At 35.8% G+C, this 144,179-nt stretch overlaps 1 protein-coding gene across 1 annotated transcript; it reads right to left on the bottom strand.

Moving 5' to 3' along the window:
• Nucleotides 1-33,570: 33,570 nt before the first annotated feature.
• Nucleotides 33,571-101,459, bottom strand: LOC134755934 (lachesin-like). The gene is made up of 8 exons (XM_063692632.1): nt 101,303-101,459; nt 53,087-53,193; nt 50,508-50,693; nt 46,357-46,549; nt 40,312-40,440; nt 37,215-37,334; nt 36,222-36,392; nt 33,571-35,794 (listed from the first exon to the last, which is right to left on the bottom strand). The coding sequence occupies exons 1-8, from the start codon at nt 101,445-101,447 to the stop codon at nt 35,553-35,555; spliced, it is 1,293 nt and encodes a 430-aa protein (XP_063548702.1). The 5' UTR covers nt 101,448-101,459; the 3' UTR covers nt 33,571-35,552.
• Nucleotides 101,460-144,179: the final 42,720 nt, after the last annotated feature.

Here is a 144,179-nt window from a genome sequence, read left to right as displayed (position 1 = left end):
ACGTACCCTACACAAATATGTGTGCATATTATTTTTAGCTTTCCAACTCCCCAAATCCTCAAGCATAAATGAAATAATAACCACAACAACCATCATAATGGTAATGGTTTAATTATTTACCTGACACATTAAAACATTTCACCGAGCAACCCAGTGCGCCATCATTAGCCGCCCGGGTTCGGGTGAGCCCTGTAATGACATTAACATTTACACGCACCAAGATACTGGAAAGCTTCTTATGAAGAAGTATCGACGTAAAATATGTATATTTATTCAATAAAGCCTCAAGAAATATTCGCTAAGGCTGCTTGAGAAAAACTGATGCGATTTTGCCTTTTGTTCCCATTTTCCGTCCCATATTTTTGTTTTCAACTTCACTGAATATTTTTATTACTTTTTCTTGTCTCTGAACACATGAGTTATTTTCACGCTGTGCGAGGTTTTTGCGCAGCTCCATGAAGCTCTTTGTTCACAAGTATAAAGAGGAGTAATTGACCACATTGTAAAACTCACCTACTACACGATACTGTGATTATTATTTTACAATAAAAAATAGGACCTTTTCTTTGCTTCAGTTGGTTTTAAAGATATTTATTATTAGTTACCATTATGATATTACGTTCGGTATGTAATTATTAGAAGCTTTAGTTTTCGGGTTTATGACGTATACCTACAATTAGAAGATTGTTTAATATATTTTAACCTGTGTGTACAATTTAATAAATAAATAATAATAAAAAACTAAATAAATGTATCATACATTTTATTGGTTTCAGCAATCAGGCAAAAATGATTGAAAAATATACCTACCTATATATATGAAGCCACTCAAATTGCTTTTTTATTTACTGTAATAAATAACCTAAATAACCTGAACACTAAAAGAAACCAAACGAATATAAAAACCGCCACTATACCTGTACAGATATATTATGATGGCAGTGGGTACTTTAAATTTGTTTTAGTTCATATTATTTTAACTGATAATAGATTCCATTAAATTCTAATTAAAATACCCATACTAGCTGCGACCCTACACGATACGTATATCGAGTGTCTATATATATCTATCCATCCGCGCCATCCGCGGCTTATGCGTACCGTGTGTCTGTCTATCTGTCAGTCCGTAATTTGGCACTGGTGGCATTTGACCCGACATGCTCTTTGTCGATTTTTATATTCCAGGTATAAGTAATCCAATTTATCTTAAAACTCTCTAGTTAATGGAATATTGGTTGAATAACAGCATAATTTCAGACAACAATCGAACAAACAAAATGTAAAGCACGTCGCAGACCGCATTGCAACTATTGCAAGCCTTGCATATCGTGAGCGCGGACTCGGAGCGGCCTGCGGCAGATGGCCGCCAATAATTCCCAGTAGAGACGTGAGATTTCTACTGACCAACTAAGTGATTCTTAGACAATTTGTATTGAACGTATATGTATACGTACACACAGTGACACATATGAAACATCTTTTAGTCGTTATTGACACACCAGAAACTGGAAAATAACCATGAAGGAGCAGGGGGTTTTGTATTGTATTGTTATTCCTTTATAAGACTGGCAGGCCAATTCCAACAATATAATGTGATACTACTGAACTGATCTAACATTGATCTGACATCATTCCAATATGAGATGGTTCGGTGTACCCTTGTTTTGCCGACAACCTTTTCATCGAATATTATTTCATCGACAACAATTCATCGAAACTATTACTTGTAATATTGTTTGGCGTTATTTTATTTCAACTATTAGTTATTTAAATTTTATTTTTAATTTCTATAATTTATTGATATTTATAGAAATTAAAAAATGGCAACACTGTAGTGTCGCCCCTTTCAAATCAATCTAAGAAAAACGGGACGACACTACTGTGTTGCCACTTTTTAATTTCTACTCTTTTTTGCCAGACTGTAGAGGCTCATAAAATACAATTTCGAGAAAAATAGCGGTAACATATGGACGGACAGACAGACGGACAAAACTTATAACTTATTTATAGACTTCTTCGGTTTTTTATTACCTACTATTATGGCTGTAATGTACACTAAACGCTGGTGTACATTTACTATAATACGATTTAAAATATTCTTGTAAACCCAATAAGTACCTAAGTAAGCATTTTATTATTATTTAGATCAACAAAGAAGGTTCAATAAAATGTAACTATAGAATTTCTACGGCTTCTTCTTTTATACTGATTCATTTGATTGTACCTAAGTACAGCTTTTGTTAGTCAAGACTTGGCCAGATAATCTGAAGTACGGACGAATTTATCAGTGGTTCAATACGAAGCCAAACATCCGTAACTTGACTACTGTCTACACAGTACCTAGATTAATCTCGATTGTCGTGTAACATCGTCTGATATTGACTTGGAGAATATATTAAATCATCAAGTGGACCAAAGGGACCAGTTCTATATGTCATGTTGGGCATTGACATGGGGATAAATTAATATAAATACAAGAAATATTAATACAATTTATTATATTATATTTATTTATACAATTTATTTATAAATGGGTTATGTAATGTATGTAATGTATGTTCATAAATCGTCGCTATAAGTATAGTGAGTAAGTACTCAACCTCATATCTGCAACAATCATTTGATGGAAATGTCGCTTTTCTTTCATTCGGAATACGGGTGTTTTTGTCATCAAACATAGACATAGTATAGTAGTTATAGACATGAAACCGAGCGACCAGGGGTAAGAGAAAGACATATTCATATTATTCATGTATTGACAGGTTAATGTATGGTAGCATAATCCTTTTTCCCTTTCACTCTTATAAATTTCGGTATTTCGCCATCGCCTCCTACCTATGCTGCCATAACCCAACCATGGAAAAAAAATCCGGTCGGTGATAAGGACAAAGCATGGCACTATTTTCTCTTTCCTCTTATAGGAATCGCAATAAGACTATCTTTCTCCATCAAAGAGTGTCAGGCCCTCTTCATCAAATGAGTGTTGCAGATACGAGGTTGAGTAATTATAGCGGCGAAATGTAAATAACCACGTTTGAACGATGTTTGACAAGTTTGGATTACGTCGCTCCGAGAAATATTGTCATATCAATAATTGATCTCTAATTAAAGTAATTAACTTAACTGACAATCAAAAATTACTAAGGTAAGTAAATTTTCCTAAGATTTAATTTATCATTAATTTATTGACCTAAAATTTAAAAGAAAGTAGACACGTAAATTTAAAATCGGGATCCTCTCCTTGTACATAAGAAAAATAATTGCCGATGTCAGCATTTCCACCTGTTTCTAAACGTCGGTTGATAAATATACGAGTATTTTTCCCTACAGTTACAATGCTGCTTTTAAATTGCGGTATTTGTTCTTAATGTTGCCTAGAAACCAGAGAAGATTTAATAATTGTCCTATATTAGAAACACGGGTAAAGTAATATTGAAGCTAAACTTATATTATGTAGAATAGTTATCGTGGATGCTAACTATGGAGCGTAGATACGCTGCAGTCGCGGCCACAAACTGCAGCCGTCATCTGGCACACGTGCAAACCCCACCTGCGCGATGCAAATTCACTGGATGTATTATACGTTCGTTACGGCTACTTTCTGGAGTTCTTACTACCGCCACGGAATACGTATTTTGATATTTAATACAGGTTTTTTTTCGAAGGCGTCACTAGATAGTAAATATATTGGTATATGTTGTTCTACTCGATATCATGTTTTTAGCTTCATGAATGTTTTCTACGTCCATCGAACCAAATAGCACGAGTACCATTTAATATCTTAATTTGTTGCAATTTATATATGTTCCAGGAGAAACAAAAACCCATTTCTTTTCTTTTAAGCTCCTTAACCTTGTAACTATGAGAACTGCAACTAGGCAACAAAAATAGTTTTGACAGACCCATTTCTTAAAATAACAAAATACAATCGGGGTCTACAAAAGGTTTAGCTATAGAATTATAATAAGCTTATATTTTCATGTTTTGTTAGACGGCGGCTACTAATTTCAAATCTTGTTAAAGTGATCCATTTAACAAACAATTTTCAGTTAAAGGTAATTACTTTAAATAATGGTTCTGTTCTAACAGTTCTGTGATTAGGGGAGACCAAGGAGAGTTGAAACAAAATTTTCTTTTTCGGTTAACTGTTGCATTCGAAGCTAGATTTACGAAATCTGTGTCATCTGACAGCAAATTTCATAATCATTTATCATCCGAAACAGGAACACAACATTGTACTATTTGAAAACATTTGTTTTCTGTTTTCTGCATCCATTCGATCTGTTTCAACTCTCCAAATACCGAGGTAACTTGAAGCAGGTACTGAGCTAAGTTGACACACATTTATAATTTATGGATTTAAATCCATTTACTCGTATTGTTTAAGAATTAATTACAAACTAGTATCAATGAAACATTTTTAGCAACAGTTTTTAAAATATAGATTGCGGCAGCGCAACCTGAAAATATTCTACTTTAATCAATATTTTTGTTGAGTAAACTAGTAGTTAGTGACTGAAGCATTATTCAATACACGTATTTTTGTGTGTACCATTTGTTTCTCGAGACTCATACTTCTAGTCTTTAGTTGGCGAGATATATACACTGTTTTAAACTTTCACGATTTTTACTCATTTCGTGGTCTCGGGGAGTCCGAGACCACGGGGACAACGCCGTCCTTGAAACGTCGGAGGTAAATTTAATACTTATTTTACGCGATTAAGTCCCGTTGTTGTAAATAATAATATATACACTGTGCCAACTTACCTCGGTCTCCCCTACATTTACAACGCATAATTATTTATTATACTAATACCAGGATTTAAATATACGTTCTAATACTGAAATTTGTGTGTTTCGAACTTTCAACCAACATTGTATTAGTAGCTAACCTTAATTATTTTTTCAAATATGTAATTAATAAATAAACGTAGGTAAGTATAACTACTTGTAATTTCTCATTTTTTTTGTTAATAGCGATATATTAGAACAATTTCTATTGGCATGTTTGTAGCATCTGTTTCAACTATTTAAATTAAATTATGTACTTATAGCCAGGCAGCCAGCATGTCAAAGCATAATTATATGTGTCTTATAAGACCAACTTCGGATCGTGGTAACTTTTACCAGATTTTCACCCCCTAAAAAATTATATAATATACAGTTTTAGCGTGACCGCCTATTGTGTAACTATCATTTTAACTTTCTTTACTTACTTCACATTTACTTTCTTTGGAGTATTAATGCAAATTAAAGTAAAAGTAGTGTAACCTACTGTACATCTGTCCTTTTGTGTTGTCTGTTGTCTCTTAGCTACTGCGCTTTGAAAATTACCAAACGCCAGGGACTTACATTATAATTCTGTTTAAAATTGGGAATGGCAGTAATTAAGTCTATTATAGACAACTTTTAGTCTTATAAACCAAGGTACTTAAAAGAAAAAGCCAACCTGCAATTCGATGTACAGTTTAGGCATTTGGTACACGCATAATAGAGGTCAAAATAATTTTTTTGACCCGCAGTTCTTTGTTCTTTAAAAAAAATCGCTTAAGAGGGGAGTGCTGAGTAATTTTTTTTGTATGGGAAAAAAATTTTTTTCAGGAACCTATCGTGTGTGCCATATGAAAGGACTTTTTGAGGTGATTCTAAAAAAATATACCACATCATTACATTTCAGCCCTTTCTTTTTTAAATAAAACAAAAATAATTTTCGAAACATGCCAAGTTTGGGCTCCTCCAGATACGATATGGCTGATTTTTTTTTGTTTATTATACCACAAATGATACATGATACCCATGAGGGTATCATGTATCATTGATTGTACATATGAATCTAACCTCAAGAATGCATTTTTCCAAGTCAAGCTTGAGTTAGGGTATTTTTTTTTTGGGAACTGTGGGTCAAAAAATTTGTTTTGACCTCTAGTATGCGTGTGCCAAACGGCTAAACTGTACATCGATATGCGGATTTTTTTGAGTACACCTTACACTAAGATCCTATGGGAACTCTATGTCTTAACTTAGGCTGTTATTATTGTTTTATCGTTTCTTTTTTAATGCAATTCACTTCGCAGTTTGTTGTCTGCTTTATTTTGTTTAATTTATTCAGGAAATCTTCAATACACGTTGCAGCTGAGGAGATACATAATTAAAATAACTAGACAGTCAATGGCATAACGAAACTTATCGTCCCAATAATCGGTGAGAACACGTCCTCGAATGAAGAGGGAAGAACAGGCGCGAGTAATTAAATCGGCTCCGATCGCAGCCCTTTTGGCATGACAATGAGTACGGTGGAGCGTCACAAAGGCGAGCTGAACTAATGGCGCGTGCATAATCCGTACAAGTCTCTCCATTCAATGGCTACTGGCAAATTTTTTGAGCGATGATTTACGAAGTGTCTGCAGACGCTCGCTGCCGATGCAGCTTCGACACTAACTTAATTTTACGATGGTGGCTCAGAAATATTTTAAAGTTCCGTAAATAACCAGCATATATTTATTGCACTTGCTATTATAAGAATATTCGTATAAATGTTATAGGTACGCTTTTTTGTTACCAGAAAAAGTAATACCTAACTAAAAAAAATAGACAGGCGTATCGAAAATGTTAGAATAAAATATCGTCTTACGAGTATAACGATGGCTAGGCGGGGATCAAGGTGGTGATTTTTTCTTGGATTCTTAACAAACATACTTATTATAGGTGATAAACATAATAATATTATACATAATATTATAATTGTAGAGCTATCCTACAATTATAATATTATGTATAATATTATGTACATAATATTATTATAGTATGATTAGGTTAGGTGACGAATCTGCTACTTTCGATGTCATTGTTTTATTTCCACCTGCGCCAGGGGTGTGAAACTCCGCCTTTCGGGTATTCTCGGTTCCGTCCGGCTCACCATTGCTCCGAGCAATTATTAGGGTTGACTCAACTTGACGTCCCTTTGTGTGCACGATCACAGATAAGATAATGACTTGAATTTTTAACAACCCTAAATAGCCGAAAAGGATAGTGCCATATATTAGAAAGGGACAGCATGATTCGTCCCTGAACCGCTGGCTGTCAAACTTCGGTTTTGTAGGAAGTTTCCTTTCCGTACGGTAGTACTGTTATTTATGTTGTGCCTGCGCCTTCCTTTTTTGAGGACAACGATTATTTTCTGGCATATTTAAGAATTTTTTTTTTGTGATTCAATCTTCGAGTTCGTTTTTAAAGGGACCAATTCTTAGCAGAGTTCGGAACGCGCCCCTAACTGACAGGCCGGTTGTCATGAGCGCGAGCTGTCAAGATGGCTTGGCGCCGGATCCTCGGAAGCGTCGGTCAAGCGTTGTTGTGTATCGAGTTAAAATAAATCGTTTACTCAAGACCTAGTGCGTTTTGCTGTTAATACAATATAAGGTAACATTTTTTGAAAGAAATAATATTTGCAGTAAATAATTACGAAATTTGCCAGCAATAGTCTGTATTTTGTGTTTTACAATTTACAATGCCTACCTTTAACAGCGAGATAGGTACTTAATATACACTGGCAAAGAGATGTCATTACTTCATACGAGTATCTCTTTTCACCCAGCTGTAAAAGTGCATGGTCACTTTATAAATGAATCCCGTCCATAATGTGTCCATGTTCTTAGGGTAGAGAGTAATATTTGTCCATGCAATTTTGCAAGGCGCTGTAGGTATATGTACAACCTACGAATTTAAATTATTTGTAACATTAATCACATGGCACACCACCTGAAATGTAATTAAAAATATGTCGCTACCTCAAAAAAATACACTGATATAAAGTATTAATGTGTCAAATACTTGCATGAACAAAACATTAAGAGGCAACAGTCATTAAGAGGTGGTCATTTCTCCATGCAAACGTACTCGACTGTTTCCTCCGTGGTTTTTGAAACTAGAGAAATTATTTTTTTTCAAAACAGATTATTATTAATATCTGTCGGACTGTTTTTTTTTGATATTTTTGTTTTTTAAGGCGCTAGAGCACTTCAAATATTCTCAAAAACGGCCTAATTTATTAGGCCGCAAAAAGAAGCATGGTATTCAAAACTGACATATTTTAGCCTAAAAAGCAAAACGGTCCGACAGATAATTTTATTACTATTTAGATAGAGCAAACAGTCAAGTACGAAACGAAAAAAGTAGGATTGTTCGCCTAACCTGGCGTTGTCCTTATCACACTAGCTTTAGGAGCCGCTTCCGTTAGCGAGACAGATATATTCACCTAAAATATTTAAATCTCGGCTCCCGTATCCTCTTAACCCTTTAGTGGAAGGCGGTAACATATAGTTTGTTGGCATGAGTAAAACAAAAGTTAATCTATAACGAAATAAAATTGTTTGATATCTAACTTGTCAATCAAAATGTCATACCTACCTTTAAGGAGTAAAGTGTCCGATGCTATATATAGTACGGGTCTTATTTGTAACCGCGTCACGTAGTAGGAGTTTGTACCTAGATGTAGAAATAATTACAACCATTACTGAACATTTACATCATGATGCATGCCGCGTTTAGAGTGAGTAACCACAACACAAAAATATTAATTCATCGAATTTAATAAAATAAATAAAATGAAATATTAATTCATGCTTATATCCGCGTCAAAAATATTCCCGCAAAGGCGTATCAGCAATATAAGGATGTTCCGGATGTAATAGGGTCGTAAGTTTAATACCTATTTAAGAAGCTTACGTTACAGCCACACTTGTAGAAGCGGCGCTTCACTGAGTCAATTAAACGATTCCATCCGAGATTTCTGTTTGTGGAGTGACAGCCAAGCGACGCGTCGCAGCCGCCAACTCCGCCAGAGAAACATATTATTTTCCACAAACCCAACGCGCGAGGTAGCGCAAAGTTATAATTGATCTAGTAAATCTATTATCGTAACGACTTGCACGAAATTGAGTTGTAAAAACAAGTTGTTAAAGATAAATTGGGAAAAAACCTAATGTTGCCCAATTTTTTATTACCTGTCATAAGCGCGTTATGATTATTTGACCGTTCGAAATATTATGCAGTAAAATTTTAATGCGCTCTTTCCGACCAACAAAATTGCTTCCCATGTTAATTTATAAGAATAATGACGTAACTTTATGAAACAGCAAACAAAAAACGTATAAATTCTGATTTATGTTCTCATATTAGTCGTTATCGAGTTAGTATACGATTATAGTAGTAGGTGTAACAATTAGGTAAGTATAACCGGGGTCCACTGGCAAAGGCATAATTTTGCGCGTAGGAGCGACCATTATCGTATCGCATGCCGTAGACCACACAATAGTAATTAAAGGAAACGTAATAGAAACACATAAACACTAGGTCGGCCATATATGAGGTTGGCTGCCTACGCACAACCTGTATATAGGTACTTACCTATACACCTATCTAACGCAACTCCTGTCAACACAAATTATGCTAGATTGTGGTATGATTGTTATGTGGTTAGATTTAATTGATTATTCACCAATTTCATTTAGGTTTTTCAAAATAAATTGATTAAGCAAAAGGCTTACTGGAACCAGGAGCCTCCTTTGAACTCCTTTTTTTTAAAAGTCTCAACTTAATTTAATATTGGTTTGGCAATGCGAAATTCTTTGCGGATAGTAGAGGTAAAAAAATAGAAAGAAACTGAGCTCGGAGATTAAATAGACAGGAAAGCGCATATTTAATCTATTAAAGATAGGGCAGTATTTAAATAATGCGAGCCACATTATAACTTTAAAGTCTAATTTTTGACTTAAAAAAATATTATTGGTTTAAAGGCAAAGGACCTACATGCGGCTGCTGGTAAAAAATATGCGCGCATAATTATTTATTGAATATACAAAAACACAAATATAATATAATGCGTCAGGTACAATTTTGTACTTAAATATCACATCTTACCAATCAGCAAAAAAATTACGGCGTTTTACACATTTTTCGAACGGTATTATGGTTTCAGGCTAATAAATCTTTAAAATATGCATCTATAAAGTCAGTCGTATTTGCTTTATTAAATTTCACTCGTAAGACTCGGGCGGTAAAACTTCATCTCAGAAGGGTGTGTTTGTTTCATTTATCTTAGGCTAAGCCGCGGATTGTATTTTAGCTGCCTCTCGGAGCTTGTCGTCTATTTTTAGCTTATACAATTATCTATCCTATTTAGTTTCCTATTAACTACATGGATTGTGTATTATTTATACAACTCATGAAAAATATACGCATTTATATACTTATAAAATATATTAACACAAGTATGCTAAATACCTAACACAAACATTAAACAAGTATAACCATGTTAGAAATGTACTATTCAGAATATTTTGCTTTTATTTTTACATTATAAACGAGGTTTAATTTTAATGTAATTTGTAACAATTATATTTAGGGTTACCTAAAATGAAACGTTGAAACGAAAGCCTTATACTTTTTTCATGTCCGTCAGTCCTTATGTAACAACGTGTGGCACATCATTCGATAGGTCTTTAGAAACAACTTACTTATAAGGTTTCTATAAAAGTTTTTTGATCACGTAAATCCTTTTGAACATTATTGCTTTGCAAGTCCAAAAAATGTGCCCCCCTCCTCTTTTGTACGGGGCGGACAAAAAAAAAAGAAAATATAGCCTAATAAATATTCATTAATGAGTTTTATCCAAAAATAATCAATTTTTTTACTGTAAACAATTATTAAACAGACGTAAGTGCTGCAAAGTTACGAATTTTTGCATGCATGGCCTTTTCTTTTAAACATAAAACATATCAGCACTACTTTAAAAAAAAAACTCGTATCTTGTTCTGTCAACCAAAAGAAAAATGTGTTATCTATGTATGAGTTGCATACAGAGTTACTGCCTTTCAACTGAGTAGCAGTGTGAGATACGAGATTTTTTCAAACTACTGCCGATAAGTATTTTTATTTACGCTGGCAGTTAAAAAAAAACAACAGTGAGCTGACCCAAACGTCAGAGATATAGTGATGAAACAGCGACCCTCCCACCCGACAGCGAGTAGTACAGTTCTATTCTGGAGATATTCTCAAAACGGGGTAAAATAGAATCGAAGACAAGATCGCTGAAGTGAAAAACATAATATTCCGTTTCAATTATTCTTGCGGATTTGTAGCAGCCGCGTCCCTTCACAGTGTGACGAGTGAAGAGCGAAACAAATAAAGCGGAAGACTGTGGCCCGACGTATGACGACGTATGTACACATGGAACGTTACTTTGTAAACAATATCTTGAATACCGGATTTATTCAGAAATTATTTGTTTCGTTGATAGCTCATGATTTCATTTTTTTTTTGCTTTCAGCTTGGCTGCTGAACCAGTTAGCGACTAAATATAGGGTGCAGGTGCTGAATATAACTTCATACCGTTTGGCGTCGAGACACTTGGCCTATGGTTTTGGGCGGAAACATCGAAAAAAAAAATGTAAGTACTTAATAAAAAATAGTGGCCTTCTCCAGGGACCAGCGCTGACAGTTTTCTTACTCAAATTGCGATATATCGAGGAAATATGTCACAGGAGGATAACTTATTTTAAGTAGTTTATTTTTTTTAATATATGTTAGTTATTATTTAGTTTTAGATTTGCATAACAAACTTTATGTAACCGGCTAAACTCGCTATAGTGTACAATAAGTGGCATTATTTTCTGTTTCTACTGAATATTCACCCAGCAAATATTGATTTTATTTTTAAAAGTGACAAAAATATTACAGAAGTCGAAATGCAACGTACACATACTTTTTCACCTCAGCAGCTCGAACAAGCCTACTTTCGTCACTCCCTGGAGTGAGGAAAGTGCGACTTTCCTCACTCCAGGGAGTAAAACAATGTAGCTTTTTAATTTAGTGAAGGCCATGAACTTCATACTACGGTACGGTACGGTCCGGTCCGGTCCGGTACGGTCCGGTCCGGTCCGGTCCGGTCTCGTCTCGTATCGTATCGTATCGTATCGTACATATTATAATACTTTTTTTTCCTGTTTATTCTGTGTAATTCGAAATACATTTTAACCTTTAATATGTTCTCACTACTGAGGTGAAAAATTATGTGTGCAACACGAGAGCAAAGTTATTTTACATCTCGTGTTTTTGAGTCCCTCGCTACGCTCAAGATTCTACCTTAGAATCTTCGCTCGTTATTTAATTATAGAATCTTTCGCTTTCTCGGGACTCAAAATAAACACTCGCAAGAAAAACCAACTTTCCTCTTGTTGCACAAATAACTATTTTTGTGCATATTACCTATACATCAACAATAAATGCCTGCAAATCTGAAGATCTGAACCCATGGCTAACTATTTTGCAGATTACAGGCAATAACATTACCGGCTAGCTTGTGTAAGTTTGGTACTGCGATGACTCGATGAGACGTCACTTTGAACCTGAATTGGAGATTCTCTGAAATTGCTAGCATATATTTCCTATATTGAGAATCGTGGTCGTGTTCGTACACTGATTCACTGTTGCTTCCTGCTCTTAAATATTGGTTATAGTTATTCTAAAATATGCAAACCGTTTGAATCTTTATTGCCTTTGAATCGAAGATTGACGTTTAATCCTAAACGAGTTGGATTTATTCCAGATTTGCTAAACTTGCTACGAATGTTACAAAAACTTGGTGCTGGTTGGTTATGCACGAGGTATCAATATACATTTTAGATTTTTCATCATCCCTCCTTGATCTACGCCTCACATTTTGTAGTAAATATATCTTTTGTTGTTTAGTATGTATAGATTTTTTTGTTTGTGGTAGTTACTTACTTTTTGTCTGTGTTTTTTGTTTGTGTCGTTGGCGTATGTGTCGCCACCAACTCATAGTTTTAAGTCAGGTCCCCACTGAAAACCAGCGCCGCGGATTACCGCGGCATTATGCTGAGTGGGGTCCTATTTTAGCGTCCAATGTTTTGTGTCTGTATGTTTCCTTTTTTTCATATATGTAATCTGTTGTGGCGTTAAATAAATGTATTTTCTTTCTTTCTTCTTTCTAAATCGCTGATAAAAGGAAGGGAGTATATTCGAGCATAGTATGTATGTTTTAGATTATTATCACTTCACAAACACGTTTAGCAATCTTTCAGCTTTATTACCTACTTACTCATTTACATTTAAATAATACTGTTGTGATTAGATCTTATAATGTCTTATTATTTCTCTTACGATTACTTAAAACAATACTTCAATTTTTAGATAATTTGAACGCGAGTGTATTGTTGACTCTTTGATCGCGTCAACAGCAGCGATGTGCGGCAGCGAGATAAATTGATTATTCGGGCATTTAAAAGCAAACTTAATTGCATTAACCTGCTTTCTATGCACTTGCCTTATTAAATATTTTATTTTCTGATACTATTTGCGCTGATGCTACTGGCGTATAATAATACAAATATGGAATGGGTTTTAAATTTAGCCAAGTTTCTTAAATCCAGCATAAATATTAATAGTACAATAAATTATAAAGGTTTTGTTTGCAATATACCTATTTAGTAAATTAAAAATGGGCACAAGTATATAATCATTATTTAAAAAAAAGGTCACACACGTTTTCAAATGTATAAAAATAAGATGTGAAAATTATTTCAGCAATCTTAACCTTCACTGCATTGAAATTTGTACATACATAGTTGCGCATACGCATTGATATCGCGGAAAAGGACAAGCTGCCTTTTTAGTATCACCTTGATTTTCCACCAAGTTGCTATCAACCTCACCATCTGAAGTTTTGAAATTGGTTCATCGTAGTCGATGCACTGATAATGAAATCCAAGCACATTCGATAGATACTCGGGAAAAACCATTTTCTACTCCAACTGGCACAGTGCGCATAATCATTATACATAGTTTTCTCATGGACATACTTGTAATAGGTAGGTATGTACTTTCTTTTTACAGACTTAAAAATTTTGAAGGAGGGTCTGAATTCCTCGGGATCTTCTTTTTTGCCTACAAGGTTTTTTGTGTACTATGTAAGTATGTTCCCCGATTTCTGTTTCTGTACACTCATTTCTTTAATGTAGTTGATCAGTAACACCGGAGCGTTTGCAGAAAAAAATATCACTGAAACCGCGTAGTGCTCATGATTTAGAGGTGCAGTGCAGCGTATGAGGATGGTCGGGGTGCCGATGGCAGCAAAAAACAGCTTATTCCATACAAGCGGTAGAATATACATAAAGACGCAAAGATTTTGAGGTCACCTCTAAATAGGTAAACCTTTATTTGTTTTACACTGTTTGTATTTTGGGATCATAGAGTATTCGTACAGCGCTTCTTTGTACCGAGTCAAAGGGCCCTAACTTGCTATACAGGTGCACATTTTCAGATAACATACAGTTGCACATTGTCAGATACCACCGCTAAATCAATGCAATTTTAGTTAAGCCATAAAACTGGCTAAACTGAAATTAAATCATAACATATGATTACTAAGAAACAGGAAATTAATCTTTAATGTGAATAAAATTCTTTATAACAACCTTGTGCCTGGTTTGTAATATGCCATTTCGCCATAATCCTGAAAGCGCTGCACTGCAATTTATTCCTATTAAAATGTTAATCGACCATTACCAAGGTGATGTTAAGCGCTTAAGTATTAAAACAGAAACGTGATATCATAGTGTTTAGCTCTTTCATGTGTGAATTAATTGTAATTACAGGGTTAACGCCTTGTTTGTGCCGTGTTATTCCCCCAGGGTACGCCGAGGTGTGACGTACAGGATAATAGGTTTTGTTAGGTACGTGCTTTTGCCGGCGCATGCTCGCGTCTCTTAAAATTAAAAATATTGTTCTTAACCAACTTCAAAAAAGGAAGATAATCTCATTGATAATCTCATCAAACTTTGAGTTTTTTAGGCTTTAAGTATGTTCTTTTTATTATTTCAAAGGTTACAAATTACTGCAGAATAAGAATAAGAATAAGAAATATTTATTAGAATTTTTATTTAAGCTGGATATTTCGCTTAGTTAGATCGTTCCATTTAGGCGCGATAATAATATGTCCTTAAATGACGTTACGCAGATTTTATTTTTATTTTTAAAGAAGGTAGTTATAATGTCGTATTTCGTTAAAGCAGCTATTTAAACTTCTTTCAGCATAATCGTCCCGGAAAAATGGATGAAATTAACGTGACGCTGTTTAAGGTCATCTTATCGCGCCTCACCAAAAAGGCTCATAAGGAATATCCAGCCTTTTTACAATAAAAATATAATGATTGGTGGTTGGCAAAACCCTATTGTTTATTGAGATGACAGTTTTAACTTCTTAATGAGAATTTTAGTAAAATATCAATCCTTCGTAAAAAAGTCAATCGGTTTTTTTTATATAGCAATCATAGTTACATCATGTTACCTAAAGTGGAGTTCAATAAACAAACCAATTTACCTTCCTTTCTTCATAATTTCGCACTTTTTGTGGACAACCATAATTTTACCAACAGTTTATATACTTAAACCTTTTATTTATATTAATTATACAAAGAAGCGGCTCGTTTTAAGAGGAATTTCGTCCCGCGTACGCTTCGGCTATGGAATGAGCTCCCTGCCGAGGTTTTCCCGAGGGGCTACAGTATGGGGTTCTTCAAAAAAGGAGTGTACAGGTTTTTAAAGGGTCGGCAACGCGCGTGTAATATCTCCGGTGTTGCAGGCGTCCATAGGCTACGGTAACTGCTTACCATCAGGCGGGCCGTATGCTTGATTGCTACTGACGTGGTATTAAAAAAAAAGAACGGGTCTTGAATATTCGACAGCTCTTTATACTCAGAACATGTATACTTACCCTTACCCCCCCCCCCCCTGTTTACTTGCTTGTATATGTTTCTCTTTTATGTTAGCTATAGTTGTATTATTTATTACTAAGCTTTACTAATTTGAATTACCTTATTCTACTTTTAATTTTTCTGTTCTACATGGTTGCTATAGCCGCTTATGTATATCTTTAAGTAAATCGTATGATTTCCCTCACGGGACAGGTTTTGCCTAGTGTGGGGGTCAGTATAAACTGTAAATGCTCTAATGTTTCTGGAAATAAACTATTTGTATTTGTACCCATAAAAACTTGATCGGCTCGGAATTGCACAGAGAATTGCTAAAAAAGCGCACTTTCATACTAAAGAAACCCCCAACTAAAACTAAATTTGCAAAGAGATTTGGCAGCTATGGAACAACATCAGTGTACAATTCAATACTAAAACACTGTTACATCAAGGACCTCCCTGTTTCACAGGCAAAGAGAGTGATTGGTGACTGGTTGCTAACTATCGATTATAATAAGACTGAGGAGATAGTGCAGTGACGCTACGGTGCCCTTGTATGGAGAAAGGAAACATTGTATAATGCTCTAATAAATTGTATAATTGTATAATGCTTTAAATATCACGGCCATAAGCCTCAATTTCTGTCCATATGTCTTACTCTATGTTACATAATTAGACACTTAATCTATAGGTATAGACACTTAGCCTTAAGAGACTTGACTCACAGACTGACCAACGTAAATCCCTAGTAGCTAAGGTTATTAGCAATAACACCTATCTTTACCTTTAGACATACTTTTTTTCAATCTGTAACGTCACCGTGGCTGTTTAGTCTGTTCATGGACAGTAGTTTGCATGATTTGAGAAATGATGAATGTGGGCTGAGAATGAGTGGGTTACCCGTCAAATGTCTTCTTTACGCTGATGACCTGGTATTGCTAGCGTCATCGGGTGAAGAGTTGCAGGAGATGGTAACTAGAATGCATGGATCTTTTGAAAGGAAAGGAATGAAAATAAATGTAAGTAAGACGAAAGTTATGGTATTTGAAAAGGAGGAATATATGACAAACTGTGAAATTTTGATTGGTCAAGAAAGAGTAGAACAAGTGAAAGAGTTTGTGTATCTGGGAACATTATTCACTAGGAACGGTAAGCATGATAAAGATATTGAAAGGAGAGTGAGTGCTGGAAATCGCGTGAATGGGGCACTTAACGCTTTTATGAGCAGCCAGAAGGTGTCGCAAAAGGCACGGTTGGCTGTGCATAGAGGGGTGCTGGTGCCTACACTTATGTATGGTAGCGAAAGTTGGGTATGGCAGAAGAGGCATCAGAGCCAAGTGAATGCAGTGGAAATGAGAGCGTTGAGAAGTGTGTGTGGTGTGAGATTACAAGATAGAATTAGGAACAGTGTGATAAGGGAAAAGTGTGGACTGAGATGAAGATGTAGTGACAAAAATTGAGAAAGGTATGTTGAGATGGTTTGGACACGTGGAAAGAATGAGTGAAAGAAGGCTAACAAAGAGAGTGTATAAGGGAGAGGTAGAAACGGGAGTTGGAAGGGGCAGACCTCGGCGGACTTTCTATGATCAGATCGGGGAAATCCTGAAGAAAGGCCAGGCCAAGAGCACCCTAAACCGGCGAGCGTGTATGAGGAATGTTATGAAAGTGAAGGAAGCGAAAGAGGTATGTCAGGATCGTAGCAAGTGGAAATCCGTGGTCTCTGCCTACCCCTCCGGGAAATAGGCGTGATTATATGTATGTTTTTTCAATCTAGTTTTTAATTCACTAACTGGTCGCCCAAGATACGGGCTATGCCTAGTTTGGGGACCCCTGTTTATACTGTTATAAATGTACCGCTGTATGCGCGCAACCTGGACCTCATGTATACGCCATCTGCAAATTCCCATCTTTGTGTGTGCATTTTTTTTCAATTACTTGTTAAAATATGATATATGTTAATTATTAATATTTCAATGAAAACAAGCATCGTAAACTTTAAGGTAAAAATCGAATCGTCAAATGCTAACAAAATGTGTCATATTTGTTTACATTATTTGTCTCTTCTATTGAACTCTACTTTAAATGATTATGTTATGGGCAAACACATCTAACTATAACGTAGAATTCGAGTAGAGCAAGATTGTTCTGTGCCTATATACTTACCTATTTATTACTCACACAGCTTACGGTAGGGGAGACCAAGGAGGGTTGTGACGGAGGGGAGTTGTTACAATGGAGATTTCTCGAAAACTGATTGTTAGCGAGCTGGAACCAGCACTCTTAAGACCCTTTAGACTCAGGAGTCCCGATTAGTTGTGCCGTTCTCGAGAATGTTCTCCGTTTGCTATGGGAAATATTCTCGAGACAGAACATTCCTCGTACAAAACGGAGAACTTTGTCGAGAACGGCACATCTATAGTCCCGATAAAAAAAAAAGTTTTCATAAAAGCCGAGAGTCCTTTATAAAGAATAAGCGTTGTCCTGAACTTTGAATTAAGGTTTAAAATTAACGTGTCGGTTTTTCGCTAGAACTAAGTTGATTCTATACTCTGCGGGGAATATTTAAAGCTTGTTTTTAATTAAAACTTATTTGGGGTTTATAAACACCTCTCGGTGTTTATGCTACTAATTTTCTACATTTTGATTGCTAAAATTTGGTATCTTTTCGATTAAGAAAATATAACCAAATGGCTTCTATAAAAAAGTATAAATTCCTTTGTTAAAACACACATCAAAAACTTTCTTTATGTATTTTTATTTCAGTAAAAAACTTACGTAGCAAAATCAGACTATGGCTCACATTATAATATTTTAATACAAGGTATATCTTTGCATATATCACTTTTTGTTTATATCTTTGCTAAACAAATCTGCGTCCATACATTTTTCATTGGACCTACTGCCCACATTATAGTTTATATTATTGATGACTTTATTCTAACCCCAATGTTTAACTCCCTCTGGCGTATTCTGATTTTAATAACAGGTTTCCTGTAACCTGTAACCTGGTAACCTGTCTAGGTAACCTCTTATTAAAATTAGAATACGCCCGCCTGTATAAAAATCTGCAGTATAATATGTCGTACGTAGAACTATAACTGTAGAAATTTGTACTCATTTAATGATCGTCCCCAAACCGATGAATGTCTATTAGGCATTCCGATCGGTTAGTTTAATCGTCTCCTAATCAGTAATCGGCTTCAATAGACCCCACCTGAGTGCCTGTCTTCCTAGAATGTCAATTATCTTACTCTGTTCCGCACAATGAACTCAAATACAGTAGGTTTTACTGAACATATTCACCAGTGATTAAGATTTTTACTTTTTTATTTGATTTTATAAATTAAGGTTCATAAAGTCATTTATGTCGACTAGGATACAGTTAATTAAAATATCATAATACCTACTTAGAGGATATAACCAAACGGAGTAGCCATTAACAGGCGTTCCCCTCTGTCGAAAATAGTCGGCCAATGGTCATACACGTATACATTTGACGTTCCCCTCCCCCGCAAAAATTGGCAAACTTTTTTTACAGCAAATTACAGACAAGGCGTCTCCAATGTCTCCATTAGTTATATCCTCCAAGTCCTAATAGAATCACAAAATAACCTCGGCCTGCCAAAATAACTGCTACGTACGCCTACGCGTATCGAAAATATACCAGTATCCTTACCACGAGTCACTGACAGTAACTTACTTTCTATTCATCTTGCTCGTACTGACATATTAGTGCGAGCGAAATGTATAGAAAGTAAATTACGTAGACGTTAGCGTAACTCTATGTGTCAGTGTGGACACCGTCAGTGACACGTGGTACGGGTACAGGACGAAAGTATTGGTTGCTCTTTTATAGTCATGCAACGTTGTTAGAAAGTAACTGCCACGATGACAGACGATAGAAGATAGATACAAGCCCGACCATCTGATTCGAATGAAAATTTGACGCTGATTGAAACTGTCATTGATTTTGAACACTTTTCACACAAATATTAAACTAATTAATACAAACGATTATTAGAGCAATCATAATCACTGTTTTCTCATGAAAACATTACTTAAACGAGGAAAAATGGTTGAGATAAACCATTATATTATAGCTTACCAAATAGGCCAGGAAGTGGAAAAGCTAAAATAAAAGTTAAAGGCCTCTGTTCCAATTTTTATTGTATTTTATTATACAGTTTGGCACAGACTAAAAAAAAACAAAAAACCTACATGTTTTATTGATTTGTTTAATAAGTTGGTCGGTCGCTAACTTATCCGCTTTGTCACATGTAGAGACGGTTATCAAGGCAGGAGCCGGCCGCTTGTAACATAAAATAAATGTGCTCAGAGGTAGTCAAATTGTATAAACTGACAGCCTTGTAATTTTGGCAAAGCAGAAGGCAATTTATCTAATGGAAAACGGGGCGAAGAAATGTTGCCGACTAGTTCAGGAGCAAAGTCAATCTATTTAAATGATTACAAATCTTCAAGGTCGTCTGATGTTCGCTGAACGAACTGCTCTTACCCGCCGCCGGAGCCGTATTAGGTATACATTCTTAATAGGGTTGTTGACACATGTTGAATTTTATAACTAAATCTAGTTAACTATACATATAGCAAGTTAGAAAAAGATAGAAATAAGATTTTTCTATTATATTTTGTAAAACTAGTTAATAAGATTGTTAAATAAAGGCTTATTGAATTGAATTGAATAGAAAATGAGCAATTTATAACAATAAATTGGAAACTTAAAAAATATATGGGAATAATAAAAAAATACACGACCTCAGTTTTAATTAACTTCTAAATAGGAAAAAAATTATGGACCATTCGAATACATCATTCATTTTATAAAAAAAAAATAGTGTATAGCAACAATATACATGAACGCAATATTTCATCGACAAAATCGCAATTTCCTTGTTTTCCATACATCGAAATGGCTTCTAAACAATAGCGACGTTACATGGTGACGTCACGATGTATTGCCATTTTGTTAGGAGCGTTTCGTCAGTAAAGTGCGGGTGCCAGACTTTGACCATCATTTGTGACTGTTGTATTGCTTTAAGGTAATGGGTCCCAGACATTTGATCCTCAAAACAAACCTGATCGACTGATAGTCTGAAACCATAAATAACTTTGTCGAATACCCTAGGTATTTAACAGTCTCCTAGCCTAGTTGGTCGTGGCCCTTCCTAAGAAGCTGGTGGTTCCGGGTTCGAATCTCGGTAAGAGTAATATTTTATGTACTTATTTTGTGCAATAAAGTGTTTACTACTACTACTATTTTTTATGTATTTAAGTATTAATATGTATCTATAATATGTATATCGTAGTCTAGTATAGTCCAACAAGAAATTGTAGAAAATAAATAAGGGCGCCACTTCCTACGCAACTGCCACATTTTTGTCGTAATATGCAAGAACATGGCAACAATTTAGTATGGAAATTTTTAGTTCCATTTTATTTAATTTCTACTATTGTATGTCGCACTATACCCACAACAGTAAGCCACATTTTCATACGTCAAAAATGTTATTACTGTTATTAGATAAAATATTCACAACATACTTACAATAGGTAACGCAGCGTACTTCGTAGGCGAACAACACGCGAACGCGAATCAATCCTTTGATACCTATAGAAGTGTCCGACGTGGGCGATCTCGTTGCGAACGCGAACGCCTTGGGTCCGCCGCGCCGCACCGCGCGGCTTCGCTTCGCGTTCGTGAGTGTTCACCTAAAAACACAGCGTAAAAATAGGCGCTGATTTTTCTGCCAGATGGACAACATCAAGGAATAGTTTTTGCGGGTTTAATTTGTCACACCAGCCGGGCTAGCACATGATTGGCGCGACAGTATCTCGCGGCGAGATAGACTACCCGTCCCTCTTTAATTAATACAGTTAGAAAAAGACGGGTAGAGTCTATCTCGCCGCGAGATACTGTCGCGCCAATCATGTGCTAGGCCTACAGTAGACTCAACTGTCAGATATTGCATTACAAAATTAACCTGCTCCAGTAGCAAAATCGAGTACTTGTGAGAATTTAAGGATTTGGAACACTGAAATGTTTTGTTAAGTACATACCTCGCTTAATACTTTTGTTACATTCAAACATAATTGAAGTGTTTAGTGCTTAAGGCGCTTGAGTGCATCGTAGTCCCCTTGTTTGCCGGAAAAATAGATTGCTCTTTTCGTGATGAGTGCTTTCACGGTCGATTTTTCCTGATCAACTACAAATAGGTACCTACATCATATTTAAATCGTTTGCTAACTAATTTCACATGGTGCATAAGGATTCAGAAATGTGGTGCGTTTTATGCAGTTTTTTATTTTCTTATATGATTTGGAAAGAAGACTTTTGTTTGTCTCACGTACTTAGCCGTGCAAATTGATATAAAACAAGATAATTTTGAAAAAAAAAACAATACAAAATGTGCCCATTTTTCTTTGTCCGCGACACTGTTTGGGTAGAATTGGTTAAATTGCTTTTCCCCCTCTGTAATTTCTATCGTGCTAAATTTTACTTCCCATTACACACTTTTAGGAGATGATTCCCGGCATAAAACGATTTTTTTTGTATTCATTCAATTTATAAGCAGTCTTTATGCAAAATTTCACCAAAATCAACACAGCTCCTCAATGTAGGTTTCATCACAAAGGAACCTGAATCCTTTTAAGTCAATCTCCATCTGCGACCTTCCTACCCAGGATCCCGCCTAGGACGCTTTAGACTTTATCGAGTTTAGCCCGTCTTCCTCACATATGTATATTAACTGAACTAAAGTTTTCTTTCACTGAAGTAAATATCAAGTTAAGTAATATTTGTTGTATAAGTAAGTTTCAAGAAACTTTTACACTCGGGCCGGGGTCCAAACCCACGTCCTTCGGTTTGGCAGCTGCAATGCATGCCCTATGGCTAGGCTACCAGCGCTCAATCCTATGAATATGTAACTAAATTTCGAGTGACTAAAAAACATATTTAAATCATACCTCCACCTTACAGAAAACCGCAGCCAAATAACACTAGACCCTACTAATAGTGTTGTGTTCCTGCCGGTGAGTAAGGTTGCCAGAGCTCGAGGGAGAGGAGTGTTAGGGTCGGCAACGCGCATGTAACTCCTCTGGAGTTGCAGGCGTACATAGGCTATGGAGACTGCTTAACATCAGGCGGGCCGTATGCTTGTTTGCCACCGACGTAGTATAAAAGAAAAAATAAAACATATAACATACTTACAAACATTTATTATTGAAGTGTTCCGAAAGCTGTCTTGTACAAGCGCGAGTCGCATAGCTTTTTAATGTACTATGTACCTCACAGCTGCAGAGAGAGGTACAAACAAATTTCTATGTACCTAAGTCAATAAATATTTACCCGGAGCCGAACCTGTTTCACAATTTAATATGGTTTTCATCTTATTCTGATACGACCTTGAGCGTCAGCGCCAATCAGCGTTAGCGGCGCACGCTGATTGGTGGTGATGAAATGCAATTAGGAGTCGTCTCTTGTCATTTCGCTCGCACTTATTGGTGCGCGTAAGATACCTGAAAACAAGATTCAAAATGAGAATATATCATATTGTTTCAACACAATCAGCTTCCTGAGCATTTTCACTCCTTTGTCACAGATAAAGTTTAATATCACATGTGTGATACACACTTTTATTGCCAATTGTACTTTAACGCATTCAAACGATGTCAACCTTAGCTTGACAGTATTACCGGTTACTACTGAAGAGTTCCAGTATCCACATCCTGGCTTCATCGTCTAATCAGCGCGATTGTACTAAATTATTGAAGTGAAGTTAATAAAAGTGTGTTAAAAATAGACTACAATAGGTACCTTACAGAAAATTCGCAATAAAAAAATACGGGTCATCGGTAGACTATTCCGTGCAATGCAATTAAGTTCATTCATAATTTTATTTTTAAAGTACACCACGGCAGAGCTGTGTGCCATGCTGTACATGGTGTGGTGGCTATTCATAGCGGTAGCTTCGTAGCCAGTCTACGTGACTCTGACGTAGCGGACATTGCAGTGACGAGTACGCATAATTAGCTAGCACGCTTGGCCTCTATTCCAAGCGTGTGAAGTCGTCTTAGTCAGGAGCAGCATTCGAACTTTTAAGATCATATCTTGATTTGATATTACGCTCGCAACAAGGACCTCTAGGAGTAGAAGAAAGTAATAATTATCATTTATAAATACAATCAAGTATTCAGGATTAAATTTGAACTTCTTGGAAGTCTACTAGAATATAGAATATAAACTAGGAGAAAATAAATTATAGGGACTTTAACACAGATCACTCTAAAGCCTTCGCTAGAATAGGAAAAAACCTAAACTCGTTATTGGTAACTCCAAATAACGGAAATACAATTCAAGAAAGGACGATGGATTTGTCAGTTATATACGATTCAATTTATACCCTTAACCCTTCGTTTGTATAAGCACTAATCAGTGCGAACGAATTTAAACCTATTGGATGGAAAACAATGGATTTAAATGAGTCCGTACTGATAAATGCTTAGGCATACGAAGGGTTAAATAACCGTACCGGTAATTGTTAAAAAATACTAACATACAATTACAGATGTATTGTCATTGTGTATTTTATATTTCACTAGCTGTTGCCCGCGACTTCGTACGCGTGGATTTGTATGTTGGTGGTTATATATTTTAAATGAGCATAGGACATTATGCATAATGTATCAAAAGCAAATGCGTAATGTATGCAGCAAAAGATATCAGTAGGGACGGTAAATCATTTGTTAATAATTATACAGCGCATGAAATTTGTCTTTCACAAAGTACGAAGTTTCAAGCCCCTAACTGAAAAAAATTGTTCTCGATATAATCCCTCTCGACACTTAGATTTTCAAGTCCACTATTTAAAAAAAAATTTCGCTCCCGCTGCAAACTTTATTAATACAAACTTTTCAAACACGGTGCAATCAGTTTTCGTCTATTTTAATATAATGCCCTTTTACCAAGTTTCATGTTCCTAGCTAAAACGAAAACTTGTACTACATATAAACTTACATCACCTTTTTAACACCCTTAGGGGTAGAATTATTAAGAACGTTGAAATAACTTTTTTTGTAATATTATACAATGCCTTTCTAAGAAGTTTCATTTGTAATGGATTCAAACTTTCAACCCCTTTTTAACACTTTTAGTCGATGAATATTTAAAAACGCTTAAATTACTTTTCTTGTATTCTAATAATATGCCTTTATACAAAGACTGAAATCCTGTACTCAAAAAAAGGTTTGATCTCCATACAAACTTTCAACCTCTTTTTTACCACCTTGGGGGATGAATTTTCAAAAATGCTGATAAGTTTTCTTCCTTTATTAAATAAGTACCTAGCTTAAAATACAATTAGGACCCCTACAAATTTTCTACCCCTTTTTAACCACTTGACGGGATGAATTTTTAAAAACGCTCAAATACTTTTCTTGTATTCTAATAATATGCCTTTATACAAAGATTCAAGTCCCGCACAAGATTTTTTTTATCTCCATACAAACTTTCAGCCCCCTTTTTTATCGCCTTGGGGGATGAATTTTCAAAAACGCTAAAATCAGTTTTCTACTCTTTTAATGACATTTGTTTCTACTCGTTTTACCAAGTTTCTAATTCCTAGCTTAGAATAAAATTTGAACCCTATACAAACTTTCAAACCCTTTTCAACCCCTTTAAGGGGTGAATTTTTAAAATCGCTGAAATTACTTTTCTTCTATGCTAATTATATACCTTTGTACAAAGATTCCAGTCCCGAACTCAATAAAATGTTTGATCTCCATACAAACTTTCAACCCCCTTTTCACCACCTTAGGGGATGAATTTTCAAAAACGCTGAAGTTTCTTTTCTTGTATTTTAATAATATGCCTTTATACAAAGTTTCAAGTCCCGCACTCAAAAAAAATTATGATCTCCATACAAACTTTCAACCCCTTTTTCACCCCCTTAGGGGATGAATTTTTAAAAACGCTGAAAACACTTTTCTTGTATTTTAATAATATGCCTTTATACGAAGTTTCAAGTCCCGCACTAATAAAAATATGATCTCCATACAAACTTTCAACCCCTTTTTCACCACCTTAGGGGATGAATTTTGAAAAACCCCTTCTTAGTGGATACTAACGTCACAAAAGCTACCTATTGTGAAAAATTCAGCTCTCTAGGTTCAACGGTTTGGGCTGGGCGTTGATTTAAGTTAGTCAGTCAGTCAGTTAGTCAGGACTTTTACGTTTATATAATAGATTATTGTTTTTTATTTTTTCTCTTTTGTTCTTTGTTTGTTCTTTTGTTTTGTTATTGTTTTGTGTTTTGTAGTATGTATAGATTTTTGTGGTAGTTAAGAATAGAATAGAATAGAAATAATTTATTCGTTAGCACACACAAATAGAAAATTATATAAAACAGAGAAACATAAATAAAAAGAAAAAGTGCCACGAAATGGTCTCACCTCAGCATGTTGCTGGCAACTTCCAGCGCTGATCTTCCGGTGAGACCATCCGGTGAAACAATCACGAAAGGTAACAAGAAAAACAACAAAATTGATATATAATGTAACATACAAAAGACAGAGACAGAGATAAGTTAAAAATACATATTACAATAAACGCTATCACCACGTACAGCTGTTATATCCGGCCGAACTCAGCTTGGCCGTACATTATAACTAGCGCCATGCGGCAGATACGCAAACTAAACTAAAATGACAGCTAAGACAGGTCGACTTTATCAGAACTTCTCTTTGATAGAACAAAAGCAATACTGTATCAATCTAAAGACTGCTTAAGTGCTTACAGGCAGTCGCAAGAGGGCGAGAACAGAGTTTTTTAAAGTAATGTGCCACTGTTACTTACTTTTTTTGTCTGTTTTTATGCGTCGTTGGCGTATGTGTCGCCACCGACTCAGTTTTAAGTCAGGTCCCCACTGAAGACCAGCGCCGCGGATTACCGCGGCATTATGCTGAGTGGGGTCCTATTTTAGCGCCCAATGTTTTTTGTCTGTATGTTTCCTATTTCACAATTCATATATGTAATCTGTTGTGGCGTTAAATAAATGTATTTTCTTTCTTTCTTTTTTCTAGTGCATAATTATTTTCCATCGTATTTTTGTGTAAAAATGTCCTATAATATTTATTTATTTATTCACGGAAACGTACGAACGTGTCTTGCTATTTCAGTCAGTTTCGGTACAAAAACTACTGAGGTTGTCTGAAGTAGCATGACAAATACGAACGTTCCCGAGAAAATACGATGGTCAACAATTATGCACTCCATCTGTAATGACACGCTTATTATACCGTTGCAACTTTGTCTCAAGTTGTTATTTTACATTTTATATAACGTATAACGTCACTTATAGTAGTTTCCAGATGGAGTTCAGTGGGTATTCGGTTCAATTCTATTAAAAGTTTCTCAATACCAGACACACTGTTTGCCGGCTACTTCATTCAAACGGAAAACCGACTGCAAACTTTAGCGTACCGTCATTAAATTGTATACTAATATACAATTTAATGACGCTCTTCAACTACAATTTTTAATTACCTTCCGTTTGGTTTTTCACGGTTGGAAATATTTCTTCAATGGTGTCTTATCTTTTTGACGAAAAAGAAGTCTTGTTCCTTCTCGCAGAGGTACAATATCCATTACAATAATTTACCTAGTATTTAGTAGTAGCATAAGTGATGATGATGACAAGCGATGATAGAGTAATATAAGCGCAGCCATAAAAACAACTAATTGAGTACTTATTATATGTACGTAAATATGTACACGGCAGTAAGTTTTCTTAATCTTCCGATCAGTGTTGACCGAATGTTAATTGCAATTAACCATTTACCAGTACAAATTGAACCGTATACCGTAACGGACTGTTCCAGTTTACGGTTCAATTTGTACTGGTTAATGGTTAATTGCATTAACGTTTCGGCCAACACTGCTCCCGATGATACAATAGCTTGATGACGAGTCACTCGCATTAGTCTTTTTGTCAACACGTAAAATTCTCATACCTCTAGTACGAAGGATTGGCAACGTCTATGGCACCTATGAAGTTGAAAGTGAAAAAGATTCTACCAAGTTATTCATAGCATTTCTAAAATAACTAAAGGTCCCATGTTTGAAACATTGGCATTATTTTTTCCTGAGTACCTGATAGATGTTTTCTATTTTTGTAAGTATTTATATATACTTAGGTATCGATTATTTATATTGTCTTCAACACAAGACCGTAGGACTAGGTCGATTTGTGCCAGATTGTCCCATAATATTTATTTTATTTATATTTATTTAAAATGTAAATGGAGTTGGATTGGGCATACACTCCGAAGGGATCCTGAACACATACTGAGGCAAGCCCTAGACTGGAATCCCCAAGGAAAGAGGAAACGTTGCCGTCCAAAGCAGACCTGGCGCCGGACTATCATTGCAGAGGTGAAGGCTATTGGGAAGACTTGGAGCGAAGTCAAGCACGAAGCTCAAGACCTATCCAGATGGCGGCGCACTGTGGACGCCCTCTGCCCCACCTAGGGGACATAGGACAATAAGTCAAGTAAGTCAAAATGTAATTATTTATTATATAAAAAGATAAAGATAAGATAAAAAAGATAAAAAATGTTTTTATTGCACAGAACGAATACAATTGTAGTACATAGTAAGTACATATCACAAGTTACAGAAAAGAGTTGGTGCATAACTGAATTGACATTCGGAGGTTCCAGGAGTCCCCGCACTAGGCTAGGCCTGTATCGCGGGAGACCAGATGTACATTTTTATGTCATGCGAGTTAACAAGAATAACATTTTTACAATTGAGGACAATAATGAGATTCAGGTTTATATACCTGGATTAAGAATTTTACAATTGAGGACAAAAATGAGATTCAGGTTTATACACCTGGAATAAGATAAATACAATTTCTGTTATTAGTTATTACATTATTGCTATTAAATTATTATTAAATTATGATTATTTATATGATCATAGTGTATATTTCAACAATCTTCATACAATTTGTATGACCCAGTTCGCTGTTGAAGTGATTTACTTTAATACGGGGCTATGGGTTATCTTCAAGTGACCTTTTATTTCTTTCGCTCTCGATACAGCTGAGTGGACATAAAAAGTCAAACTCACGTAGGTTGTTTACGAACGCAATAAAAGATCGGTCGGTTAAAAATTAAACATCTTTCGGTTCTGTGCATTAAAAAGTCTATAATATCTATAAGTAGTAGCTACATATTCTATCGTAATAAAGTTTTAAAGGCTACTAGGGGTGCGCCAGCCCAAATTACACTTGACCGTGTTATCCAGTACACATTGCACAGAATATGTAGATATTAAAATATCATGCTAAAAAAAGCGTTAAGCGCAACGTTAAAGCTATTGCACTTGGTGCTTTAAAAATACTTTTTCTTCGGATTCTTTTGTGTAAATCTTATAAAATTAATAATTAATCCAAAAATGTACTGTAAACTCAAATAGAAATGTTTATATTGATTAATATTAAGTTTCGTAATTTGCCATATTAATTTCGGTGTAAATTACAGCTTTTCAGGTTTCATAATAAGAAACATAAAATAAATAAGTTGTTTAGGTTCAGATAACTGTATGTTTTTGGACTTCTTGCGAGTTTTATTAAATAAAACTAATATCAAACACTTTATTTTGGTGTATTAAAACTAACTTAAAGATGCATCATTATGTTATGAGACACGTATATTTTTTTTACATTTTGTTCACAGTAACCCCCCTCTTTTTGACTGCAGTTAGAGAGTTATGATTGTAGGACCGCAATACAGTAGCCATTTGTAAAAAACCGGCCAAGTGCGAGTCGGACTCGCCCACTTCCGGTTCCGTACTTTTTAGTATTTGTTGTTATAGCGGCAACAGAAATGCATCATCTGTGAAAATTTCAACTGTCTAGCTATCACGGTTCATGAGATACAGCCTCGTGACAGACAGACGGACAGCGGAGTCTTATTAATAGGGTCCCGTTTTTACCCTTTCGGTACGGAACCTTAAAAAAGAGTGGTGGCCCTAACAATCTAAAGAATAAAGAAACAGTGTTTTTTTGAAGCATTAGATTTTAAATAAAATTATGATTTATATGATAATATATTCTTTTTATGAAACAGTGTTTTGTTGAAGCATTAGATTTAAAACAAAAATATAGCATTTCTGATATTCTTATGAAAAACACGATATCACTCAAGAATAAACTTAATTTATTGTTCCTCTCTGCTTTATCAAATCGTAGTTTATTATACTTCTTTGTTTGATGCTATTAATTACTATGCTAAAAAAAATTCAATATACTAAATCGTAGGTAGCATTGTTATCACACCTTAAGCCTGTATTGTTATTAACACCGGCATGGTTGGTTACCTCTATAACTCGATTGATAGCAAGCACTTTGATACCGCGGCGGCCGGAGTGCTGCTCGCAGCCGCAATTAAATTAAATCCTAAAATTGCTACAAGCGCTATGCGACATGGCAAGTGTCCGGTACAGATTGCCTCGCTATTTAAACTATCTGCAGAACTGCAGTATTATTTTAATAAAATTGTCTTCAGTTTACACAATTATGAAATGTAAATGAAACGAGTTTTCTAATAGGTATGCGGGGAAATATTAATGTTATATTTTTTGTAATAGACTCCGAATTATTACGGGATTGGTAGTGGAGAATCGAGGCAAAGGAATTTTTTATCCTAGGCGTGTACAAGTATTATAATTATTAACGAAGGGATGAAAGCCGCCCATTCTTGACGAGATATGTGACGAAACATGACGCCAATATTTCGAAAGTCGGAATGGGTGCCTTTCACCCGAGTCAAACACTACTTTTCATTGCGAATACGAGGAAAGTATTTCACAAAGTAATATAATATAAAGTATAAAGTATTTTACAAAACATGATTAAATTGAACTTTTATAGTATTTCTTGAGGGTTAAATTTAAAACTTAGATAAAACGATCTTTATGTACGAAATCAGGAGTTAAACACGAAAATGGAAATTACAAAAATGCGACGTTGTCTCCTATCCTCTCCTTTTTTGTAAACCAACCTATACACTTCTTCCTCTCACTGTGAAAGAGGTTTTAGACTAAGTTATACTTCCGCTGACTGTACTTACGATAAATCAGAAAATAATAAATCCGCTTATCAGCTCCTGGAATAGTATTTAGCAGTTTATTATGTCCCTAATCGTGAATTAATTGGGTATTCGGCTCTTGAGCCGATACAATACGAGTCAAGCAGCTATTTCGAACGTCACCTATAATCCCCCTTCGCTTCCCCTTGAATTATACGCCAATTTCCCGTCATAAGTAGAGAAAATCGAGTCTTGATTGTAGTCACGTAAAAACACTTGTTACTCGCGAACGACAGACGGCATCAATCACTTTGCTTTGCCATGTTTAGATTGGCCAAATTAAGGCCGTTTGTGAGAGCACCCGCCTCGAGGAAAAATAATGGCGATTATTCAACTCTTCTGTTCGCTACATTCGTTAGGATTGTTTGAGGAGTACACACGAACATGACACAGCGAATAAATCTGTACGGCAATTTTGACGATGGCTAATCACGCACAACTTATGTAAAGTTTTTGAAAATTATTTCATAAAAAGATCAAATGTGATGCCTCTTTTTTCCGGATAAGTATAGCTATATGTATATACCGGGTGTGGCCTCTAACACGAGCAAATAATTATAAAATAGATTGTACTCTTCAAACGGTGACACTATTGTTCAATAACTTTTAAAAATTATGAACTCTTTAGACTTCCTATTTTTCATACAAATTAAATATTATCTGTTATCTTTAATGTACGCCATTATTATTGTGATTATTAGGTATTCTCCTACTAGTCAAAGACGTTGCTTATCGCGCCTTAAACATAACAAAATAGCAGTACACTGTGTCTTAGGATAAACTTTAAAGTGTACTAAAAATCAACACACGTTATTTCTAAGTCGCTGAACAAATGTATTTGCGAGTTCCTATAATTGGCTCTTTATTGTTACTTATTTAAAAAGTTAAACTAATATTTCATAGCTGTTGGAATTCCTTGTTATACAAGTAAATAAATAAATAAGGAGTACCTATATCTAGAAACAAAATACATCTAGTAAGATGCAATAGAATCACGCATTCCCAGTATTTTTGCGCATTTTAAAAAAAATAATGTTTAAACAGAAACGCGCATGTGATAGCTCTGGTATTGCAAACGTTCTCTTATTATCATTAAGCTCTTCAATTCTGTTTAACACGACTATGAGTGTTCAGTGAAAGTGTGTTATTTTGTTAACACTAAAATAATCATTTCTGGTATGACGTACAGGTAATTTTATGTGGGCCAATGGTTCTTACATTATGAAACGTAAAAAAGTTTTATAGATAAAGTTTAGCAAGGACGCAGCTCTACATTCAGGTCGAGGGTTGATGCACAGTTTCACATTTAAACGGCGTATTTTTGCGTTTCAACGTGAATTCATATTTAACATACGAATAACAGGAAAATCTCAACGAGCATTATGATGTCAAGGCTTTACAGTTAAATATAGGATTTACCCGGATTTCAGCCTGAATTGACCTATGTTTGAGAAGAAATATGCGAAACTCAGAATTCATTGAGAGTATGTATAGCTTCTAGTACATTCAAGCTACTTTAATTTTACACAAAACATATATATAATTATATTAGACGGTTGTATGAGCTATAGTAAAACGTGTAAAGCCCTATGTTTATTGTTCTTTAAGTTCGTATTTCTACAAGCTTGTGTATTTTGTCATATACTTAACAACCAGAAAATGATATGGGCTAATGAAAACATCTACACGGTGTTTTTATTGAATTTTATTAACTTCGGCGTATGGTTAAGTACATTTAAGCAAACTGAATGGCATAGTTAATTTTCGTAAATATTTTGTCAACCTAATTTTCAACCCCATTGTGGTTAAATAAAAAAAAAACTTAGTAGAGTATTACGATATTAGAAGAATGAATACTAATTTCAAGTTCCTACTATGCTGGATGTTGTCTGCCAGTATCTGTACCTATAATATAATTGTTTAATTTATCTATTATAATTTATTTAATATGCATAATGGATTTTGCATTCCGAGGCTCGTCAGGATTTTGACACCTGAATATAAGGTAATAAAACACATTTCACTTACGGTTTTGATTTAATCATTTGTTTGCAACGATTAGGATGTAGACTTACATTGTTCAATACAAATTATACATACCACCATATTTAGTTACAATATTTAATACTTAGCTCAGATCAATTCGCCGCCACAGTGAAGTGAACGCATTGCTATTTACCAGCTTTGGCTTATTACTGTTTAAAGACACAGGAAAGAATTCTATGCAAGATTTAACTGTCTCCCTTTATATATTTAGGTACTAATAAACGTTTGTAATTTACATAAGCTGTCAATGTTGCAACATGACTAAGCGGCGGAAACAAAGATCATAATCCAATACACCGACTTCAGCATTTCTATATTAGCACATCAAGTCTGTATTCTTTGAAAGTCTATAATATAAATACTTGTACAGTCGCCATCAGATATATCGGAGCGTCTCAGGCGCTCACAATATCTGAACACGCCTCTATTGTCAGGGTGTTAGTGCGTGTTCAGATATTGTAAACACCTAAGTCGCTCCGTTATATCTGATGGCGACTGTACACTGTTCGGATCTTTTTAAATACCGTAAAACAACCGAACTATAGTCCAAAATCTCACAACTAAGGTTCAAAACTAACTCGAATATCTTAGATTAGGTGAGATTAGGTATTGTTTGAGTAAACCAATAGGGTATTCTCCTACTAGTCAAATCAGTTTCGTTTTTAGAACTGTCAAAACGATATGCTAATATGGAATTTATATGAAACATTTACACAATGATGTCACGGTCAACTCACCTATTTTTTGCTTTGTGTTTGGCTTTAAAACGAAAAAGGGTTTTCAAAAACCATTTTTTGATATATTTACCTAATATTTTCGGAAATAATCGCTGCGAAATAACAAAAATATGTGTCTCCCCCTCTAACTTTTTAACCATTGGTCCAAAAAATATGAAAAAAATCGCGAAATAAAAGCTTAATAAATACTTTCAATGAAATCTATGGCGAACATGATCTGTCCAGTCGCTTTTGAGTTATTGCAAAAAATCTTCTTTTCCTAGTAAAAAGACGTACAAGCGCTGCAAATGCTTAATGCTTGGAACTACTAAATCCTACACTAAGCATGGCCCAACATGCTCTTGGCCGATTATTATAGTTCTATCCGATTTATTAAATAGAACTTTTGTTTAAAAATAACTTCTATGTATAACCATAGATTTAGATTTATTTATTAAGACTTCTAATAATTAGCTGCTTTATTTCATGGATGGTGTGAAATAATTAATTTTAAATACAGTCAAATACCCTATTGGCCCTATTCTAAGGCGAAGTTTTTTCATAAACGAGAAAACAATCTTGAACGTATTGAACTTGTAAACCACAGTTGTTGTAGTAGGTATTGGACTATACTTGGGAGTCACTTGGGAGGTTTGACGGTATGTATTTTACATGCAAAGGTAGGTCCTATATCTTATAGGCAATGGTATGGTTCTCGATTTTTCCGACCACAGTCCGTTCTACTGCCGTCAGAACTAGCAGAATAAAAAAAAAATACGGTAACATTTCTATCAGAAACATTTCCTGTCGATTAAGTATGTTATTTTCAACAGACTCTTAGTTGAAAAATATATTTCAGAATTTCTCTCTCGTCATTCCCACCTTCATCGTCAGTGTCTTGGATCCGTACAGTGATTAGATAATTAGGTATACATTAATTCCATTTCCGACAGTTATCTATTTAGATATTTAGTATTCTTGATTCAATTACGATATTTAACATTTCCAAAGTATATACAATTGAATAACATGAGTTCTTAAAAAATATTTATCAATCAAATTATAAACTCTACTTAAGATAATGTTTGCAATATACAAGGCCCAAGTTACATTAATTAATAAACTGCCTTAATTTACACTGCTCCTTCATAATACTTAACAAATATGTAGATATCTGAATAACTATTATAGACAACACTGTAGATATTCCTTAATATAATTTATATACACATTAAAACTAGTTATTATCACGTTACATGCTGATGGAATTACGACACTGGTATGCAGCTTTTATTGTAAATACATTGTTCCAAAATAAAATACATTTTATTAAAACTTACTTAATCACAAAGCTGCGATGCACAATTTGCGCGATTATTCTCCGTATTTAAATTACTGACCATTACTCCATTTCGGTATGTACTGATGACAGATTTTTGAGTTTTTTCTGCTGTATTAAATTAATCATACCCTATTTAATGTAAACTCAATCATACTTTGTAAAAAATAATCTTCGTCGTTAATTCGTTATTTTTATTCGATTTGGCATTCTTATGTTTAATAAGATCAAAAAAATTGGTAATCGTTTGTAATCGTTAAAATACAGGTTTTTGAAAATATGGGCCTCCAAGATAGGAACATTACAGTAGCTATGAATTGTTTTTTTTTTTTTAGTAACAGGTTATTTTTAATGAGAAACAAAACATCATAACGATCGCGATTAGCACTTATCCTCGTAGGTAAGACAAGAGAAAATTACCAACAAGTACGTAAGAGACTAATGTCTTATCGACATCGATAAGTAATTGAATTCGCAACCCTACTAGGCCTAAAAATAACACAGATACGCAACGCATAATTATACCACTAGTGTTTCGAGTACAGTTAGGAAGAACGCTATCATGTAAGCGGGTTTGGCCGCGTCGTTAGCCGCCGTAACGACCTTCCCATCGTTTGCGTACCATTTGTTGGCCCGGTCGGGCACCCGGTTGCTCTTCTCTTCATGTTCCTCGTCCTCGTACACTTCTGTTCCGTAGTCGTCGTCGGGCACGATCCGCTCGTCCGGGTACTGGTACACGTGCCTGTCGTTTCCAGGTATTTCTGTGTACAATGTGTAATATTAAATATACAGTTGGCGGAAGGGATTAAAGTTGAAAATGGTCATAAAAATAAAATAACACTCATACTGTCACATAGTGGTCACGTACACATAGTTGCATGTGTGTGAGCAAATGTAACGTCATCTGGCGGCGTTGTGTAAGCAAATTAAACTAAATGTTTTGTACCAGAACATTACCCGTATATTCAAGTAATCCTATTCACGTACACGTTATAATTTAGTTTCTTAATTAACTATTAGTCTGCAAAGCGTTTTCTTTATATATATAAAAATTAAATTAACATAAAACATACGTACTAAAAACAACTTAAATTTTTAGCCTCACAGGTAAAGATAGTACAGTAAAGTTAAGTATTTGAAACTGGGACACGAGGAAAACCTCATTATAAATACATTAAATGCACCTACCATATAATCTAATCTTGCTTTCCACGTCGCCGAGTGAGTTCTTGGCAACGCAGATGTAACTGCCCAGGTCGTCGCGTCGGATGTTCTTGATTGTCATCGTCATCTCTGCCTCAAACATGGATTTCTGCCTCACCGTCATCTCGTGGTGCTCCGAGGGTATTATCAACTCACCTGCGAAACAAGTTTTTGCTAAAACATCCGCCTTCAAATTCAATATTAGGATTTCACCTTGCGAAGAAGAAGTTTTATGAAAAATGTAAAAACTTGCTTCAGACACCTAGAAGTTTTATGGCTTTCTTGTAATTTGTTTTGCTATAACGCCGTCTTGTCCGGTACCTTAATAAAATTCCTGCTAGCTTGCGATTGTCCTTGTTACATTACTGTTATATCTAGGTATATTTTCGACATTTATCGAACAACATTATTTCAGTTTATTTTTTATGTTACATTTGATAAAGTAAAAAAAATACATATATTGTATATCATTTTTCGAAAGGAAATAACGAGCTAGCTAAAACGAGGAATAGCTTCCTATATTTTCAGTTTTTATATTTCAATGTGTCGGTAATCCGATTATTCTGACCTGGATAGTTCGGGGGCTGTTCTTTGAAGATTATTTTAAAGAGAACATACGGAAACGTAGCTTATATCGACCCAGTTCTCCGTTTTAAAACTAGGTTATAAATGTGACGAACTGTGTTAAAAATAGAAAACTGTCAAAGCTATTTTAAAAAACAAAATTTTATATAGGTGAACGAATAAACAGAGCATTTATTTTTTCTAAATGGCTTTAGCCGATGGAATAAATAAAATAATAAAAATATTAAAACAAATGTACCTAGTTCCTAGTAGTATGTAGTTTAGTAAGATTAATTAAGCTTGTGTTGTGGCCAGTAGACGACGATATATAAAATAGAAATATAAATAAACAAGTGCAACCAGAATAAAACTTAGAAAATGACTGAAATATTCTAAGATAGGCAAAATAGTTACCAGGGTCTTTAACCCAGTAGTTGATGGATTTGGGTGATGACTCCACGTAACACTCAAGCGTGACATCAGTGCCGAGCGGAGCGCCTACCAACTGATTCGGCACTTGGATCACTGGGTGAACTGTATGACAAAGAAAACCTGTATTAATGTAAATTAAGCTTTACTAAGGCAACCGAAATGGTATTTGTACAAAGTTGTTAACGTATTTTCCTGAAACGCTATAAAAAAACAACCCGTGGGGCGCGACTTTTTTATTATAGGCCCGAAACGAATGGACTAAATTCCAAGGGTAACTGGTATTCGAATTACGCACTAGGTAACTATGCAGTTCGATATAAAATTCACCAATCGCACTTAAACTATCGTGAGACATATTTCAAAATCAGCACGACGTACAACCACCGCGGACACTCGTGCCTGAGGATGGATTCCTAAAGAATCCGAAACATGTTGCCAAAAGCGACTAAAAATAATAGTGAGTAAAAACCGTACTGATAAATATTTTTTTATAAAATTCACCAATCTCGACCCTTAGTTAACATTCAATTATTTGTAACAGGGTACAAAAACAATTAAAGCGTTAAGCGAGAGAGAGAGAGAGAGATAAAATGTCAAGATTGTCGCTATACGACTAAAGGATTACATAGTCTATTTATCTAAGTCTGCAGTAGTGTGGTAATTGTGGTATTTATATTATGGCTCTCGTTACTCGCAGCATCATGCTCGGCGGGTGCTTGTAAGAGACAAGTTAATCATCTCACATCTAGACTTTGTAGACTAGGTACGTTGATGGGGCTAATAAATAAGAGAACCATTATAAAATGTAGCAAGCATACAATAAAAATATTAGAATTAATAACGGTTTCTAAAGCATCTTGCCCATTTTGTACATTTAGAATGAACTAAAGGGGTCCGGAGTTGGCTTAAGAACCTAATTCCAAAAACTATACATAATCCATTTTTTAATAATACGACTCCTCTGTAACAACTTGTTTCGAACTTTTTTCAGACGTACAGAAAAAATAAACTTTCATAAATATGTCAAATTTAAATTATTACTCTAGTAATATTCTTTTATCCCTCAAATAATACCAATTAATTGAATAATCTCCTTCTTTTTTTTTATTTGTGTTTTTATCTTATTCAATATTTTAAATTATTATATTTTTAACTTAAAAATAAATAATATAGAAAATAATAAAAAAACACCTTTAAAAAATTTCAATTGAAAATGATAAATAATTTATTTTCAATTTTTGAAGGATGGGTTTGCTGTTGCTTCAATACACTTCTACAAGTATATTTAGTTAAATAACAATAACATAACAAATATTTAATTTTACAAATAGGTATATAATCGTATTAATATGTGCCCATATTCATTTTTATAATTTACGTAAATCACCAAATATACTTTTACTGTAATGTACCCATCGTATAACACTTAAACACCAAGATAGATTCATAAATGTGTACCAAAATCACGGCTTAAAATGATTTCATACAGTACAAAATACAAATTAAGTTTTCACTGGATTTTTCACTTAATGACCGTTTAGCAAAAATGCCTAAAGCCTCGAGCGGTTTTCGACCTTTATGTAAATACTATGTTCACTTAGGTTCGAGGTGCAAAATAAATACTACATAAGGCTGTCTGACTCACGACGGGTAAGCTACGGGCGATCGGCTGTTGTTTCTCTCGAACAACAAACAATCTCAGCAATTGTTTGCCTTGGCCCCTGCAGTGTAAGCAAGTAGTCAATCTTTGAGAGAGTTTGTGGTCGAGAATGGTCTCAAGACATGGTCATGTATTGACAAATCGAGGAATGGGTATAGTTACTTTTGCTCAAAATGGGATTTGTATCGGAAAATGGACAATGTACATTTTAGCAAGAGATAACGGCAATTTAATTATAAATAATGAAAAGCATTACCTCATGTTTTACTTTAGTTGCTCGAAAACTGATATTAATTCGTCGGCGACGAGCGGCTGCTGACTGTTAAATAGATCGAGGCATGCTTAAGGCATACATGAATGTGCATATTTCAATGTGGTTGTCAAAATACGAACTATGGTTCAATCGCCTCGTGGTTGAATTGACTACGTTTTACCCAAGCATTAATATAAAGGGTACTATAGATAGTTGGCGGCTTATAAAAGTCCGAGGTGAAGGTACTTATTAAATAGTTCGACTTCTTGAATCTAACTGATATGTGTTAAGACAGGCGTTAGATGTCGGTTTTATTTTTCAGAAATAATTATTAACGCATAGTTAAATGGAGTAGCAGGTAAGTTTAAAATATTCTCTGCATTTTTATACTGATATAACTATTGAACTCATGCCTATGTAAGTATATGTATATGATTTAGAGTAAAATTTGATTTATTTAGATATTTCGCATATATAACTGGAATAATAATAGAGCGCAATCCTACCTAATATGTATTACGAGTATTGCTTCTCAATATTATAATTATTTACTAAGAATCATGTTCTTACTTTTTTTCTTTATGAGTTAGAACGTAGTCACTCGCTTGTGACTTAATCTCCGTATGTGAGTCAGATGCCTAAGCTAAGTGAGCAGGTACTTACTTCACGTCGGTGCCTTGCGAAATCTCTATTTTGTACGTTGTTATCAAACCGCTACTTTTCGGATTTCGCATTGACAACATCAAATTAAGATCGTATTTTTTAATTTGGATGCGCATGTTAGCATCAATCGTAAATAGAAGTTCGTCCGTGCTACCTCTTATGAATCGATTATTACTTATAAATCTTATAATCAAAGATATATGATACTTATCATAGATATATGATAAGTATAAGTCTAAGACAAATCCCTTTCCTATGTCAAAGATTTACGACATCTATGCCGACACCGCGCCAGCCTTACGAAAAACCCCTTCCAAAACCCTCGAATGGGATACCGGACCGGTCCCTGTATCTAAAAGACTTTACTCATTTCACACAGTCTTCAATCTTTGTTTATAATTGCGAGTGATATAGGTACATCTTTTTATAGGTATACTTAATCCTTTTTGTTGAATAGTTGAAAAAATAAAACAACTACAGCTAAAATATGTCATTGTGCTTACAGTGTACGCTGATGTGAATTCTCTTGCTGACCGTAGGCGGGACGCCGTTGCCCGCGATGCACAAGTATGTGCCCATTTCCGAACGGGATATCTTCGTAAGCTTGAGTACCTCCCCGTTGTATGTTAGTACTAAGAAAACAGTAAAACCAGTTAGTAATAATAAAATCCGTCCTGGTCCTGGTAAATGAGACAAATATTAATTTATACCTGGCTAACTGAGACCCTGGGTAAGTGGAACAAATCTTTAAGTGAGACAAATTTGCTTGCCCCTCGACGTTCCACTTATCCAGGTTTCACTGTATTTATATAATTATGTAGTTCCCAAATTCACCGTGCAACTTTTATTTTGGACTAAGAAAGTCACCAACTCTTCTCTTCATCGGGTTGATCGGAAAAGTAAGGTAGCAAAATATCAAACAACGAAAAGTTGCATTATCTAGAATATGTTCACAAACGTGACAGATACGAACTCGTGCTACTGAAAATAATGGAAAAAGTTGCTGAAAAAAGAAAAACTGGCGGTCAAAACAAATTGTATTTCCATCGGGAAAGCACTTTGTTACTGAATACTTACTAAAAATCATTGCTCAAATAATTAAAAAATATTTATCAACGCAAGCTTGATATATTATAATGGTAAAGTTTACTCTACGTAGGTAAAAGTATGTCAAAAGGATTGTAAGAATTTCATAAAAAATGTTTTGTGTATAAACCACTTAGTCAATCTCGAGCGGTGGCGGGTCTAGTGATAAATAATGGAGTTTTCGCGAAGCAATACTGTCAGTTCTGGTACCGCGTACATGTGTTCTCGCGCAGACAATGCTTGATTCTCTTTACTTTAAACACAATAAATCATTGTTTAGCTTAAATAATAGGCTGTCACTGTCTCGTACGCAACCTGCTTAAAATGGTTGAAGGAGATACCCTGCCTCAAGTAATTAGACCGAAAAACAGATTTTAAAAGTTCCAACGGTTTCGATGGCGCTTCAATTTTTTTTCAATTAAACATTAAAATGGTTTCAGAGTTCACACAATAAGACCTAGGACTCCATTCAGCACGGAACTCTACTAATTACGACGAACTTTAAACAATACTGGACGAAACTCATCCCGAGAATAGTCGCCGCGGTTCATTGTGCCTTGAATGCGGTCACACAGACGTTTTATTATACATATTCCTGAAAAACAATGCACTACTTGCAGCTCGAATAAACAACGACAAATGAAATATTTTTGTTTTGTGTTTTTAATGGCATTGATTATGCCGCGATCTTGTAAAACAAAACCTATCATTCTTACTTTTGGCTAGTTAATACCTACAATATCTAATTAATAGGCAATCAAATCGGAACCGTTGTGATACAATTGGTATACTAACAGTGTATTAGGTTAGGTTTTTGTATTGTTTTAGTAATTCTGGGGATACCCAGAATAACTAAACACAGGTATAGGAAGAGTTATAATTTATGGTCCAGATTGTAACGTAGACGTAGTAACACTAATGAGTGACAAGAACCAATAACCGACACTTTTTTTTTGACCCAAGATAATAAGAGTACTACTTACTTACTTACTACTGTGGCGCGACGACCCGAAGTGGATCTTGGCCTCCGACACCAAAGACCGCCATGCTATTCTGTCCCAAGCCGTAAGATAAGGTAATAAGAGGAGGAGCAGGTAAGATAATAAGAGTAGGAAATCGATTTCTTAATTTTGCAACACTGTGCACTAGAGACTGTTGACCCCCATCGAAATTTGAGCGAAATCCATCTTTTTGTTGAAAATGGCAGCGTGAAAATCCAGTGCGGCTAGAGATCTGGTGAAAATAACAAAATTTCTTATTCTTGAGAAATTCTTAAGGAAGTCAGTACATCTTTTTTGTTAATAATCCCAATGTAATATGTATTTCATGAGTTATTATAAGAACTATTTTGATATAATTTCTTGGTGTCGATTCCTGGTACGATAACATACTATGTTATTTAAGAATATTTTTTTTTTCCATTCTTTCGATTGGCATCATAAAAATACGGGTGATTATTTTTTTCACATTTAAGTCGGTTCTATTCCCAGATGAAGCAAGTAATTTTTAGAAAATCTTTGAAAGCAGTATTGCTAACTTTTAAAAATAACAAAGTCTTTTCTCAGCAAAATATCCTATCTACGATATTTAAGGTACTTCATGTGCCATAGTTTTGGGCCGTCCTGTATAATATTTACAAACAAGTAGTAAGTTTTTAACACAAAAAGGTTAGTTAGGGCTTAGGTAAGTTACGTAAAAGTCTGTATTAAAATTATTTTCGGTGATATCTCTTACATACTAGATTTTCTCTCCTATATTTCAAAATTTTCACTGTAAGCACTGCGCCGTATGTTTACCAAGCAGCAATTTACTTCCTTACATGTAATATTGTGCTCTCGCAGACTTCGTAATTTATGGTAACTATGTTAATGTATGTAGCTGTAATATGAATTGTGAAGTTGTCATCATATATGAGGTTTCAATTCAATTTATTATTGTGAGGTCTCATGTACCAGTGTTGATTTTATCGGGGATGTTTTCTGCTTATTTACGACGAGTCAGTTTGCTATTTTGGCACCAGTTATTTATGAATCGAAATAATTTCTAAAGGGATACCGAGTAATATTAGTCAAATCAAAGCTTTATGAACTTGAAACTTGGAATAACTTTTTCATCGATTTCTTAATAGTATTTTATACAATCGTGATATAATAGAGAGCTTTTCAGTCGAGTACCGTGTTTAAGCAACGAAGCTTGCTGAGTTGCTTAAGTAAAGGTACGAGATTGAAAAGCTTGATTATATCACTATTGTATACAATACTTTTTCTACGAGACAAAAAAATAATACTTTCAACTAGTAGAATCATATAGGTAAACAAACCAAAAGTATACAGCTAAGATACGCGAGCTGCCGCAGCCCGCGATACCTTCATACTCGTACGCGCCCCCGGCGCCCCCGGCGGGTTGGTCAACGACACCTCCTCGTAACTCATGAGGTCCTGGTACCTGCTCCTTGCTAAATTCAATTTTAAGACAGTTTTTTCTCGATTTTGGCCACCGTAGCCTATGGAGACTAACAAGCAACGCTAAGCGGTTTTCGTAGGGTATGGATGTTGCTATATGAAGGGTGTCACATGCGCGTTTCTGACTTATGAAGCAATTGTTTCTACTACAACATAAAATAAAATGTTTTTGTTAGTCAACCAATCACAAAGCAGATGCGACGCAGCAGCGTGTTAGTAAGTAGGCTAATATGCATTGAATCGAGTCTCCTTAAACAAGAAATATTTAATCGAAATGTATGAAGTTCTATTTTCAAAATTTTTATAATTGACTAAACCGTATCGATAAAATTCTTATACTTGAGTCGGAAGTGCCATAGACTATCTAACGTTGAAAAGAGTAAGGTTGTAGTGTTGCTTATGAAGTTCTAATACACAGATTATACTCGACGAGTAGAAAAAAACATTTTGGCTACCAAACGAGTTAGTTAACTATAAGTATTATTTCTTAAATAATACAACCTTATTTATACGTTTTTGAAATGGTGTGTATAGGTATATATATGTATTTTAAGTATGTATCTCTTATACATTGTGTGTTTGATTTTTGAGTGTATCTATTAACTTTAAACTAAGGTCACCCCAGGCCGACTAGTAAATTTTTTGATACCTACCTATAATATTTCTTGGATACCTATTATTATAGTCTTAATCTTCTCAAATAACGATGATGATGATGCAGACTATACACACCCTAGCCCCGTCTCGTCTCCACGGCACATCTGTTAAGGTCGGCGCGGCGGCAGAAGCGGCAAAAAAATTTAAAATGTCTAAATGTGACGTTTTCAACCAAAAGGTACCACATTGTCGCTTGTTGATAAGGTTGATTTCTAATTGAACCTGAAAGATGAATGGAAATAGCGCCTTACTGACAAGCGACAATAAGTACCCTTTTGATTGAAAATGGCACAAATATATATAGGGGTCTCGGCGCCGCGCCGAATACAATATCGTACCTTTTGGCGTTGAGACCCTTGGCCTGTGGGGTCCAAGCGCCCTTAAGCTTATTAAGGAACTATCCAAAAGGTTAGCAGATGTCACCGGTGACCGCAGAGCTGGCAGCTTCCTCGCTCTAAGAATTAGTCTAGCGGGACAGCGAAGAAATGCTTTCAGCATATACGGCACCATGCCACAGGGGGATATTTATTAGTATTTTATTTTAAGATAAGTATTATTTATTTTTAGATTTAGATATTAAGTTTTATAGTTTAGTTATCTATTAGAATTGTGATAAATAAATGGTTCATTATCATTGGTCTTTGCCGACATACTCGTAATATACGTTTAATCTGGCAATGTGATTTGTACTCATTGTTTCTTAGATCTCGCACACGTGTGCACTCATCATGTGGATTCATCATGATTATCAGGAACGCTCCCATTAAATAGGTGAAATTTTCGAAATAAATATACAATGAGTAGGTAGGTACTACCAACATAATGTAATCAATCGGATAATTTAATTTGTTTCCAGTCCTCGGTTTTATTGTATTGCGGTATCTCATGGATCCAATGTTTGGCTGATTTTATTAGCATCCAGACACATTATTATCAATTTGAAACATAAACAAGCTGTCAACATTGCTTGTTTATATAGATAAAAAACACTGTATTTATTACAGTGACAAAAGTAGTGACCGTAATTATGATATTTGCCATATATGTAGTTACCTTAGAGAATTAATCCCAACTGTAATATGATTGTATGTCTATTTATATCTTATTGATAATTAGTTAACTTAATATAAATTTAAACTAACTAATTATCAATAAGATATAAATAGGCAGCTAATGTAAAAGAAGTGATTAAAAATATTTCTCGAAATAAAAAAAGTTTTAACCGAGAACTACATAACTAAAATAAGCTTTGTAAATCATATCAGGTAAGAACAGAATATTATCCGGAATATTCCGGGAATAAAACACGCTTTCTTTAAAATCCCTCTTGTGTTACTTTTTTATTTAGGTAAAATATAATCGCTAATGTAATGTAAAAGTTGTGCTGCAAAGAATCGAAATATATATTGATGTGATGTAGATGTAAAAAGAATTTAAAATCTATGTAGATATTCAGACCGATATCCATACCCAAACACGAGGCGATAGCCACTCTTTAAATAGGGTTTTCACTTTACTTTAGAAGTAGTAGTAGTAGTCTTTATTGTACAAAAATACATATTAAAAATTACATGGTTGGGCCAAGCAATAAAAATGTATAGAGGGAAATGCTAGGAACACAATTTTTAACTTTGTAGAAGATGAACATATCAAAAGTCCCTGGCCGTAACCCTGGTGCTGGGGGGAGAGGGGGGTTTGAAGGTTCCATTTTTCGGTTTTTCGATTATATCTCGGAAACTATGCGTCTGAGCGACTTGGTCACTTATGCAAAATGAAAAGAGAGTAAATTTATTACAAGTTTTATTCAGTCAAGTTTTTCGATATCTTGTATACCTATAGTTTTTGAGATATCCGCTCTTGAAGGTTTATTTGGGGCTCTCATTTTTATCTTGATTATCTACATCAGTAAAGCTGCTAGGCCGGGTTTGGTAACGTTTTCGTATAAATCGGGGGTGCTGAATTCATTTATGGTATCAACATTGACACCTTTCCGAAGTAAAATCATATAAACTTTAAACAAATAACTTTTTTTAAACTCCTCTTCACGCTTTAGCCGCCGAACCGATTTCGTTGAAATTTGGTATAGAGATGGTTTGAGTCCCGGGACAGTACATAGGATAGTTTTTATAACCAAAATCATCTTTTAAGGGTGTGAAAAGTGGGGTGGAAATTTGTATGGGGAATCAATAACCGTATGTACAAATAATAAGATGTACAAAGGCGAACTTATCCCTTTGAGGGATCTCTTCCAGTTAACCTTTGAGTAGATGAGAGGAGAAAGTGAAAAGAGAGTAACAAATGTAGCAAAAAGTAAGTAGATACATCTGTAAAGTGTAATTATACCTTTGGTCTTAGATCCCGTATGGTCTCGCACTACGATTTCCTGGCCATCCTCGCGTTTCCACATCACCCGCGGCAGCGGCACCCCCCGAGCCTTGCACGCCACCCGGGCAGTGCCACCCTCCGGCACCATCGTGTCACCAGAAGTCTCCTCTGGCACGAAGTCTGGTGGTATCACCACCTCTAGGAAGCCCATCTGTAAAGTAACTTAGGTTAGTTCAAATGATACCTATAGCCGTACAACAGGTTGACACTTAATTATGTATTGGTGCGATGTAGTGGTGTGTCGTGGTTTATATTTTATAGTTATCCAGGTTTCACTGTACATGTAAGTTATTTTTATAATAAAAAATACCCTGTAGGTATATATTGTGCTTGAGCACACAAATATCTAACAGAATGAAAATGACTACTGAATATCGTATGGTTAGGCTGCGTTTCCACCGGAGATGTGCGAGGATGCGTAGGGAGGGATGTGTTTGTTAAGAACTAATGGAACATTGCCGACTAGAGCTGCGCTGAACGATGATACGTAAATCAAGTGATTCGATTGGTTCTTAACAAAAACACAAAAACATCTCTCGCTACGCATCCCCACAGATCTCTGGTGGAAACGCAGCCTTAATCTATCGTAACAAATAACCGCATTACTGATACTCATTACTTAAAATAAAAAATGTAGGGATACCTAATGTTTTTTTTTATGTCTGCATGCCTTTCTTTTTTTATGTAATGTTGTGACGTTCAATAAATGTATTTTCTTCTTTCTTTCTTTCTTTCTATTATCTAATATTTCATGTGAAATGCTCGCTACAAGTGCCAAAGAGCCCTCATACAGGACATTACGAGATACTAAATTCTTTTAAAGTAGGTAATGAACATATGTGTATGTAGTAGTTAATGGACTTAACTGAAAGCACAGGCATTTCCTTTGTGAACCTGCTTGCGCGCGCATGTTCGTAGTCAATTAAAGCAAAATATGATGTTACAAGTGACCATACATGTGCTAACTCGGGGCACGGACTAGGGATTTGATGTCGAGAAATAAGATGTCGATATATCACATGTGCTCACTGAAAATCTATTACTATAAAGAGGTTCGATATCATGTCATAATAAAAGTATATTGGGAACAAATATTTGTGCTATTGAGCTATTGGCACAAATAAATGCCCTTACCCGAATTCGAACCCACGACCATCGGCTTCATAGGCAGGCTCACTACCCACTAGGCCAGACCGGTCGTCAGACAATAATAAACGATTTAATTTATTTATTGTTTTTATGTTAAAATGAAGAGAAAATAAACGATATATATTTATGTGGAATAATATCTAGATGTTGACAGTAACACCGATATAATTTTTAGTCGGTAAAATATTTTGCTACATCACTTATTAAGTATTCGTGCCCCGAGTTAGCACACGTATGCTTGTAACTTGTAACTGGGAGTGGTTTCTCAGAATAAACATTACCCGCCTTGTAAACAGGCACCAGAAAATATAATTTATACTTATATTACTAGACTCTTCTTACTACTTACATAGATATATACTTCGCCCGCCACTTATTCCGCGTAAAAATCATTGAAGTGACTCCGTTTTCCATGTTAGTCCCTTAGTGAGTAGTTCGGAAAAAAAGTGGCAGCACATTATGTGGATTTTTCATTGATAATTTTTAAGCAGTGCATTTTTATAGTAATCTGTAGATTATTCTATAAAATCAAACACAATCGTATTTGAAATCAAAAGGGCGAATTCATTTTGTCGCCTTTTCTCTCCTAACAGTCCCAACACTTTTTGGACAGCGTCTTCTGAGAGAATTTATGAGGTGTTTCTCATAAACATAGTTTTTTCTTTAAGTTTTATGAGCTAAATAATAGGTACCTTATTAAATTGTCTTTTGTCGAATATTTAACTTTTTTGACTTGACTTCACTTTGAGGTAGTTACATGGAATTTCAATTTTTTTTGTATTCGCCATTTTTACAGAAATTTATCTCTCATGGAAAAACCTCTGTCAGAGGTTAGATTGGGGAGACTTCCTCACTATTACCCAAGATAAAATTAATTTAATTAGATTTAAAAAAAAATGGCCGTCGCGATAGCACCTCCTCCGTAAATTTCTGCTATTTAATTAGTATAACTTATTCGTAACATGATATTCCGAAAAGCATAAAACAAGCTGTGAAAATGGAAATGCAATTGTAGCATTGTGAAAAACGGCAAGTGAAGATTGTTAAATTGCGTTGTTCAAAGTTTCTCTAAGTACATTGCAATAAAAATGAGAAAAATCAAACAATCTCATATTTTTCATTATGATTTTATTTAACACTTTTGTCTGTCCTGTATGCTTAGATCTTTAAAACTACGCAACGGATTTTGATGCGTTTTTTTTAATAGACAGTGATTCTAGAGGAAGCTTTATAATTACGTATAATACATCAGCATTGCACCCGTGCGAAGCCGGATCGCTAGTATTATATATATACAGATAAAAAAAACTGCTTTATAATTAGCAAAAGATAAAAAGATATACCAAATAATTCACTGCTACTTTTTTACTGAACCACTCCTTACTCTAGTAATTTTCATCTTTTATCCCCCATTTCATCCCTTTAGGGTTTAATCCTGCAGACACAATTAGCCAATTCTGAAATACCGGACAGAGCTCTTTCCTCTCGTTAATAGACACCTAAACGATTCATGCATCGAAGCAAAATGATGAATAGCGAAAGAGACCCAATTTGCTCCATAGCGCTTGAATACGGCTTCATTTTAGCATTTTTGGAATATGAATTTCATGTTAAACTTCTGACGTTTATCAGTACCGTTTTACTCGCATACTCGTGCACCTACAACTACTTATATAAACCTATTAGAAGTACGGAAATTAATATTTGTCTCATGTTACTCAAAATCCTTAGTTCAGCGTTTATGATGGATTTTTTAGGGCCGGTGTCTGACGCTTTGTATTTAAACTTTAGTGAGTGATATGATGATTAGATTACAAGAGCATTATAAAGCCAAAATCAAAACCCAAAAGAGTTTTGTTATTAAAATCTTTGTACGACGTCGATTTAGTTAGTATATACAAAAAAAATATCGTCGACGTGCTTGGATACCACGGCCTTTCTGGTCAATTAAGCGCTGGTCGCCTCTCCAGGCATGCTGCCCTAAACTAAACGATATCACCCGCCGGTCTCTTGCCACCGTCAACGCGCCGGCTATACTTAAACCAAACGGCGTTTTGAGGGACGATGGAAAGAAACCGAACGGTATGACCCTGGTCCCGTGGAAGATTGGACGGGTCTAGACATCTACCAAGAACTTCGACCAGGGCTGGGGCAGCTATCGAGGCGGCTGAAAGCAAAATTAATTTGCTAATTATCGAGGTCTCGGCCCCCAATACCACTTTGTGGCATTTGGTGTCGAGACACTGGGGCCGTGGGGTCCAAGCGCACATGTTATATTTAAGGAACTTTGCAAAAAGCTCATCGATACTACCGGTGACCAGAGAGTTGGCAGCTTTCTCTCGCAGCGCTTAAGTATTGCCATTTAGCGAGGGAATGCTGCCAGCATCTTTGGCACAATGCCGCGGGGGCCTTATTTAGATGTATTTTAATTTAGATTACTTTAGTAGATTAGTTTAGTAGTTTTCTTCATTACCGTCGGCCGCATAGACAGAGCATATTTTGGGAACTAAAATTTTACCAGCAAAAAATCACAATCTGACAAAATATTTTGAACAGACAGACAGAGAACAGACAAAATTTACTTTTAATTGGCGGGTAACATTAAACAAAACTTATGATACTCTTACTACTCACTGATACTTATGATGCACTTGGGATTTTCGGTTAAACTTCAAAATGGCTAAGTCGTCTCAAAAATCTTTTTTTTTTTCGCCCATAAATGTTGTTCAAAGTGTAATATTGGTAGCTTATTATGCAGTGAACTAATAACATGTATGTGTGTACCAAAATACCACTCTTCGGTCAACACCCGGCAATCTATCGTGACTTTAAAGTCCAGTTATCACTAATAAAAGCAACTACCGAAGAACGTTATACTCTAACAGCACAGTTCTGACATCGACAAAATCATCATAAATTTGATGACAGCCATTTTCTAAAAGAAGAAGAATATATCTCACTTGACTCTTCATAGGATCCGTGTTGATCTGACACATGTATTGCCCCCGATCTTCCTCTTGCATGTTCTTGATGTGCAGATACCACGTCGAGTGGTCCGCGTGCGACACGGACACGCGGGGGTTGTGTGTGATCACGTGCTCATGAATGGCTTGGATGGCTTTCGTGTCTGCTTTCACCCAGCCGACCTAAGCAAAACAAATAAAATATGATCAATGTGTATTATACATGACTACTCGCAGCGACGATTCTAGTTCGTTGACTACTCGTAGGCCGTAGACCATGACACTATTAGCCCTTGAAAATTTGCATCTGGGAATTGATTACTGAATTTTAATATTTTTTCTAATGGTTTTAGCACCTAAGAGTTATCTGTATTTACTTTCAAACTGGAGTTAATTTACATGCACCCAAAATACAACTGTATAGCACGCAGCACTTAAACTCCGGACGATATCGGTCTGTCAGTTGTTCGGAACTGTCAAATTTTTATACTAACTGACAGGCGGATATCGTCCGGCGGACTGATAATCAGTGGGGGCCTTAACAGGCCAATTCGAACGTACACTGACATCAGAATGGTATCTCAACGATGTCACTTAGTTATCCTGCGTCTCGCTCGCGTCAATACATGTACGGACAAGTACAACCGAAATGTACGATATCTGAATGACATCATTAGATGTATTCTGATAACAGTGTACGTTCGAAGTAGCTTGTAAGGCAAGTCAGAGGCAGAGGGCGCTGTACACCCACCCACCTGTTGGGTGACAGATTAGAACTCCTCAGGAGCACTCGGGTCGCTCGGTGCATTGGGAAAACCAGCGGGCGATGAGGATATATGTAACATCCCTACGCTTATTTTTTTTCTTTCTCGTTCACTCCTTTTTATCATATACCTACTGTTTTCTCATATTTTAATTTTCTTTAAAAATGATTTACCTACAGTTATAGGGTTTACTAAGTCTCATTTTTCATGATAATGATAGTATATTTATGTTGTTTCCCTGTCCCTCTTAGCAACAAGATAGCAGAAAGTGTTCGAGTAAAGGAAATATGTAATAATCCCTTATAAAAGGTAAAAATAGAACAAAGGCCTGATAAAACAAGCTAAGTGTAAAGGCTCATGCAATATTAAATATATGAGTAATTGTTTGTGACTTTCACATAGGGGGATACTTATTACTTAATGATGCCTTTAGGCGCAGTTTTGTATACTATTATACTTGTAGTGAGATTGTTAATCCAGACAATCGAGACATTAGACACTACTATCAAAACGTTTACCCTCTTATTTATAAAACTTTAAATAAAGCCTCAATTCGGTATTTTATATATTATGCCTTTCTTACAAATACCTAAGTCAAAATGGCAGAGACAATCGATTAATAGCTACAATGCTACTTACAATTGAGGGCACCGCTACTAGGCTTCAATAGGCAATACATGATGCAAACGTCCATACATCTATCTCCTTAAGCCGCATAAGTGCATCCTTTACATTTTTTGTTTGACTTTGACTTTTAAATCTGATCTTGATTCGAGTTGGCGGATTGTGATCGTGATCAAAATCCGCCAACTCATAATTAAAAACACCGCCTGAAAGCATCGCCTTATAAACACGTTTTATGTTATCTTCCAAGTTTAATTGCGTTTAGTTTTATTCATTTTAATGATTAATATTATTTTTTTCGAAAAATAACTATTAGTAGTTTAACACAGACATTTTAAAATAAAAATCATGTTTACAAAAATCTGTCAAAAATGCGATTGTTGTGACGAGTCAACTGGTATTGCCACTATTTATGTTTCGCATTTAACTAGTTCCGTTTTATTTAATTTCTACAATTGAATGTAGCACTGATATTGAAGCTTATAGCGGGTTAAGGAATAACTCCATTAGGATTTGAAGATAAAAATGATGTCGATCTAGAAATTATGAGTGTCGATTGAAAATGTTACATTCATTGCCACAAACGGCAAAAGGATATTATTAAATTTTAAAACTTTTAATTATCATGTTTTAAATAAGTATGATGGTAAGCATAAGCTCATTTAATGGTACAGAGTTAATCTCAACAAAATATGGTTATTTTATAGCTTTACAAATTACTGTTTTGTGTACTCTTTTGTAAAAAACAGTTTTTTTATTGAACTCGAAATAGGTATATGACTATTTCGAAGACAAGTTTCGAAGTAATGGAATTTTAGATCATTGAGCGAAAACAACATACTTCATGAGCGAATTTTTAACGTGGATGAAGGTGTTATATGTACCTACCTTTTTTCTTAAAAAATATAGTAATATGCATACTTCTAAAATAAGGATTATATTAATTTGTCTATCAGTATAACTTGCATTTTTACAAAAACAACATCGTCATATCGATTATTAAACATTTTTTACAGCTGATTAATGTTTAACTGCGATTTACTCAAAATTATGTTACTTAACATAGCACGTCATCCACTCACGTCTTTAATTTGAAACGGGTGCCTTGGTATTATGGTGAGCTATTGATTTCTGTCGAACGTGAAGCAATTATATTTAGGCAATAAATTGATTATAACTTGTACTCACTCTATAGTTGCCAAGGTTGACGACAATACATTTGAAAGTAGCGTCGCGTCCAATAGGTATTGTTAGGTTTGTGATCGGCTCTCCGAATTCTGGCACTTCTACTCCTCCTGTAAAGAAAGTCTAGGATTTAATATGTGCATAAAAATATTAAGTAGGTATAGTTTGGCAAGAGACGCTTGTCAGTGGAGCATAGGCAGAGATAATCATCAGACCCCGTTATCAGTGGTGAATCTATAGCTTGCGGAATCTTACCCGCCCGGTGGAGGAGTGAGCTTGCATTTCATTAAAATTTCACCACTGATAACGGGGTCTGATAATCACATCTGCTTTGTCTTATGCTACTGAGTAATCGTAGTATAACCCGAAAAAAAGAAATGAGTAGTATAGTTTTACTTTTATTATTTTAGAATTACTGATAAAATACTATAATTATGCAGACATATAACATCAAGTAACATTACGTCTGTAATGTCCCAATGTAAAGTATTACGTAATGAAAGCCTTGAAATTGAAGCAAACGTTTATTTCTTTTCAACAAACAGTGATGTAGCGATACTGAAGTAGTAGTGAAGCGCAAAATGAATATCTAGGTATCAATAATTTTCTTCTCATTAGAAAACAGCGACGGCGTAGTTGCTATGCTATATGGTAGACCGAATAGGTGGGTGCGTGGAGCAACCGGTAAGTAGCTCTGATAAATAAACAGCAAGAGAAGATTATTTTGTTTATAGATTGTAAACACATTTAAGAATACCATCAAATCGACATCACGTCTAATACTGTATAAAAACTGTAACAAATTTATGTAAGATCTAAATCTATATTTACAAGCGTGCTGACGATAAAAAGAAAGCTGACTTTACGAGTATAGGCACAAGTAAAAAAAAATCGCCTCTTTACCGTTAGAAAAGCTACATTATATACCATTTACGTATTTAAAGCTTTCTTTCTACATTGGATACTTAGTGAGAGTCTAGTCATAGAGCCCCTTCAATTAACTACCAACGGAACTTGCTAATGTTTTATTAGTTTTTGCACCGGCCAGGCTAGAGAGCGTTTTGCCGCTTAATTTCACTTTTGCATAAATAATCTGAGGTGGGTTAGCCGGATCTAGAATGTTCATACGCTAGTGTAAAAGGACTGGTTCAATTAAAAATATAATCCTTCGTTTACAACCGAAGTCAACACAATCACAGAGGCTCAAAGTTAAAGTCATATTGATAGTTTTTTATGTGACGTGACTTACTTATACTTACTTATACGGAAATATATCTTTGTTTATCATATTGCAGTTATTTTGAATAATCTATATTACTTCTGAAAATATTTTAGATACAAAATATAAAACGAGAAACGCGTTTTATCTTTAAATACAAATTAGTAATATTTAATCGGTACGGACTTAGTTACAAAAAAAGCAAGTTCAATGAACGGTGTAATATGCTTCTTCACAATCATGACTATTTTATGAAAGCACATGCGATTCTGTTATATGTATTTGCTGCTCATGTTCGCGACTGCATATAAAACATTATACTCTATGCGGTGCGAATTAGTTCGCAAGACAATCGTTTAAATTGCACGCCCGCAGAGACTGATGAGCGACGAACTAAGTTTCCCTGACATTAGTTTGTGGGGCGTACGCTAGTGGGGCTTATCGCGAGTAAACCGCCAAGTTGCCGCAAGCTCGTTGTCGGCGCTCGCGATACTGTCAACCACAGTTGCACCTCACTGCTAAAACCTTGCAACAAAGTGTCAACTGTCCACCTTCAACTTGGACTACTTGCGTAACTTTAGAAATGTGACTCGAATATCTTCAAAGATTGTAAGTAGGCCGGGCGCCGCGCTTGTAATTATCGTGCTGCTTATTTACATATCAATTATTCAACTGCTAAAAGCTGTGCCTCCATTAATTTGTAAAATTAGTCCAATTTGTGTATGGTTGAGTTGTACCTACATTCCGATTACAGACATTATTGTTTGGTTTGTCAAATGGAAAAGTTGTTCCGTTATCAATCTTGATTACTTAGGTGCGTTTCGACTTGAAAAGATGATATCATAGAGGTATTGATTATAATAGAGAGGTAAAATCTAAGAAATAAACGTGCCCCGTAGTTTGATAGCTGAAACAGTTGGCGCTGTATTGCGCCGTATGTTTTGTAGTCATTGAATTGTTAAACGTCAATTTTTGGCAGCCAGTTACTGCATAATGTACTGAGACGTGTAGCGCCATCTAATGTACCCGTCAAATTCGAAAAGTAAAAAAACCGTTTTAAACTACTCATCTAGTACAATTAATGAGTCTTTAATTATATTAAAACCTATAACCTGACAACTTCGTACCTATTATGGGCTATGTACATAACCAATTTAACTCTATACAAAACGACATTTTAAATACGTATCGTGCATATATGTATGGTTATATGCCTGTGTATTTAATCAGATGAATTGCATTTACCTAATACAATAAATATTCAACATATTTTATAAGAGATTTAAGTATCAGAAGAATGATAGTATTACTTTATATTGGCACTATGTTCCCAAGTGCCGTATTCTAAGAACATGACCATGTCTGTCATGTAATTTTGCAGCTGTGTCCGAAATATGGTGAGAGGAAACTAGATATGGCGCTTTGTCGCTTTTATGACCGTCCAAAGGCAGCGAAATAGCGCACCTCGTGTGCCACCATTAATTTCGCATTTTTCAGACATTCATAAGGCACGTTTTAGAGTTCCCTGCAAAACGGAAGAAGCTTATAATAAATCTTATTAGTCGACATTATAGTGATCGACTGTATTCGTAGCACTGGTAACATGGAATGTGTGTTAAACTATAGATATGGCTGAGCAGAAAATATACCCAACGCTGAACCGCATCATATCGAAAAATAAATATTTGCAGTGCAAAGCGAAAAAATAGAAGGCATATATTTTTACGATATTTCGTATGGTATAGATTTTTTTCATTTTTTATTCAGCAAACGGCCTGTTTTATCACAACTACCAAGATGTGAGGTTAGTGAACGGTCATGGAGGGTAGTAAAAAGTGTCGTTTTGCCCCGACAGCGTTCACAATATCTTCGCAGACTGGGACGCAGTAAAATGTTTACAAAATACCTCGCTTTGTTGGTGCCTCTGGAAGTGTTTCATATTGCTTTAGTATTACCGTTTTAGTGTAAACTGAGTCAGCCACTTCCCGCACCTGCGGGTAATCGCTATTTTGGACGGCAAGTATTTACGTGTATTTGCTTGTTGTATAAGTACTTGTGTAATTGAAAGTTAACAGTTTAGGTATTTTTATAAGCAACATAGGATACTTCCATGTTACAATATGTGGAGTAGCAGAGAGGCCAATTATTCTAACGTACACTTGACCTTAAAACGATATCTGAATTAGTTATGTCAGTTAGTTATCATGAATTCGCGCGTGCTGCGCAGTACACTGATATCAAAATGAAAAATATTTGTCAAAATAATTTTTATTTATTTTAACAAATGATCAAATAGCTTTGTTACACATACAAAATTGGCTTTTCCGAGGCTAAGAAAACAGTAGGTGGGACCTAACGTCGTAATTCTAACCTCATAAATACTCATACTGTAATAGAGGTTTTGACGTCGGCTGGTTTAGGTTCTGAGACGAAGATATAGTAAAGTTTGGCTTGCCAATGTGCTGTTACTGCCAGATGGTTCAACATTTACATTAAGAACTTTCTATTATTGGACTTGTATGTTCGGTTGTTCTTACTAAGTGGGTGTGTATCTACAAAGAGAATGGCGAGTATTATAGGCATAATATATTATATAATTATTATGGTTAAGTAACCTACTGGTTAGTCAAGGGCATAAATATCGAAAATATGTGTACGCTCTTACACCTTAGACAATAAAGTCGTGTTCACATATTTTTGAGCCTTTTGTCTGGATCGATATTCTTGCCTTCGACTGTACAACCAACCAACAAGTAACCAATACACTTGTACTACTTACTGTACTTCAAATAAAATGAAAAGGATTAGGTGATATATCCCAGGTGTGTCTCATTCCGCGTTTTACACTACTAAATATTAACTTACGTACCTAGCGAAGGTAAATTTGTGATTTTGATTTGTAACAATGGGGGTGCCATCATCAAATATGATAAAACCCCTTTATTAAATAGATAAAAAAAAACTTACGTACCTGACTAGTTCTCTGGCTAAAGCGAGTGAACCTTCTAACATTATGGTAGGGGAGCCGGAGATGCTAATTTGAAGTTACACGGGCGTCGTAGAGACCTATTGGAATCGTAAGATCAGATGACAGGAAGAATAAAAGGTTATATAATGTTTTCTTTTTCAGTGGTCAGAGAAGCGTCTACAAACTTTTTTTTAAATTGCGGGGGGTCAGACAATTCTGAAACCCGATTTACACATTGTAACCGTCAGATTAAGAAAATGCGTACAAATAACTGTCAGATTAAGTGATAGCACAATTATAGCATTAACTTGGACCAAAATGACCAAATCCACAATCTACTTAACAATATAGACGGCTAAAAGTGGTAAAGGTCGACCACGGGAAGCAAGATATCACTCATATCTTAATCTGACATGCTCGAGTAACTAGAAAAATCCGCTCTTGGGCTCCAATTTTATGCGATATTATACTTAATTATGGCTTTAGTATATGAGTGAGACGCTGCTGGTGCTGTGTTATTGGTAATTATTACCAACGAAATAACTCAGCCTTAGACAAGATAGGTACTTACTTAGATAGGATGATCAATTTGGTATGTTAAATCTTTGCTGATTAATACACAATGTACATTGTTAAGTAGTACCTCTTCTTTAATATAATTCTTCTTTTTCTTTTATAATGTTTTACGTCCGAATTTTGAAAGTAATTTAAGCGTTGATACGTTCATAAATTCAATGAAATTACCCATCTTTTTGCGCTTCAAAGAGGCCATACTTTTTCCGGTGGAGGCAGCGCCTCTAGCTATGTAGGACCATAGATTAGTATATGTTATTACTGTAGGACATCACGCGAATGATAAATCAGTATGGCAAGCAATATTAAGCAGAGAGTGTATGACTACACGCTGCGGATACATAATATGTTACAAAATACCTACCCATACTATGTGATAGAGGACAGAAATATTGGGATAAAATCAGTTTGGGTCACTTACGGAAAAATTAAAATTGCTAATATACCTACTAGTAAACATAACTTCCAACGTATTTTTTCTGCACCGCATAATCCCGTATCGTTAATTATGGGTACAATTTTACTTAGCCGTTTTTTTGGTATTATATGGTAATCACTACATAGTATAGAACAAAGTCGCTTCCTGCCGTCTGTCTGTCCCTATGTATGCTTAGATCTTTAAATCTACGCAACGGATTTTGATGCGTTTTTTTTAAATAGATAGTGATTCAAGAGGAATGTTTATATGTATCAGCATTGCACCCGTGTGAAGCCGGGGCGGATCGCTAGTGTAAAATAAAATAAAGTAATCTCCGTCAGTACGCGAGTCTAAACCAATAAAATATCGTCACTGGCCTTAACGTTCTCGAGTTTCAATCTTCGTCGAGCCGAACGATGAATTCCGTCAACGGGTGCTACTACGGGCTACGCGGGCTCACCAGGCGTAAGCAGATAAAAAGTTCATCAGCGAATATCAAGAAAATAAGTAACTTCAATCATGCGTCTTCAGTTTTAAACCAGAAGAAAGGGCTGCAACAATCGTGCGTTCTTAGATTTCGGGTCGGAACCTAACCCAAGCCTCATTCAGTTACATCCAGTGACGTACAAATAATACTTAAATTAGGTTGAATTTAAAGATAAAGAGAAACTTAATACTGTATGATTATACAATACATTTTACCTGCATTAGACGCAGTCCTCGTATTAACTTTCAACAAAAATCATAAGCATAGAGTCACATTAAATAAATAAAATGAGAGTTGTGCAATTGTAACAAAATTCCAAGAGAGAACTGATGAGAAAAAACAAAAGACGGGCTTAGTTTTTTTAGGGTTCCGTACCCAAAGGGTAAAAACGGGACCCTATTACTAAGACTCTGCTGACTGTCTGTCCGTCTGTCACCAGGCTGTATTTTATGAACCGTGATAGGTAGACATTTGAAATTTTCACAGATGATGTATTTCTGTTGCCGCTATAACAACAGATATTAAAAACAGAATAAAATAAATATTTAAGTGGGGCTCCCATACAACAAACCTTATTTTTTTGCCGTTTTTTTTGGGTAATGGTACGGAACCCCTCGTGCGCGAGTCCGACTCGCACTTGGCCGGTTTTTTTACAACAGGCCAGTACGCGCGGTGGCTGCAATATGCAGGTTTGCCATGTTACACCTACAGAAAGTATGTTCATTGCCGTCGTGTAAACCAATGCAACGTACATATCGAATCGCACCAAAATCATGGCATGCTTTAAAATTTGGCTTGGCACCAACTTCAAACATATCAGTTGGTAGCGCATATTATATAAAAGGATACCCTAATAAAAAAGGATATGTTATTTTATCCTTTTTGAAGTCGGTTTTCTTTTTTTTTGTAAAAAGTTTTTAATAGATTACTATTTAATATAAGGTATGGGTACTTACCTTCTAACTCTAGTAAAATTAACCGCGATATTAGTTCAAATTATCGAACCTGATGTCGTTTATTGTTTCAACTGTATTGTATTCAACTACAGGTAATTTATTCAAAACAATGAACGTTAAATGCAATTTAGAATCAGAGATTTCCAGCTTAATTCACGATAAATAGCGAAACATGCAGTATCGGGCCGTTTCCTTTCGCAGCGGAACAGCCTGCGCTACCACATTAATAATTTATCAGCCAAGTGACGGTTGTTTGCTAATAAAGCCTAGATTCGCTGGAAATATTAATAAAAGCTTGCACCGGCGTCGCCAGACCAATGACAAATGACCAGCTGGAAACTACCATTAAATTTTCAGTTAAGCATACATAACACTGAGTTAGCTTAGAATTACTTTATCCCTCTATTCATTTTTAGCCTTTGCGTTCATAAAGATAATTAATCTTCTTACAAATATAAAGTACCTATATTGTAGTAATTAAAATTGTTTTGATTGGAAACGTCAGATGTGCAATTAGAGAAAGCTTGAATGCCTAAGGATAAAATGGGAATAATATTTCAATAAAGCTTCAGGATTATGATCCACTTTCAACTTGAGATTAAAAAGTTCTCAATTTTTGTAAATGGAGTGCTCATTTTATAAAGGTATTATATTGAAAACGTTTTTATTGAAGTCATTATTTACAGAGAAATAAACAAAAAACAACCGGCCAAGTGCGAGTCGAACTCGCGCCCTGAGATGTTTTGCAATTTCTCGTAATTCTAACGCAAAAAAAGCAATAAAAAAGGTTGCATTTAATGTATCCATTAATATTTAATTTAATTTAATAGTGCAGCATCCATGATGTGACCAAATTTCGGACAATAGAGGAAAACGGGGGTTTAGTCCCATCAAAGAAAATGTCAGGTATCACCATGTCTGAGAACTTGCCTACATAGTAAGGGCTACCAAAGACAATTGCGCCTGCGACTTCTGAGCGTTAATCTTCAAACCGAATTTGCACGCCCAATCCCATATGGACTCCAAATCAGAATTAATTTGAGTAATCATTGAGGGAAAGATCTGGTCGTCTGCGTAAAGATGGTAATGACATAAGTGCTTTTGTGATACCATTAATAAAAATAGAAAAAAGAAGTGGTGAAAGTACTCCTCCATGCGGGACGCCAGCGGAGAGCCCACACCATTCTGACAGCTTGTCGTCGACTCTGACACGCTGGCGTCTGTCAGAAAGGTAGGCGTACCAAGAGCCGAAAAGAGCTGCAGAAATTATTACTTTCGTGCAAGCATCAGTTGCAGAAAGGCGGTCTTGTGTTGAGTGTTCAAAAAACGCAGTTCATGTCCCCGATTCAGTCTCCGAAGCCCATATTGGTTTACGGACAGAAGTACAGAAATACTACCAATACAAATATCTCGGTAGCATTGTGCAGGATTCCGGATGACTGGAGACCAACATTCAACTCAGGATTGCGGCCGCCTGGTTAAACTGGAGAGAGGTGTGTGACCGGTGTGGTGTGACCTGCGACAATAAAATGCCGATAAAAAAAATTGTGCGTGGTCCCTCTGCGCTGAAGAAGTGAAACTTCGTAATGTGGAAATGAAAATAGGAAGGGGTAATAATATTTAAACATTATTTAATATACATAACTAACAAACTAACTATCAAACATTATTCATGTAATCGTGTTTAATCTCCTTGTTATCGTGGAATTACCATACCGACCTAGTTTGAAATGCACAATCAATAGTTTAGTCATTTACCTAAATTATCTCTTATATACATATACATATTGATTTAATAAGAAGAGCATCAATTACCCTACTTTCGGGAAATTACCCTGTTCAACTTACTGGTCACACTCTTGTTTCGAAGTTTGATAATTTATAAAAATTTGAGCGAAACCTCCTTCATAGTTATGTTCGCCTGGTACATGTATGTATATTCAAACAAATATACACAGAGAGAGAGACAGAGAGAGAGAGAGAGAGAGAGAGAGAGAGAGAGAGGGAGAGAGAGAGACAGAGAGACAGAGAGAGAGAGAGACAGAGAGAGAGATAACAGACACCGTGCTGGTCCAGCGAAAGTTAACTTTACTCAGAGTATAAAATTAACCCCTCCAACCGGTTAAACCGTTAACCCAGTATCAAATTGTACTAGTAACAATGGTAACTTCAGGTTTAACCGGTTAACCCCGGGTTAGTGGGATGGAGCAAGTGGCGCTTAACACATTTTACATATAAAAAAACTGGGTCAAGGACGCACGCTACGCTAGTTGATTGAACCGCACATTCTGCCTTCTACTAGGTATTATTTCATACCTGTCAGGGTTTTTGTCTGGAGAGGTGAATACATGCCGGCAATATGCGTATGTCAAAATCAATGACGAGGGTTTAACACAATGTAGCGTTAGTGATTACAATAAAGCTAACACGTAAAGGTTGCATGATACGCCAGTATAAATGTAGCTTAAGAAAATATTTTGTGAGGAGCGTAACAAACGTGCGGTGGTAATGTGATCACCCGCTTTTGTGTAAAGTAGGATAAGACCGCAGAGAGCAAGCGGAGGTAAATTTTATCCTCGTGTCATAATTTCTTTTTACATGGCGAAATAATTTTCCTGTTCTGCGGGTGAAACCCAGCGCGTAATAAAACAAGAAAGTAAAAAATGGCAAAAAGTGTGTTGTCGTGTTGTTTAAGTGCTTTATGTTGTTTAGATTCCGCGCGTAAAATATTAAACAATGATGAAGGTTTCATATTCAGGCAACAATCGGAAAAAAGGCTCAACATAATATGTAATATATGGTTTAATCTGGATAACACTAAGCTAGAAGAAGCGATTAATGTGATGATTAAATATCAAAAGTGATTCTAGCTGTTTTGTAACTTTTGTATAAGCCAAATTGTATAGGTATTGTAGACTAAATTAAACGATAAGTTTTGTGTTATAAACTGTGTATGTGATGTAAACTATGGAGTACCCCAGGGGAGCGTATTAGGTCCTACGCTCTTTCTGTACATGAACCAACTTTGCAATCTGCATATCGAGCAGGGGTCGATCATTGCTTACGCTGATGACACAGCGGTTGTGTTTTATGGAGATACCTGGGATGATGTGTGTAACTTGGACTAGCCAAAATTGCCCGCTGGTTTCAGGCAAACCTTCTCACCCTAAACACGGATAAATCAAACTACATATGTTTCTCAAAATACAACAGGACACAACCAGACCACATGTATAATATCAGGATTCACAATTGTAACGACTTAAACAAACTGCGCTTGTTCACCTATCACCAAAGTTGACTGTGTTAAATACCTAGGCATTTTGATAGATCAGCGACTAACATGGAATATGCACACAGAGCTCATGTTACGTACTCGCAAACTCATATGGACATTTAAAAATTTAAAACACATTGCCACCAAAAATCTTCTCAACCAAATTTACGTATCTTTAGCACAATCGGTTCTTATGTATTGCATTCCGGTCTGGGGTGGAGCCACTAAAACCAAATTCCTTCAATTAGAAAGAGCTCAACGAGCTTTACTTAAGGTCATGTACTGTAAACCATACAGGTTCCCAACCGATAAGCTGTATGAAGTTAGTGACCTCCTATCGGTAAGAAAACGGTATGTATGGAATGTGACTTTGCGTAGACATAAAAATACTAGGTTCTGTCGAGAGGATTCTTCAACAAGGTCCACAAGGAAAAAGAAACGAAATGTTATCCCCACTCCAAAAATACAGTCTGTATATGCTAGAAGACAGTATGTCGCTCTATGTGCAAAATTATATAACCTCATAGACAATGCCCTTGATTTATATTCTTCTACGTATAAAGAATGTAAAAATAAAACTGGTTAAAATCTTAAAACTACACAGAAATAGAAGATTTATTAGTAACAATCACGTAACCTCTCTCCAATCCTCTTCTATGCTCAGCTTCCACCCAATTTAACCATACCGTTTTTATGCCAACACATACGCTTTACGCATGTGCGCGCGCACACACAAACACACACACACACTCTCTCTCTCTCACACACACACACACACACACACACACACACACACACACACACACACACACACACACACACACACACACACACACACACACACACGTGGCTTATAGTTAGATATTTGACTATTTTCTGTTTAACTTAATTCATCCCTTTTCCTGTAACGTTAATTTCAAAGCTAAAGTAATTTTAATATTAATTTTAATTTTTAGTGTTGTTTTGTTTGTTTTAACTGTTGTTTTGATATTGTTACTAAGCAAACCAGTAAGGAAGAGCGAAGTGTATCTTAACACAAGTATCCTGTATACTTAAAAAGAGACACCAACCTGCATACTGTTAAGTTAATAAGTTACTGAATAAATCATTTTTATTTTATTTTTATTTTATTTATTATAAATTTTCCTATGATCTCCGGGATTAAAAATATTTCTACACTAAAATTCATCTAAATCGGTTTAGCTGTTTAACGGTGAAATATTTGTCGAATAATCTCTTTTAACTAATAGCAGTTTATGATGTGACTGCTACATAATGAAAGGCAGTACTAATTATAATTGCATAGTTCACCTACATATTTAGTATAAGGAGTGCCATAACACAGATCACTGTATATGTATTTTGTTCGTAAAAATTTTGGATCTTGTCTAATTTGAAAAAAACCGGCCAAGTGCGAGTCGGGCTTGCGCACGAAGGGTTCCGTACCATTACGCAAAAAAACGCCAAAAAAATCACGTTTGTTGTATGGGAGCCCCACTTAAATATTTATATTATTCTGTTTTTATCTTATCTTATCTTATCTTATAGTTTCGGGGGCCCTTACGGATACACTTCGTAGGGAGATTTCTTTCATAGGGATCTCTTGTGCAGTTACCCCCTAGGAAAGATCCGTCCGCTACTCAAGAGCCTTCCCCACCATCTCCATATGCCGGATGATGAACCTTATGGGTAGCTTTTTGAATTCCTTTGGTACCAGGTAGCCTGTCCCAAAGTCCTTCATTCTTTGTCTGGCGAGGGCGTGACATTCACACATAAGGTGTTCTATTGTCTCTTCCTCTTCGCCACACATACGACAATCGGTGTTGTCAGCGTGCCCCATCTTGGCCAGGATTCCCTTGACCCCGTAATGGCCAGTAAACACCCCCGTTATTATTTGGAGTTGCCGTTTGCTAAGTTTCCAAAGCTTTTTGCTCCAACCAGAGTCTACCCCTTGTATAAAGAGCTTTGAGTGCTTTAGACCCGTCAGACTGTCCCATTCTTCCTGGTGTTTGGTCTTAGTAAGGTCTTTGATAGCCGTTGTGATGGTTCCCTGTGAGAGCCCCACGAATGGTTCCGGACCTATAAGGTTGTTTGCAGATCCGGCTCTGGCAAGTTCATCTGCATTTTCATTGCCCATGAATCCCTCGTGCCCTGGGATCCACACCAGTTGCACTTTGTTTTGCCTTCCAAGCTTGTTCAGAGCTTGGATGCCATTGTATACCAGTCTAGAGTCCACTCTAGGCGCCTTAAGCGCTTTGAGTGCAGCTTGACTGTCGCTGAGAATATAGATATTCTTCCCTTGGGTTTGCCTAACTATATTCTCATGTGCACAGGCAATTATAGCGTATGTCTCGGCTTGGAAGACAGTGGCGTAATTGCCCATGCTTATGCTACTACTAAAGTCATTTGCATAAATGCCTGCCCCAGTACCAGAATCTGTCTTGGACCCGTCTGTGTACCATATGATGTCATTTTCATCAGACATTGGTGCTTCAAGACCTTCGGTCCATTCAGCCCTTGTTGGAACTTTAACATTAAAATTCTTACGGAACACAAACTTGGGTTGCATCTTATCGCAGCCCATATTCGTAATACTTTTCATGAAATTGTCACATTCCATGTTTGTGTGTTTAGTCTTTGGCTTGTTATCGCTCCAGAGGCCTGTCAAAGCCAGCCTGTGTAACGATTTCCGCGCCTCAGATTGTATCACTAGGTGCAGCGGCGGGAGGTCTAGTAGTACCTCCATCGCCGCTGTTGGCGTCGTTCTATATGCGCCAGTAATAGCCATGCACGCCGTTCTTTGTATTTTCGTAAGGGCATCCCTGCATGTGCTCTTTAGTGTCCTTGGCCACCATGCCAGGCATCCGTACAGAATGATAGGTCTTGCCATCATGGTATAGATCCATCTCAGTACCTTTGGGTTTAAACCCCACGTTTTGCCATATGCCGTTCTACACATTCCAAACACCCTCAGTGCCTTGGTTATGGTAGTTTCGACATGCTTTTTCCAGTTCAGTTCTTTATCTAGTGTTAAACCTAGATATTTCACTTCATCGGACATTTCCAGTACCCTTCCATAAAGCTTCAGCTGTTTCATGCCGTTAAGGGTCTTTTTCCTGGTAAACGGTACTACTACTGTTTTGCCAGGATTGATGGAGAGTCGATGATGGTTGCACCACCTCTCCACTTGCTTCATTGCTGTATTCATGATTTCCGATACATTTCCCGGGAATTTCCCGTTTACAAGAATCACTAAATCATCTGCATACCCTACCGTGTATATTGGGCCTTTGTTTAGTTCTTCCAGCAGTGAGTTCACTACCAGGCTCCAGAGAGTCGGTGAAAGAACCCCCCCCTGTGGGCAACCCTTCGTGGCCGTGGCTAATATTTCATCTCCCATGAGGGTGGACTTTATTAGTCGGCTATTTAGCATAGTACCAATCCATCTACAGATTGTCGGTTCTATGCCATGTTTAGATGCTGCAGTGCTGATTATTCTGTTATTAGTATTTGTTGTTATAGCGGCAGTAAAAATACATCATCTGTGAAAATCTCAACTATCTAGCTATCACGGTTCGTGAGATACAGCCTGGTGACAGACGAATAGACAGACGGACAGACAGACGGACAGAAAGACAGACAGTGGAGTCTTAGTAATAGGGTCCCGTTTTTACCTTTTGGGTACGGAACCCTAAAAAGATCATCAATTCTACTTTCTACCAGCTAGACTAAGTAGGTACCTACTTTCTCTTACAATAAAACTTCCTATCGCATCTTGTTGTTCCTAACCTAACTTCTGAAATCCTGTATGATTATAATTATTGAAACAAAACTGCTCAATGATTACTATTCCAATAATAAAATGAATAACGATATGAATAATTAAAATCATTGAACAATGACGCCTTCATCAACAATGATGACTGTTCTGTAACAGTCTTTCTGAGTTTCCGCAAACTTGAACCGATTATTGTCGCCGCCCGTGACATAATTTAGTGTACGCGTGTGGCGTTAGTTATTTAGTTGAGTTGAGTTATAGACGCCTGAGTTTCCATCGTTATCGACTATCAGTTCGGTTGTCTGGTTCCTGTTGTCTAGCATGAACTAAGTTCGCGAGTCGATAGTTTATGCGGTGTGAAGGCAACTTAAAGCGGTGAATTTCCGCAACTGGATCGCGATAGTACACGTTCCAGGTGATATTTTTAAATTTGATAACAAAGTGCTTTGGGATCGGAAAATCTTGTTCCGCAGAACATAAAAGGCGATGGTCATCAAAGTGAAAAACACCTATATTATATTACTGTTTAAAAAACCGTATAAGTACAATGTACATATTGTATTTGATTTTAAAATAGGTAACAAGTCTTTACTGGCAAAAGTAGAAATACACACCAAGCTACATTAGTCGGTATCGTGCGTTGACTCTACAACTTAAGCACACAATAAGTAATAATATCGTCAGCACCCGCCGACAAACCAGTCATAATAGTCAGAACGATTGCTACTCAAAAATGTCATTGTCGCAGCAACCATCGAAAGTAGCGTAATAGTTATTTGTTATACAAGGGTGCAAAGATGTATTTTACCCGCGAGTGTGGAATTGAAACACGAGCAAGCGAAAGGATTCTATAGTTGAACCACAAGCGAAGCGAGTGGTTCAACTATAGAATCCTGAGCGTAGCGAGTGTTATAACACACGAGAAGTAAAATACATTTGCACCCGTGTGTAACACAAAACTTTTCCCCTCACTATAGCGAGGAAAGTGCAACATCCACAGGCGTTAGATCATCTTCATCAACTGGAATCACTCATTTTTGTACGATATTATAACAAAAAACTCTGGAAATTCTGTACTTTTACGTGAGAAGTTTTTAAGTAAAATTTTTGTTGACAATGTTGTCATTTCTGACGTATTAAATGTCAATGATGCGTTTTGAAATTGCATCGACTTAACTTGTGCGTTCAGAATTATATTTAACATAATTATTAAAAAACAAACGATTATTATGGAATTTTAAGGTTTATGACTTCAAAACATTAAATAAAGCTAAATCTGGTATTTTTATTAGATTCTCAAACCATTTATTTAATGATAATTAATATCGAACGAACCATTATTATGAGCGTTTTACGTTTTGTTATCTGTCAAGCTACTTAAACACGCTCCATCCAAGGTCAATTTACTTTCCCCACTAGTGGATAAAATGCGTTTTTCCCCGCTTGTTTTAAAGGATAAAAGACGGCTTTCCGAGCTAGTGAAGGGAAAAGTAAATGTAAAGCTTCTTTCTTGTAATTTTCTAGTTAACGACCTACACAAGCATTAAAAAAAAATGATTAAAGAAAAGCTCATTGTGATATATTTAACAGTGTAAGACCCCTCTTCAGAGATCAATGGCGCTGGAAGGAAAGCCTATTTGTACAGTTAATTACGCTTGCCAAGGAAAGAAGATTTAAAAAAACCTGATCGCGTTTCAGAGCAGTCAATGATTGAACGATTATGTTTTTAGGCGGAATATTCTTTTTTAGGGTTCCGTACCTCAAAAGGGAAAAAACGGAACCCTTATAGGATCACTCGTGCGTCTGTCTGTCTGTCTGTCTGTCCGTCTGTGACAGCCTATTTTCTCCGAAACTACTGGACCAATTAAGTTGAAATTTGGTATGCATATGTAATTTTGTGACCCAAAGACAGACATGTAACGTAAACAAATGAATTTTAAACATCGGGGCCACTTTTGGGGGGTAAATGAGATTTTTTTTTTACTAGCCTAATTTAGTGTCCCACTGCTGGGCAAAGGGGAGGCCTCGTTTCCTCCACTCGACCCTGTCGTTTGTAGTGTCCCGCCAATCCGGATAAAATGCGTCTAAGTCGTCCCGCCATCTCCTTTTCGGCCTGCCTGCACCCCGGCCAGCACCATCTATGGTGTTCCGTGGGTCCCACTCGGTAACCATTTTGGCCCACCTTTCAGGGTGCATGCGGCAGACATGCCCAGCCCAGTCCCACTTAAGCTTAGCGGTCTGGACACCTACATCTACAACTCGAGTTCTGGAGCGCAGTTCCGTGTTTCTGATTCTATCAGTTCTGCGAACACCTAGTATACTGCGCTCCATCGCTCGCTGGCAAACCTTGAGTTTGGACTTTAACGCCTCAGTTAATGAAAGAATAAAGTTTTTCTAACTATATCGTGTTACATATCAAATGAAAGAGAACATTGTGTGAATCTCAAATATATTTTTTTTATAATTTTATGATAAGTAGTTTAGAAGTTATTAAAGAAAATAGGCAAAAAATGACCATTCCCCCTTTATCTCCGAAACTACTGTCTAAATTTTTGAAAAATAGATATTTACCTATAGATTACAGGAAAACCTATTAGAAATGTGCAGTCAAGCGTGAGTCGGACTTAATTACTTAGTTTTTGATCCGAATCCTACGGGTTTTTTAGACATTTCATTCACGTTTCACATATAAAATACATTGTTTAAATTGTGTAATGTACGGAACCCTTGGAATGCGAGTCCGACTCGCACTTGGCCGGTTTTTTTAAGTAAACTTTTGTCAACGAGTAACTACCTACCAAATAATAGCACAATCGGATTAGGATAAACTTCGAAATCTTTTGGACAGTAAAGTTATGAAATTTGGAACATATGTTAATTAAAGGTCCCTTTTTCATGTCCACATCATTTAACATTTGGGGACCTCGAAGAATCGCAGCCATCTTGGAAAATGTGTACCATCCTGGAGAAATTCGCGTTTTACTCTAAATCTACGTTCTCTATGAAAGTATGGTGTAAGGCAACATTAAAGCTTATTAAATTCTACACAAAAAAGTCCTAAATATCTTTGTGGAAAAAATACATCTTGTTATAGAGAATACTTGCTAAATCAAGATTTAGCGCTTATACCCTTTCAGGGGATATTGTCTTATTAGGAATCTTAGAGGAATATGAATTCTACTTTTGTCTATACATTTAACACCCCGACTTAAACTTTTACTTTTACTCGACTGCGACAACCAAAAAGTAGGGTCATGGGTTTAAGTAATGATGATTCAGTACACCCTGTAGCTTAGGATACTGGACGGATTTTTAAAAATTATGTATCGGTAAATCCCTCTTGATCTTCATTACCTGTTTACACTTTATTTAAAATAAAAATCAATACAGCCGTCTTGAGAGGACGCCGAATATTATTTTTCTTCTAGCGCCTACATACACTATTGAGTAGATTTCGATAAAGTAAACATCCATTATTGGTACACGAGTGCTATGCAATACAAATTTTAACGGAGGAAAAACAAAAACAATGTGACGGCAAAAACAAACTTTAGGTCTTGAATGGAGTTTAGACTATAGTGACAGAAACAAAATTTGTCACCTTCAATCCCTGGGATCCCTGTTAAAATTTGAGCTTCGGGGACTCCGGGGATCAAACGCCATCTTGAATAGTATATGTCTTTTTGGTTTTTCTTTTTTTCTTTTTGTTGATATTGGGGTAGATCACGTACAAATGTACAGACAAACGTGGAATTCATATTCATCCAAGTTTCATATCAAGAGAATGTCCACTGGAAAAGTATAAGCGCTCAATGTGGATTCAGCAAGTATTGTCTACAAGAAGATTTAATTTTTCCGCAAAGGTATGTAGGAATGTTTTGTGTTGAATTTAATAAGCTTTAACGTTGCCTTACACCACATTTACATAGAATACGTAGATTCAGAGTAAAATGCATTTTTTTCCAGGAAGGCACACATATTCCAAGATGGCTGCGGTTCCTCGAGGTTCCCAAATGTCATTGTCAAATGGTGTGGACATGAACAAGGGACCTTTAATTAACATATGTACCAAATTTCATAACTGTCCAAGAGATTTCGAAGTTGGTCCTATTCCGATTGAGCTATAGACGATACATTTGTGCTAAAGTAACAGACGAACTATTGAAAAACCTATGTTACCTTTTTAACAATCTATTAAGTTAAAGAGAAATTATGAAATCCTACCATTATTTATCTTGATCTACTGACGATTGGTATTATATATTTTAAAGCTAGCTTATTTACATAATACTTAATTATCTACAGGCTCCGCCAAACAGATCATTATAATCCATATCCATACATGTATACTCGTTGAGGTTGAAGAAAATAAGGAGACCCGCACATAAGTATGTCTAGAAGTATGGGGAATGGGGAAGGGTACATAACCTGTATGTATTTGTATCATCATTCGCTTGCCCTTGTCCTATTCACTTGGGGTCGGCGCAGCATGTCTTTTTCTTCCATACCTCTCTGTCACCCGTCATCTCATCATTCACTTGCGTTAGTTTCATATCATCTTTCACACAGTCCATCCACCTTTTCCTCGGTTTTCCTCTCCTCGTACCTCCCTCCACATTCATTCTTAATACCTTTCTCGTCACATGACTTTCATCCCTCCGCATCACATGCCCGTACCATGCCAGGCGATTTGCCCTTACTTTTTCTGTTATGTATTTGTATATGTATATTAAAATTTTAGACACACGGAATGAATGTAAACATGTAAACAGACTAATGTCACTGTCAAAGTGACACTTGCAGGCAAGTCAGGGGTTCTCAAAGTAAGGGCTCGCAGAAAAACTTAAAAAGTAATTGTAAGTTACTAGCCAGTCATAAAAAAAATCGAACGACTCCAAACATGTCAGAGGGCCTACCGCGAACACCGAAGGTCGAAAATTGAGGGCAACTTTCTCTTACACTCCGATAAAACGTAATTAGTCAGACAGAGGCGCGCATAAAAGGGGTAATATTTTATTTAACCGTTTTTAAGTTTCTTTTTGAAGTTAATTTTATTTTTACATTTTAGTCTCGAAGAAAACGCAAATACCTACCGTTTTGATACCTACACAAAAATACAATGACCTTCAACGCGCCGCTCCCCGCAACGCGCCGCTGACAGAATGCTAGGGTTGCCGACGCGCCACTTTCAAACACTTAGGTGTCTTGGGTAGATATCTAACTATAAATGTGTCGTAATTGTTGTAAAAAACATTATCAACATCCGAGCTCGCGCGGAGTTCCATAGGCCTGATATGGTCAAGACGAGACGTCAGGTATGTTTCAAGTGTCATGGTCTGGATCTGAACCCATCAAGATTTAAGGAGTTCCCTCAATTCCTCATGGATTCGTACTGGGTTCTGACAAAAATGGAATCAACTTGAAATGAAACTATATTTTATACAAAAAGTTTTGCGTTAGCATACCTACATACTTATCAATTTGATCGTTTGTTTTGTAAATAACCTCTACCTTTTTAAAAAGTCGGTTTAAATTTAAAGCCATTAAAAGCGATTACGGGAGCACTCGATCTCGAACGAAAGTCAGTGAAAAATTTATATACCAAAATATTTTATGTTAAAATTTCGTTTCCTTTTAACTAAGTTATTATTTCTGTAGTAGAATGTAAAAAAAAAGGATTTCTAATGAATATGGAAAATATGGACAGTTTAAGTACCTTGAATGCTGCAAGAGTTTTTTGTCACCGGTCACACGTTTGTTTACATTAATTCCGTGTCTAAATTTTTTTTTATATAAGTTCGCTATAAAAACATAATAATATTTTGTGATTACGTAGCGTAGGTCCCAATAAGATGTATGATTGAAGATGAAAACGGCAAGTTTCAATATCATACCGAAGTAGGGTCATTCCCTCGCGGTTGGAACCCAATGCGAACTCCTAATTAACTAATTTTCTTAGCGGTAATAACCTGCTCTGTCATATCAAAGGTACAAAATTAATGTTAACTCACGCGTAAATATCTACATAAATTGTACCTACCGAATTTTGTCGTTAGTCGTCTTTTGATCATGAATTTTAGTCGCCGCCATTGGTTTTCGTAATATCATAACGTAGGTGTGTGTAAATAAAACCGTTGCTGTTTATTGGTACAATTCGTAAATTACATGTAATTGTAGGTATTATGAATAAAATCACTTTATTTAACACGATTACATTTCGTTAGCCTTTTAAATGTATGAAGAAGAACACAAAGATACAAACGCTAAGAAGGTCTCTACCAGTTACGAGTAACATTTGCGTAATTGAGTGGAAAATTGGAAATGACCATAGTTAGGTATATAAATATTGTACATACAGTACCTATATATTAAAGCAAAAATGTACTAGAAAATTACATTAATAATATTTCCTGTATTAGGAATCTACGAGTACATTAAATCCATAACTGTTAAAATAAGAAAGAAAGAAGAAAGAAAATAGAAAATAAATTTGAAAGAAAATAAATTTATTCAGGACGCTTACAGTATTGCTTTTATTAATATAAAATAAGGTGGTTTCGTTGAGATACCTATCAAAAATAATGTACCTTGTGTATTTTATATAGAGCTCAAAATAATAAATATTTATAAAAATTACCTACTTGACGATCGTAACAAACTGTATTGCTTTGTTTCTGATTGCGGCACAGTAAGGGTTGGAGCTCCCATTTTGTTTACATCATAAACTTTTTCTAACAAATTCGGAATAAAGAGGCGAATTAATTTTTCATGTCAAAAAAATGAGCCAGCCGTTTCAAGCTTCATTAAAAAAATTTGGCCACAACTCGATGCCGCCGGAGTTAACTTTTCTCATTTCTCATTTTCGTAATAACTCCTAATTGAAGAAAAGATAAGTGGTTTAGCTCTAAGCTAGACGGAGCGATAAAACTGAACTATCGCGCCAGCCCGGATTTGAAAATTACCGCTGTGCTTAAAATGGAATTAGTATTTAGTTTTAGCTTAGATAAGTTATCGCTTTCTGTATCAATTCGCGCCTATATTTGTAACTCGGTTGTAAGCTGGTTTCCTACGGGACAGGCATCGCCTTAGTATAGGAATCCGGCCAACTACAGGAAAGGCATACCTTATTTTTAAACGCCTTCAAAAAAAAGGAGGTTCTCAGTTTGACCCGTATGTTTGTATGTATGTTTGTTCGCGATTATCTCGCGTTTGGCTGAACCGATTTTAATGCGGTTTTCAGAAAAGTGTTTGTTACAGTGTTTGTTAAGGTTTTAGTAAGCATAGAGCTGAGCTGATGCTGAACCCTGACTGTACCTAGTGGAACGCAGGTTTGGTGCAACATAGGCACACGCTGTTTTGGTCTTCCGACACGTCTTGATGAGCAATTAGGAGAGCAGTACCCAAGATGGAGCTGATGATGAACCCTGGCTGTACCTAGTGGAACTCAGGTTTAGTGCAACATAGGCACACGCTGTTTTGGTCTTCCGACATGTCTTGATGAGCAATTAGGAGAGCAGTACCCAAGATGGAGTTGATGATGAACCCTGACTGTACCTAGTGGAACTCAGGTTTCGTGCAACATAGGCACACGCTGTTTTGGTCTTCCGACACCTCTTGATGAGCAGTTGGAAGAGCAGTACCCAAGATAGAGCTGATGCTGCACCCTGGCTGTACCTAATGGAACTCAGGTTTGGTGCAACATAGGCACACGCTGTTTTGGTCATCCAACACGTCTTGGTGAGCACTTGGGAGAGCAGTACCCAAGATAGAGCTGATGCTGAACTCTGACTGTACCTAGTGGAATTAAGGTTTGGGGGGTTGTGCCTATGTTGCAGATGGATCGATCAACTTTTTTTAAACCGCCTTAAAAAAATGAGGTTCTAAGTTTGACCCGTATGTTTGTGTGTATGTATGTATATTTGTTCGCGATTATCTCGCGTTTGGCTGAACCGATTTTGATGCTGTTTTGAGAAAAGTGTTTGTTACATTCTGGAGAAGGTTATTTAAGTATACATGGATGAAATAAAACTATGAAAACGGATTATATCGCGTATATTGGTAGCATGCCAGGCGCGCGCTCCAGGCGAACGAGCTCAGGATACCGCGGGTCAACCAGAGGTCCCACATTAAGATCCCCACAGTCGAGCGCAGGCCTGCCATTCTGCTTTTTGTCAGGGGCGTCACGGACAGGATCAGCCACATCTTGAAGCGTGCTTCTATAAAAACATATTTCAAGCCAATGAAGAAGATGTCACAATTCCTGAGGCCTGTAAAATGCAATACCCCTCTACAGATTGCAGGAGTGTACAGGCTGGACTGTGAGTGTGGCCTATCATATGTTGGGCAGACGAAACGGAGCATTTCCACTCGGGTGAAGGAACACATAGCTGATGTCAAGCACCGTCGACCTAGGTCTGCAGTCTGTGAGCATGTCATGGATAAAGCCAATCACTCAATCAAGTTTGATAAGCCTCTGGTTCTTGCCAAGGAGAAGCGTTACATACCCAGAATGCTGCGCGAGGCCATTGAGATTAAGAAATATCCAAACTTTAATAGGGAAGATGGCTTTTCTCTACCACCAGCTTGGGATCCTGTAGTCCATCTGATAAAGGAGTAGCGAGACATAGACTGTGAGACCTTAGTGTTGGATGATGTTGGACATTCTGAGTATAATATGTTTTGAAAAGATGTGTCCCGCCGAAATTGTTGCCGGTCCCATATTGGGATACCCTCCTACAATTTAGGAGGGAATTAAATCTTCTCGGGTCCGTGGTGTAGGGTTGGAGCCGGCGTAGACTAGCCTTATGAACCGATTTTGCATGTACAACCAGCCTTAAAGTTTATAGTCTATGATTGTTCATTATTTTAGTTTGTGGGTATTTTTGCACTTTGTAATTTTTTTTCCTCAGTCACCCGTTGACCACGAACGCTGTAAAGGGTTCGAAACGTCGGGATGTATTATAAATTCAATATACGCGATATAATCCGTTTTCATAGTTTTATTTCATGAGTAACTATCGCGGTAACCGAAGACAATATTATATACATGGATGGTTTGAAAAACCAATTGAACCCGGTAGGTGGCGCTGCTATCGATATACCTATCGTCATTGATTTGCTGAAACCGATTTAGATGAATTTTTTTGATAAGATGAAATAGTGGTAGTGGGAGTGGGAGTGCGAGTGGGCGTGGGAGTCGGAGTCAGTCAGAGTCCTGGAGCCTGGAACTGGGAATGGGAGTGGGACTGGGACTAGGTAAACTAAATCTTAGTTACAATAGGACGAAACATAATACCTATACTTAACTACATTTACAAATCGTTTAGCACCGAAACGTCCAAGTTTCGTCGCGAATAATTATCGATGTTGGCCATCGTCTACACTAGAGTACCTAATAGCCCAAAATTAAATGGGGAACCTAACTGTAAACAAACTAATATTTTATCCCAAAATCTAAAATAAATCGCTAAAAAGTAAAAAAAATGTATATGTATATATAAACCAAAAATAAGTAAAAACTGTAATAATTTAATTTCAATTCTTTTAAAAAAAAGGGAACCGCCTTCAAAAAACCAACCCACTGAAAAGCACAAATGAATTTATATAGGTAGGTATGGTCCAAATATTTCGTAAAAATAATTATAAAAAGATAACTTCAGTTTTATTTTTTTCTCGTGATGGTCATATAAAGCACTTTGTAATGCCTCAATCGAAAAAACGTTCCAGCGCCTCCAGCATTATACTAAAGCTTGTGATGATGATGTAATCATGTTACCCCTTATTAGGGAGAGGGCTCGCAGAAGAGTTTTCCATTTGTCGTGATCTTGAGCGGCTACGTACAGCTCTTTCCAGTCGAGTCCAGTTGGGCCAGCCAGCCTCCTTCTCAACTGATTGTCTCCATATGGTACGAGGCCGCCCCGACCCTCTACTGTCAGTCGTTTGCAGCCGAGCGGAGACCCTGCTTGGACAGGTGGTTGTTCGGTCTACTGAGTGCATGTCTGATCCATCGCCATTTCCTTACAAGGATTTCCTGACCAGTTTCTGGTTTCTGGTCAGTCATCTGACACAGTCTGACGTTTGAGATTGTGGCTAGTAAATCCATAGAATGCGTCGCATGCACTTGTTTATAAACACCTCCAAATGATTGGTCATTTTACAAGCCATGTGAGGAAGGACATTACAATCACAAAAGTTCGTAAATCAGCATAAATAGTAAATGATGAGGCTCTTTGTTAAGTATTTTTGCTTCGAAATAAGAAATTGAAGCAAATATTAAATAACGCCTTTCTCTAAATGAGACGAAAATCAGGTAGCCTGTACTCTGACTTCTGTCAGAAGTTGTTGGAAGTAATAAAAAATATATAACTACATTTAATTTATTATGTATATATGTATTAATCACACACATTAAACACTTTAAACTCTCGCGTTTTGTACACATAATTAATATCATTACTGGGTCTGACGCGATTAAATTTCATTATTTTATTATTTTACCTTTTTTCCGACGTTTCAGCTAGGTTGCACTAGCTGTGGTCACGGAAGACTGGCGTCACAGCAAAATGTCAATTATTAAATGTTGTCTAGTGCAACCTAGCTGAAACGTCGAAAAAATGTAAAATAATAAAACAATGAAGTTTTATCGCGTTAGACCCGGTAATGACATTAATTATATGTATTAATCCTAACTTCGAGCTTTAACTCTTACAGAAATTTATACAATTATATAAGATCGTCTTGTAAACTTTTGCTGTTAAGATTTGGTATAAAGTAAGCATCACGTACCAGTGAGTGATATCACGTCTACGGCTCATCAGTGGGTGCACGTGACGACTTAGCACAAACAGATTTCGCAACATGACCATTTTAGCGGGATCTCTGCGAGTTCACTGCCCCCCTCATTCTTCTTCCCAGGTTTAACGTAAAAGGGGAGGACAGCGAGCTGTTATTATAATGGTGATGTTATACGCAAAAGAGCGGACTGCTACACGGTGGCGCTACAAAGTTTTCTTTCTCCTAACTTTATTATCCCATTAAGAGATCCCATGACTCGCAATTGTGCTTTTTCGTACTTTTTTGTTGTCTTTATTACGAACAGTTTTAGTGCTTAGTGAAAGATTTAATACAATACCTGTATAATTTTAAACATTTTTTTGTTATTTACTGGGATTAGCAAATTGGCATAAGCCGGCGGGAATTATCAACTTCTAATTGGATTGAAAATCAATTCAGTGAATCGTTTTATGAGCTGCTCAGAACAGTCTGCCTCTCGTGGGATTTGAAAGTTGAATGTATATTAGCCAAAGCATAAAAACTATTATTTATTGTTAGTGTTAGCGCTGTGGCAACACCGCTAGCTTCACCAACCAATGATGTGTGGAAACGCAGCCCTGAAGCCCGAAGATACCAACATAGACGGCGGGATCGGCGTCCAACCAGAAAGCGCGATGCTAGCGCCAGAGTTTTGCACACTCGGGCAGCGCTACGAGACCATCCCTCTCTTGCAATCAATGTTTGTTACTCCATAACTCCGTCATTTCTAGACTGATTTTGAAAATTATTGTTTTGATTGTAAGTATGTACATACAGATTGGTCCCGTTTTTGCCAAAACGCAGTTCTGATGATGGGATCCATGAGGAATCGAGGAAACTCCTCAAATGTTAAAGGCATACATATAGTGATTTTAGTATTTTCATCAACAAATCAAGCATTTACATTTAAAAAAGTGACATTTGATGAAGTGGAACTGCTGATGATGATCAGAATGGAACTCTTTAATGACGCATAGTTTACGTTTGGCGATTTGTCCTCTTCTTTATGTTTGTTAAGCAACTTAAGTTTTTAAGAAATATTTTTGTCAAGCTCGAGTTCTGATGATGAGACCCACGAGGAACCGAGGGAACTCCTCAAATGTGAAAGGCATACATATAGTGATTTTTGTATTTTCATCAACAAATCCAGAATTTACATTTAAAAAAGTGACATTTGATGAAGTGGAACTGCTGATGATGATCAGAATGGAACTCTTCAATGACACATAGTTCACGTTTGGCGATTTGTTTTTATGGACCCAGACCTAAACTTGGACCCGGACTCGGACCCGGACCTGGGTCTGAACATGGGCCTTAACTCGGACCCGGACCCGGACCGAACTCTGACCCAAACTTGGACCCGGACAGCCGGACACGGACCCGGACTCGGACCCGGACCCAGACCCGGACCCGGAAACGCTACTAGAAAAGTGGGTTAGGTGGGTGGGTGTTATTTGAACTGCGATTCTCACAGAACAGAACTGCTACCAGAAAAGTAGGTTAGGTTAGGTTAGAGCTGTGACCCTTACAGAAACGAAATGCTATCAGAAAAGTAGGTTAGGTTAGGTTAGAACTGCGACCCTTACAAAAACGAAATGCTACTAGAAAAGTGGGTCGTACCTCCTTTTCTACATAATTAGGCAAAAGATGCTGTCTTTTTCATTTCATTGTCTGGAATCTAAGAGTGCACCATCAACAATAAGTGAACTTTCAGCGGCATCCCCCATTGAAGTCGGTTTTTTTTTTTCTTAAAAATTATTTAAATAGCGCAAGTAGGCGCTAACAGTTAGAAACAACCTTACAACTCATACAAGCTATGATTAGGAACAGATAAAGTGTCTGAGATGAACCAAGATATTCCACCATAAGCATTTAAATTAGCTAAAAAATATTATTGAACCACTGACGTATAAATTACTTACTTTTTTTTTTAAGTAGCTTGTATTGTTTCCCACCGCTGGACAAAGGCCTACCCTGTCTTCCGCCACTCGTCGCGGCTTTGTGAGTGAGTGACTCACAAAATTAGTCTAGGTCGTCTCGCCATCTCCTTTGCTTCGGCCCACTGCATGTGCTTCGGGTGATTTGTAGTGCCCATTCGCTATTTTGGCCCATCTTTCCGGATGTATCCGGCAGACGTGTCTCGCCCAATCCCACTTGAGCTTAGGGGCTTTCGCACCCACATCTACGATACCAGTTTGGAGCGCAGCTTATCCGATTGGTTCTCCAGACTGCGAGTACGCAGAGCTCCATTGCTTGCTGGCAAATCTTGCCGGGACTTTTGGGCTTCCGTTAATGACCAAATTCGTACGCCGTAGGTTAGGACAGGCAGGATAAACGTTTCGATGAGTTTGCTCTTTAGTGCCAGTGGAAGGTTGGCCTTCATTAGAGCCTTCATGGAACAGCTCTTCCAGGCGTCGATCGATTTCCTTGGACTGCATGTTATCAAAAGATGCTATCTGGTCCAGATAGGTGTTTTCTTCAATATATTGTATAACCTGCCCGTCTACCGTAACCCTGCGTTTTGCGCCATTAGTCATTAACTGGGTCCTGTTCATTTCGAGTCTGACTGCAAGACTTATGTAACATGTAACATTTTCTCTAGATAGGGTGCAGTGTGGGAGATCAAGACTATGTCGTCGGCGAAATGTGGGTTTGTCAACCTTTTTTTCGCCGATGTTTTCCACTTGGTCGCCAGCTGCTGGAAATATTCCTGTAGGCAAGAGGGAAACAACTTTGGATACAGTGGATCACCTTGTTTGACTCCTTTTTGGATGCGGAATTTAGAGCCTGGGACATGCTAACAACAGTACTTTTGCGGTAGATGGTTTCAATGAGCTCAACATAAGTATTATTAACTTCTTGTTCACTCGTAGCAGAAAATACAGCAGATTCCGGATTTGTCGCCTTTTTCATGGAGAAGGATATAATAAGGATAATTTTCCTAATAGAGAAGGATAAGGATACTGAGTGGCAGAAGTGCAGAGGAAATTTGACGGTATGCAAAATGGAGTTAAATAGATTTGTCAAGTGGGGTAATAACGTATTTTTTCCCGTGGTCCGAGCTTCTGTAGTTACACCATCTTCGTCTGTGTTTTTCTGGTATTTTAAGCTTTTAAGAGCAGCGTTGACCTCGTAACTTGTGATGGAAAGGACATTAAATAATTATCGCTCGTCAACGAGGCAGATGGAGTCCAACACGGCAATGAACAATAGTCCATCTTTCGGTCACTATGTCTCTGTTGCTGTACTTCTTCCATCCAATATTGTAAGCTCGTGATCCATGATTTTCTATTATTTAATCCATTCTCACGTTGAATTTTAGTTTTGCTGTCCGCGATCTGTGGTCGGGACTGAACTTTATTTGATTGAGAACGGATACGTCATTGACTTATGTAACAGAGTGGAGGATAATAAAATGTAATATATTTAATTGCTCGCCAAATACCTTATATCTATCACAATGCGTAGGCTTATTCCCAATTGATCTGACGTATACTTACTGAGGCAGAATAGGTTTTCATTGGCGGTTACATATGTACCTACTGAGTGAAAAAGGTCTAACAAGGCAGACGGACGATCTGTTCTGTCGGCGTGTGTCGGGTGATCTGTCCGTGTGTGTCCAGTAATGGACGTTTTTTAGGTGACATTGTAATTATCCTCTTATTTTTCGCGTACAAATACAAGTACTTTACAATGTTATGAAATTACACATTTTAAAATTAAAAAAGGAAATAATTATATAAATTACTTACTAATCCTGAATTCAGTACAATACAAAGAACTGGAAAGTTGTAAAAGGATACAAAATACAGTGTAAAAAGAAGGGAGGTAGGTGAAATGTCTGTGTGAGCGCTAGTCGACTGACGAAATTGACTAATTTTTGTAAGTGATGTTGCCCACCAATGTGAATGAACAGTCTCATTTAAAAGTTTCAAAGGCTCAATCAAACACCTTTTATATCTATTTCAGTCAATCATTGGTTGAATACTAAAAGAGTGAAGACAAAAATTAAAAAATATATCATAATTATGTGCGAGAATATACAATCAACCAGACTAATGAGAATTGACTTTAATTATAGTCTGTTTTAAAATAATCTAATATGTTTGTGTCTCACGGGAGTTAGTTAAAATTATAGTCTGTTCGGAAAGAGAAGAGGCGTGGAATGTATTGGGCCCGATACATTCCACGACTCTTCTCTTTCCGCACAGACTCAAAAATCTAGCAACATGTCTTTTTATAATATTGATTTAAGCCAATACTTATACTTATATTGAACGTACACATCGGCACGTACCTACCTTTGTATTTTGATGTGGGTACCTTAAAAGTTATTTCAATATGACAAGGGTTTTTGACAACGTGGGAAGTTAATGCAAACGATTTTTAAAGTGAAACTTTTATTTTATCGCCTTTTATTCTATCGCCTCGCCTCAATTTTTCGCATTACAGAATTACAGCATTGAACTAGCAGGAACCATCCTTTAGTTAATATGATAAATACTCGTACCGCATCGCAAGGATCAAAATGATTGTTTTTGGCCGACTAGCCGAATAGTCGGCCGACTAATCGGCCCTCTGAGCGCCTTAGTGATTAGTCGGCTACTCGGCTAGTCGGCCAAACCCATAGTCGGTACATTACTACTTTTTAGGGTTCCGTACCTCAAAAGGAAAAAACGGAACCCTTATAGGATCACTCGTGCGTCTGTCTGTCTGTCTGTCCGTCTGTCACAGCCTATTTTCTCCGAAACTACTGGACCAATTAAGTTGAAATTTGGTATACATATGTAAGTTTGTCACCCAAAGACGGACATGTAACGCAAACAAATGAATTTTAAACATGAGGGCCACTTTCGGGGGATAAATGAGAAAATTAAAAAATAAAGTTTTTCAAACTATATCGTATTATATATCAAATGAAAGAGCTCATTGCGAGAATCTCAAATATATTTTTTTAAAATTTTAGGATAAACAATTTAGAAGTTATTCAAGAAAATAGGCAAAAAATTACCATTCCCTCCCTTTATCTCCGAAACTACTGGGTCTAAAATTTAGAAAAAAATAAACAAAATAGATCTTTAGCTATAGATTACAGGAAAACCTATTAGAAAATGCAGTCAAGTGTGAGTCGGACTTAATTAATTAGTTTTTGATCCGATCCCTACAGGTTTTTTAAAGACACACACACGTTTCACATAAAAAATACATTGTTTAAATTGTGTAATATACGGAACCCTTGGAACGCAAGTCCGACTCGCATTTGGCCGGTTTTTTAAAGTGAAACTTTTATTCTAACGCCTCAAATTTTTTGGTCTGTCTTTAGCATGTCGCATTACAGAATTTCAGCATAAGTAACTTTCTAATTTACTTTTAGTACTTAAGAGTTTATAAAGCCAATTTTTTTATTGCGTAGACTAAAATGACATTTCATGTGTTGCTAGTTTTTTACGTCTTAAAAATAGTGATGTGCTACAACCGGTAGTAAAGCCTGACCAGAAATATATGATCATTGTCAAGAGGGCGCTGTTTTTCTCATGTATAGAGTGATAGTTCAGTATAGTATGAAAAAATTAGTTCCAGTGAAATTCCGCAACATGGCGCGTGATCATACATTCCTGGTCAGGCTTTAACCGAAAATAAACTATTGGGAGGTACTTATATTTGTTGATGAAGTATCTGTAACACAAATAAATGGATAATCCGTGACGTGCTAAAAGGGGACACTAGGAGCGGTATTAAAAAGGGTGAAATAGTGTAGGTAAAAATGTGAGGTGAGGGCTTCTGAAGGGGTGAGTTCTGGAATAAAAAGTATCCTATGTCCTTCCCCGGGACTCAAACTACCCCTATACCAAATTTCAACTAAATCAGTTCAGCTGTTTAAGCGTATAGAGGTAACAGACAGACAGACCGACAGACACACTTTCGCATTTATAATATTAAGTATGGATTTCCTATCATGTAGCGAGTAGATATCATTCATTGTTTATTTTGAATCTAAAATTAATTTAATATTTATCGGTTATTCACAAACCGAAATAAAAGATCAGCACTGTTTGTTTTAAGCTGGTATCATTATTTCTATTTTGTGGTTGTCATTTTAGTCTACGCAAATAAAAAATAGACTTTAGTCTTCAAAATAAGCTTCATTATCGGACTAAGGCTACAATACTTAAGTCACAAAGGTTGATTTGCTTGTAATTTCATACAAAAATTTAAGGACAGTTGGCCTTATTAACCTTAAATACGGTGAGGTTGAATACGTCAAACACTCTCTATTTGTCAAATTCTACGGTGTTTGGCAAATGGTCATATCAGTTTTAAGTAGGTACCTAATCCAATTAAGTATACAAGTGAAGTAATAAGAATCTAATACGTACTCGGCACTAAATACTTAGATGTGAACTTCTCCGAACAGACGAATCTTTACGAAAAGTGTAATCTTATTCATAGGCAGTAAGAGTAAGCAACTCAAGCGTTGCAATTTCGTAATTTTATTATTTTTCTCTCAAGGGGCGTAGTTACCTTATAATATTCAAAGTTGGCGAACAAGCTAAGGGAATTGAAATAAAAGAAGTCTGGTGTCGTCCCCCGCGGCACGAGTTTATTACAGAGGTGATGCATTACAGTCGGCTTCTCCTGTTTACTTTAATGTTGCCAGCCGCCAACTTTCCTACGGATTTTCGTAAATGAGATTTCACACGGGCACATCGTGTTTGGTTTGAATAAACTTAGCCAAGTTCCTTGTGTTTTGAACCGAAAGTTCCCAATTCAAGTTTATGAATGGCGCAATGTTTGTTCTATTTATTTTTGGCTCATGTGGAATTGTGATGTCTTCTCTGGGTGGGTGGGTTCTTGTGTTACTACCATCTTAACTGGCATTCAAATTTGTCAAAAAAATAAGTGCTTCTTTTTCATTAATGTAGCACAAAAAGGTAATTTTTTTTGTTGATTAGATTGCCGTTATTTAGAATAATACTTGCTTACCCATTTGCATTTCTTTTATGAAAATACTATGATCCATCACACGTTACACCCACATCAATATACACCCATAACTCTTTCGCTTCACGAAAATATTAATAAGTATTAAAACTTAAAAAAATTAAGTTTAAATGTTAATATATTTTTCCTTTTTTATTGTGGGACGTACCACAATATTACAATCTATAAATTATTGGATGTGGGTTCGAGTCCCACGTTGACCAGAGTTGATCATCGTTGATTTTTTCATTGTGATCGACATCTGTATATACAATTTATAGATTGAAAATTAAGTTTATTTAATAATACTGGCAAAAGATAATAGGTACCTACGTAATATTTAATCTCGCGCTGACGAGTTTGTCATCTATAGTAGAGACTGCATGTCGTTCGAATCGTGAGTACGAAATCATTAGTTTTGAGGTAACCTCAAAATCACGAAATTGATCTCAATTATGTACCTATTTAGAATTGGCAGGTACTTAAATTCGCTGTAAACTACTGTATTTCACCTGGATCTATTACTCTTTACTCTGGAAATCATAATCTATAGAGTCCAGAAATTTACAGAATTGCACAAATTTAATGCTACTTATACTATTTAAATATTGTTGTTTTTCGTATTTTCGATAATGCGTATTATATGAATATGTACGTTTTCGTATTTTCAATGATACGTGTCCAACTGATTACCGTATATAATCCTCGTTTTTATAAAAGCTCCGAATCGATTTACAATGTTTGTATTTGCTACAGACACAACCTTTAAGATCCGTATTGATTTCCCGTTCAGACAGTATGAAGTAACAAGTGGAAAGGAAAGGTTTAGGTTTGTATGCGTCATTAGTGAGCTTCCGGTGCCTAATTGCGTCGATGGCGCCTCGGCCGGAACTCAAAAGATTGCGTTCAAATAGCAAAACGTTTTCGCTCCGATTCGCCAACGGACAAGCCGGTTCATTCCACTCATTCCCAATCGTATCCTATGATTAGATGTCTCTATCTCTTTCATACCAGTTCAAAAATATCAGTTTAGTACAGGATAGCTCTAGTACTTGTATAGGCGTCAGTCAAATGAGATTTGAGCCCTAGATAGATATAGGTACCGATCTACCTATCTATTTGAAAAGATGTATTGGTTTTCAGTATCCTTTGTCAGTAACGACTGCTCATTTGAATTCAGTTCGATTGATTTGGATTTATATACAGTTGAAAATATACATAGGTATATGTTAATATTTCTCTTTAAAATTTTGCTTTGTTTGTTAAGTTCTTTGTGTTGTAAAACTGTTCACACGAATACATTTCGATTTCCAATAACGAAATAAAATAGCTTTACTGCTGACAAATAGTTTCAATTGTCAATAACACTAATTTGATACGTCATACAGTGTGTAAAACCAATACGGGCGAATATTTAAACGGTGGTTAGCATAGGACCTAAGAAGTATGTTGAGATACATTTTGCTTAGAAATACAATAGAAATTTTAACCATACAAAATAATTTGGCGCGCAATGTATAACAACACACAAGACGAGTTTTTTAAAGTAACGTTCAACGCTTACTGGCAGTTACTATAAAAAGCTCGTATCTCGTAACATTTGTCATATATGTCATGTTATGTCTCGTAATGTGCAGTACATTGCTGCTTGATAATTTTCAAAAATTAATTACGGGGTTATAATTAACCCTTAACCAGGTAGTGATCTAATAGCTACCACATAGCAAATGATTTTTTTTTGGCGAGCAGAGAAAAGACAACGACCACAAACTGTCGTTAGGTACTGTTAAGTCTATAAAGTGGGCGATTTCCGAACGCAAAAAAGGGAGGTGTCAAAACAAATTTATTTGACGTTTTAGTGGTCAAGTTCAAGTCGACAATAAATGGCCGTTTTTGTACGTTTCTCCAGATATATAAGTTTATTATGCCGAAAAAAATACGGTGTATGTACGTAATATAAAATATAAACAAGTGATATGTGTTGTATTTTTTTGGTTGAATATTAGATAATGTATGTGTAGTAAGACATAATTTATCACAGTTATTGTTTTTTGGTAAAATATTTGCTCTAAAAGTTTGTGGTTAATATGTAACCTCTGCTCGTTTGGGGCACGTACAAGTGGTCTATATGTGGCCACTGCCCTGCAGGGAGTTTACATTCTCATGCCATTAAGGTAATATAATTTCTATGAATGAACCCTTCTAGTACAATATTCACTATTTTAAACAGGTATTTGTTGTTTAGTATAATTTATGTACTTTCAGACCTTGTTTTGCTGTTTACTAATGTAAAGACGAATAAATGGCACTATTTTCTAGTTTACATCTTCCTCGCGTTGTCCTGGCTTTTGCCACGGCTCATAAGAGCCTGGAGTCCACTTGAAAACTAATCCCGAGAATTGGCGTAGACACTAGTTTTATTTCATCTTCTTATTTACATTGGTTTTATTACTTCATCGATTATATTATGTAAAGACGTGACTAATCCTTAAAACTACTCTGTATGGCTAGCAGTGCAGTGGCTGCATAATATACATTGCAATATACACCGTAACGGGCAGTGGGTATATAAAAACCGGCCAAGTGCGAGTCGGACTCACACACGAAGGGTTCCGTACCATTAACTATAAAAACGGTCACCCATCCAAGTACTGACCCCGCCCGACGTTGCTTAACTTCGGTCAAAAATCACGTTTGTTGTATGGGAGCCCCACTTAAATCTCTTTTTTATTATGTTTTTAGTATTTGTTGTTATAGCGGCAACCGAAATACATCATCTGTGAAAATTTCAGCTGTCTAGCTATCACAGATCACGAGATATAGCCTGGTGACAGACAGACAGACGGACAGCGGAGTCTTAGTAACAGGGTCCCGTTTTTACCCTTTGGGTACGGAACCCTAAAAACCGCAGGGTTTTTTTACTGAAATACTGATAAGAAAAAAAATACAAGAAATTTGTTTTCTTTTAACGTTATTATTTACCGGAATCAGTAACCGAAAGTAAAAAAATGCATCAGGCCTGGGTTGTGTAATTTAGAAAAACTTCCTAATTAATAATTACACGGATAAATTATATAGGTACCCGATTTAATTTATTGCCCGTATTGGATTTACATACTGTATATATTATAATTATTATAAATGTGTGAATCAAAATTAGGGTAACTGTTTTGTTTTTCATTCATTAAGGGTGTAACGAAATCATGGCTGCTACCCTTCTCAATGAGACCGGTAAATTGTTTCAAGAGTTTTTCTACTTTCTGTCGGTGTCCAGTAACAATGTGAATGACGTCGGGTTCAGAGGGAACGTGGCAATGATTGATGACGATATTAATTAATACGCCACTTTCCTCTTCGCCCTTTCAAAGTTACTAGGAATAAGGTATAAATAGTGATTTCCTTGTTATGACTTCTTGTGATTTTTTTGTCGAAAAGCTAAGGAGCGATAGCTGATATTTTATTTAATCATAATTATGCTTAGAATATTTTAATGAAATACTAAATGCAATTTAAATTAATTATTACGCAGTAGATTTCATTATAAACATTACAAATAAGAATAATAAACAGCATTAATAAACGTTGCAAAATGGGGTCGATTTCAATATTGTAATTTTAAGGAAAAAAGGATCTGAGGGAAATTTAACAAACCCACAGAGTCATTACTATCCACCGAATGCCATATTTCTCTACCCTTTTTCTCCAAAGTTTTAATTAGTGCCCAAGGACATTATCCAAGCTCTTGTCTTAACTATTCAGGCCTGCGCCCAAATCCCTTCTTACTTTAACTTTAGGGAACTTCAGCGTTATCTTAAACTCTTTTTAGATCTAATCACAGTAGCAATATAAGCTAATTGTTACGTATTACCGGGTGTGGCCTGTAATACGAGCAATAAATTGAACTGTAGGCTGTACTCCTCATACTGACCAACATTTGTTCAGCGACTTTTAAAAATAACGTGTTTTGATTTTTATTGTATTTTAAAATTGTAATTGTAATTTTATTGTAATATTGTACTAGTGTCTTGAGTAGTTTTATAAGAGTTAGGAGCATTGAAAATTTTGCATAGAATTATTTTTCATTTTCAGTCTTATCGAATTTTGTCATGTTTAAGGCGTGAAAAGCAACGTCAATCACAATGATAATGGCGTACATTGAATATAATATTTAATTTATATGAAAAATAGGATGTCTAAATTTGTTGTCCGTCCGTTTTTCCGTAAGTCGGTCTGATAAAACCCTTTATCTCGGGAACGCGTGGAGGTATCGAGTTGAAATTAAAACCATATACTCGGGTCAGTCCCTTGAAGCTGTAAAAAAATCAGACAGTTAACGTAAAAAAAAGATACTTACGGCCGTTTATGCCGCAACAAACGTATATTTCGACACTCTCAAGGGAATCATAATTGATAAGGTATTTCCCGTTGACCTAGAACTATTATATATGAAATTTGGCAAGTAATATCGTCTTACACTACAAGTACAGGGAAAAATCTGAAAACTATAAATTTGTAATAAATAAAATAAAATGTACGGAACCCTTGGTGGGTAAGTCCGACTCACACTTGGCCGGTTTTTTGTATAATGTTGCGAAGATAAGTTCTAGTTCACTCTTTAAAACGTTGGTTTAATAGAATTGTTGTAAAACTTGTAATTTGTGAGAAAGCTCTTAAAATCATGGGCTATTAACTAAACATGTTACTAGGTTTCTACAAATTGTATAACTGTCGCAAATGTTTAATTTTGATTTAAAGGATTTAGGATTTATTAAAATAACGAATAGTATATACTCATATGAATAAATAAAAGATAATTTTAACAGGTGGTATACCTAATACATTTCAAAATATTCATCTAACACTGTAGGTAAGCACCGATGCATATTAACGCAAAAATAGTTTTCAAATATCCCTTTCATTATTGTAATTAGCAAGGATTAAAGTTTACAGAATGCCAAGCTCGCTGGAATAAGAGCCTTAAACGGTGTCGTCTGTCGAGAGCGCGCAGTCACTAGATGCGCCCTCTCTCGCTTAATCCTCGGCTCCGTAGGATGAATGGACATAATTTTCTGTACTTGACACCGACTCTAGACCTGTCATCGTGGGGCTCAACTACTCGCTGCTTTGTTCCTTTTTATTGCTGTCACTTGTTACGTTCATCCCACCAACATAATGCCCATGTTCAACTATTGTTGTCCTTCGTTACAATGTATTCGCTCAATCATACTATGTATTATTTGATTATAGCCGGTGAATTGTAGCGGGCAATAAAGTTGAGGTTATTAATTAAAATGGACGTAAGTTGTAACATATTAGTTAGACCAAGCTAACTCGGCAGCGATTTTGACAGCACAGACTTCTATGAAATTATGACATTTAAAATAGTGACTCCAGAAGCAAGTTTGTTTATGGTGGATAGTTTTCCAATTACATATAAATATGTATAATGTTTTTATTTAGTTTTTGTTTGTAACATATACCTGTATATAAAACCCAATTACAGCAAAAAGTTTTATTATTATTTTAGTAATAGATTACTAAAAGATAGGAGTTAATTAAAAATGCATTTTATTCAAAAGTAACGAGAAAAATAGTATAAATAACGTTGTATAGTAAATTCTCTATATTTATTTTAGTGTCTTCCTTTAAAACGTTCACATTGACTGCGCTTTGGCTCACATGGTAACCTCTCTTATAACTATTACATAAAACACGATCATTTTTAGAAGAGCACACGCACACATGATATGCCACCGACTTCAAAGTTCGCAATTCTCATTTAAAATAAGTCTTCACATTTCATAACACAGGTTACACAGGTAGGTAAGCGTTTCTTTTCAACTGAGTAGGTGACCAGAGCGCTTAGAACTGAGTATAATGCGAGGGCAGTTTTACAAAATGGAGTGGCCTGAATGGTTACTGGGAACAATGATGGGAACTAGTCGCCAGTCGCACTAAGTCAAGACTATTTCGTTCTTCTTATTCTGCATCATCAAGTGTTCTTAACGTTTTTTTTGGACCTAATATTCTGGTTAATATTCTAAGGGTTTATAAAATAAAAAAAACATACAAGTATTCGGTATCGTGTCCTGATTAGAAAAAAGAAGAACAAAAATTTTTGGACTTTTTTTTTTCTATGGGGCAGGTCGTCCAAGTCGGCCGGCCCCCCATAAAAAGGCAAAAAAAATTCGCACCAAAAAAATTCTCCTCTACTTTTTCCTAATCAGTATAGGTACGGTACCGAATATGACCTTAAACGGATCCCCCACTATTTTTATTACACCTTGTATTTCAGCGCTGGAAGTCACCAGCAACATGCTGAGATGAGGCCATTTCGTGGCACTTTAATCTTATTTTATGTTTTCTTTTATATTATGTAATGTCTTGTTTGTTTGTGCTTACGAATAATAGTACATTATTGTCGAGGCTCGGAAGTAGCTACTTTCTGGCTGAGGATTCTTTTAAAACGGACGACCTTGGGAGTCCGTTTAATTGAATCCGAAGCCAGCAAGTAGCCTTCCAGCCGAGTCATATATAGTGCTTTTCTCAAAAATGGCGCAATAAATGCAAATATAATAGAAATATTTTACAGAAGCAACGTTCTTATGTATATATTTTCACAGAAAAAACTAAAAAGATTTGCTTTGCCGCCGTTTTATTTTTTAAATTAAAAATGGAAGTGTATTTTTCTGCTGAAAATACGCCAACCTATTTGAGACACCTAAATAGTCGCGGTACCAACATTATAATAATAAGTACTGATCATCTGTTTGGCTGTTTAATGGACCTATGCCTTCATTTGATATGGCCACTTCAACTTTTAAAAAGTTTGGAACTCGACAAATAATGGAATTTGTATGCAACATTGCAGTTCCGAAATCGAGACTGCAATGTTTTTAACTTTTTAATTTTTTGACTGACCATAAACTACGCACTTCGCGACCTACTTTTTAACCGGCAACGTCGACTTTGCCGTCCATTTTTGAGAAAAATCTTATTCTATTCTATTCTATAAAGATCAAAATAAAATATATAATCTGAATGCAAATAAAATTCCTGTATCAAAAGAATTAATTTATTATTATAGGAATAACAAATCTTCGTGATCAATAAATCCCGAGATTATTAATGTAAGAGTTGGATTGAATTCTCAAAGCTCTTTTTCACAACGGGAGACAATTTTAGGGTTGCCTCGTGTGAGAAAAGCCCTAGCTCGTGTGTTTATTCTGGTTCAGCTACTGCTTTGGAGCCCCGGGTCCGCATTGTACTTGTGAAAATTGTGAATCTATTTGTTATAAACATACTGACTAGTCGTTGTTTTAGGCACGATATCATTATATGATATAGTTGAATAAATTAGCGTGGGCAAGATAATTTATCTTGCCGTTCATACTAAAATTCTAAAACGCTGAAAGAGTATCTCATTGTTTTTATTCGGGGAGAATTGGCTTATGAAAGCGATTCAAATTTGCAAGAGATTCAATTTACATAACGAGCGATTTGTACCTCTCAGAGATTAAACCTTCTGCTCCCGTTTTGTTTGCAGATATGCCTTCGTTTTTCCTTTATGTAGAAACGGCGTTTTTAAGTGAAACCTTCCTACTAAGAAAGGCCAATTTTGCAATCAGGCTCAATAGCCTCAGCTCGTTTTCTATTTTATAGGATTCTATTGAAATTATAATATAAGAGAAACTATTTGCTTTGTCGGAAATAATAAGTTTATAAAATGTAATAACTTTATTTGAAATGATTTTATATACCCAGGTAAACAAATGAGACGGAAACCACCGCTCAGCGGTATAGGTACCTACACACGGTACACGCATTAACATCATTGTACCTTCAGAACTTACTAGTTTGACAAACAAAACGAAGAGGACAACTCGCCAAAAGTGAAATATGGGTTGTTATAGAGTCCCGTTCAGGTCATCATCAGCAGTTCCACTTCATCAAATGACACTATTTTGGATAAACATGCTTGATTGTTGATGATAATATTAAAATCGTTATATTTATGCCTATAAGAATTGAGGCGATGCTCATGGATCCCATCATCAGAACTGGGATTTGACAAAACGGGACAAAAAAATAACTTTAAAATCGGTTTAGAAAAGACGGTTCTGATGTAACATACATAAAAAAAATACGGTCGAATTGACAACCTCCTCCTTTTTTGAAGTCGCTTAAAAAGACTTTTCGACCTAGTTTCTTTGTAGACTTTTTATTTATTTACCTACTTGTAATAAATAGAAAGCATGTGTTTGTATTTGTTTTTCCTTAAATTAAAAATAAATTGGTACTTAGTTTTTGAGTTTTGCACTAACCGTATTCTATCAATAATTTTATCAATTTTTTTGTTCATGTTTTTATGATACTTGAAACTTTCATGTAAAATAAACTAAGCCTAGTTTGTATGTCAATTTTTGAAACGCGCTCAAAGGAATAAATTGACGCTTCCCAACTGGCACGCTGAAAATAAAGGTGTCGTTCCACAACGACATGCAAAGCTGGAGCAAGCCATGCTGTGTTAACAGTTTTTAATGGACTTCGCGAAAAGGTGTTTTTGTAGTTCAGGTATTTGTACCAGCGTTTATTTGATTTAGGGATGAAAGCAACATTATAAGCCGAGTAGATATTAAGTAGGAATATAGAGGCTGTAAGAAATAGTGATGGGACAGTTAGATCGAGGAAAACTAGAATAGAGAATGACATTGTGACAAAGAAATGACTAATAGAAAAGTGGCAATAGAAAGATTGCATGATACGCCAACAACTCCGAGAAATTGAGTTAAGAGAATGGTGATAATATATTTAAAAAAGGTTTTGTGAATTGATAGGTACCATTTTCTTGAAAATAATAGGAAAAACTCTGTTGTTAAGGGCAAGATCTAAAAAAAATATTATTTTTAATTACTGAATTCAAAACTGTTGTGAAGAAGGCAAGAAACTTTGTTACAAAAATAAAAATATAGTCTTTGCCAACATAGATAGAATACTCTTTATTGGCACACCTCTGTTAAAATATACAAATGAAAAGAATAATTGATTAAATGTAAAGGCAGACATCAGGCGGTCTTATCGGTAAAGAGCGATCCCTTCCAGACAACATACATAATGTCTTTTGCATATATTATTTATGTAGTACCTATATAGGAAAGAGTTAGGTACCGGACATGGTACCGGATCCATGGGGCAATTACATCTGCAACTAAAGATTTAAAAAAGTTATGCCTTCCCGACTTGATTTTGGTTTTTACGTATTCTCCCTAAAATTACCTTTTGTACTATGTTACGTTGCGTTATGTAGTTTTTTGCGAAAACTTCGAATGTCCGCTTTTGGCCGTTACAGCCCATAATGCTTGGAAGCGCTAACTTCGCCTGTGTTATTGTAAATTATTATTTTCTATAACAGACTTTTATGGGATTATGTACACCAAAAAGAAAAGGTACATTTTTACAAAATGTACTATATAAACATTGAGTACCTATCGTTCTATCAATTGCCTAAATAGTATATATAGTACAGCGCAAGTGAAAATGTAGGTAGGTATCTACCTACGAATTCAGCATTTGCATTCCGGTATTTGTACTCAAGCTCCCTAAAATATTTAAAATTTTATAAAACAACTTCAGATGGTCTGTACTTAAGGAAATTGGGATGTTCATTAATTTTAACAGAATAAAAATAAATTTAAATGTATTTCTAATAAAAATTGTTTTGAATACAAACGAGTAACTTTATTTTCCAACTACATACATATCCCAACTAATATTATAAATGATCGAGAAAGTAGTTGGGTCTGTTACCTCTTCACGCTTTAACCGCTAAACCGATGTAGACGGAATTTGTTTGAGGCCCGGGGAAATACTTATTTATGACAGTTTTTATCATGGAAATAATCATTATTATGCAGTCGAAGCCTCTGGCAGAATCTAAGTTATTTAAATAATAATGCAAGCTACATTTAATACACTATGATGTAAGGTAAATATGTTGGGGTAAGATAAATAAGGGCTATTTCTTGATGGCAGAAAAAGGAGAGCCGCATGCTAAATATTTTATTTATTTATTTATGTTAAGGAGAACCAACAGCTATACTACACTTACAATAAACAACAAGATTAAAACAGGAAGCCAATTACAGGAACTCACAGGTAGTTACAAAGTATTCAATTTTAAACTAATGCTAGCACTTACACACACACACATGCGTACAAAAAGAAGAAGAAAAAAAAAAGCATACCTAATTGAAAATTAATGGCAATAGAAGCCTTACAATAATCCTAAGTTTTGAACACTTAGTTCATTAGCCCCTCTAGGGGCTAAGTTATAGTGACATTTTTAATAATAATCACCACGAGCTTTATTAGCTATTGAAGAGTTGCGAATATATCGAACATTTTTTATATGAATAATTTAAATTAGATGGTCTAGACTATCTAATCATAACATAACATCCCCTACCGACGGATGGACATCAGGTCTGACGTTACACCAACTGATTAATTTTTATTATTTCTTTATACAATATCTTTGTTCTCTTTATTCAAAGTTTCATTAAACATTTTTTTCGTCTAGTATTCACAACACAAGCCTTATTGAGCTTACAGTGGGACTAGGTCTAGTCTAGATATTTATTTATTTTTATAACGCAGTAATTAAGATTGTCACGTAGGGAGCTTGGTTTACCGTAGAACATCGAGATTTACAATAGGATGCCTGTTACAAGCCGAAGCGAAAGCAAGTGACAACAACAATAATAAATGTTACTTACAGAAATGCGATGTTATTTACGCACAAAGTATTTGAGTTTCATTACAACAGACATTCACATTCCTGAATAAAAACATTTGCTGATACAAAAAAAAATAGACAGATGTTATTATGATGAAAGACGTTATTTCAACGGGGTTCTTTCATTTACTACTTTCATAACGAGTCCTTAGAATTTTCCGCTCGACGAGGCTCGCTACAATCAGCGTTTATAGGTTGATGTGGCGGCGAAAATTAAATTTAGACTACAACGAGGCAGTTTTATTTAAACATCTATGTTAACAACTAGAAGTAGGCAAGGAGTTAGACTGATGATTGTGGGTTACTGAACACATTTATTGCCAGGGGCATAGCGGTCCCTATTCCGTTCGCATCCGAGGTGCTCTATTGTTACTTCGTTGGAAAATGTAGGAATAATTTAAATCAGACAATCCGAATCATTAAAATTAAGTATGTTGCATAACGTTACTACTATCTATCATATACTATATATTATGTTTCGTACATGCTAAGATGATACAATATATAAAATGTACTAAAATATTGATTATTCTGATCATCTAATAAAGTAACGTTATATTTACATCATACTCCGTGTTTTTAGGTTTCCGTACCCAAAGGATAAAAACAGGACCCTATTACTAAGACTCCGCTGTCCGACTGTCTGTCTGTCTGTCATCAGGCTGCATCTCATGAACCGTGATAGCTAGACAGTTGAAATTATCACAGATGATGTATTTCTGTTGCCGCTATGACAACAAATACTAAAAAAGGTCGGAACCCTCGGTGCGCGAGTCTGACTCGCACTTGGCCGGTTTTTTCAAACTCCTTTAATTTTAAAGGCGCATTCCTGAGCTAAAAAAGTAACCGTCACAGATACCGGTATTCTAATTAAGTCAATTTTAGAGATAATCAATAATGTATTTTTATCTAACAAGGCCCCTACCAGCGTGTACGCTGTGGCTTGTAGCTTAGGGCCTGTTTACATATTGATTAGTGTTTAGTATTAGTTTATACATTTGCTACTAAACACAAGTACTATCCCGGATGTTCGATCTTCGAAATAATATTGTTATGTCAAAGTTTTCAGTTGTTTATTTGTGGGGTTAAAATATATAATACTAATGTAATACAAGCACTCTACATGCAGCGTTTTATTACTTTTTATATAAAAAAAATATAAGTTGTAAATATAGATTTCAATCACAATGAAAAAATTAATGATGATCATCATCAGATCAACTCTGGCCAACGTGAGACTCGAACCCACATCCTTGGATTGCCAGTCCAATGCGTTACCAATTCCGCCAGCTAACCATCCGCAAATCAACGCGAATTTAGTAATTGCAACTGTCAACAACGATCTGTTTTTATAATTTATAGATGGTAATAATGTGGTGCGTCCCACTATAAACAAGGAAACATATATATTTACATTTAAAAACTATGCCATTTAGTTTACTTATATGTACTTAGCCGGACCCCAAAGTAACTGGAGTTTAATGAAAGCACTGTGTATAGTTTATTGTCAATTATTAACGGAAGGAATGTACAAGATAAACGTATTTAAACCAAGCCATATTCCTAATTAAAAAGCCTTCTTACGCCCATGACGAAACTTGGGCGTCTGGAGGTAGGTACCTACTGTTTTTTTAATTTGAGTGCGAAATTAATTAATATATCTAGAATAAATTATTTTGTTTCATATTTATTGAGCATACTCTCAAATGTATGTACAAACAAAATTGGGAACAAATGGAATATTTATACGATTATATCGAATCGAATTTCCGAAATCTACGCAGACATTTTTAATACAATCAACACTTGCATGGAAAATGTAGTTAAGTCGAAGATAATATTAAACGGAAGCAATACATATTAGTAAATTTCATTTTTATGTCTGTTTTCCTGGACTCGAATATAAATCACAGTCAAATGAAACATTTCCCAGTAGCAATTAGTCAAAAAAGGCTTCACCTTTGTTAGATCTCACTGTGCCTAATTGAAAGGAAAATGTCAGTAAATCCACAAAATTATTGTCGCCATTTTCTCGTTAACGCATTGGCGTTGACTGCTAGCTGATAAAGCATCCATGCAACAGTGCGCTCGAATCGGCCCGTGGGATAATTTGAATTTTAAACCATGACAGGCGGTTGTCAAACTCACTCGCGCGAGTGGAAAACGCGCGTCATCGATTGCCACTAATTGGGTGTAACTTTTTACGGCGCCGCCCAGCTGCCCGCCGATGGACACCGTCCAAGCGCGTGAATGTTTCATACGCCACTGCCTCGCATCATTCAGCCCGAATACGATGAATATTGTATTAACTCAGTCATGATCGGCCAATTAATTAAATTTTTGCTCCCTTAAAATTGTTCACCTGACTCGAACGCTATAAAACTTTATAACGTGAACGTGGCTGTTTGTTTTGAGTGGTTTTAAAAGCCTACTGGATCGGGTCGAACATCTATGTATTTATTAAACCGTAAACCATGGGGCAAATCGAAAAGAAAACATGGCAGTAACGCAAATAAGATAAAGAAACTTTTCGTTTTCATAAATATTGTATTTACCTATATGTGTGTAGATCCGTAACCGTAATTTTAAAGCTTTTTTAAATGTAGAGTGTTGAATGATTCACGGTTAGTTTCACTAGACTTATATTGATCGGGATATAGACCGTGATTACCTTTTGTATTATTTGTGAGCTCCCGATATTTCGGGATGTCACCCGTGAACATGATGCATGTAACTGCGTCGAAATATCGGGAGCTCACAAATAATACAAAAGGTAATCACGGTCTATATCCCGGTCAATATAAGTCTATTTTAAATGTAGTTTAGATGCCAATGTGTACACACTCATACCAACTCATGAATAGAACTCAGTTATTTAAAGTTTGCGCTAAAAATCCCTCTGCTCAGCTTAGGTATTTAGGAATATGTGCCTAATGGTCACAGATAGGTACAGATAATTTCAAATTAACAAAATACCTTAAATAATTTACTTCAGTCCAATTCATCCCAGTCTTAGGTTTCAGTTAAGTTAAAACATTGCCATTTTTACAAGTTACTGCCCGAAATAAGACGTAATTTGCCATTTTTGTATGTTTGTTATGAAAACAAAAATACCCCCACGTCCGTTATATTTGCCTCTGGGATAAAGCGGAGCTACTCGACGCTGTCCTTTGATATTTATATTTGCAAAGCAGGATTATTTCTCAACAGAAATATAAAGGTAACAAAATAACATTTTTCGTTTTTTTTTTCGTCGCATCAACTTATCACCTGCGTCCAGCCGGCATGTGAGACTAAGGTAAACTTGGGGTGTTATTTCATAAAGTAAATATTTATGAGGGAAAGGAGTTTTCCGCGCGCCTGTGCCGGTAAGCCGCCTGATCCGAAAATACATAAACCTCAAGGGATTCAGTTCTTAGTTCACAGACAACGCTTCTTTATTTTGTCCTTTTTTATAATGTTCATGGATGTGGCAAAATCGGTAAAATGGAAAATTTTACAGTTTCAAATTCAAATGGAGCCTTTGAATTCAATATTCTTACATTATGTTTACATACGCGACACGCACTGAACTCTGTATTAGGTGGGTATATTTTGGTCATGACAACCATTATCAGGCTTAATATATTATCTGGAGTAGGACCTTAACATCGCGTTTTTCTTTCATAAATAAAGCAGTTAAGTCACTTACAACAGAGGGTAAGGATGCATTTTAAAAGAAATACGAGGAAAGCGAACTTATATTTTAGTAATCAAGACCATAGTTGCAAGTTTTGTGACCTAATAAAATCTAGTAAGTATAGTATAAATAAATACTAATATTTATTATTATTACTACATTTTGTTCGCGACTTCGTCTGCGTAGTATTTCCATATACCACTTTCATAGTAAATTCCCTCGCCTTTTCCTGTAGGTACCTGTATTTCCATTCGACAACGACGTGGACAATTACAACACTTTAAACTCTCGCGTTTTGTAACCGTTGCACTAGCTGTAGTCACGGAAGACTAATAAGTTATTAGTAATTATAACGTCCCAGCAAAATGTCATTGGAGATATTGGTAGACAACACTAAACTACCCGATATTAGTTTACATAAATGTTCGAGGTAGAAATAAATAAATTGACCACGGCACGACATACAACACTAACAATATCCGCACACTGGTACGAAGATAGATCCCTTGGTTTCAACATCTGAATCTATGAGCCCCAAGTTGACGATAATTTGAGATGACTTTTGGTTGTGTAGCTCCATCCAGTGATATTTGTTTCAGTTGTCAGCAAGTGCTGAGCTATTGCGGATTTCTGTACTTGGCGATTTTCACAGCCGCTATGTGTTCCTTCACTCTCTCTTGAACCCTACGCTTAGTCTGGCCAATATACGCACTTCCACAACTGCATTCTATCTTGTAGACGCCGGGATTCTGGTACGGAATTGCATCTATTGGGCTGCGTAAAATACTTGCTACTTCAGATAACGGCGTCTATACAGTTTTAGGGCCAGTTGCACCAACCACACTTAACAGACTGATCAACATCACTCAACAGAGTACTATGAAAATTCCCATACAATAATATTTAGCGAACGCTTTAACGGTGGCTGACGGTTTGGTGCAACCGACCCTTAATGGAGAATTTCTTGAGTACTGAACTGATCCAACTTTGTCCGTTGTCCCTTTCACATACGGCAAAAAGGCTGGTTTCCTGCTAACAGGTAACAGCGTTAGACCCGTTAATGATATTAAAGACGTGGACAGTGTTAGCAAAAACTTGAAATATATCTTTAACCCGGCATTAAAATTGCCAAAAAAGTACGAAAAATGATGATTAAAAAATTCTTTCTGAAATAAAATATTGCCTATGATCACAATGCTGTGTATCTTATATATTACATATTTATATATAATACATATACAGATACGCTATTTTGCCGTAACATGGCAGAATGGCAGTAGGCAAGAAAAAAAGTTAACCTATCATGCAGTTTTTTTTTTACACCATATTTTCCAAAAAAATTGGCAAAGTTGTGGCTAAATAGTCTGACGGTACTATTTTCTGATATTTTTATAGCCACAAACACTAATATGTTCTTAACATACATACATAATAACTGTGCCGAAAATTCAATTTCCGATGCCAAGCAAAATAGTAACTTGATTTTACCTAAACAGGACATCTAGATGCTTATCATCTATTCGTTTGTAATTTTCAATATTGAATATTTGTATTGTACCTATTGCTAGGTGGAGATTTATCACATGGGTTGAAATTTAATACCTACAAAATAGTTTTAAAAGTTTTCGGGATTGATTATCTTGGTTGCTTAAGTGCTTAAATTTTAGCACTACATATCTATTTTTACCTACGAGTGACTACGCTAATTACTTATGTTACTTAAAAGAATATTGACATGATATTAAGTTGAGGATAAAATTACTACAAATTACTTTTTATAACAGAAATATCTTCGAGTTACAGCCAATTACTAAAAGTTTCATGACAGCTATTGGCGATAAGTCTACTTTAAAACTAGTTTAATGTTTTGTTTTCGAGAAGATAATATAACGATTTACAACATTATTCTGTAATTTTGTTCAAGTAATCGCTATCATTCTAATTAATAAAATAAAGAAAACAGGTGAGACGAAGAAACGTTTCGTTTTAATAAATTGAGTTACGGCCTAACCGCGTAAGGGATGATCTGAAAAGTCAGAAAAAGTGAACAAGCTCCGCAAGGTTTACGCAAATTTTACACGAAAATTTTCTTAACATAACTTGCTAACTTGGTATTATTATTACGCAAACAGGGGCAGAGTTCGACTTTATCCAGCCCACGCCTTGGAGATGTTAAATTTGATGATAACGATTTATGGTGTAAAGTTACGTTATGCTGTTTATATCTTGACTTCCTTAATTGAACCAAACATGATAAAACGTCGATAGGGACTCACCGTGCTTCCCGGTGGTAGCTGCCGCGAGGGCGGTGCTAAGTACCAAGAGGTGCAGCAGCATGCTCCCTCCCTCCTTTCCGGATGCGCATCGAGCTGAAAGCGCACAGCCGACACAAACCACTGAAACAAAATTAATATCCCTCATTAAAACATGCCTCCCGCTGTGAAGCTTATAACAATTTCACAATTTTAATGTTACAATGCTGATCTGAGAAATCACTCAAATTGGACAGTCGTTAATAGGTTCCCACGCCTTCTCCGTTTTGAAATCGTAAAACTGTAGCCGAGTAAAACCAGAAACAAGTTTCACGTTGCGAAATAAAATATAATTCCACCGAGGAACCGGAAGCGGTTTGAATAACAACTCTTTAATTGAAAGTTTAGCAATTTGCTGTACCCTCTCGAATGGACCCGAAGGCGCGAGGGGCAACTTTCATCCACCGCGTTTCAAAATTGAACGTAGGCAGATGCGCTTAATTACCAGCCCAGATGCTAGCCTCCGCGCCCGCGCCGCGCTCATCTCGGAATGAACCTCCACCTTAGACCCTGCCGACAATATTTGCCCGCTTAGACTCCAAATGCTTTTCCCTGACTTTAATTCTCTGCTTGGGTTGTAGCAAAGTTGCAAAAACTAATTACGGAATGAGTAGCAAAGTACCTGAATATTAAATCGGTAAATTTTTCATCATAATGTAATACCTAAATAAAACTCTGAAATAAATTTTAGTTTATTTGTGTTAGTAATGTAGTCTATGTAAACCTATATAATTATATTGCTGTTCACGAACCATGATTTTGTTTACAATATTGGGACTTTATTTGTATAACGTTGATAACATTCGCGAGTACCTGCCCATTGAACGGAATTTGATCTTTGGAAACCTGAAGAGTGGTTGAGTTTTCCAATATCGTGCCACTAAGTACCCTCTACGCTGAGATATGTGATATAAGATGAGTCGTAGTCAAATAGAGAGATAGCTGGCATAAAGACGTCGTTTCGGAGGTCTGTTGCGGATCGAGCACGGGGCCCGAGCGGCTGGGGAAGTGACGCGCACAGTGTCACACGAGTGAATCAAACTTCCCTTTACATTTTATCTAACTGCAAGGGCGGTCGAGTTTATGTTCCTCGCCCTACTTGATTTAGTTTTGATGACAGGGGGGAGAGGCTTTTAGATAAATGATTTCGAACCGCCTCATACCCGTCGACACTGAGAAGTAATTTCGAGCACGGATTTGCAACAATGTTTTAGTTTATAGGTTCTCGATGCTCTGTTGGATTTAATGCAGCGTTTATAAGAGAAGTAATGAAATGGATATTGTCGATAAGAGACGGTTAAGTGGATTATATATTATTACTTACACGGCGGAAACGGGACGTAAGCTAAATAATAATAGTGGAACAAGTGCCATTTGTTAACCTAAAAATATAATTAGGAAGTAGCTTATTTCACGCCCTTATGAGATAACAAAAGTGCAAGGTGCACCACGAAGGTTAAACCACGAATGACATATTTCTTTCTGTTGTACCTATATTAAAAGACTGATGAAGCTCACTTACTTGAGTTTAAATTTTAATTAACATATAGGTAGAGTTTTAGCTCCACTGTATGGTAAAATTATGTTAATATTTACCACGTGATATATTAGTAAACCCGTAATCTACATATACAGTGGGACTGCAGTCACACATTTTTCATCATGACAAAAAGTTGTATGTAAAATTTAAAAAAAAATGGGGCTCCTAAAATAATCGATATAGCGGTAGATAGGTTACATCCCTTCAAAGTTTAATAAACTGAGGAATTAGTGCGGTTGCTTTGCCTATAATACAGTCTGCTGACAGGCCAATCAATACACATGTTTTCGGGTGCGGAACCCTAAGAAGAAACAAAAAGTTAAAAACTTGACTCGTTTCATAAATCTTTTAACCTACAAAACTCCAACTGAGCTAATATAGCAGCAAGGTAACTAGACAAATGCTCTCGAAACAACAAAGTTCGAACATTCTATTGTGTGCAATAAAACAGTTTCAAGATTTTGATGATATAAATAGATACGTACATACATAAGGTCGCCTTCCCAGAAGCTAACCGCACATACTCGTAGCTTAAGCGAACCGTAATGAAGATTAATGACGATGAAACACATATTTGTTACTGTAGACACTATTACCCTTACTAAATGCCACACTTAATGTGTGACTACGAATTGTTTAAAGAAAATATAAGCATTTAATTGAATTATTAATCGTTGTAAAGCTTAACTTTATCTAATATGTGTTAGATCAGTGCTGAATCACCTAATGACGTAGGAGGTAATAAAACTTTGTTTGTATTGGTACAAAATAAAAATAGGTATCTACCGTAGTATGAGTACTGTTAGGTAATATTTTCTGGTAATTATTAACTTTTAGTTAGACTATAATAGGATAAATAGTGCACTGATAAGAATCACTGATCCGTAAAACTGGCCAGAAATTAGTCGAAATCGGGAGGACGGAGGATGAAAATACGGACGGCTAATGAATGGAATGCGCTCCCGCCATCTGTATTCCCTGATCAATTATGACCTCGGCCACTTTAAAGCAAGAGTCAATAAGCTATTATAATATACTGAGCTCCATCTTATGCCCTGGCTTTCGTTTTCCATCAGGTGTGCACAGGCCCTAGTGGGCCAATCGCCGATCAGTTTATAAAAAAAAGTGGGTCGAAAATCGATGAACTCCTCTAAGTTTAATACGAATCTTTAAATTATGATAGAAAATATCACAATCATTGATCCTCGATTTTTACTAAAAAAAACTACACCGTAAAATCTTAAGACAATTTATACGAAACCCTACTGGGCTTAATGGAAAAGGACAACAATTCAAAGTTACATCAACCAAGCATTTGTATTCTTACGGCGTTCTTACACGAAATCAACGAAGTCATAGCAAACTATACTTATCCCTCGGAAGTGTCGCGTGTCCCTTTGTATCCCGTAATAGTCGCAATCGAGTACCGAGTCCGCGGCTAACGACTGCTTGATTAGAAGTAAGCATTAACGAGGCCGGTTGCTGGAGCCAAAGCGAAGTTAAGTATGCCACGGGCCTTTTGGGAATAAAGTATTCAAGTAGTATATTTGCATCCCGGTTATACATATTGGTTATTCGTGTAACATACATTTAAAAAATTAGCTATGCAAGGACTAAACAGACCGAGAATATTCCGAATTAGGAACAGTAAACTGACAGCAGTTTTAAATGAATATTTTTTCCATCGGGCGTTTTTTTGTAAAAATAATCCCACCAAAAACATTACATGTAAAAAGATGCAAGTTTCGCAACGCAATTCTTCTACTACAAAAAAGTTTTGAGATGTAATGTGATACCAAGTCGGTTATTTTAGTCAGTGCCAGGAGGTATTAAAATCGTCTCAATATTAGATCTCTTTTATTTTTAATACATATAATAACTTGGCCATCGCACGGCTGTATAATTACTTAAGGATCTTCGTCAACTATAAAAAAATATTTCTAATTGAACATAACGCTAGCGCTAATCACATGCAGTTTGAGCATTACACATAATTACGAGTACGGTACGAGTAAAGCGTTATGTATGTGCGATTGCCAAGTCATTATATGTATATATAAAAAAATAAAGATATCTAATATTGATACGGTTTTAGCACCCCCTGGAACTGACTAAAATAACCGACTTGGTATCACATTACATCTCAAAACTTTATTGTAGTAGAAAAATTGGGGTACACTACATAATTCCGAAAAACGTTATGCCGAATTTCAGAATACCGAATTGTATTATTCCGATTTTTAAATGCTCGACCTATCAAATGATGAATGAATCATGAAAATCACGAAAATTTATATTTCCGAAAAGCCGAATTTTGTAAATTCCTAACCACATAATTCCGATTATAACAATTCCGAAAAATTGCGTTGCGAGTCTTGCATCTTTTTACATGTAATGTTTTTGGTGGGATCTCATCTCTTTTTGTAGGTAGTCTTTCTTTTCGGGTACTACTTCTTGTACGTCAGCTACCACTTTCCTCAAATCTCATACTCATACTCATCCCAGACTATACTCGTACTCACACAATACTCATACCCACCCAAGTAAGTACCCATCCCACACCACACCATACCCGCAATCATAAGTACCTATACCATACTCATATCCTTACCATACTCATAACCATGCCCCATACTCATACTATACACATATTATTGATATTATAACTATACACATCTTCATACTCGCATCGTACATTTTAAGGGCGCTCCAGACTACGCGGCGCGAAGCCGCGAACGCGAGTGTGGAGCCGATTTCGCTGATTAGCGAACTAGACTCCACACTCGCGTTGGCGGCTTCGCGCCGCGATTCGCGCATGAGTGTAGAGGGCCCTTTAGACCTATACTTTACCCACTATCTGTAGTAAGTGCAAACGTAACTTTGTAATAGCATATATTTATATGGGTCTACAAACTTACTTATGCAGGTCTTAAATCTTGAAAACGTGACTGATATTGCAATATTTTTAGGTTTTTTATGGCTTGATAGGCTAAAAGCTACTTATGTTTAAAGTTTGAAGCTTGTGGGTCTGCTAGAAGTACCTTAGAATTATGATGATCTTAAGTGAGTGTGTCAGTGACAAAACTAAGGAACTTCGACGTGTAATAATTCTTTAACTACAAGTTCAAATTGAATGTTCTTTGGAATGTATCTAAGCCATATTATTCCCTATATGTCACTGAAAACTCAGGTTTCTAGCTTTAGCCAGCACAAAATTACAGGACGTTGAAAGTGGCCTGAATTGAATGGCTTCGAGAAAAGGATGGTAAGTATGCTCGACTTGGCGGTAGCACTACCGTGCCCCCAGATATAATTGGGAAGGCAGCCATAAGTACTTTTAGTCATACGAAAACGTGGTATTTTCATGAAATCTTACTATTTCTTATTTTGGATACGAGTAGTATAGGATTATAAAAAATAAGAACTGTACCTTACAACTAAATTTTATACTTACATAATTATTTATTTATTTAAAACTTTGTAATCATCATGGGACCTATGTATTTTCACCACTTATTATACTACAAATAAAAGCGGGTGTGCCAAGTACGGGTAGTCGGAAAAACTCGAGAAGGTAGATGATAATGTCAAAGTTATTTTAGCTAGTTTTTTAGACCATACAGACAGATGGAACAGACAATGCCATCTTCAAACGTCGGAGGGATTTTTCGAGGATCCCAACCCCTTTCTCTTAGCCGCCGACCTAATTGTCACACAAACTCCTTAGCCTCCGCACCCCAAGATCCTGCAGTCTCCACCGCCACCGGTATGAAAAAATACGTTACGTATATTAATATTATATTTTGGTTCGGGTAGTATGTACATTTAAATCTCATTGAATTAAATTGAACCGTTAAACCATTACCTACACTCAGCACACTATAATGTTTTGGTCACTTACATTATATAATTAAGACATGAGCTTAAATATCGTTGGCTAAGAGTGTAAACCTGCTAAATCCATGTTTGAAATTGATTTATTTTTAAAAGTAGGTACAAAATTCTTTATTTTCCCAAATGGATTTTCTATTTTTAAAACCATGCCAGTAAAGAGTTAACGTATAGTGCTACAAGAAATTGTAGATATTAAATAAAATGTTACTAACGGCGAAACACAGTGCCATCACCAGACTAATCACGATAATCACATTTATGACAGATTTATGTAAACTTTATTTTAATTTTAAAACATTTCTGCTAATTTAGAGTAAAGTCAACGTGTGGCACAATGTTTCTATAGATGTTTAACGTTGAGGTTTTTGAACGTTTTTTGATTCAGTTAATACTTTTGGAAATATACGCAAAATTTCAAAAACATTGTGTCCCCCCTCGGACCTTTGAAACGGGCGTGAAAAAATTCGCAGTAAGCTGAGAGAACGGAGTTTTTGAAAAGTCGTAGCGTTTTTTTAGATCACAAAAATTTAATTAGCAGTATTGAGGCCTTTCTCTAGGGACTTCAGTGATTCGAATCCTGAGTTTTTGACTTTCACTCGATAGAAAGAATCACGAACATAGGTCTAAAATGCATTTAAAAAAATTATAATAAATTTTGCGCAAAAACTAAAAATATGAAAAATATGTCTAAATTGAACAATATTATGCTTGATCCCAACTCAGGGATTACTTTTTTTATTAAAAAAATACACAAATATTCAAATTAAAAAACACGATATCCATCTCGCTCACATTTACGCTCAGTGAGAGTGAGAGAAGAACATAAACCTACTGGGCCTTAATAAATACAAAAAACTTATTTTCACATCACCTATTCGAAAATTGAACTTTTCTTCCCTGCTAGGAGGTATCAAAGTGGCACTTTTCTGTTCGAGGACATTTTGTTGCCAGTATGAAATATTGAACACAAAGACATATGAAATTAGTATGCATATAATCGATTACAATTTCTTTATAATCGATTACGTGCATACAATTTTTCTAACTTAAATAATATTTTGTTGTAATTGTAAACAATAAATGTAATTAGCGTATTTTAAATTAATTAATAGCATATTTTAATTAAGTAAATTAATTAATTAGCGTAATATTTACAAAGAAACGTAAAAAACATTAGTTTAATAATTTAGTTTTTATTTTGACATTTTAGGTCTCCTTAAACGCAGCCATACTTGTCTATGCAATTTAAAGTTTATATTTAAAAAGTTTTGTACAAATATTTCACAAAGCATAATTATGCGGTTTTGTATTGTGTATAAATTTGTAAATACTTAGTTTAAATCAATAACTTTATAATAATAAATATAAGTGATATCAGTCTTCATAGTGTTCTTCCGAAGATTTGGTTCAAAGGGGTAAGAGCTAATTTGTTGCCAGAAAAATCTACAAAAATAATGTACCTGATTTTCATTGTATCATTTTAGGTGTTTGCTGCTGTCTTTGAAAATATATTAGGTGCATAATTATGAGCTGTAGGTACTTTTAATTTGTCAGTACAGTCACGTCTGAAAATATCGATACGGACAAAGTACCAGAAGTATGTACATATACACTTCTGTGGGCCATGCCTGAAAATAAATGATTATTTAATTTAATTTAATTTATACTAAGGTCGTGTATACATATTTTTGGCACTGTCCGTATCGATCTTTGCTTAAAATAATAATGTTTTGAAACCTAATATATGTATGTAATTTCCTCATAGGTGATGTGAAAAGCAGTATGTGTCACATGGTAGCAAAATAATTTTCACCTTGGGCGTTAACACTTGAATCCCTCACTACGCTCAGGATTCTATGTAAGAATCCCTCGCTACGCTCAGGATTCTAATATAGAATCCTTCGCTTCGTTTAGGATTCAATTGTACGCCCTCGCCGTAAATATGTCATTTTGCTCCCTTGTGACACAATCTACTATTTCTTATTAAAACGACATAATTGCCGCGAAGATACTAACCTTTTACATGTATGGTAAGGTTATTAATTAAATTTATTCAATTTAATTGCAAAAAACGTATACATATTACATATGTAACATGTCACATTTCTTTTCAATTTTAAATAAGCACCTATTTAGATAAATAGTATTTACACAATCCTGATATACTTAATATTAAAGCTTTTCAGTCGAGTAACGTGTTAAGCCACGAAGCTTGCTGAGTGGCCTTATTGGGTACTAGATTGAAAAGCTTGATTATATCACTATTGTATACCATATTTTTTTCTAAAAGTCAACAAAAAGAATTCTTTAAACTAGTAGAATCTTATAGATAAACAAACCAAAAGTATACAGCTAACATACGCGAGCAGCCGCGATACCTTCATACTCGTTCGCGCCCCGGCCGCCGGGGCCGGGCGAGTTGGTCAACGACACCTTCTCGTAACTCATGAGGCCCTGGTACTTGCTCCTTGCTAAATTCAATTTTTATACAGCTTTTTTCTCGATTTTGGCCACCGTAGTCTATAGAAACTAACATGCAACGCTACGCGGTTATCGTAGTATATGGATGTTGCTATATTAAGGGCGTCGGCGTCACCTGTGCGTTTCTGACTTATGAGGGAATTGTTTCTACTATACAACCTAAAATAAATAATTAATTTGAGGTATCGTTTCGTCCTCTTGACCGCGGCGAGATGTGCTTGGTCAATTTCATTATAGTTGAATAAACCGTTTAGTAATGAATATTAGTTGAGTTGGGAGCCCATACATGAAAAGTACCCAATTGCAATTTGGTAAACGAAATCTTAATTCAACCATTATAGTCGAAAAATTAATTTATTACCTACTTAGAACTTAATTCAACAAAATTTACTTATTAGGTTTAAGCTCCTGTTCCGGCGGCCCTTATTAGTGTCTGCTACTTAGTACCTAATACCTAGATATTGTAGTAAATGGAAAGCCTAGCAGTGTTTTATGAGATAGAAGGTGCATTATATCGTTACTGATGCAGCGTTGCAGCAGCGGCAAAGTAGGTAACGCTAAATCTGATATATTACGAAAATGCGCGTTTATGCAATGTCGCTTACTACTGTGCTCTTGTTCAGCATACAAGATATTGTATAGGTATGCGACACGTATTTGTTTATCTAGAAGCCTTAGCTGACTAGGATTTATAGTGCAACGAAAACCATTTTGTCTCAAGATTTACGTATGCAGTTATGTACTAATAGTTACTAGCAGGAGCGAGGATGTTAGCATTAAGTTTCTTGATTATCAATCAGCCTGCATATTGGTTGAAAGATTTCACATCCTATTTACTAACACATTCACTACCTATAGCTTCGTTTCCACTAATTCCTAATAGAATACAATTGTCTAATGCCTGGCGCTTAAATGTAGTCTATTTACATGCATTAATGTACTGTAGGACTTCCGGTTCGAGCGCCATCTTGATAGTTAGCATCGTGATTAATTACTTTGTTTTTTGCTTATTAATATTGTTTAAAGTATAATATCGATAGCTTATTATACAGTAAACTAATGTGGTAGTGTGCAGTGAATGGAGAATTAATTTTGAAGCGCGTTTAACCACCATCTTGGAGTCAACGGCCGGTAGTCCACGTGCTTCTTGTAAAGACTAGCTATCGATTTACAAGAGCTAACAAATCACCGTACACTGTCTTGTACAACCGTACAATTTTTGTCGTTTGTAAACCTCTCAATACCTTGATACTGGCGAAATAGTCCCACTGGGCTGAAGCCATAATTTTAAAAGAAGAAGAAGAATGTACTGTATACATATGTCTATATTTCTTTGTTATGCTTTGCAGCTATCGCTCATCACTACACTTTATAAAACAAAGTTCCGCCGCGTCTGTCTGTTTGTGTGTGTATGTTGGCGATAAACTCAAAAACTACTGAACGGATTTTCATGCGGTTTTCACCTATCAATAATGATTATTGAGGAAGGTATATAATTTGTTAAGGTTTTGTGTAACCCGTGCGAAGCCGGGGCGGGTCGCTAATAGTCTACTACCTACTCATAAGTATTTTGTCTACTCTAATTTTTAATTAGACGCTGAATCTTCTATAGTAATTAGGTATAATTAATAATATGAGGGAGGTAAGTATAATTGTTAGGATTTTTTTATTAAACATAAATAGGAAAATACTAATGAACATGCTATACTTACAAAACCTTAGTAAGAGCGGGAAGGACAAATTTATTTATCGAAAAGCCTTTTTAAACTTTAAAAATCCAAGTTTAATTTATAGTAGGGTGCGTTGGGGTAAGTTGAAAACAGAAGTAACAAAAATATAATTTTCCGTAATCCGAATCACGTGTAATATTTTAAGTGCTGGCAACATTGTTCCAATCGCCATTTAGTTGTGCCCCGTCGCTCAGCGGTCAATCCCTACTTGAAATGCGAAGTTGTGTGCTATGAGCAAATTTGTCACTTGTGGTATTGTACGACGATTTTATACCCGTTCTTCTGTAAACACTAATCAGAAAAAATATATAGGTGTTATAACCAAATATTAACGTAACGTACTATTGACTGGGTATTATGCAGACTGATACCCTATGAAAAGAACGGAGGGATGGAACTTTTTTTTATTGATACTTTAAATTAAAAAAGAGAAGTTTAAATAAATAGATTGATAACCAATGCTTTAAATTACAGTTAAATCAGTATTATTGGAAATCAAAACTTTGGTATCCCGTCTTGTCCCTTTCACTTTGACGCCACTATGAATAAACATCAAACAGAGGTAAATTAAATGCTGCACAGATAGTTTAATAACTCGAACTTGTTAGTGATAATAAGCGTAGTAATAGTATACTGATTACTGCTTTGAGCAGGGTCTAATTTACGGCAATGTTTTGCACTTCATCGGAGCTTAGAACCTACATTAATTTCGACTCAATTCTAACTATAACTATTTAAGCGAAAATCCACAAAGCGTGTTTGTTACAAATGCGAAATTAATTCAAAACGGCCAGCTATAAATCTCAACAGATTTAGGGTAATAAAACAAAAAAATTAGATTTACCAATTTGATAAAACAAAAAGTTTGTTTGGCAAGTGCCCCATAGGACAGGCAGTAAACGAGCCACAATTTTGCCTGTCTTTGGAGTTTTGAAGCTGGCGATGGCGTCTGATTTCCGATGGTCCTGCTATTTGTGTGTTAGCAACTCATTACATACATATGACGTGTTCTTGAAGATTGTAATATGAATACAATGTTAGACATTAATACAATTTGAGCATCAAATGAATTTTTAAATTCATTTAACTTAGTTGCGTAACTAAGCTATGTACCTACCTACTACCCGCCCATGCGACCACGCGTCCCGGCACGGCACTCGCACCTTTTCATGCTCGTTCCGTTTGTTTTAAAAATAATAAAATACAATACAATACAATACACATATTCTTTATTGCTCACCAATATAAAAAGGACATGACATACAAATTAAGCACTTAAACTATGGTAGACAACAGGTATGGTATGGTTATAATGTTCTTTACCAAAATCTATTGATCTATAAATCCATGGATTTATTTACCTAATTCAAATTGATGCCATAAAATGTTAATTACTATAAGTAAATGATTAATAAAATGTAGTTACATATGTGTACCTAATGCGATTAGTACTAAATCTTTGAAAATATATATTCAGGGCACAGAATAAGTAATAATCAGAGATAAACGAGGCTACCTCTTGCAAATCAAACTTATGGTAAGCTTTTGTTATTACAGTACATCGTTTTACTTATAAGCTTATAAAATATATAATGTTCGATAAATGCTCACAGAAACTGAGTAAAATATAAAAGCCACACCATGTAAACGCATAAAACCCCTCACACCTTGCCGTATAACTTTTCATGCAGCTCCATCTTTACTTATTCATCAGAATCAGGATCAGAATTTGCCGGTTGCCCGATCGAAATCTTGACCAGAAGTGAGATATTCAAGATGGCGGCCAATATTACCTACATAGCGACCCTAATGAGTTCCTTGTATGGAGACCCATATTTATTTAACATATTTTTTATAATAATTGTTACAATGAAATTAGAGTACCTAATAATGAAATGTGGGTCTCCCATACAAGGAACTCATTAAGGTCACTATGTGGGGTATTAATGGCCGTCATCTTGAATATCTCACTTCCGGTCAAGATTTAGATCGAGCAACCGGCAAATTCGGATTCAGCGGGGTCAATTAGGTTAAAAAACCTGGTTGCCAAAAGTAATATGATTTGCCAGTCGACATCGATTTCCTCAAAAATATGACCAGACTAAAATGACAAATGAGGTTTGTGGTAACGTAAAATACGAGTTATGTGTTTGTATTGTATAAGTATCTATATCAGTACCTATTTAAGTATTTATGTTCTGAAACCAAAACAAAAACTAATATTAAGACACCATATTTCAAAGAAATCAATTAGTTTATTTCTTAAATAATTAAAATATCCTTTTCTACGTAAAAATATAGATAGGTACTAAGTTTTATTAGGTACCACTATATTTCTACCGCGCGCGAAGGCCATTGCATTGGAACTTTAATCAACCCATTTTAATAATTTCTCTAAAAAGGCACTACAGTCGTTTTAATAGGAACTTATTGCTGGTATTTAGACTGTTGAGAATTAGGAAGGTAATTGAAAGCAACGACTTGGAAGGCAGCTTTGGCCGCGACTTGGAACGCATCGTTCGTATAGGTATGTTGTTAATGACCGTCGTCGCGGCGCTCCCTCTCAAACGGGCCCCATAAAATTTTACGGAGACTACGTTTTGTAAAATAAAGTAACACCCCGACCCATCCCTTCACACTCCAAAATAACCATGAATTCTAAGTATGAGCTGCTAGTTTTGATTAAATTTCATTTAAACAATTGTCAATTAAGAAATGCGGATTATTTAATGTCATTACCGGGTCATTAATTATGTGTACAAACGCGAGAGTTTAGTGTTATATTGCTAGATATAAGTAGTTACTCTTCATTCTCGGGATGTGAATGTATATGAAACTTTTACCGCAGACTGACTATTCTGTAAGTAGGAAAATTCGCAATTCTATTATCGTATTTCAGTAGTTGCTAGGAAGTCGCATTCATAAGCCACCAAGTTCCTAATTGGGCCGGAGCATTGGCAAGTTTCGTTTTGATTCATTCGTACTTACGCAAAAGAATCGTACTAAGAATTCCTTTGTTCAGAAAATTACATTTTTCAATCTCGCCCCTCTTTTAAATATATTGTATAAGTACTTGTTTATAATAAGTACGCAGTATTCTAGGGCCATTTGCCCTGCCATAAACATGAATGGCGCCAAAACGTCTCTCTTATCTTGGGCATTTCTCGGAAGGGCGGAAGCGGGGCCCTAAAGGCGGTTTGCCGTTCTTCAAGTGTGGCCCTAAAGGATCTCGAAATAAGGGCCGAACAGATCCCTTTGAGGAAGAACTACGTTTTCGGAGTAAATGGATTGTGAAAAAGAAACTCGCTATCGATTCCGTTATTGATTTTTATTTACTTGATAGCACTCGGCTTTTCCAAAGCCTTAATTTAAATCTTGAAATACTTTTCTGCATAATGTTATTCAGTTTTCGGTCAGTAGACATTGGCTTACTTTATTATATAACGGCGTTTGAACATCCCGATTTAGATTCTTGTATAAAATAACATTTTATTTATTTATATAAACTTTATTGCACAAAAGAAAAACTTAATGTACAAAAGGCGAACTTAATACCATGAGGCATTCTCTACCAGTCAACCCTAGGAAAAGGCAGATAAGATTTTCATTTTATTGATAAAAAAAGCATTTTACCAATAAAACATATTAAACTTAAAGTAATAATGTAAGTGTCTTCTTTATATGATGTAATAATATTACAAAACAAAGCGAAAAACAAGTTAATTGCAATTTTTATTAGAAACATAATTTTTTGTAAACTGCGGCATATTTTAAATGATTTGTTAAAGTTAAAGTATGAAAATCAGCGGGACTGCCTAGTACTTTTTGATTTTTACTTTTTCGCTCTGCGTCTGCCAATAGCCAACTGAGTTACTTATACATCCAACATTTATTTGCATGTCAAATAACTTTAACCATAAAAACCATTTAACGTTGTAAACACCTTAAGTGTTGCTGTATTTATATAATTCAGCTTTTGCTCACTTACGGATGTTTAAGATTAGAAAATTGTTTTTGGTGTAGGAATTCCTTTTGGTTCCCACCGTTTGGTGCTCGATGTAAAAAAAAAAAAAAACAAATAATTTATTTGACAATTTCCTTCCATAATTTTTGATAAAATACATCCAATGCCGTCTTTTCGTCCAAATTGCCGCAGTGTCTTAAGTCAAAAGTCTTTGACCCACTGGTCCACTGGTCCTGGTGTTGCCAGTGATGACATACGAATCTAAGACGTGGGCGCTAACAATGGGCCTCATAAGAAGGCTCAAGGTCATGCAAAGGGCAATGAAGAGAGCTATGCTCGGGGTTTCTCTGCGTGATAGAATCAGAAATGATGATATCCGCAGTAGAACTAGGGTCACCGACATATCTCGCAGAATTGCGAATCTTAAGTGGCAGTGAGCGAGGCACATTGCTCGCAGAACTGATGGCCGATGGGGCCGGAAGGTTGTAGAATGGCGTCCGCGTACCGGAAGACGAGCTGTCGGTAGGCCTCCAACAAGATGGAGCGACGACCTAGTGAAGGTCGCGGGAATTCGGTGGATGCGAGCAGCACAAGATCGGTCGGAGTGGCGAGCCTTGGGGGAGGCCTATGTTCATCAGTGGAAGTCTATCGGCTGACTAGATGATGATGATGATGACATCCAATGCGGGATAAGTAAAATTATAAAAAATTCCAATTGTTCCAGGCGGGAAAATAGGACAATATTTTTCCAATTGCTTCCACCTAGGGGGACAGGGACACAGAGGAGTACACCACTTTTCAGCTCTTGATCATAAACGTACACTGTTAGCCCACATCATAGATAAACAATGACCTACTTTAAGAGCATCAGAAATAAATGAAAAAACTATTTTTGTCACTCAGGTCAGTTCGGGACTTCAACTAGCAGTGGTAAATAACTAGAGATTTTTTTGTAAACTACCTATAAACGATACATCACTAGCATTTCCTGCGAGTATTAGTAAGTACCTATTGTTTAATAGATAACTACCTACTTATGCTAGAGACGCAGGGATGCGCTTGTCCGTAGAATTACTAATAACTCTGAAAAATTAATAAATGAGAAAACGTTGAAACAGAGGGTAAAATTTAATAAAGTCCGCTTATTGTTTGCACAGGTTAAACAATAATATTGTGTTTTCATATTATTAATCCTCCAGCGCCGTGTTGGAATAAAAATATTTTGTTAACATCATTTAATTCAAGCGTGTAATATCTTATTTAATAAGTCATTGATTTTTTAATTTTAAATATTCCATTAAATCATGTGAAATACGAAGATTACAGTCGGTATGACAAACCCTGTATAAAACGGCTAATTAATACCTAAGTAATAACCAGTCAATCCGTTTTTGATTTTATGAAAAAAAATTGTGTGCACACACAAAAATCAATATTTTCCTCTGAATGTAAAAGCCTATAATTGTCTTAATTCTGTAGTTGGTACAAAGATAAAGAACTATAAGCATTTTACGACTACCCAAAAGCTAATTATTAGGTTGTATAAAATACATACCGATGCTGAGCATAGACCAGACCAGAAATAGATTTAAAGATTTAGGTGCATTGGAATATTAGATTTAAGTACTCTATATGCGTACCAATGCATGCTTCTTTATATTTAGGTACTTTTTGTAATCATTTTGCATGTCAGTTTCTGGTTGAATGTGTGTGAAGATATTTGTATTTGTACACTCAAGCATGCTTATACCTAGAGGCCAGTTCGAGTTTACATTTGATATCAAAATGATGTCATTTTGTTCTCATACACTACACGCATGCATTTTGTTTTGCTCGTAGGTACTTATCCGTAAGTACATGTATTGGCGCGAGTGAGCCGCAACGAACGATAAAAAAATTACATAATTTGAATGTCAACATGTAAATTCGGATTTGCCTACGCTGACCCAAATATGGCTAGTAAATCCACACATATTTCTAAATATATTTTCTGACGTGCGAGTAATGCGTATACAGGTTTCTTCTCCGAAAAGCTAATCTTAAATAATAAACGATATTTCAAAGGTAGGTAGGTACATAAGTTATAAAAAACTAATTTGTACGAGTCTGTGGTTAAAACAACGACTTAATTCACCCGCCTGTTCATCTCGACAATCGTCCTAAACTCAGTGAAAAACTTGTGATCTCATATTTTTATTATTTACCGTATTTTCAAACTACAAAAAAGATTTACCTACTTAGACTTGGTATTTTGAAAGCTGCAAACAATTGTTTAAAAAAATTCATACATTACGTACCACTTCCACTTTTTATTATTTCATATCAGAAGCGTTTAAGTTGAAACCGGCAAAGATGGCGCTCTCGCATGACTACATATTCATTGAAAACTCGATGCGGCTAAGTCGGAATTCGTCACCCGTTTCACTTGCGGAACTTTGTTGCTCATGAATATTAAGCAGATAATGCAGTTATAATATACGCGGTGCCAATATTAATGTTGAATTTATGCTCACTTGGCTTCATTTTCGGTGTCTGATTTATGCAGTGAAGTTAAGACAAAGGGATGGCGTCTGGGAATATTGGACAGCCAAGAAGGAAAAACGTGGTACGTGAAAGTTCTTTGAAACCAGGAAGCAGAGTCTGAAAAGAATACAAGGAAGAAGAAGAAGTGTGGCTGCAGCAGAAAAATTCACACTATGTCGCGTTCACCTCCAGTTCCATTTCCTTAAGACGGGGAAAAAGAAAATCTAAGTTTTGCTTTACAGCATCAGGTTTCCCTCCCAAAGTCCCGTCGTCCAAATACCATGTGTTAAGAGGTGATTTTAAAAACGGTATTATTATATGGATAGCGGGGCTGAAGGTGAGCGGTCCGAGTGGTACTCCGTGCTGCGCACCCACCTGGGAAAGTTATAGAAAAGGTTAGACGGGGAATGATAAACTAAGTACAGAAAAGGATATAGAGACGGTGAATGTTGTTCTACTTCGCTCAAAAGATAATAACGATGTATAATTATATAAATAAGTATTTACATTCTGCTGGTTTCATAAGTAATAATTACAATAATTTTAAAGCGATTTTCAATAAAAATACATGTCAAGATTGTTTACCATTTTTCTAATGCTAAAGAACGAGGTAGGTATAAGGGGTGGAATTCATTCTCAGTGTTACCCATTACTGTTCGTAAGTATCTCCAAATCTCCATGCGCATTGGAGTGATTTTGTAATGGCTCTATGTACTAGTTGTGAGTGTTTTTTTATTCCGTAGACTAAAATGACATTTCATTAAGCATAATTTCGACATTGATGCAAATTTATAGTGTAATTTTTATCCTGAAATAAATAAATCTAAATCATGTAGTATCTTAACTATAAAACTCCCGTGAGACTCAAACATATTAGATTATTTTAAACCGGGTCACTCACGTATTATTAAGTCGAATAGCTCGACATGTTTCGGTCCAATTTACGAGGACCGTCTTCACGGAGACACGACACGTCTTCACTGGTCGAGGGCGCGGCGTGTACTGCGGGCCAAAGCCCGACTCGCCCGGCCGCTCACGACAGACGGCGTCGGCGGTGCCGGCGACGTCACCGTTGCGAGGATAGCTCTACCCTCCGTATTGCGTTAATAATACGTGAGTGACTCGGTTTAAAATAATCTAATATGTAGTATCTTACTTGAAATATGTGTAATAAATATATTATCATTCATAAAATAGATCATTTTAGGAGCTTTTTCATAATATCAATTCGAATGGAAAAGAGCGAATACTAAACGCAGATTGCTAGAATTATTTCTAATATTCGAGATATTGGGGATCCATTTCGAAACTCTAGTGGCCACTACGGTGCCGTAATGTACTTAACCGCGACTGTTATTGGAAAATGCCATTTAAAGGTATTCATTATCACATATTTGTTGACTTGGTTGTTTTTCCAGTCGACAAAATATTTCAGAATGTTGTCATTGGAATAGTTCACGATATTAGTTCACGTTATTAGTTTATGTAGGTATCATTAAAAGTGTAGGTTTATCATTTCCTCCGATATCAGAATAATTTATCAGTACGCAATTTTATGTATACAATACATTAACAATTTATAACCTTATAATATTATTTTTAGTTTTATATGTAGCAGTTGGTAATTTAATTTCTCTTTCATTGTGAACTTAGTAATATCTGAATGTTTAAGACATTGTATCGGACGATGTTTGATACATCACTTTGAAAGGGGCCTAAATTACAGAAAAAAAAAACCAGCCAAGTGCGAGTCGGACTCGCGCACGAAGGGTTCCGTACTATTATGCAAGAAACGGCAAAAAAATGACATTTGTTGCATGGGAGCCCCACTTAAATATTAATTTTATTCTGTTTTTAGTATTTGTTGTTATAGTGGCAACAAAAATACATCATCTGTGAAAATTTCAACTGTCTAGCTATCACGGTCCATGAGATACAGCCTGGTGAAAGACGGACAGATAGACAGACTGACAGCGGAGTCTTAGTAATAGGGTCCCGTTTTTACCCTTTGGGTACGGAACCCTAAAAAGCCCAGATTAGAGCTTAGATTATCTACATATATCATTTTGTAGGTATTTGAAAATAATATTTAATTTACAGTGATCGTTTTTTTTCGAATGGCCATTTAGAGTTAGGTAGGGTTTTTATTTTTTTAATATTTAAACTTATTTTTTTTATATTAAAGGAAAAATGTGTACTTGTCCGTTTCGTACTAATGGCACTATGCTTTTTAATATAATAAGTCGTTTATTATTTGTTTACCCGGATACAAGTATAATATTACGGAACAGGACTAGATTGTTTGCAAACAAGCAGTGTCTGCTTATTAAAAGGGCCAGTGTAATAAAAACATCGCCTCATTACAACCAGGGCCCAGGGTCTCGCGCCCTTTAGGGAACTCAAAAATTTAAATTTGAACATAAAACGATTTGTTTTTGTTTGGGCAATAAACATAATAAAGTTTAACGGCATGAGATTTTATGCGACAAATAACTGCTCAATGTAACGGAATTGAGATCGTCACTGCCATGCCATGGTTTTTTTCACCCCCGACATGAACAGAGGGGTGTTGATTAAAGCGTGTGGGTATTTGTGGCATCGTTACTTCCAATCGAATGGATTGAATTTGATTAAAATTGTGTTTAACAGAGGGCGCAGTCAACCCTTAAGGAATTGTATGTACTAGGTAATCGACCCATGCTTCTGTGACCCGGGTGACCAAGCGGTTTTAGACATCTGCCGCGATTGAAGAGTACGCTGGTTTGATTACAATCCCGGGTACTGGAGGCCTTGGTCACTTTTTCTTTCGTATATGATATTTATTTCAGTTTAAAATAGTTTTGAAAATAAAATAGTTTTATAAGATACCTAATCGAGTATTTTTGTTTAGATCTTAAATTAAAGATTATATAGCAATTATTCCTTCAAGTACCTAATAAAATACATTTAATATTAATTAGAACCAAAACCGACAATTTCAAATCTGCGTTTACATTGTATATTGTATAATATGCATGTAAAATTCATCACCGGGTTCGAGTTAAAACGTATAACGAAAATTTGCTTTCGACTCCGGACTTATAAATATTAATATTTCCTATCTAAGCTGTTAATTACCCAGACAACTACGGATGAACACCGCCCTGTATTCATTAGGCCAACCTAATTAGCACAAACAAACTCTTGTTATACAAGGGAGGCATTTCTTTGTCACCCTCTACCATTGAACGTTGTTCGTAATTCCTGCTTCCTATTAGAATGCGGATTAATGCGACTCATTTTTTAACTTTTCTAAAAGAAAGAGATGACACTGTTCATTGGAATAACGTAATACGCTCATTCATTTAAAAGGGTTTACGGATTTATAGCGGCAGCCGAGTTCTAAGTTTTTGTTATGAGTGATGCAACATTCTGCAGGACTCGTTCCTGTCTAGCCAAACGGTCATGTCACTGAAGTTACGCGCTTCGGGTAAGTTTGAAAACCATTATCAGAACAGGATTTTGACAAAAATGGAAACAATATGGAACTACATATACATTGTACTTTTAAACAAAAAATATATTTTCTAAATCGACGGCGATAAAAAACAATACAAAAAAAATCGGTGGAATTGCTAAACTTCTCCTGTGTTTGAAGTCGGTTTAAAAGATGTCGACATATATCTACTGCGATTAGAAATACTTTCTAATAATGATATATAGTCCGGTGGTCCTATTCACTGACAGCGACACAAAAGTTAATCGTAAAAATATGAAAATACATTCGTTAACAAGATTAGTTTACGTCTAGTAATCTTTTGTTTATATTAATAGCGATATTTTTGTCGAGCATTGGTAATATAATAAATTGATATGGTACCTGAGGGACGAATTTCGCATTTCACAAAAGAGAAGGTAAGTCCGCAGCTGTGGCTTCAATAAAATTACGATTCGTTGGGTTCTGTCAAACAGCCATCAATCCTAGCGTACGATTTGGACTTTTAATAAAGTAGGAAGGGTTGCTCTTTCCTTCATAAGCTGTTTAATTAAATCATATTTTGTGCCCGACCTTTGCGTGCCCTTGTTTATGCGTTATTTTTAGACGACATTTAAATCTATATATTTTATCACTGTCAGGTCAGAAGTTACATATTAAAAAAACATAAATATGTAGGTAAATATATGTGTAGGGTACGTTTTGTTATGAAAATGAATAACCTTAATAATACTTACTTATAATTGTGCCTACACAAGTCGTTTACATGAAAATCAATCGAGTCACCGCATAAATTACTTACTGATGATTTTGAATAATTTTAAATGCATGCATAGAAATTAAATTCAGTATTATAGTTATTTCCAACTATCATTCGTTGGTTTTCCGTAAACTATTTCAAGAAGGCCTATGACAGAGGACCTTGCGCTAAGATTGATCTTCAGGCATGTTCAGCTAAAATCAATGATTCCCACCGAAAGAACCTCCTTTTCGAAGCCGTTTAAAAAAATCTTGTTGATTGACTGAAGACATAAAGTTTAACGACTGCAGTCAATGAATTACTGAAATCGACAACTTAATGTGGACTCCAAAACGCCTGTATCCTTACCATGAGTATTACACGGCCATATTAACTGACGACACGACTGCGCTATTAACTCACTCGCACCAATATAATTATATAAGTATGAGCGAGATACACTGAGTGAGTTTAGGCTATCGCTAGCGTAAACGGTCGGCTCATGGTGTATGTAACCACTAAAAGCCCAAAATTTACATAATATATAAGCATAATTTTGAACCTGTAGTAACTGTAGTAAGGAAGTTTATGAGAAAGATATCGTCATTCAGAGATAAACCGGCCAAGTTTTCTCTACTCTAGACCCGTTTTGTCTACAAGCCACGCCCCTTTTGACATGCCTCCTTTGCCCACAAGCCACGCACTTTTTGGCCACGCCCCTTTTGGCCCAAGAATTGATTTTTGATGCCTACACTTATGTATGGTAGCAAAATTTGGGTATGGCAGAAGAGGCATCAGAGCCAAGTGAATGCAGTGGAAATGAGAGCGTTGAGAAGTCTGTATGGTGTGAGATTACAAGATAGAATTAGGAACAGTGTGATAAGGGAAAAGTGTGGACTGAACGAAGATTAAGTGACAAAAATTAAGAAAGGTATGTTGAGATGGTTTGGACACGTGGAAAGAATGAGTGAAAGAAGGCTAACAAAGAGACTGTATAAGGAAGAGGTAGAAACGGGAGTTGGAAGGGGCATACCTTGGCGGACTTTCTCTGATCAGATCGGGGAAATCCTGAAGGAAGGCCATGTCAAGAGCACCCTAAACCGGCGAGCGTGTATGAGGAATGTTATGAAAGTGAAGGAAGCGAAAGAGGTATGTCAGGATCGTAGCAAGTGGAAATCCGTGGTCTCTGCCTACCTCACCGGGAAATAGGCGTAATTTATGTATGTATGCATGTACTGAAGGACAAAGGCATATATTGTTCCCGCGAGAATTATGGATTGTAAAAAAAGCAATAGCTCCCTAGAGAGTTTAGCTTTTTTTATTGTCACTAATTCATACAAATCAAGTGGCGTAAATGAGTTTTACTTTTAAAATACTGACGTTTATATTTATTATTTTTGTTTACGTTTAAAAATATTTAATTTGATTAATTTAATAGCCATAATATTGTCTTCGGTTACCGCGATAGTTACTCATGAAATAAAACTATTAAAACTGATCATATCGCGTATAATTAAATAATAATATATATATATATATGGGTATAATTTAATAGCCGTTTAAAATCAGCCGTTTTACATCATTTTCAATCATGGCTGAATGCCGAATAGGTCTGTGTCTTCGATGACAATATGGCGGACGAATGTTTGATATGTCACCGTATTTAAGAATTATTTCGCTTAAAATTTAGTTTTGTCTTCGCAAGTGTAAGTAAAAACATTGCGTGTAGCTCCGGGAGTAAGAATATTGTCGGGAATCACCACTTTCGTTTCAAAAATTTGCTCCCTTTTCCCCTCGTTGCACAACGTACAGTGCAGTGATTTCCTGTTTTTGCTCAAATTGTGTTAAGTAACGAAATGAAGCTGGTTCTGTGCCCTTTGTTCACATAAGGTAAAATGTTGTAATTTAGATAGCAGTTGGCTCAATAATAGGTGCCTAACGCCTATTCTAAACTACACTACTTAGCTCCACGAAATCACGAGCGATTCAAAGGCATGTTTCTTCTAATTATTTCTCCAATATGCTAACGATACTTATTATCGACTTTGAAAACATCAAGCTACATCGCGGATTCTTGTTTCATTTATGTTGTATTTTTAACGAAGGACTAGCACTTAAATCAAAGAGAAATCGGAACGTGAAAGTATCTGTATAAAAGCTTGTTAAGGATAAAGCGGACTTATTAAAGTGTACGAGTATATTTAATATTATACTTATATAAAAGTTTATACGAGGTACAAATTTTGTACCTCAGTTTGACGGGAACAATTTTGATTTAATGCTTAAATAATGCGAGGGCCAATAAGTCTTACTTAATTCTTTTTGTCCTGGTGGTCAACTATACTAACCACTTATTTACATTCATTCAATATATTTGCAAGTAGGTAATGAAAGACTTCACACATACGAAAATGTTAAATCATAAAGCAAGTGAACACACGTAAACAATATATTTTAGCTATCCTTTGTCACATCAAATTATCATTAAAAATAAAAATTAAAGACCACCTTTAACGTTGGAATTTGCGAATTAGGTACGTGAGGTAATAGATACCATTGCCCGTCCGATCTCGAGGTTTCCTTTTCTGTTTCATTTAGGAAATGAGCGAGATATTCCACTCAGTTTCCTTATAATTCGATCCTGCCCCATTAAACTGTTACTTCAGGGTCAAGGTGTATCATTTTGCATAATTAACATAAATATTATAATTCTGTCTCCGAAAATGATCAAGGAAAATATTATTGAATAAACATTTTTTGGCAGTTTTAAAAACGAATTTGGTAAACATAATGTTTTTGAAACGCTTAAACGTAAGATTGGTGTTATGCAATAAAATTCGGTGTTTACCATCAAAAGTCCCACGTAATCGAGTCTAACGGAAAAAAGGGGGCCATTTATACTTATGAATTATAGCATTGAGTAGCATGGAACTTAATTATTATTGATTATTAAGGTCTACCAACAGTTATTACATCTAATATATTTACTATATATAGAGCCAGTAGAAGGAAACATTCAGTGATGCTTAACTAATTAGAGGTAAACACAGCATTCAAAAGAAAAACAGTATTAAACAAAAGTTTATGGATAAATAAGAAAATTAAGTAAAGGATAAGTTAATATTTATAAATTTTCGGAACTTGGGAAATTTATTCAAGAAAATTAAATTAAATAAAATAAAATAAAAAGAAAATTATTCAAGTGATCATAGAGTTAAACAATTATCTATAAGATTACAGTTACCTACATCAATGTGCGCAAACGTTTAGCTTTAGTTATTCGACTTTGTCACAGCTAAGGTAATCCTCCATTAGGCCAAAAAGCCTCCCGCTTATCTGTGACATCTGGACCATGTTTATATTTTAGGGATTCCAACAACCTTTATAACGACTACTCTTATCGTTGACTTGTCTACGAATAGGCAATCTTCCTTATCCTTCGACACAGTAAAATATACTCTAACGTACTCGAAAGAAAATTCACAGTATTTCGCAAAAAGCTCAATTTTGTTCAAGTATCCGCGCGGAATCATCAACGAATGACGAAATGATATTCGTTCTTATGACTCGTCAGTAAGGTCTTTTCTTCTTTGGGTATTCGTTGACGACCCTTTAGCATTTGATTTTGAAAAAGTAAGCTTAACACGATGGTATTAAAATTGAATTTTGTTTGAACAGATTACACGACAAATAAAAACATGTCAAATATAGCACTGTTTAATGTCAGACCTGTCGGTAGAATTAAGAATGTTAACCCTTCCTCGGTGATTCTGTGAATTTGGCTCTGCAGCGAAATAATGCTGCAGGCTTTACAAGGGCGTACTTGTAATTAGAGGGGTTGAGGAATCCAATCCAATGAATCACCTACTTTGACGTTAAAGGTCGTGGGGCGAATAGAATAATACATTATTTATTTGAAAATATAATATCTGAACATGATATGATGCTTTATGATATTATAATATAGTATCTTCTGGAGTTAAAGAATACTGAGATAAAACTCCTCTAGACCGGGTCATTAAGGTATAAATACAAATGCTATACCGACCAGTGACAATTTTAACGACTGCACGTGCGAGGAAAGTGAGTTAGGGTCGGGGTGTTCATCATGTGAACTTTCCCCGACTTTATTTATCCCCCGACTTTTCCCCAGCTTAATGGCGCCTCAAGCGCTAATGTGTGGCTATAAATTAAACGATAATAAGTTAGGACAACAACACTGTCCGTTAATGAATGCCTTAAGCGCGTGATCCATTGGCGATAACTCGATTTCAAAAAGGGCACGATTGGAAGTGAGTTTTTGTTTCGTCAAAAGTCCAACGTAATTTTTACACGATGAACATTATTGGCAGTAATTGAGAAGGTAATGGCACGCTGAGTAGAATGTAATGTTTGACTCATTTGCGATGGAACGCGGGCCTTATAGTTAGCGCCCGGCACGTACCATGGACACTTTAATAGGGATTGCTTTCCTAATTAATTCTGAAGTTAGTGGTGAAACCGATAGTGCGCTTGGTTATTAAGTTTCAGGTAGGTTACCTATTATTAAATACTGAACAACCATAAACAAACCTTATATACAATGGCATTTTTAAACTAAACAGTTATGCCGTTGTTCAATCCAGCTTTTTCCTTCGTTAATCGTTTAAGCGTATGAAACATATTTACAGTAGCGGCAAAAAATCTATGCTATATTGCTATTTTTATGCAGGCATTCATTTGAAAATTCGTGAAATTAGACTTTACATCATATAAACAATGATTGTATCATCATAACGGCCATATATATATACTTACGTCCCACTGCACGTGGCAACAGGCAGCCACGTTAGCACAATGCGGATTGGGGACTTCACACATACATTAATGTATGTTATAAATATTGAATTTATTATTTGAAAACACTCAAAAGCGAATCTTACCAACAATAAAACCTAGATGGATCGATGTTTCGCCGTCTTTAGCCTCTGGTTTGAAAATTAAATCGAGTCATTACGTAACAATTGAATACCACCGGGCTACTGCGAAAACTCGAGCAAACTATTTTAAAAATGTACCCTAGGTTGATCTAATTGTCGTTTTCATATGTTCCTATATTGTAAACATTTATTTTTCTGTTTTTTTACAGGTAACAATAATTTAGTTCACAATGCAAATCCTCAGAAAGCCTTTTTATGGAAAGGAAAGTGATGTCCGGAAATATAAGTTTAGTTTTTTCTAAATACCGAATATAAACTTAGTTGTTGCTGATAAACAAATTGTTTCTAATTTATAGTAAAGACATATCGAATACCTATTAATATTTTGAAAGTATAATCTATAAGAAATACTTACCCTATGGTTTTTTCACAGTTTTATATTTAATTAATAGTAATCTTAAACTGGTTGTTGGCTTGCAACGCGCGCATGCGCATTACGCAGCGCGCTCATTGGTCGACAGTTTCTGGCACCGTCCGAAGTGCATGGTGGGGGGTAAGTAAAGCGTTAGCAGCGCATGCGGTAGTAAAAATTGGCACTAACGGAAGTAAGCGTCTTTAACATTTCAAAAAAGTTATATGGCTCGAAATGGAACTTTAATTTACGATTACTTCTGAAATATTCCTTTAAATTGTATGGTATACCATTGTAATCTGTATGAAATGCTTAATATAACTAACGTATTGAATTTAATAATTATTTACACTGTATCCGTGTAAATAGCTTTGGAAATACCACATATTATGAGTTTTTTTTTTTGTAGAAGATAAGAATGGGTGTAGTAAGTTATCCTTAAAAGATAGACATGATAGAGACAATTCCACCATACATTGTGTTGTTGTTGTTGTTACCATACGGATTAGGCAGCGTTTCCGATTAAAGCTCTTAACCACTAACCAGCGTGATTTTTTTCTGACTTCATTAGCAAATATTGTCATATTTCAACCAATTTACCAAAATCCTTAACAAATTATACGCCTTAACCTTCCTCGAGAATCACTCTATTAATATGTGAAAACCGCATAAAAATCCGTTCAGTAGTTTTAACTGAAATTATTACGATGTTTACTTACTTTCGCTTTATAGTTGTGACAAAATACGCCTATAGTTGCATTGAAACCGCTGTGTGGCGCGGTTGTCGTGCACGGTCCCATTACAATTTATTAGTAACATAATATATAATATATATTTGTTAGAGAAATGGTAAAAATATAATTTTCAATAAAGCTTTATCTCACTGAATCAATAGGTATCAAATTCGGTGGGCACAACCAGCGTTAAATTAAAAAAAAAAGAGAGAAACCATTGCAGTAAATTAGCTATAACAATGTTGTACATTTCGTTGCGTTACATTGTGTGTTGTGTATGGGGAGGTCCCGGGTTTGAATCCTGGTAAGGGCATTTATTTTTGTGTTTATCACAGATATTTATTTCCTAAGTTATGGATGGTATATTTATATCGTTGTCTGAGTACCCACAACAAGTGTAAGTATTTTTATGGTATATACTGTCATAAGTACTATATATCAGATATAACAATTCGTTCCCCTATAAATTAGTAGGAAAGTATGTAATATCGTTACTTCTATGGTTCATTGCAATAATTTTAGACCTAGTTTAGAAAATAAATTAGAGAACGGTAAATGACAGTGACGTGTGATTGACAAACGTAAATAATAAATTATAATGAAGTTACATAATGTATAAAATCTTTTAAGAAATGCGAGAAGTATTTAAATTGCTTAAATGAAATTCCGTGGTAACGCACCGATATACGAAGATATATTTTTATTCATAACGAGTACTAATAATTTGATATATCATTGAACCTTGAAGGAACCCGCGCTATGTGGTCAAATAAATCCGGGGTTGTTCCGGACACGGTCGGACGGGCGGATGTTTTGTCGAACCCCACAATTCTGTCCGCAGTAAACTCTGCCAACTTTTTAGGGTTCTGCAGACCATAAAATACGGTACGTAACGTATTATTCACACACGGCGTTCCGGTATCTACGGGCAAGGTTAATATCGATGGTAGAAAGGCAGACACGAAACTGGTCGAAATTGAGTTATATTTTCTATAGATAGACAATAAAGGTAAATAAGTAAATATAATGCACTTAAATATTGCACATCTCATTAAAAAACAAAAATGTACCTATAAAAGGAAAAAAAAAACAAAGAAAAACAACATGCGATTTTATTACTAAAAACCGATGTCTTTCATACAATTTACACAACCTTTGTGTTGCGGAATCAAAGTGAATTTAGTAAAGTTGGGTAGTGATGGGCTGATAGGGTCCGTCTCAACCTTTTCGACGCCGTGTCAAACACAAAAGCAGTCATCGAGACACCACGTCACCGAAGTGTCAAATTTGAAATTGAACTTTATGCATATGCATGAAGGTCTATGTTGCTCTGTGGTCTATGACCGATTAAGCGTTGGACCTACGGTGCGTATATATCGGTCATTGGCGTCCAAAAGGTAATCCCTAATAATATCGTGTTTTAAAAACACAGGCCCTTACCGTTCTGTCCCAGTGAGTAGGTATTAGACGTAAAATAAATTATCTAATGAAATTATTGTTTTAAAACTGATTTGTCCTTAGCATTCTTACCAGAAAGATCAATACCAACTATAATTTATTGCAGTGAAGTTTGATGTAAGTACCTATTGGTTTTAGTATCAGATTAATATATGGTATTCGTGCTCTTAAGTAGTTGTGGAGAAAAAATGTCAAGCGCAAGAAAAAGAACGAGCGTAGGAAATAGTAGAATAGGCAAAAAAATGTTTAAAAAAAAACATTACGAATGCGTTAAAGTTACAAATCCTATACTTTGAGAGTTACATATTTAGACTGGGAGGCTGATTGAAACTTACATTATGACATCACCTAAATGATGTCAGTCGCCTCGGCATCTCGCTCGCGCCAATACATGTACGGACAAGTACGAGTACGGAGATGGCCAAAATTTATAGTTTTTACCCCAACCCTTATGGGGTCAAAGTTGACCTCGGAAACCTAAAAATCAAAAATAACTTTAGATAGACATACATGTAAGATTTATCTGTACCTAAGAAACTATTCAAAATGTATTTAAGGCGTCGATTATTAATAACAAATCGTTTAAAAATGTTAGAAAAAAAAGGTAATAATGTGTAAACCGATTTCAGTCGATTCAGTCTAAGTTATTTAACCTAACAAAAAACTGAAGGCCTGTCATATTTACCATCAAAATGTGCAGATATGTCGGTCATCAATTATTATCAGTGTTGATACGAGTATTTACCCGCTGCAGTTGCATTCGTCCCACTTGAACTCAAATTGACTGTTCTCTAGACCGCTAGTAAATAATTACCTTTTATACGATTAACTTGGACATATTAAATATATTAATAACGGGTCACTCACGTATTTTAAGTCAAACAACGACTTAAAATATGTGAGTGGCCCGTTATTCATATATTTAATATGTCTGTGTCTCACGGAAGTCTTGTTATTATGATTAACTTGGGCTTCGAGGTCATGGTTAAAGGTTAAATAATGTAAAAATTTAACAACGAATCCATAATTTTATAATATTTAATTATCCTTTTAAAATGACATTTCTTTTGTTTGATTGATTCTACATGCAAAATCTGTTTGATTTAACTGGCGACTGTTCTAGGCTTGTAAACTAGAATATAGTCCTAGATATTTTATTATTCTGACAAGCTCAACGCTCAGACATCTGAAAACAATTTCACGGCATAGCGGGAAAATTAAATGTGTTGTTATTATGATTTCTTACTAAGTACAGTCCAGTTGAAGGCTAAGGAAAACCAGTATAAATGCGCCTCTTGATTGCTTACAGTTTATTACACAAACGAGATCTCGTTATATTGGATATCCAAGAATTTGACCCAAAGACGGGCTGCTACGAGCTCTGGCGTAGCACACGTAGCGTTGCTTGACAATAAAAGCGTTGCCGTACACGCGAGTTGGCACACTCGCATTTGTCTTGATCGGCTATCACAAACAAGCTGGAAGCATTCGAACATTTTATTACAATTTTGCATTTTTATAGATTTAACGTGGGTGGAAAAAGTTTGTCCGGGCGTCCCAGATACCGCTGGAGTGACGAAGCCCTAAAAGACCTGTCCGCTCTCGGAGTACCCTCCCAACTGGCGTGAAGTGGCGCAGAATAGGGCAGACTGGCATTCTCTTGTGTCGGAGGCGAAGATCCTTTTTGGGTCACTGAGCCAGTGAAGTCAGTAAGTTAAGTATAGATTTGACATTAAACCGCTACAGGAGCGACTTAGGAATTTGGATCATAGATGCCTTCTTGATCGGATGATTTCCTAGATCGATGTTGCAGCAGGGTACCATAAACGCATTCGACACGTAGGAATATTGGTAGCCATAGTCACGGCGTAAGTTTAGCGGGATTCTTGCAGGTTGTTTTAGATTCTGATAGAACGGTTTTGACTCTATACCTTAAGGCATCTATTATGCTATACTAGTTTCAACGCTTTATGAATATTTTTTTCAGAAACGTAACTTTAATCAACCGGGTTAGTTACATGTTTCGCAATAAAATACGTCCCAAAAACTTTATTTACGACAGTTGATATAAGCGAGATAATTGTCGGTGCAGCATTAACTCTGTAACAGCAACGCTTCTGCAGTCTTTATTCGAATGTAACCTATTATAGTTACTAACTCTTATTATATTCAATTAAATTAGCAATTAGCGCAATAGTGAAAACGTAAAACCCAATGAGACGAACCTAGAAATTCATTTTTAAATTTATAATTGGGTGAACGCAATTTCATTAAAATGTTTAAAGCCAGAAACGGAGCTGCAGGTATTCTGGTATAATATTTCAAGCTTATAATTGGATGGCCGTATTTTACTAGAATCGCTGTTTATTTTCTAGTTTAACGTAAAATAATACTCTTTAAAACAAAATAACGTTTTATAGTAAATAAAATCCAGTAAATTCTTAAAAACTTGATTTTGCATTAATTTTATAAATTATCTGAGACTGACTGTACCTCACTTAAGTGGCCAAGAGTTTACACCATGACTAATTATTTTTTCTCTTTCATCTTCGACAAACTGGCAACATAAAGCGATTTCGACAATAGCCACGGCCTCTGTATAAAACAAAGGATCCCAAAAGGAAAATTAAGAGGGTTCAATGTAGACGTCATTGTCGTAATTCTCTTTGTTATGCTGACTTTGCCCTGGAAGTATTGGAGACGAATTCAGAGGGTCTCGTATAGAAATAAACCAACTGCGGGTAATGATATATTTGCCATCCGGCTCGGATATTTGCTTATCAGAATTGCTGGGTATTTTTGCTAGCTAATAATATTCGACTGGCATTTAGGACATATCGATGTTTTCAACGATCGGAAAATTGAAATTGAATGTCAATAAAGTTTACCCGTAACATTTTCCTCCTTCACATAATATATATGTGGTAAAATAAAATATCAGTGAACCATTTAAAACGGTATAAAAACAAAAAAGGAAAGGTGAAGCGAAATTTAAATTGAAAGCTTGGCAAACATATCGGAACGCCAATAAATTTTTGTAATTGAATAATAAATACGAAATAATGAAAACTTCTCATTTTGCCAATTAAATCTACACTTTAATTACGAGTACTTACCTCGCACAGTTGACGCAGAAAGCTAAATAATTACTTTAATAGACATTCACATTAAATCAAAAATCTTTCAAAACCGTATCCGAAACTATCTAATATCCATTAACGTTCACTATTTTTTGTCATCAAAGTCAAACATCAACGTATCATATCAAAGTTGTTCGTTCGGAAAAAAGTATTTGAGTTTGTAAACTTTTTGTTCGAGTATCGGATACGTCAGAGGAGCGTGGGCGGCATCGACGCGGCGTAGGGCGTCCGTCCTGTACCGCGGGGCGCGTTGCACTGAGCTCTCGGGCTCTTGACAAGACAATCTTTGCCTGAATACTGTACATAGTGGCCCTCAACATAACAGCAACTTGTGTGCTTTCATACGGAAAACGCCCATAACGGGAGCTTTGTCTTTCGTTTCGTCTGCTTGCCGAGTGTCGTGCCGCTAATTGGCGACGTTTAACACCGTAAATGGAATATCAATAGTAATCTGCGCTCAATGAAATTCAGACAACCAATTAATAATTTAGTCTTGAACGGGTCCCACAGTTTATACAGTCAAATAGCACTCCTAGCGATTTCAAAGTTTCTTTAGGTGCTACCTACGTATATCAAAAAAATAAATAAAGAAGAGATATAGGAGCTCAAATGTTTTTTAAATCATGGTAGGTACTTACACGCTTTACCATTTAATGGTTAGATTAGGTTAGGCTTGATATAGCTTAGATATATTCCCAAGAACATTCAATTTGAACTTGTAGTTTATGAATTATTGCACGTCAAAGTTCCTTAGTTTTGTCACTGACACATTCATTCACTTACTGACTAACTCACGATCATCAATTCATCATAATTCTAAGGTACTTTTAGCAGACCCACAAGCTTTAAATTTTAAACATAAGTAGGTTTTAGCTTATCAAATAGCTAACAATCCTAAAAATATTGCAATATCACGTTTTAAATATTTAAGAACTGCATAAGTAAGTTTGTAGTCCCATATAAATATAATATGCTATTACCAGGCATCGTAAACTGCGAGCGAAATCCATTGAAATGACGTACTTTGACTTGACAACAACCCTAGTACTTCAATGGATTTCGCTCGCAGTTTACGATGCCTGGCTATTACATAGGCACTGCACGTGATTCGCGCTAGCGTTATGTTCAATTAGAATTACATATTTTTAATAGTTGACGATGATCCTTATGTCATTATGCAGCCGTGCGATGGCCAAGTTATTACACGTATTAAAAATTAAAGATATCTAATACAAATACGATTTTAACACCCCCCCTGGCACTGACTAAAATAACCGACTTTGGTATCACATTATGTCTCAAACCTTTTTTGTAGTAGAAGATTGCGTTGCGAGACATGCATCTTTTTACATGTAATGAGTTTGATGGGATTTCACTGTCCACATATAAATTGGCTCCAAATAGCCAAATTGACACATGAAAAGTATCGGAAAAAAACTTGATCCAAAAGGGACCCTTTCTCTAAAATACGTTTATTTCCCGGGAGCGTAGGTATATAAAAACAGGCAAATCACAAAACAAGATAACATTCGCTAGATCTTCCACTGCGGGAATCTCATTTTCAATATGTTTTTTATAACTTTCAGCGCGGAAATGAGGTGCTGCTCCGGGGCGTTCGCGGCGGCATTGTCATCATAAACCAACCGAGGCCTTCTCCATAAATCCGCTACAAATGTACCTTTATACGCATTACGCCATAACTGAAAGGATTCTTTTTTGTTGAACAATACCTTTTAACTTAACAAACAATTCGCATTCTCCATATTGAATTTTTCAAGTTTCGCTTCTTTACGTCTCTTAAATCTTCTACCTACCTGAATACACACTTTTCTAAATTCTTGCTTTAAATCATGGTTATATAAAATTTCTGCAATTATAGGATCATTACATAAACATTCCGATTAAAAAAATATTTTTGTCAGGCGGCATGATATTATACGATCTTAGTAACTTTTTGTTCCCGACAACAAAGAAGGATGCAGTCTTTTCGCTCATTTTTCGCCAGTCTCAACATAATAACCTCTTGTTGACTACGCTGGCCCGCACAGCCCCAAGCACTCCACAAGCAATAAGACGTAATAAATGCTCAGAACCAAAGGAATAAAAAACGAATATAATAAGTAGATAACGTTTAGAGCTCGGGCGGAGCTCAATATCTCTTGGTAATAGTCGGGCAGTATATGAAATGGATTAGAGCAGTGAACGGAGTGATTTGCTCTGAAGCCATGCTGAGAGTCGCACAAAGACGGTTTGAATTGTGTTGCTAATATTCTATGCCCTATCGTCTCGAATAAGCTAATGTAGGAAGTACAGCTATAGGTCTATAGTTCTCAACATTGGCGGTGTCGCTGGTCTTACGAATAGGTCTTCCTCTTGTTATCTTCCACAGCTTCGGATAAGTACCAGTTGAGATTGCTAGGTTAAATAAGAAGTGAATCAACTGTTCCATACAACTCTTGACAATGTATGCTGGAAAACTGTCAAGTACAATAGAACTAACAGCCTTCAACCGGTTTATGCCAGCCACCACTTCTTGTACCAATATATTATTAACACTAGCTGTTGCCCGCGACTTCGTACGCGTGGATTTGTATGTTGGTGGTTATATATTCTACATGAGCATAATATAGAACATTTTGCAGCAAAAGATAGGTATCAGTAGGGACGGTTAATCATTTGTTAATAATTATACAACGCATGAAATTTGTCTTTCACAAACTACGAAGTTTCAAGACCCTAACTGAAAAAAATTGTTCCCGATATCATCCCTTTCGACCCTCTTAGAAGATTTACCAGTCCACTATTAAAAAAAAATTCACTCCCGAAACTATTAATACAAACTTTATAATAGACGAAAACTGATTGTTTTCGTCTATTTTAATATAATGCCCTTTTTACCAAGTTTCAAGTTCCTAGCTTAAAAGAAAATTTGTACCACATATAAACTTACATCCCCTTTTTAACCCCTTTAGGAGTTGAATTTTTAAAAACGCTGAAATTACTTTTCTTGTATTCTAATAATATGCCTTTATACAAAGATTCAAGTCGCACACTCACGAAAATATTTGATCTCCATACAAACTTTCAACCCCTTTTTCACCATCTTGGGGGATGAATTTTTATAAACGCTGAAATGAGTTTTCTTGTTTTTTTTATTATAATTAATAAACATTTATTATAAAATTTGAACCCTAACACAAACTTTCATCCCCTTTTTAACCCCCTTAGGGGTAGAATTTCTGAAAAAGTCAATATTACTTTATTTTATCGGCTATTATGCCTTTCTAGGAAGTTTCAAAGTATTTGTAATGGATTCAAACTTTCAACCCTTTTTTAACCCATTTAGGGGATGAATTTTTAAAAAACGCTGAAATCACTTTTCTTGTATTTTAATAATATGCCTATATACGAAGTTTCAAGTCCCGCACTCAAAAAAATTTATGATCTCCATACAAACTGTCAACCCCTTTTTCACCACCTTAGGGGATGAATTTTGAAAAACCCCTTCTTAGTGGATACTAACGTCATAAAAGCTACCTATTGTGAAAAATTCAGCTCTCTAGGTCCAACGGTTTGGGCTGGGCGTTGATTTAAGTGAGTCAGTCAGTCAGTCAGTTAGTCATATACCGATTCTGTGACAATGGAATGTTATTCAATTTTGCACTCTGTCATATCTTTAAATTTCTGTCATATCATAAACATGACTTTGCAATGAATAAATAATTTTCAAGTTGGCTGCACGGCGGAGTGATTCTTCGTAGCTTCATTCCGAGCTAGCTGGATTATCCATATTATCCTAAAATCTCCGAACGGCAGCTTGCACGCTACAATGATCTCAGCTCATACAAAATTAGCTACTTAAATTTTAGATTGTTACTTTTTAATCCTAAATTAATGTCGAGTATTTGCGTCGTAAGGTTTACTCTGCAGACAACGCTTACTGCGTCGTCTTATTAAAATGTGTACAAATCCGAACTCTTTTTTGTTTTGGTGGTTTTCATTTCATTTAAATTAGCCACAAATTATCAACGATGCGTGTTGCGGATGAGATATATGTGTGGATGCACTTTTTATTTTAACTAAACCTAAGGTTTTCTGTATGATGACGAAGCCTGCGCTGTGGATCTGAAGGTATACTGTTATTTTTATGTTTTTACTGGTAGATAAAATATTGAAGTAAGCAGGTACTAAACCGTGATCGCTTCTGTTTAAATCATAATTTTGTTTAAATTTATGGAATGCATTGAGGGGGCATGCATCCTTAGTTGTAGGAGAACTTATACCGGTATAAGCTGGACAATGATAATCAAAAAATAGAGCCTCACGCCTTGCTTGGATAACCTCTAAACCCCATGAGCCTCCTTGTTCATTTTAATCAGGGTGAAAGATAATAAACCCACATTCTAGGTTTTTCTTTTAAATTCTATAAATACAGAATGCCAAATTTGCGTTGCAAGTTAATAAACTATAAACTTACGTCCTGTTTCTGCCATATTTACAAGTGTTTTCAATACAAGTCATAAAAAACTCTGATTCTCATATATATATTTTTATATTTGTAATATATTTTTATATAAATACGAAAATACTGTATATTTTTTAAACCTATACTTGAACGTATTCCTTTTAGGGAGGTAACACGGCGACTTTTTGCAGTGATTCAGTTGCAATGCAGTCGGGATACAGTACCTATCCATACAGTCGTGATGCTGTCGCTGATCACATTAAATCGCTGCAAAAAGTCGCAATGTACTAACGTCCTTAAATGGCAGTTAGGGCAAGTAAATGACATACATATATATAATACGAGTAGGTACGAGTAAAACTTGATCATAACCATCTAAAACATTGCCCTTAATTTTACAGTACATTTAAACAATCGGGTCGCATTATTACCGTTCAGTGCCAGTGTCGAAATCCAGGTAGCTACTATTGTATTTAGCACGTGAATCCGAACACCAGGGCGGGGCGTTAAGGTGAAACGGTTTAAGGATTTTTTGCCAGTTAAATGGAAGTTCTTTGTACGGATATTCCGAGTGGACGAACGTGTACGACTAGAAATCGGATTAGCAATATCGAGCATAGAACACGGATATATATCTAGACACCGCACCGTTGTCACCGGTGCACCGCGGTGTCAACTTCAAACCTTAGAACCTAAATTAAAACTCTTGGCTTTTGCAAAAGCTCTTGACGTGGAACAACAGTATTGACCGCCTAGTTAACTCGTCAAATTAACGAGTCTCTTCCACATTATGTCTTACCTTCTTTTTTTCCACATATGCCACGATAACCCACGAGATACTTGGTTTTAAGTATTTTATTAATTTTTGTCCCATCATAGAAATCTGAACACGTTCGCGGACAGTAAGTGACGTCATGCGTCATAGGCCAAAAGGAAACAAAAAACTACGCGAATGCTATATCATTCTTGTCCGCGAATGTGTTAAGAATATTGGAAAATGAATTAGAATATTTATTGCGCGATCTTAACCCTAAAATGTTTTTTTTACATTTGTCTAACTAGATTTGTATTTTAATGCTTATTTAAATGAATAAAAAAGGAACGGATTTAAAATAGGTACATCTTATAAGCACGAGTGCGTTTCGATTTAAATCGTGGTCTATGCGACGTCTATTTGTATACACATCTGTGAACATAGAACACTGCTAGAACCGCCGAAGCATTATCTTTCGCTGCTGGCTTTCGCGACACGAAAGAACAAGAAATGAAATAGAATAAGTTAAATTCAAATTGCTTGCTCGTTGAGTTAAATCATTTTATAACGGGGCTATTTTTATTTTAAGTAGGAAAAAAAAGCAATTTAAACTTGTATTCTAAACGTAATAAACAAGGCCACCATCAAGTGACATTCATTTTTGATAAGTAATGAGTGCGTTAAAAGTACAATGCGGTCTGTCGAAGACAAGCATCAAGACATGTTACAAAATTGCTTACTTAAGCTTATGCAATTGCCGCACCTCAGTACGAGTCACTGACAGTGACATATACGCTAACGTCTACGTTATTTACTTTCTATACATCTCGCTCGCACTAATTTTAGTGCATTTGCACGTACTAGCGAGATGCATATAAAAAAGTAAGTTACGTTCACGCAGTGCCAAACTGCCAAACTGGTGGTAGCTGTACTGGTGATGAATTCGACATGTTTTATTGGCTGCTAGTTAAATGGCTCTAATTGTGAATATACATGTGTGATATGCCAACTTAATACCTTTATGAAGTCGTATTGTTTAGAGATGCAACGGATAGTTGTTTGGCCGGATAACGGATACCCGAATTTCGGCCAGACCGTCGGCCGAATATTCGGTATCCGGCTGCCAAATAATCGGCAGGCTGAACATTTTGAGTTTTGCAGAGTGCGCGTCGCAGGGTTTTGACCTGTTTCGTAGTGAACGTTCGCGCGGACTCATTTATATGCTCGAAACGAGTTTTATCATGTTATTAAGGAGTAAGTTCATTTAACTATAAACTACTACCACGCCGCCGTGCCGTGCGTACTAACGCGCCGTGCGCTCGCGTATTTTGCTATTAATAAATAATACAAATAACACAATGAGTTTTCAACTAATAATCAATGACTAGATACGAGTCACTGTAACTTTTTTTTAGATTCCATTTCTCCAAAATCAAGCAAAGTTACTATCCGGTATCCGGCCGGACAGTATCTAAGTCACTATCCGGTATTCGTCTGGATACTACAATTAGGGCCGTATAGGCCGGATACCGGATAGTACCCGAATGTCCGGTGCATCTCTAGTATTATTTAGAATAGATGAGTTACATGTTACATGCAGATTTTTTTATTGCAATGCATAACAACCATAATTATGTTACATTTGAATCTCATTGAATTGTCTATCGTATTAAGTACAAAGTCACTTACGTTTATTTGCATATTGGGCAGATTATGCGCTTGTGTATGTACGACTAGGTATTCAACGATTCGATTTTCGCTAGATACACACATAATTCCTATTGTATAACTATTTTTGTAATCTATTTAATGTTGTACATATTCTCAAAAGATTAACTATAATACCTTTGAGGCTCAATATTCAACGCATCGCCATTTAGGAGATCGCTTTGTGGGTGCAGACGGTGCAGTACTGTAATCCAGTACCGTCTAATAGAGTGCTTATGAACTTAGTTATAATATATGTATCTCGTGTGTGGTTGTAGCTTATTACTCATAGATGGAACAAAATAAGCTTAACTACAATATCAATTACACACCGTCAATGGCAGTATTTAAAAAAAATACCTACACAACACATGGGTTTTCTCCTACTAAGACGTATTCATAAAAATGTTCTGTACGGATATGGTTGTCGTTTTTGTCTACGTGACAGCGTGATAAAACGGTGTCCGTCACTTTCTATCCCGCGGAGTTAAAACGTGACAGTTATTTTATCACGTGGATAAGCGATCCATAATACGCCTGCTGGGCTTAACCACAAAAATCCTAAAATTTTAATACTAATTATGTACCTTCAATAAAAGTTAAATTTGAAACTGTTTCTTTTCGTTGTATTTTAAAACAAAACAAAATCCCTTTGCTTTTCTAAAATTGAATAGTGTTGTAAGTTGTAGGATTTGACGCAAAGGCACGATTCACGCAACCATAATTAGTCAGCGATTTAATAAGTATATTTACTTACCAATAAAAATATACTTACTCGTAGTAGGGTAAGTTGGTCTAAGAGCACGCATCCGATAAGAGTACGTAACACCAAAATCCACGAAGCTGTTTAGGATACGCGCTTAACTTATGTCGTATTTTGAAGCGAACGAAGGTTAGAAGTGCAGTGCAGAAAAGTATGAAAAATTCAATAAAAATACAGAAATTACGTAAGCTCAAATTTTTTTTCTTACAATCTTAACTATTTTAAGCATTTTGAAAGTATTTTTGAGTCAAGTCCGTAATAATTTTGTAAAATGAAGTATAATACAGTTAAATCTCAAAGGAACAAGGAGAGGAGTTACACGGGAGCAGTTCTGCGGCCGTAGCACGGTCGCATTTTTATCTCCTGTTACGTTCTAACGAGTATGTAAGTGCGAAAGTGACAGGCGATAAAAATGGAACCATGCTGCCACCGCTGGTCAGTTAATACATATATGGTGTTGCCATCCGCACGATTACCACTGTGTGCATGAGGCAGTAGTAATGTATCGTGTAAGAGTACACGCGTACTCTTACATGCCAGCTGCTGATTTATCACAGTTTCTACCGTTTGGTAAAAGAATCTCGAGAATTACAGATAGCTCAAGCAACTGATTATGACATACAAAATGTGCCTTTGGTTAGTTTCCGATGAGATTCAAATTTCCCAATCAGCTAATGATGACCGGCGACAAAATTTACCTATGGAGATATCTCACCAAGAACAAACTGCACAATCGGCTGACAACATACAGTACAGAAATTGAGGCACATATTTTCCAGGCAGCTGCTGACTCGGTACAAAATATAGACGGTGAGAACGACGTACTATATCAATACAGTGTTGACAGACAGAACGCGTAGGTACATCACCTGATTGTCTCTAAATTACAAACATTGAATCACATTTTGTAAAGCTCGGAGATATTGTTCCTCTACCATGCGCTGGATTTATTTCACAATCCACGCGCCAGAGAGCAAAGTCAGATGTTTTAAGGCGCTTCGCGCAGTTTTTGGCCAAAAACTGTTACTTTTTAGAGCTTATAACTTCTAAATGAGTCAACCAAAAATTATGAAAAAAATATATATGCATCTTCACTCTATGGATAACAATCGCAACATTTGACTTTTTTCCTGAAAGTTGTAGTTTCACCGAAAAAAAAATAAGACGACAGGCCGTTTTGCGGCTAACTTTGCTTATAACTTCTAAACGGCTTAATCGATTAAAATTATTTTTAAACTAACAAAAATGTTTTAACAGGTTCTACAAATGCAACATAGCTTTTCTTAATCAAAAAATATTTTCTTAAGAAATCGAACGTTTTTCCACATTTTATGCGTATGCAGCCTGAAAATGGCGTGGCCGGCAGTCGTGTGCCAGCTTTGAGACGAGGAGGCTGTGTCCCTCGTCGCTCCGTGCCTTCCTTGCACTATGTTCGCTTATGCACAAGCAAAGTGCTATAATACGGAGTTATTGTGGCCAAAGAATAAATAACTGCAGAGCGCTGATTTGGTTGCGACGCGCATTAGCGAGCGCAACACGGTATTTTGCGGTCTATTACAATGAATGTAATGATAATATCCATATATATTATACCATAATATACGTATGTTTGAGAAAACTTCATTTGAAATAAATAAATAAATGTTTTCTAACCGACACATTATAATGTCATTCAAGTTTTACGTTTTGAATAATGTTCCATTCCATCTTGAAACAATAAATAATTGATTTAACATAAGCTACCTATTACCTATTACGTTGTATGTATGAATAGTACCTGTTAAAAAACATTGTTTTTGTAGTTTAAAAATAATTTTAATCGATTAAGAACTAGCAAAACGGTCTATCGTATTTTTATTTACGGAAAAACTTACTATTAAGTTTATTGTAGGTTTAGTTAAGTAGTAATTAGTGTTAAATAGTGTAATTGTAGTTATGTCTGTAAATTTTTCATGGGTGATCCTTGCCTGTTAATAAACGTTTTATTATTCTATTATTATTTGTATCTCCTTCTGGATTTCAGTAATTATTTCATTGGGTCAACTTGGTGTATTATGTCTTCTAAATGGGTAAACAAAAAATTATGAAAAAAATATATATGAATCTTCACTTATAGTTTTACCGTAATAAAAATAATAAAACAGGCCAATTTGCGGCTAACTATGGTTATTTTTACTAAACGGCTAAATCAATTAAAATTATTTTTAAACTAACAATAATGTTTTAATAGCTGACGGTCTTTCCACCGCGATACAACCGGCCGACGATTTGTTTTATTAACAATATCATCTAAACTACCATCTGACAAAGTATGAAATGGGATGCGATGACTGAAAATATTTTTTTTACATGTTCATGTGACCAGCTGACGGTCCACCGAGATACAACCGGCTGACCATTTTTTTAATTCACAATAGCATCTAAACTATCATCTGACACAGTATCAAGCGGGAGGCGAAAACAATTTTTTTTGCGTGTTTCGGTGGCTGCCATTCCTCAACCCATCAACGGAGCGGCAGCTGACGTCCACAGGGGTTCATCATACATAGCCGTTAACCACTAAAAAAATAAATGACTGCAAAGCGCTGATTTGGTTGTGGCGCGCTTGTAATAAAAACTGGCCAAGTGCGAGTCGGAGTCGCGTTCCAAGGGTTCCGTACATTACTCAAATAAAACAATTTATTTTTTATGTAAAACGTGCGTGAAATGTCTTTAATAAACCCGTAGGGGTTGGATCAAAAACTAAATAATTAAGTCCGACTCACGCTTGACTGCTCATTTCTAATAAGTTTTCCTGTGATCTATAGGTAAGGTAAAGATCTATTTTGTGTATTTTTTTCAAAATTTTATACCCTATATAATTGTATACTAGTGTCGGAGATAAGGGGGGAGAATGCTCATTTTTTGCCTATTTTCGTGAATAACTTCTAAACAATTTAAAAGTGCTTGTTGCTAGGCCTATTTAAATAAAGAATATATTGAATTGAATTGAATTGAATTGACTGCTTATCCTAAAATTATAAAAAATATACATTTAAGATTCTCACAATGAGCTCTTTCATTTGATATGTAACACGATATAGTTTGAAAAACTTTTTTTTTTAATTTTCTCTTTTACCCCCCAAAAGTGGCCCCCGTGTTTAAAATTAATTTGTTTACGTTACATGTCCGTCTTTGGGTCACAAACATATATACACAAAATTTCAACTTAATTGGTTCAGTCGTTTCCGAGTAAATAGGCTGTGACAGACGGACAGACAGACAGACAGACGCACGAGTGATCCTATAAGGGTTCCGTTTTTTCCTTTTGAGGTACGGAACCCTAATAATGATGATATTCCCACGTGATGATTGAGAAAACTTCGAACTTCGAAAAATAACACATTTGTAGTAGTATATGAAGCTAGTAGGTACTTTAATTTTATAAGTTAACTATTAATGGCATTATTTATATTTATTTACTACGGATAAAAAAACTGTATAAAATAAACGCACTGTACGCCTCAATTTAGTACATACCAAGCTTTAGCTATAAATCTTAATTCGTCGATTTAACTTAGGTATTTATTTGTAAGAAACAGATAAAACACAAATTAACTAATTGAGGCTTGTAAAGTATAATGCATAAGGGAATATATTTTTATTATAATTTACGACCTCCACTACACGCATGATCTACTCATACTCAAACAACAAAATATCTGCAAAAGATACACAAATACGAGGTATAGCGCCAAATGCCGCGCGCCTCTGGGCTGTAGGTTATTCTTTGAACCTCGTTCCGCCGCAGTCGCCGCACCGAGACGAAATTCACGTACGATCGCAGTGAGCGGGGTGCGGGTACAGAGACGCTGAGACGCTCAAGGCCAAATCAGCGAGAATCGTCTTAAGTAGGTCTCCATACTAACATGCTGTCGAGGGGGCTTTTACTTAAAATATAGTCCCAAAAATAGTCTCCAAAACTCCTCTTGCTTGCTAAGGCTTGCAAAAGCTGTGAGGGTCAAAGAAAAATATTTTGTCACCTCTGCAAGTAAAATAATGTAGTGCTTGACCAACGTACTCTTATCAGCGTTAACGCTTACTCTTATCCAATAGGACTTGTAAGAGTACGCAATTCCCATTTTTGGTAATGGTTATTTTTAT

Source organism: Cydia strobilella, chromosome 3, assembly GCF_947568885.1.
Source record: "Cydia strobilella chromosome 3, ilCydStro3.1, whole genome shotgun sequence".
NCBI lineage: Eukaryota > Metazoa > Arthropoda > Insecta > Lepidoptera > Tortricidae > Cydia > Cydia strobilella.
Note: the sequence above shows the minus strand (reverse complement) of the source record. Positions and strands in the feature narration are given on the sequence as shown.

Coding starts and splice junctions, on each gene's coding strand:
- LOC134755934 (XM_063692632.1), bottom strand. CDS start 101,447: ATGAGGGATATTAATTTTGTTTCAGTGGTTTGTGTCGGCTGTGCGCTT. Junction 53,194..101,302: donor AGCTACCACCGGGAAGCACG/GTGAGTCCCTAT, acceptor CTTTCTTTACAG/GAGGAGTAGAAGTGCCAGAA. Junction 50,694..53,086: donor TCAACCTTGGCAACTATAGA/GTGAGTACAAGT, acceptor TGTTTTGCTTAG/GTCGGCTGGGTGAAAGCAGA.